Source organism: Tenrec ecaudatus, chromosome X (genome assembly GCF_050624435.1).
Source record: "Tenrec ecaudatus isolate mTenEca1 chromosome X, mTenEca1.hap1, whole genome shotgun sequence".
NCBI classification, from domain to species: Eukaryota; Metazoa; Chordata; class Mammalia; order Afrosoricida; family Tenrecidae; genus Tenrec; species Tenrec ecaudatus.
Window position 1 is genome coordinate 83,070,234 of NC_134548.1, and position 121,896 is coordinate 83,192,129.

Consider the following 121,896-nt stretch of genomic DNA (forward strand, 5'->3'; position numbering starts at 1 on the left):
AAAATGTTCCAACACTGATTGTGGTGATGATTGCACAACTCTTGTAGATGTGATTGAACTATTGAATTGTACGATATATGAATTATATGCCAATAAAACTGTTAAAATAAATAAAAAGGGAAAAAAATCTCTTCACTGTCTTATACTCTGCCCTCCTTTTCCCCTACAATTTCTTCAAAATTTCAAAGGTAGTTTTTATCTACAAAGCAGCTCTGCAAATGTCAAAGAATAGCTGATCTGACCAATGGGAAGAAAGGAAAACAAGTTTAGCACTGAAGGTCTGGAAACCAAAAGGTCAGGCTATCAGAGTAGTCATCCAGAAAGACAATGATTATATCTAACTATCAGAGGGATTCTTTTCTGTAAGAGAAAGGAATGAACCAGATTTGGAAGTAAAAATCTAAGCACCTTACCCATGAAATAGGTATGGTGATTTTCTTTTAATTAAAAGTATTTGTTACAAATAACTGTGAAATAAAAATAATGGCACTCCTTTTATAAAAAGAAATAGTGAACATAGATTTAAAATAGAAAATACTTTGGACTTTGTGTCATCTCACTCAACACAACCTTTTCACTTAAAGTATAATTTTAATTACAATGACCATACAGAATTCACAGACAATATTAACAATTATAGGGTTTATTAGGAAGTTAACAGGTTGTGCTGCAAGTGAGAAATCTTCAGGATACAGTTATTCTTCAGGATATGGTTTTTCAGGCCTACTAATAAGTGCCCACAGAGCATCACACTAAGCTGTGAGCCTCCACGTGAACACTTTCAGCTCAAACCCTGTGGGTCAGCAAACCCAGCTCCCTGAATTAGGTGCCCAGTGGCACCTCACTCCAGTAAGCCTTGACCCAAAAGTACTCAGCTCCACTAAGCCAGCCTCCAACTCCAAAGCACTCAGCTTTACTTGCTCCGTGGGCTGGGAAGTCCACAACTCTGTTTCATGTTTTGGCACCTGGTTCTGTTGCTGCACCTTTGATGTCATAACTGTCTTCTGGATCCTGGAGGTTCACTACAGAGGAATCTCATGGTTCAGAGGAAATGCTTCATTCCTGGCTCTTGCTGGTACTAAGATCCCGTCATTTCAATGAATCCTGTTCAAAATCACTCACAAGTGACTCCTATAAGTATCTTCCCTTACCTTCTTAACCACCCCCATGCAGGAAGAGATCATTTGGGGCGAGTTAAAACTTTAGAGCCACTAAATAATCCGCTGCTCCTGCAGACTTACAAACCGCAAACCTGAGAGGCAAACAATTAGTTTCCATCTAGAATAAACTCTCAATAGGTATAAATTTTAGTTAAAAGAATAAAAAGTGGTACTGGGAAATTTCTGATGTTTTGATGTAGCAAATGTATGTGCATATATAGAATTAAAGCTTATATATGGACAAACACTGTCTATATCATCTAGGAGATTACCCTAGCCAGCATGACCATAGGAAAAACAAAGGACCATAGAGCACCAAATTTGTCACTTAAAAACATTTTTAAATGAGTTAAAATTTGTTACAAGACGGTAAGTAAGTCAATAGTAAATCAATTTAAAACTATTGGATCAAAGGGAGGTTAATTTCACGTTAAATATGTTTTTCAAATTGTGTTTTTTAAATGCAATAATAACTTTTATTTAACACCTTATTATGCTTTCAATGAAGATTATGCTATATTTGTACATGTCAGTCTCATCGGCCAATTTTCCAATGACTGTTCCTTGGATGGATGCTATTAATAGCACATGACAATAGTACATAGCTGTCCTTTGATGCCTTCAGACAGAGCACAAAGCTTTCACTTTGCCCTAGAGTGGTGGTTCTCAACCTTCCTAATGCGACCACCCTTTAATACAGTTCCTCATGTTGCGGTGACCGCCACAACCATAAAATTATTTTCGTTACTTCTTCATAACTGTAATTCTGCTACTGTTATGAATTGGGTGACCCTGTGAAAAGGTCAATCCACCCCCAAAGGGGTCGCGACCCACAGGTTAAGAATCACTGATTTAGAGCAATTAGCATTGTATGTCTTTCATTATTCATTATTCCTCTTTATCTAATTAGATTATGAACCAGTAGGTGGCAAGAGGTCATTGTCATTTCCAACAGAGTTTTGTACACAGTGAGTATTCAGAGAATATTTCAAGATGATTTTTTGTGTCCTTTCCTAAAGATATTTGGAGCACCTTCTACTTATTTACAACTCTGTAGCATTTTACATTGGTGTATTAGGATTTTTTATTGTTATAATAGTTACTTTGTTATTATAAAGGGATATGCCATGGTCTGAAATGAAGAAAGTTATGTGTCAGGGTTGTATCTTTTCATTATATTTATTCGAGGATGGACTATATGAGAACATGGCATCAGGATTGGAGGAAGGCTCATTAGCATCTTTGTAGCAGAACACGACACAACCTTGTTTGCTGAAAGCTAGGAAAACTCAAAGCACTCACTGATGAATGTAAAGGCTACAGCTTTCACTATGGAATGCAACTCAATATAAGGAAAAGTAAAACACACACAGCTGGACCAACATATCATGATAAATAGATAAAAGACTGAAGTTGTCAACGATTTCATTTCACTTGGATCCTAAATCAATGCTAATAGAAGTAGCAGACAAGAAATCAAACAATGTATTGCTCTGGCCAAATCTGTTACACGCGACCTATTTAAAATGTTAAAAAGCAAAATGTCACTCTGAGGACTAAGGTTCTGTCCAAAATCATGGTATTTTCAATTACTTCTTATATAAGTGAAAACTGGACAATGAATAAGAAAAACCAATGAGGAATTGATGCATTTGAATTTTAGTGCTGGGGGCGAATATTAAAAGTACCATTGAATGCCAGAAGAGCAAGTAAATCTGTCTTAGAGGAAGTGTATCCAGAATGTTCCTTAGAAACAAGGATGGCAAGACCTCAACTCATGTATGTTGGGTATGCTATCAGAAAAGACAAATCCTTGGAGAAGGACATCATGCTTCGGAAAATATGGGTTCGTGAAAAAGAAGAAGACCTTTGATGAGGTGGATTGACACGGTACCTACAACAATGAACTCAAGCATAACAAGGATGTGAGGATGGTGCAGGTCTGGACAGTTCTGTTGTATGTAAGAGCAAACTCAATGGCACCTGACAATAACAAGGAGCTCGAGTTTCAGGTTTCCAATACCTCTCTCCACATACCATGTCCTCTTTCCCCCCACACTACTTATCCCAATAGAACCAAGATTAGTTGTTTGCAGCAAACCTCCTCAAACTCCCCTGGCGATCCTCATGAACAGGGGGTGGGGGCTAGAGAGGAGAGACTGGGGAGATTTCTAGTCCACAGATGACTTGCCTTATTTATCTCTAAGTGAGCTAACAGGCCTTGTTTACTCATGTAAGCCATAATAAACAGACCCTTTTTAAACTTTTGACTGAACAATACTATAACAAGAAAATATTTTAGAAAAGGGGATACTGATGATTTAGTGGTAGCTAAGATTTCTGATTCAGCCCAGTAAGTCAACAGCATTTTCTGAATGCCTCATAGGTACAAGGTGAATCAGGATGAAATTACAAAGAGGAGAGAACTAAGTCACTACCTTAACTGTATCTTGTGATATGGCCACCAACAGGTTTCTACTAAACCTATTGGTCATGGCATTTTAAATGAGGATGGGTTGGTTGTATAGCAAAAAAGAGGAAAATGTTCTAAACAAACCCCTACAAGGTTGCTATTACAAGAGAATATAACAAGAACATGTGACTTTTGAACTATTAAGCACTACAAATGTTTAAGTGTTTGCAGGTCTCAGACAAAGGGAACCCTGAATTAGAGAATCTGTCTAGTTTGGTGAACCTTGGATTAGAACCTCATTAGCTGGACATCTATTTGTACATGACTTAGAATGGATAGAAAGGTGGAGGGGGAGATTGAATAAAGAGAAGTAGCCATGATGAATAGGGATGATTATTGAATCCTCATTTTCCCTGTGGTATAAAATTGCACCCATACCCCTTTCTCCATTACTAATATTACCAATACCTTATTTTCCCCCTTCAGGAAACTGAAAATATCCTGTAAGGATGAAAATGGATCAAAATGAACAAAAATTAAAATGTGGTTCTAAAAAACCAGACAGGGTCTCAGTTGATCAACTGTTCAAATAAATAACAGTTTATGACCTTGTTTGGGATAGGGACTAGAAATCCCAATCAAGAGGTTCAATTATGTTGGTATACAATAGCTATATCAAGAGTTGACAGGATGGTATGAAGGGCTGTGGGGTGGGGTAGGGAATGACAGTCACAGGAAGAGAAGGAAGGTACTAAGCATGGCCAATCAAGTAGCACATGAATCAAAATATGCTGCTTCTATTATAGACAGTGCTGATCCAATGGTCATACAAACCCATTTGTGATATAATTCAAATATTCACATGAACAATGTATAAAATGAACTTTTGACCAACTAAAATGTAAAAGGAGAATATGGGGACTGGGATAATATGACCTCCAGGTAACAACCAAGGGAAGATCGCCTCAGCAACTACCTGAGATCCCACCAAGAGGGAAGTCCTGTACTCCACGGAAGCTTAAAAAAAAAGCCCTGAAAGATAAGTACACCAAAGTTTCTTAAAATAAAAACAAAACTTAGAAGGTAAGTACACCAAAATTTCATTAAGTTGGAGATCAGCAATGCCTGCTAACTGTGACTGACACCTCTTGCCTCTTTACCAAGGGCTCACGCCATTTCTGTGCACTCCCCCTCCCCTGCCCCTAATCCAACCCACCCATGCAAACTTCTTAACTAACAGGTCTCTAGAGGTCCTGGATGGGCACGTGGGGGACATGTCCACACACAACACAGCCAAAGAGCAAGACTCCCCACCTAAATGGCAGTGTTGTTTGTTTTTTTATTTTCCCCCTTTGGCTTTTGAATTTTTTAATCTATATTTTATTTTTTTATTTTTCCTAGTTCCCTCATACTTCCTCTTCCTGTGTGACCTTGCTCCTGCTGGGAATACACATGCCTCTCAGGCAATAAACAGGCAGACCTCAGATCCAAGCACACTCACCCAAACCAGGATTCTTTTTTCTTTAAGCATGCAGACTCACCTACTTCCAAGCTGACAGAGCAACAGAACTCCAGGAACCACACCCAAGCTAATTTTTGTTTTCCGTCTCTTCTTGGCACATTCACACTTTCTCATTCTTTTTTCTCCTTTTCTGTTTCTTTCTTCTTTTGTCTACTTCCCCTTTTCTCTTATGCCTTTTCTCTCTTTTCTTCTTCAAGTATACTTCATACACATATATATTAGGGGATGCCCCCCCAAAAAAAACCAGGGAAAAGTTCCACTTTTCACTCACACAGAGTACATACTCTAGAAGAGATGAGAGCGTCCTCCTCAACACATTAACAAACACTGAGCTCCTCCTGTTCGTTTTTCTCATGCCACAGTGCTATAAAACTAGAAATCGACAATCGCTGAAACAGAAACAGACAACACACTGGAGACTGAAAAACATACTACTTAAAAATGACAGGGTATTAGATCAGGTAGGGAATGAAACAAAGACATTTCTTGAAACACATGCTAAGGATAACAAAACTACCAAAAACCTTGGGACATAGCAAAAAGCAGTTATGAGAGGATAATTTATAGCAATCAATGTACACATGAAGAAAGATAAGAAATACCAAATCAGCATGTTAGCACAACACAGTCAACAATTAAGACAAGGACAACAACATACAAGAGGGTAACCCACCCCCTCCCCCCACGCCACCCCCTCCCCCCACAAATCCGAAAAGCTCCGCTGGGCAGAGCTTTTGTAGTATGTATTTTTCCTGCTAGGTGAGCATCAAGCAACTCGCTCTGAGATACTGCACCCAGTGGTGTCACCTGGGAAGGTTCTCTTGGGTCACAGTGAATTTTTTCCTAATAGCCTCAAACCTCATTTTTGTTTTTGTTTTTTTGTTAAGGCTGATTTAAGAGAACAGCGTGCAGCTGTGAAATTTTGTTTCCTGCTTGGGAAAAATGCCGCAGAAATTGTTGTGATGTTGAACACAGCTTACAAGGACAGCGCTATGGGAAAAATGCAAGTGTATGAGTGGTTTTCTTGTTTCAAAAAGGTAAAATGTCGATAAATGACAACCCTCATTCTGGACATCCATCAACTTCCCAAATGAAAATGTCAACAAAATTCATGCACTTAATGGGAGAAAGATGGAACTATCTACTCCTGTAAAAAATTACAGTCTTGGAAACTCATAGGGGCAGTTCTACCATGCCCTATAGGGTCACTATAAGTGAGCTACTGTATGGCAGAAGTGATATATATATTATATATAATTCATATCATATTATTATATATAATTATTATACTATATAATATGTGGGGGCAAAGATAAAAATATGTTATATAATATTATATTGTACAGTGATTATGTTTATTTACTATATTTAATATTATATATTAAATTATATTGTATCATATATAATATATTATATAATTATATATATCCTCTTCTTCAGGTCTGATTATTTGCTTACACTTTTCTCCTGCCTCACCCACTGTCTCTTTCAAATCTCTCCTTTTCCTTGGGAAATATATTTCCACTGTACCTATTAATTTTCATTCACTGCCATCAAACTCTGAGTCATAGAGAACCTATAGGACAAGGTTATGAGGCATGAAAGGGTAACACTTCTAAATGTTTCATATTATTCTGGAAAGAAAAGCATCTTCCTTTTAGTGAATTCAAAATGACTGTGGATTAAGTCATCATCGTAATTCAAGTGAGCAGCAAGTTACCTGTTAAATATTCTTAGCAGTATTTGAAAACGGTAGGAGGCCATGAGGAATTAAATGACTGGTCCCAAACCGTAAATATTTATGTTGAGATAGCAATCAACAATCTTAATTTATTACTCTTAGAAGAAAAAAACACACAAATTAAGCTGAATTCTAAAGTTTAGCAGTTATATTTTTCTTTCCTTCCAAACAAACATGGCATTTGTCTCAAAGAATGCACTAGTCAGGGCATTGATAATTAATGCAAGTGCATGGCTTTATGCTCTCAGATCAAAACATTTACCTAGCTGCTAAAAGACAGGAGGGGGCGTTTCCCTAGTTTAGGAATAGAAGGGGTTTGAAAAAGTTTGTGGAAAAAATTCCACTTGCCTTTAATTCCATTTTTCCTTGAACTTTGTGAAGTCCCTCCATTGATCCATGAAGTTTGAATAAAATGTATGTGAAAATGATTTTTAAGATTACCAGAAGTTTGCTACAATAGAATGTTAAGGCAACACCAGAAAGCAGGAGTGCTTTAAAATATTAAACCCTACTCTCCACCGCGTAATATGTTCCTTAAAACAGAGCCAATAACAAGACCTTTCCAAATCGTGCAGTATAAGAACATCCTGATAATCTGTTGAGCCTGCCTTTGCAGTTGACATCTCTTAGAGCTTGATGGCAGTGAGAGAGAACCCAAGGGCTGAACCTCCTTTGTAAGAAATTTAACATCAGATTTACTTACAAAACGTAACACAAGCAAGGAAGAATATATAATAACGTATTCATTGTCTTTAATTGTCTTTATTTTTCCTTTTTAATGATGTGTATACTCTATCCGGAGTATGGATGGCTAACTTGATATATACCAAAAACCAAACCAACTCATTGCTTTCAATTCAATGGTGACTCATAATGGGCACCCCACCCCCACCCCACCAGGGTTTTTGAGACTGTAACTGTTTGCATGAGAAGAAAGCCCAGTCTTTCTCCTAAACTTCAGACCAGGAGGATCTAAGCCCAACCACACCACCAAGGCTCAAAGGTCACATCTGGAAGGATCACAAATAAGACAATAAACATAACAATATACCAAGATTGCATTGGTACCAATACACAAGAAAAGAATTTTACCAAGAGACTAACATTTACATTTCTTGATGGAACTGAAATACATTGACATACAAAGAAAATTCACTGACACAACAAAGACAATTCTGGCCTTGATTTTTTTATGCCCCCAACTAGGTTTTATTTCTGATAAACTACACAACTATGGAATGACATCCCTGTATTAGCTACCAATGAAATGGTTTTGAAAAAAAGACAGAAAGAAAATAAGGGTCAGTGTTGAGCAATTTGGCACCTTATCTACTCTAAGAGTCACTGTGCCTACTCTGACTGGCAATTGCTGAGGTAAACAAGGCCAGCAACATGGAGAGTGCTTATTTGTCTACATAAGAAGCTGCCGTTTCTTTATCGAAACCATAGATGAAAAAATCATTGATCACTTCTACTTTCTTCACATCATGCTTTAAGCCATCACAGCACTTCCTTCAGGTTGAGAAGGGGGAAACAACAATCCAACTCAATGATGAAGGCTGAGATGTGAAAGGGCTGGGAACAGTACAGTCACACTGTTCCCTGCCAACTTTGACAGTTCACCATCAAGAATTAGAACTCCTGAGAGATAAATTTCAACATCCAGATGAAATCCTTTCTCCTTATCTGGCTCAACGCCAATAATTTTTGTAACTGTTTCTGTGTCGCTAGTGTTTCTGATTCCAAATGCATAGCAACTGCTGCTAAGAAGATAAAACACTGCAACACAAACCCCCAGGTGCTATGAAATCGGTAGTACTGTTCAGCAAGCAACGTGATTTTCAAAAATGTGAAATTTGTTTTTACTCTACCAAAATCTTCTTAAGTGTTCAAGTGCTTCTTTGCAATGCTCTGAAACTCAGCACCCTAATAGGCCCCTTGACGTCGAGTTAAAAGCTCATGAGTTGTTTGCTCTAAACTCTGTACAAAGTTTAGTGTTTCCTCTTACATGTCTTGCTTGGCAGCCAGGACACCTTGCAGCTCCACAAAGATCTCCTTCATAAACACGGCGCCAGTGGCACAACAGTCAGCTAATGCAGGCAAGGCAGTTAGGGAAGACTATGCAGGGCGCAAGACACACATTTAATCCCAGCATCTGTGGTCCTCACCTCATCCACCAGGCCCTACACCACAGCCCATAAGTATAGTTTTAAATAACTGAAGCTTTGTCATGTACAAGAGGAATTACAGATTGAGCTTTGTTGCTACAAATGTACGCTTGAAGGAAATATGTTTTAGGGCTACAGAAACAGACTATAGACATTTATCATGTACTTATAGCTGCCATGTACTATACTGGACACCTGTCCAAATTTTATCATTTAAATGCAGAAGAATTTTCTAACAATTAAAATTGCTTAACGATGAAATAAAATACCTCACAAAGGAATCAGCTCTTTTCAGCAGAAGTGTTGGTGGTAAGGATACTTCTCTGAGTCAGGGAGGACCAGAAAAATCAGAATTCCCCATTTCAATGCTGATATCATATGGGATGTGCCAGTTGGGTAATAAAATTAGCCCTTCTTTAGGAAACAAACCCAAGCACATATAAAAGACACTATGAAAAAAGTCACTTTATTACTTTGCTGCTCTACTCTCTAGTAGCAGATTCTAACCAACATGCTGAAGACTCAAGATGATCTCAAAGGAGTTTCAAACCCACCTTAAATATTTATTTTTTCATATATCAGTCAATATAATAGTTCGATCATATCGAGAAGAATTATGTAATCATCACCGCAATCAATTTCAGAACATTTTCTTTTTTCTTGTACTCATCGTGAGCTCATTTCCCCCAACCTCTCCTGCCATGCCCCTAGGTAATTATTAATCCAGTTATTGTCTCAATAGAATTATCTATCTTGGATTTTATATACAGAAAACCATACAAAACAAAAACAGGAAACAAATAAACAAAAATGACAAAAGAGAGAAAAACCTCTATTGAAAAGAAAGCAGAAAATATTAAAAACAAACAATTTTAAAATGGATCAAAAGGGAGATTAAATTATAAGGTGTTACATTTTATCCTAACTATATCTTCCATAATTCACTTTACAGTGTTCTCTGTCTGACATAGCAAGGCTGTTTACATCCCTGGACTATGGTGAAAGGGGAGTTGCCAGAGGCTTAATCCATGTGTGGACCCTGCAAGTATATTTTGGGGCTTCCAGTGTCATTCATAGCCTTCTGCAAATCAGGTGTTCACAATTTAAGCTCTGATATTGTTCCCTCCTCTGGATTTGGATTTTATTATTTATAATCTTTGGATCACTCAGGCTGGTGTGCTTCTTTTATGTGGACTTAATTGACACCTCATTTAGATTGCTACTTAGTTGAGGTAGTTAGTTTATTGTGCCAACCTGGCCGATAAACACATGTGGGGTTAATTGAAGGACGGAGTGATACATGGCTCCTGATGAGCCTCGCCTTTCTGGTTCTTGGATCTCTTGCTTTCTGATGGTCGGACCAGGGTGCAGCTGCCTTAGCCAGTTCCCTGCTTCAGCTGACAAGGCTCATTTCCTTAAGACATCCCCTAGAAGAAACCGCATGGACCTACCCGGATGCAGCCCCGGGTGCTGGAGCAGCCATGTGGAGATCCCTGCCAGCACTGAGATGCTTACATGCTCACTGATTTGGCTCTCCTCCTGCAGTCTGTGTCATTGTGTGTTTTGTGAGATAGAGGAGGACTTTTTGGATTGGTGTCGGACATATGGGCTAATGTTGGACTGTGGGCTTGGGCAGCACTGGTTTGGGATGTTTTCTTGATGCTCACTTAACCTTTATATAAAACTCTCTCTTATACATGAGTTTCTGTGGATTTCTTTCTCTAAGGTACCCAGACTCACACAATAATTTACAACAGCCTTGATCATAAGGATATTCTTTCTGAAAGCTGAGCACTGTCAGGTTTCTTCATCACACTTTGCTATCGCCCCCATATTTTCAGTGGTCTCTTTATGTGGGTTTTATCAAATATGGCCATGTCTTAAGAATTTATTGTTCTTAGATTAGGACTATGATTAAGTGGGACCACCAAATCCATTCATACATCTATGCAAAACCACTTTTTAGCAATGGCAGTTTTGTGAAACATATTTCCCAAAATGAAATTTTTAAAGGGTGTATTTTTTATTGGCATATATAGTCTCTCATTTTTAAAAGCATTACTTATTACTTTATAATCACATACAGCCCATATACCTTATTTCTCCACCTCAAGGACATTTTCAAGGTTATATTGTACATAGTCTCTTCATAGCTCTTAAAAGTTAGCCATGCTAACCTATTAATAATAGTAATAACCTAAAAATTATTTGAGTACATATAAGTAAGATACTTTCTGAACATATATATTTGTTTTACTATGTTGTAGGTAATTACTTAATATGAACCATATAGCCATAGTCTTCCACTTTGTGATGTATTACAAATTCTAGATATTTGTGACCCATAGAGACCCTGTTGCACAACAAAATGAAATGCCGCCCAGTCCTAAGCCATCCTCACAATTGTTCCCATGCTTGAAAAATTTGTTGTAGCCATTGTGTCAATCCATCTCACTGAATATTGTCCTCTTTTGTTTTGTTTTTGCTGCCCCTTTACTTTACCAAGCATGATGTTCCTCTCCAGGGATTGGTAACTCCTGACATGTCTAAAGTACTTGTGGTTATCATCTCCATCTGGAGTGTTAGCTATTATGCCAAAGTATTTCCATAAAGTGGATGATACTGCCCACAAGGGGGTACTGGAGTGATCCAGGAGGGCTTCAAAAGCAGATGCCTATACTGTATCCTGGATTATGGATTATAGTAGAAATGTTTTTCATTGCCAGTGGGACACTGAGTAACTTTTCTGAAAAGGGGGCAGTAGGCCTAATAAGTTTGGGGATCTATGTATTATGCTAATGAAGAAAGGTAAAGCTATCTTAAGTTCCCTTTTTACTACAGAGTGAGTAAAGTCACTATCCATATTTTCCTTGGGGGTGTGGTGTGCACATTAACCCTCGTTTTTTGTATGTGTGATAAAGCAAAACTAGCTCCTTAGTTAAAGCTGTTCTCTTAATAGGCAAACCATCAGGTTCCAGTTTAATGGAGAAAAGCAGGAAGCTGGTGTCATAGAACTTGCTGAGACCAGATCTGGCCCACCTGAAGTGCACAGAAGTGATTGGAGTGTCTTCTACCTAACCTTTTGACTTCAACAGGCAAAAAGCACACCTCAATCAAAGCCCTTCCCAACTGCATGTGTGGAAGACTGGCACTGAGTCACCTGGTGACAAATACCAATTAAATGCCAGTTACCACCCTAAAAGACCAGTGGCCCAATACTTGACTAAGCAAGTGAGTTCTTCTTTCACTTTTTGACATTTTTGTCTCTGTGGGTACAGTAAGAAACTTTGGCAAAGTTCACTTTCTTGTTCTGGATCCGGCACTGGACTTGCTTGCCTCTTTTGGATCTCTGGTTCTTGAAATGGAAGCTGGAAATCTGTTGCCTGATCTGATTCACCAACTGCTTGTAGCCTTGTGAGTCACCAGACTGATTTGGTATGCACAATGAAAATCTTCCAGATGAACGTTTGAACAATGGAATTAAAACTAGTCAACCTCCACAGCCACATGAGCCAGTCCCTTAATGGTTTGTGAGCTCCATGTTATGTTGCAGTAAACTGATGAACCCTGGAATGTGAAGGAGAGGACTGGCTGTTGATAATTAGAGATGATGCAGTCAGTGGTATATCATTTTGGAAAAGTCAGACATTTGGGATATTTTTAACCCCTACTCATTCAGATCAGATCCTTCTTTTTTAAAGCATTTTTTAAAAAATCATGTTATTGGGGGTTCTTACAGCTCTTATAACAATCCACATATCCATGGTGTCGTGCGTATTTGTATATATGTTGATATCATCCTTTTCACAATATTTTCTTTCTACTTGAGCCCTTGGTAGGTGATCCTTCTAAAAAACATTATTTTTTCAGTTGGGATTCTCTTCCCCTTTGTGAAGTTAGAGGAGGTCAGATGCTGCCTCCATGCCCATTTTCACACTTACTCATCTCCTCAAATAACTCGTTAGTCAATTAAATTTTTAGGCAACTCAGGCTTGATCGACTCCTTCACCCTCCTATAACTGAATTAATCGCTTCTAAGGCTGAATTTTCCTATGACCTATAATCACAGATACAAATCATGCCTGGTCTGGACTGCTTATTTACTAATTTTCTTCTGCATTTGGATATACAAAATATCCTCCTGCTGAATAATATTCAAAGGTTATGATTCTCCTCTACACATTTTCTCCTGTGGTCAAAAACCATGCCCTGACTTATGTAAAAAGTAAATAATAATTTTCTTTTAACAAAATAATTTATTGAGAAGTAATGAACATAATGAGCCACCCAATTATGATAAGCAAACCAAGTTCAAGCAACCTGACAAAGAAGTCAGGTGCTTACTACTAGGCCTGTGTCCTCAAAATACAGTAGACTAGAAGCATGTTAATAATTGTTATAGTTTTTTGTTGCTATCATGACAAACATCATGAACTTGATGGTTTTAAACAACTGAAATTTATAGTCAAGAGGCCAGAGGTCCAAAATCAAGGTGTTGGCAGAGCCACACTGCTAAAGGCTTTAGGCAATAATCTGTTCCTTTCTACATAAATATTAAAAGATTCCATGCTCATGAGCTGGAAAAAATATTGTACAAATATCAATACTATCCAGAATGATCTATGGATATAAAGAAATGCTGATCAGAATGACAATATTCTTTACAGAAAAGGAAAAACAAATAACCGACTTTATATGGAAACAAAATAGGTCCCAAGTATGCAAAGCAGTGTTGAAGAAGAAGAGCAAAGTAGGAGGCCTCCCACTTCCTGATGTCAAAACATACTACACAGTGACAGTAATTCAAACAGCTTAGTACTAGTCCAGTGAAAGGCACATCAACAATAGAATAGAATTGAGAACCCCAAAGTAAATAAATCCCTCTATGAACATTTGCTTTCCACAAGAGTGCTAAGTCCATTCAATGGAGGGGATGTGGTGTGTGGAGAGACAGTCTCTTTATTCAATAGTATTAACAAAACTGAACATTCATTCACAGAAAAATTAAATAGGACTCACACCTCACATGATACACAAAAATTAACTCAAAATGGATCAAAGACCTATAAGTTAAACCTAAAACTATAGTTTCTGGAAGATAATATAGGGACAAAGCTATGAAAATATTTTTTTCTCAGAAATAGGTTCCCAAACACAAATACAAATGCACAGGCAACAGGAGACAGATTAGATGAATGGAACTTTCTTGAAATCAATTACTATCCTCACCAAAAGACTTCATCAATAGATTAAAAAGACAACCCACAGATTGGGAAAAATCTTTAGGAATGGCATACGTGATAAGGGTCTAGCTAACAAATGATCAAGGGATATTAACAGATACTTCACCAATGAGGACATCTAAGCAGACAGCAAGCACATGTAAATATACTCATGATCAGTAGCCATTATGAAGATGCAAATTAAAAAATATATAATGAGGTACCATCTCATATCTACAAAAGTAGCACTGATAAAACACACACACAAAAATAAATAATAAGTGGAAAGATTGTGACAATCTACTGGTAGCAGAATTGTAAAATTGTATAGGAACTGTGGGAAATGGTATGTTGTTTCCTCAAAAAGTTAAAAATAGAAATATCTTAGATCCACTCATCTCACTCCTATATATATATTGGAGATCTAATAACAGTGACATGAATACACATATGCACACCTATGTTCATTGTAGCATTTCTCACAATAGCAAAAAGATGGAAATAACCTGTGTCCATCAACATATAAATGAATAATGAAAATGCAGTATATACTTGTAATGTAAGACAACACAGCTATAAAGATTAAAGTAGAATTATGAACAGCATAATATTAATGTACAGCATGATGCTGAGTAAATTAGGCTAATTAAAAAAGGGAAAATCTGTTTGATGCATACTCTCATGCAGAGATCACTGAAATGTGGGCGCTACAGCAAAGTGTGGTGAAGAAACTAGATGGTGTCTGGGTATCAGAAAGAATACTGTGGGGAATGGGTCTCAAAGTTTATTTTCAAGCAAGCAGTCATTTTGCTTAGTTGATACCTTCTGTCAACTAAGTCCACATGAAAGAAGCACACCAGCCTGTGCGATTCAAGGATTGTAAATAATATAATCCAAATCTACAGGAGGGAATGGCATCAGAGTTTAAATTATAAACACCTGATTGGCAGAAGGTTATAAATGACAGAGGAAGCTCAAAATTCATTTGCAGTGTACACACATGGATTAAGTCTCCAGTCTCAGAGACCTATTGGGGATCACTGTGAGTCAGCATTAACTCAATGGCAATGAGTTTGGGTTTTGTCCAATTAAATTTCTTTTACACTTAAATATTTTCTGCTTTTTAAATTGAGGATTTCAATTTGTTTTACTTTGCTGTTCTTGTTACTTTTGTTGATTTGGTTTTTTAATATTTTCTGTGTATGGAAATCTAGGATAGGTCAATCCATAGAGACAGTAATTGGATTAATGGTTCCTTGGGGGTATGGTATGAGAGGTGGGGGTAAAGTAGTGAGCTAATGAGTACAGGAATGAAGAAAATATTTTTTAAATGATTATGAGAGGAGGAAGGAAGATGGCTATCAAATAACAAGCACAGGAAGGTCTCTGAAGAAACCACCAAAGAAAAACCACTGGGAGGGATGTCGTGCCCTTCCTGGCAGCCAGAATCTCAACATAGAGACAAGTAGACACAAATTTCTTAAAGTGAAAGAGCAGCAATGCCTGCCTGCAGATTCGACACAAACCATGGGAGCCCTGCTTCCCAGCGGGATTTTCCCAGTCCCTGATCTAGCACAACACCACGGGAAGAAAGTTCTGTGTGGGCAGTTTGGGAAGACTTAAACAGCAAACACACATGACCTTTTGCACAAGCTGGAGGAGCTCCACTGCAACCCAGTCCCTGGTGCAGCAGCCAACTAAGGCATGGGAGGTTTAGAACTCAAGTCTTTTTAGTGTTGGCATAGACTGGGATCAATAGTCAATTTAGTTTGTTATTCTCCTCCACCCACCCTCCCCCACCCCTATATTGATCTCCAATAACCCCCTTCTGCCCCACTGCAGCATACTTATTATCATAACAACACAGGCAGAGGGCAAAAGGAAAGGGGAAAGGAGAGGGGTCTATCTCTTCCCCAGTTAAGCTCAGAACAAACTTGAGAGAATTAACCAATCTAGAGGGCGTGAAGCCCAACACTTTACCTTCAGATGGTCCATGCACCCAAACCATCCTTTGGATGGTGGGTGCCCCTGGGCAGGCACCCTGGGCATACAGGCACTCCTGTGAACTTCCTCCTCAGCATTTCCACATAAGACACTCAGCAAGCTTATGTGTGAGACAAGGGCCCTAAGCTTGAGAACTCATAGGGTCCTCCTGGCTGAAGTGCAGGATAGGCTAAAAAATATTACAGTTGTCTCAAGCGCTCAGTCCCTGGTCAGTACCCCAATAGATTACCCTGGGGCCCCTAGAGCAACAGTCTGCTCTCTGAAAAGGCTCTTGCTTTCCCCTCCACCCTAAATCATCCACATTTAGGTGGAATTACAGCCCCCACTCCCCAGTCCCTGCTTGATGGCCTTCATCATTTTAAAAAAGTGAACCCTGACCTGATCCCTCTGACCTGATCCACCTGAGGTTTATACCTTTAAAACAATTAACCTAAATCTAAAATAATACAGGTCTTTCATCTCTGTCAGACATGAAAACCCTAGCCTATAACTCAACCCCACCCTGCCATCCTAAAATAGCACAAGAATAAAACAACCTAGACCACATTCTGCCTATAATTACTCAAAAGTCCTGATCTCCTCCAGGGCAAGGTTGAGACCCCACTTCTTTTTTCTTTTTTGAAAATCATTTTATTGGGGGCTCATACAACCCTTATCACAATCCATACATTCATCAATTTATAAAGCACATTTGTACCTTCGTTACCCTCATTATTCTCAAAACATTTGCTCTCCCCGTAAGCCCCTGATATCAGTTCCTCATTTATCTCCCTCCCTTCTCACTCTCCCCTCCTTCATGAACCCTTGCTAATTAAAAGCTTATTATTTTGTCATATCTTGCACTGTTCGATATCTCCCTTCACTCACTTTTCTGTTGTCAGTCCCCCAAGGAGGAGGTTATATGTAAATTCCTGTAATCGGTTCCCCCTTTCTACCCCACCCTCCCCCCACTTGTTTACCTTCAAGCCTTTAAGACCCCAGACGCTATATCTTTCAGCCTCCACTCAAGTATTCCCTCAATGCAAGAACACTTTGTTCTATTAAACTGGCATTCTATGATGCTCACCTTCCTGACACAATCGCTGAAGACAAATGGGTGCATATGCAAATGTGGTTAAGAAAGTTGATGGTGCCCGACTATCAAAAGATATAGCTTCTAGGGTCTTAAAGACTTGAAGGTAAACAAGCGGCAGTCTAGCTCAGAAGCAACAAAACCCACATTGAAGTAGCACACCAGCCTGCATGATTACGAGATGCTGAGTGGATCAGTTATCAGGCATCAAAGAACAAAAAATCTTATCATTGTGTGCTCACCTCCCTGATACAATCGCTGAAGACAAATGGGTGCATAAGCAAATGTGGTGAAGAAAGCTAATAGTGCCCGGCTATTAAAAAATATAGCACCTGGGGTCAGTTACCATCTTATTTAGACCACATTAGATCACCTCAGGCAGTTCAAAGCTACAGCACAAATTCTGAGACATATCTTCTTCCACCTCCTCCTTCCAGACCATTCCCAAAAAAGCTGCACAGCCCTGATACTCCCTCATAACTTCTCTGAAATCCCTCTCTCTTTTAAAGAGTGAGCACCATCCCATTCACATCCACTCAGTACAAGACCACCAAGAAAAACTTCTCCATATGCTGCCATTCCACTCAACCCTCTCATCTCCAGGACACCAAGAGCATAAACATATTACAGTCACCCTGAATCACTGACCAGGAGGAATTACACTCCCACACACAATGAATATAACTGCTCAACTGGTCCTTGGTCATTGTGCTACAAGCACAGGTCCAGAATTCAGACAACCCCCCTACCCAATTTTCAGGAAAAACAACTCCCCTTTGCCCACATCAGTGACAAAGCTCTTGGTCAAAATTTAGAGCCCAAGCATTAGAGCCGATACATTAATAGCCCTTCAGCTTCTTACTTTAGTATTATTTCTTCTACTTTTATTTTAATCTGCTCATCTATTATTCTTCTCCTCTTTTAATTTTAATTCTTAAATTTAATTTCTTAGCTTTTAAAATCTTTATTTTTGAAATTGAGGAAATAACTAGGTGGAAAAAGGCATTTATAGAGGTCTAAATACAGGCATGTAAACTGTAAATATATTTATATATGAAGATGGGGAAATAGATGTATGTTCATATATTCATAGATTTGACATTGGGCTTCTACTCAAGTACTCCCTCAATGCAAGAACACTTTGTTCTATTAAACTGACATTCCACGATGCTCACCTTCCTGACATGGTCACTTAAGACAAAGTAGGGGCATAAGCAAATATGATGAAGAAAGCTGATGGTGCCCAGCTATCAAAAGATATATCATCTGGGGTATTAAAGGCTTGAAGATAAACAAGCGGCCATCTAGCTGAGAAGCAACCAAGCCCACATGGAAGAAGCACACCAGTCTGTGTGATCACGAGGTGTCGATGGGATGAGGTATCAAGCATCAAGACAAAAAACAATCACAGCATTGTGAATGATGGGGAGTGCGGAGTGGGGACCCAGGGCCCATCGGTGGGCAACTGGACATCCCCTTTCAGAAGGGCTGCAGGGAGGAGATGAGCCAGTCAGGGTGTAGTGTAGCAACAATGAAACATCCAACTTTCCTTTAATTCTTTAATGTTTCCTTGCGCCCCCCACCTCCCCAGTTATCATGATCCCAATTCTACCTCACAAATCCAACTAGACCAGAGGATGTACACTGGTGCACAAAAGAAAAAATAGTGTATGATCCCACTACTATAAGAAAAAACACCAAATAAATACATTTTAGAGACCAATTTCCAAACAAAGGGGTGGAAAACCTGCCTTTCATTCATGAACTATATATATCACCTTCCTTTTATGTGCATCTTAGAAAACACCTCAAAAAAGGAGCGCTCACATCAGCTGGGTCACTTCTTCAAGAAGGGGGAAAAGAGAGATCATCCACTTGATGCCATACAACATTGAGATAAGGTCACATCAAACCAATAGACATTCCAAAGGAGTGGGAAAGGAACCAAGATCAGAGGAGGAGAGCATCTAGAGTTCAGAGGAGGCATTCACACCTGTGTTGGTAGGTAAATGAGAAGGAGCAACTTTAAATTGGGAAGGAACGCTCAAAAATAATTATAGAGGACCCAAGGGGAGAATAAGCCTGGTACTGTGTTCCCGGTTGGACACCTTCAAACTAGTTTCTACCAAGCCCTCCGTGAACCATGCAATGTGCTATGTACTATGATGACATTAGACTCTGTCCTTTCGAAGAACATGGCATCCCTCATAGGCCACACAAGAAGCACTAAGCGGAAACCCCACTGAATGAACTGGAGCCTACCTCAAAATTACCTATAACTCTTGGACTTGGTGGCAAAATCCCCTGACATTAGAAGAAACAAATGATGGCCACCCCAAGGTGGTGAAATTATTGGTCATTGGACCTTGGTTGGAATCCCTGGCTTTGTGGGTGTCCAATGAAATGTGGTCCAGACCACCATTTATTTATTATCATTTCTTTTTTTAAAAATCATTTTATTGGGGCTCATACAACTCTTATCACAACCCATACATATACATCAATTGAGTAAAGTACCCTTATACATTCGTTGCCCTTTCTCAAAATTCACCTTCGGCTTGGGTTCCTGGAATTAACTCATTTTCCTTTTTCCCTCCCCGTTCCCCCCTCCCTCATGAACCCTTAATAATTTATAAATTATTATTTTATCTTATCTTACACTGTTTGGCATCTCCCTTCACACACTTTCCTGTTGCCCATCCCCCAGAGAGGAGGTTATATGTAGATCCCCAAGATCAGTTCCCCCTTTCTACCCCCTTCCCTCCCAGTATCGCCACTCTCACTGTTGGTCCTGAGGGGTTCACCTGTCCTAGATTGCCTGTGTTTCCAGATCCCAACTGTACCGCTGTACATCCTCTGGTCTAACCAGGTTTGCAAGGTAGATCATGATAGATGGAGGGGAGGAAGCGTTTAAGAACTAGAGGAAGGTTGTGAGTTTCATTATTGCATTTCTTTATTATGATATGTATTGATCCAATAAGCAAGGTTCTGCCCTTGTAAATGAATGTTACTGGAAATTTTCCCCTACCACCATCCCCCATGGTTAATGTAAGTAGAGCTCAATCAGTTCCGAATTCAATCTGTACAAATCAACAACTCATGAATTTCAGTTCAGAGCTGGGCTATACTTGCATAACCTCATTTTCTCAATAGTATGTTAAATTCTATGCCATTGGAAAAAATAATGACATTATCAATAGAATTACCTTAAGTCAACATGGAACAAGCACACCAGCCTGTGTGATCTAAAGATGACAAATAACAAAATTCAAATACAATGGAGGAGAGGGTATCTGAGCTTAAATTGTGAACACCCAATTTGTAAATGGTTATGGATGACAGTGGGAGCCCAACTCCATCTGCAAGTTCCCTATATGGATTAAGCCCATGGTAGATCCCCTCTGACCACAGACAAGGGACAAGAATAACCTTCCCTTCAGACAGAGATTACTGTAAACTTTGTTATAGCAGATGAGACTGTGGTATATAATACAATACCTAGTCATTTGATCTCTCTCTTAACCCACTCTGGTTGTATTCTAGCTTTAAATATTTCTTGCTTTTTTTCTTGACAGAGGTTCTTTCCTTCTGGTTTATTTTAATATTGCTGTTCATTTTCCTTTTTAAAAATATATATATTTATAGCTTGGGTTTGGGGGGTATATTTCCCAGTTTATGAAGCACAGAAGGGGCAGATGTATAGAGACAATAATTGATATAATGATTTATGAGGGAAATGTCAGGGGGAGGTTTAAGGGAATTGGGGAGCAAATAATGAATATAGGAGGGGGGAGAATTCACTAAAACAGATTGTGGTGCTGTATATACAACTCTTTTCAAATAAGACTGAACTATTAAAGTGTGTATGTGAATTATATCTTAATTAATAATTATTTTAAAATAAAACTGACCATGGTGATGATTGTACACCTCTTCTTGATATGATTGGACTATTAAATTGTATGCTATGTGAATTATATACCAATAAAACTGTTTGGGGGAGGGAAAATAATATATGCTTATAAAAATAAAAGTAGGTATACATAAAGAAATCAACATTCTTTGGTTGCTACATGTTGTATACATGTTGCTTGTAGGTGCTATCAAGTTGGTTATAATTCATAGTCATCCTATGTATAACAAAACAAAGCACTACATGGTCCTGTACCATCCTCACAATTGCTTTTATATTTGAGCCCATTGTAGAAGCCACTGTATTGATCCATTTACTTTGATGGTCTTCTTCTTTTTCATTATCTTTCTACTTTGCCAAGCATGATATCCTTTTCCAGGGATGGAGCCCTCCTAATAACATGACCAAAGTATATGAAAAAAAGTCTTGAGATCCTCGTTTCTAAGGAGTATTCTGGCTGAACCTCTTCAAGACAGATTTGTTTGTTCTTTTGGCAGTTTGTGGTACTTCCAATATTCTTTGCCCCATAACTCAAATGCATCGATTCTTCTTCTGTTTTCCTTATTCAGTGTCCAACTTTCACACGCATATAAGACAACCGAAATTACTATGGCTTGTGTCAGATGCATCTTAGTGTTCAAAGTGACATACTTGCTCTTCATTATTTTAAAGAAACCCTGTGCAGCAGATTTCTCCAATGCATTTCATCATATGAGCTTTTTAATTGCTACCTCCATGAGCATTGATTATGGATACACAAGATGAAATCTTTACAACGTCAATCTTTTCTACATTTACTTATTAGTCCAGTTGTGAGGATTTTTTTCCTTTATATTGTCAAGTCTTTCTCTTTTTGCTGCCCTTCTTTACCAAGCATGATGTTTTTTTCAGGGACTGGTCTTGTCTGATAACATGTCCAAAGCACATGAAACAAAGCATACATAGACTATGGATATACATGTTTTTGTGTGCTGCACATATGGAATAAAGTACACAGAGGCACCAGTCACAGCTATTTCTCAAACATGATCAGTAATTTGAATAATTGGTTTACTGGGCTTGAAGGTTCAGGACCATAGTCTCTTATGATAACTCGATTAATTGGGACAATGTGAAACCTAAACTTGTTCTACACCCTTTTTTGAACAGTTACATCTATCTTAAGCAGCTATCTTAAGATACTACTATTGGTCTCTTCTTGCTTGTAGCAGAAGAGAAAGAAAGAAAACAAAGACTCAAAGAAGAAACTAATAACCTACATAAACCAGTCTCATATATTCTGAAACCAGAAGAACTAGATATGGTCTGACTACTACTACTGATCTTCCTGACCAGGAATACAATAGTTGGCCCTGAATTGAATGAAAGATAATTGAAGAACAGTATCCCAATTATTTTTCTAAAGGTCAGACTTATTAGAAGGATCCCCAAGACTATCACCTTAAGATACCCTTTAAACTCTGAACTGAAACCATTCTTAGAGGTCACCTTCCAGCTAAAAATGATTAGTTTAAAAAGTGAAACAAAATCACCTTTAAGTACTGTGTTAGTCTGGGTAGACTACAGAAATGAATTTTTGGACACTCTCATATGTATATAAAAGAGTTTTATATATAAGAGCAGTTGAATATTGAGAAACGATCCCAGCCAGGTCCAAATCAAGTCCATAAACCCGATATTAGCCCGTATGTCCTATACCAATCTATAAAATCCTCTTCAAACTCACAAAACGCATGCAATGACACCGAATGCAAGAAGATCACAGGCCAGTAAGTGCAAAGTCTTGTGGATCCAGTGACAGTAGAAGCATATCACCACTGGCAGGGGTATCCACATGGTTCCTTCAGCTCCCAGGGCATGGGGTCTATCAGTGTAGTGTCATGTGTCTTGTCAGTAGGGTTTCTCTCAGGGAGTGAGTCAAGAGAGAGTCTCCCACCTCCAAGGAGAAAATCCAGGATTTTCTAGAATTCTCAGAAGGTCATGCCCACAAAGAGGCCTCATTGACTATGACCTGATTGACAGACTAGAGTCCACCCCTTCACTCTTAATCCTCTCAAGTCCAAAATTGACACCAGATTATGTAAGTGCCACAAGTATGATGCTCCTTTAAAAATGTCATCTGTATGGGACCAAATGGTCAATGTTTACCATAAAGCAAATATGAGAAGGTGAGGGTAGAGTATGGAAACTTGATTAACACAATGGAAATAATGCGAATGTTGACACAATGTGGAAAACGTAACCAAAATCACTGACATCATAGATAAAGAAATTGTTACATTGGAATCTAATTGTATGGGTTAACTTTTACTAAGAACATAATAAAATATTTAAAGAAAGAAAGACTGTTCCTTGCTTCCTCCAGCTTCTTATACCTATTGGCACTCTTCGGATTGTGCTCACATATCTCTCTGCTCTGCCTTCATGTTGCCTTCTTCTCTTTTTGTCTTCATGGTTATCTGCCTTTTGCCTCTCTTTTATAAGGGCCCCTGGGGCAGTTATATTTTATTACATTAGCTTTTGAACCTGTGTAAAAGTGTACAGATGGAGTCCAACCTGTCAATCAGGCGGTAACCTAATGATGCCTCCTTAGGAGTGTGGCCTTTTTATGAGACTCCAGCACCTTTTTTCTCTCTGGCTGTTTGCCTTCCTCCTCACTAGGATTTTGTGTTTACCTTCAGGGTCAGCCCCATGTGGGCTGTGAACACCAGGAGCTCATAGAACCTGCCATATTCCCACTAACCTTGGATCCATGAGACTCTGCACCCACTGGTCTGTGATCTCGCTGCTTCCCACTTCACCTTTCTGTCATTGGCCTATAGCCACATAAGCTTGAAGAGGGCTCCAGCTAGCCTGAGACCCATGTACTTGAGTTGGACTATCCTTAAATGACTTCCTGATATAAATTTACTTCTTGACATAAAGTTATTTCCAATACATATATGAGTGTCACTGGCTAGAAAACCAAGCCTAGCACAACATCTGTGATGGCATTTAGGTCCTACCCAGATAACTAAGATTGATATCTTCATTTGGAAGTCTTTAAGTTACTTATACTTTAAAGAATTTTTTCCCAAACAAGATAATATTCACAGATTTCATGGATTAGGACATGGAAACATTATTTAGTTGGCTTCCATTCAGTCCACTATAGTCTACCCTTTAAAAAACTCATAAACATAGAAACCAAACTTGACTAATGGTTACCATGGGTGAAGGAGGAAGAGTTTTTGTTAAGGGGACATTGAGTTTTACATTTATAGTAGTTGAACAATTTGGAAAAGGATATCAGTAATGGTTGTAAAACACAAAGAATATGATCAATGGCACTGAATTACACATGTAGAAGTTGTTAAATTGGACAATGTATTGTTGTGTATATTTTTGCCACAACTAAAAAAATCACTTTTAACAAGTTGATTCTGACACATTGTCCACCCTTAGACCCCTAAGATTGATGTCAGCCGTACATGCAAAATACACTTATTTTATTCCAACACCCTCGAATGCCTCAACTGAAAAATCTTATCTAAATATCACCAGTTCCAAAGTCCCAAATTTCATCATCAAAATCAAGTGTGCCTGAGATACATCTAAGATACAACCATTGATCTCTACTTGTTTGGAGCAGAAGAGAAAAAGAAGTTACCAACCTGGGGTAAAATTTCTCTATCTGTGGATCTGTGAATCTAAAACACAAATAACCTGCTTCCAAAATATAATGGTAGGACTGCCATAGTACATCAGTAATAGATGTTCCCAATCCAAAAGGAAAACAAATTGAAGGGAGCAATTTCAAAATCCAGCATTGCATATTCCATTAGATTTCAAGGCCTGGGAATAATCGACTGTGTCTCAAAGCTCTGTTTTATAGGTCTAGGGCTCTGCCATCAACATTCAAGGTGTCTCTTCAGGCCACAGTAGCTCAGTCAGCCCCTCCCTGTTTTTGCACCCACTCTGCCAGCCTCTGCACTCAGCCTTTACCTTTGCACCCCTGTTTCTGTGACCATGAATCTGCCCTAGACTTCATTCTTGCATTTTCCTGAATGGTACCATATGTCAGTAGTTGAGTATACATACCTATCTTCACACTTTATGTTTATAGAATTTTGCAGGTCTAACAACAATCTTTTGGCTTTCCCCACTGCCTCTATTCCCTTTACTCCATGCTGGCAATGTTTCTGTTAATACAATATTCTCCATCTTGCAAGTCTCTCAATATATGTCATAGGTATCCACAACAATGGATATGTGGGTCCTCCACAGATATCTCTTGGATACCCTATCTCTATCATTGGCTTCTGCTGAGATTGCTGAGTGGATCTGTGAGTTCTATACCTATCTCTTTGGCAAACGGTTATCTAGCCACACCCGTACCTGTTTTTCTACAGCATTCTTTTCTAATAATGAATCCTCTAAATTTATCATCCTTTGTAATCTGGATAGGCTGAGAATTTCAAAATTATCAAGAGCTGATTTCATCTGTTCTGCTTAAAACACCTTAAATATATTTATCTCCTCACTTGCATTTTAGTATAAGCAACAAGGAGAAACCAGGTGTGATGTGTCTTGCTCATTTTTCTTAGCCAGATAAGCTAACAAGTGTGAAGTTTATGGGGAAAACTGTAATCTGTCATGACCATGTGGTGAGACCAATAAAGACATAGAGACTCTGAAGAGCTTCCTAGGTGACTGTGCACAGGACAAGGTAGTGTGTTCCTCTGTGAGATATTGAAGCTCCTCATTGTGACTCCTCCCAGACCTCATCCTCTGCATCTCTTTATTTGGATCTCATTTGGTTGGAGTGAATCTGAAGTAAATATGTTATACTCTCCATGGATTCTGTGAGTCACTCTAGCAAATTAACAAACCCACAAGGCAGTGAGAGCTAGCAGCAGCTGAACTGTGCCTATTTGGCAGTCTGAAATAAGGTGTTCTTCTAAGTAAGCTATGTTTGGGTATCTAGGGCTGAAAGATGGTATCTGACCAGCATGTGAGTTTGGATTCAGCTCTGGGTGACTAGAGCTGAAAAAGAGAGACAATGCCATGTGAGCTACTGGCAATGAGGGTATACAATCAGGAAAGTGATGACTGGATTAATTTCCACACTCTGAGCATTAGATTTATACTGATTTTTATCATGCAATTAGCAATTAAGGTGGGGTTTAGTTATGTGTATATAAATTCTGTTTTCTACACAACGATAGGATAGAACAGAGTCATATTTTGGCCACTATATAATAATTGCCTTTCCTCCATTTTTCAATAACATATTCCTCATGCCTTCTGAGTCTTGAGCAGAAGTGCCTTTAATGCTCAAATTCACATGAATATCTGCGTATGACTACATGCATGATATTCTGCAAGACAACGGATTCTTTCTTTACTGAGAAAATCTCTTTCTCTTAATCCCTCACTGTCTAACTCATTAACATCCATATTTCTACCAACAGTGTGTTCCGGACCATCTAGGATTTTTCTATCATGCCTGTCAAAATTCTACCAGCCTCTATCCATTAATCAAGTCCAATGTCATTTCTACTTTTTTAGTTCATTGAGGTTTCCCTATTGTGATGGTTAGAAATTATGTCAACTAGACAGTCCTAGGTAAGGGTAGAGGCGGAGCCCAACCTATCAATTGAGTCAAATGCAGCCTGATGGCACCTCCTTGGGTGTGATATTTTGTATATGAGACAGAGGCTGAGCAGAGTACCCTTTGCCTTCAGCTGGAGCTGAATATTCCATCTAGTTCCTTATCTGCATCATCTGCCAATCTTGGGAGCCATCGGCAGACGTGGATTCGTTCATTCCAGCTTCATTCAGTCATCATTTATTGATTGAGTTTCATTCAGCCATCGGCAGATGGTGGATTCATTCAGCTGACTTCATATTACCTTTCCATCTGAGAGCCTGTGCCACCTGCTGTCTCTGCTTCTTCATCCTACTTCCTTTTCATTAGTTTCCATGAGTCAGGAGAAGCCTGACTAGGATAGGACTGGATTTCTCTATTGCTATAACTATGTAAGTCATTTTTTTAATAAAAATCTGCTTCTACATACAACACATTATAAGCATCACTGGTTTTTATTCTCTAGAAAACACATTTTGTCCAGGAGTGGTTCCAGAGAAACAAAGTCATAAAGATGAGTTTTCTAAATTGGTTCTGCTATAATTATCCTAAAGGCTCTGAGAACTCTACAGTTAAGTCTGTCACTACTAGTAAAGAGGGCACCATTAATCAATGGCATGAAGTGGCAAAGCTAATACCCAAAATAGCACTACCCAAAATAGCACTATCGATAAATGAAGTGTTGGTGAGAAATGAAGTTCTGGGTGATCATGTGGTTGACATCTTTCTACAATTTGGTCAAGATGAGAAATATAGGTAAGCTGGATGGTTGGTTCTTCTTGAAATAGATAAACTAATAGGAAACAAATGAACTGAGCACTTCAGAAGCTTGTGCCATGGAAGAAAATCTTCCTTATCTCTACCTGTAAGAGAACCGATATCACTAAAAAACAAACCCAGACTCTTATCATATGAGTAGCTGGATCACAATGCCATCTTAATTCTCAATCAAGAAAGGTGTCTGATATTAAAGTGAGAACACTGATTGGAAAGAAATGGGACCCTGAAACTTAGGGTGGGTACCCATGGGATAATAATCCAGAAGATGGAGGCACTGAGTTCTGAGATTCCATTGATGCACTCCAGCCATCAGCAGCACCCCTTCCATCTGAAGATATTAATCCACTCTCAGTTAAACCATTATTCCACCCCCACCCCTACCCCACCCCACACACTCTCATAGTTGGGAGATTAGCCCAACTATGCCACCTGGGTCTGTATCTGGAGCACTGCCTGAAGTAGAGGCCTTACAATGCAATGCTCAGGTTCCCAAGAAATACCCTCCCTACTAATTATTACCTCAAGACCTATAACTAGAGTTAAGTCTCAGTGAATCTCAAAAGGTGAACTCCAAATAGTGACCCAAGAAGAAGTGCGCTATACCCCTAAAGAACTGCTAATTTTCTAATATTTACATACAGAAACCTGGAGTATATGTGCTGGAATAGTTATTAAGTGTGTGGGAGAATAGTGCAAAGAACATAAACTTGAATCCATCGGAGTTTATTTATATGGACCCACGAAGTACAGATTCTTTATTAAAAGTTTCAACTAGAGAGGTTAGAAGAGGGTATAATAGTTTATGTGGTTGGTTTACTGAAGCATGGGTTTTGAGATGGTCTACTATTAAGTCAAGTTCAAGTACCAAACCTATCTTGATATACCACAGAACAAGGCATCCAAAGGCTTAGAGGAATTGGCATATTTAGAGTGGATTTATCAAGATAGACCCATAGACCCACAAAGAGAGTGCCCTAAGGGCACACCTTTTACTAAAACAATAAAAGACAAATTTGTGAAGGGAGTCTCCACATTTCTGAAGACTTCTGTAATTGATATTTCATATCAGCCAGGCTTGACAGTGTTCACTGCCCTTAATGACTTAAGCCACTTGCCTTCCCATTGGAGGATGGTGCCAATTAGGCCCCATGGGGGTAGGGCCAAGTGGCAGCACTCAATCAACAGAGACAAAGTGGATATGGCTACCGTAATGGAAAGTATAGTTAAAGTACTGATCAGAATAGCCTGACTCATACGGACTAATGGCATTGACTACTTAGGCATGTGGTACCTAGGAGTGAAATGATGAGACACCTACTAATATTTAATAAATAATTATTATATTTACAAGCAAGAAATTCTAGATCAGGTGAATAATAGTCTAACTTGAATCAGCAGAATAGAGTCATGAGCCCTCAATCAATTTGCAGACTTGAAGTAGTTTACAGACCCACAACTCCTTGAATTAAGGGGAGACTGAGTCCCTTTGAGGAAGGACTCCACTACACTACCAGAGTTTTGTACAGTTAGTTTTTCTCTAATCGTCCCAAAGATTGGGAAAGGCCCAATCTTCCCAAAGGCCGATTGATCTTTGGCCTTTCACATGGGTCAAGAGACAGTTCTGTGAACAGAACAAAGGAATACTGCATGGTTCAAAATCAGGAAAGATGTGCATCAGGGTTGTATCCTCTCACCATTCTTATTCAATCTGTATGCTGAATAAATAATCAGAGAAGCCAGCTTATATAAAGAATAAAGTGGCATCAAGCTTAGAGGAAGGCTTATTACCAACCTGAGACATGCAGATTACAAACTCTTGCTGAAAGTGAGGAGGACTTGAAGCCCTTGCTGATGAAGATCCAGGATTGCAGCTTTCAATGTGTATCACAACACAATGCAAAGAGAAACAAAATCCTCACAACTGGACCACTAGTTTACCTCATGATAAATGGAGAAAAGATTGAAGTTGTCGAGAATTTTGTCTTGCTTGGATCCACAGTCAAGTTCATGGATGCAACAGATCAAAAGATGCCTTGCACTGGGTAAATATGCTGCACACTACCACTTTTTTGAATATTAAAATCCCATTTTTATCATAAGAAATACTCCGTTTTGCTTTAATTAATCTTGGTTGGTAGAAAATATAATGATTTTGCAATGTGGACTTGTATTCAAATTTCGATAACCAATATTACAAAGGATACTTTGCCAAGTGTGTGCATCACAAATATGTTTCTTCCTCAGGTGAATTACAAACACTTAACATTGTACGTACTGCCATAACAAACTGCAGTTGGTCATAGGATAGAGCTCTCCCCCAAAAGTGAGAAAATAGCATTCCTGACCTCCTCATTTATTATTACCATTTCCAGAGTCTCAAATACATGGTTTAGTTTCTTGTGCTAGACAAATATAAGCCTAAACCTACCTCGTGCTTGAAAATATCTGAATAAATCCTGAAATACTTCATGTTTGTAAAAGCATAACACGCATTTCTTTAAGAAGACTGACAGTTAGGGTCTGTATGCCAAACTATTTACCCGAGGAAACACGATTTTCAACTCAGCTATGACATTTAAAAATTATAAGCTTTTCTCTGCACTATGAAGGAAAAAGAAGTAAAGAAACTTCCACAATTTCAAGGTTCTGACATAAATTGGATTTTGGATTTTTTAAAAAATAATTTTATTGGGGGCTCTTACATCTCTTATCACAATCCATACATTCATCCAGTGTGTCAAGCACATTTGCACATATGCTGCCATCATCATTTTCAAAACATTCTCTTCCCACTTGAGTCCCTAATATCAGCTCCCCCTTTCTTCCCCCTTGGAATTTGTATTTTAACACCACTTAAAAATGTCCTCCTTTGAAAGCTAGGTCTAGTAAGCTTGCTGTATTTAAATATATACAATAAATACTATGTTACAATAAAACATGCTTTGCCACCAGGAATATTCATATGTTCCACAGGAATATTAAATGGAACATCCACTTAAATGTAACATTTCAGAAGTGAAAACGGAACAATTCAAGGACTGTTTTGTTTTAGGAGGGGAAAGCACAGTGTAACTATAGGCTTCCTGTTTGTTTTTAAGCAATTTTTAAAAGTCTTTTCTTTAAAACTAATTTTATCTAAGACAGATATTTGCACTACCTGCTTATAAGAGCCATATTGGTAAGGAGGCACACATTACTAGTTTACCTGATATATAGGACCCCATTGTGAAGGACAGTAAGCAAGTCTAGAGACAACTTTAATTTGAGAAAGATGGAGACACAAAACTACTGCACGATGCCCTCAAATGACAAGTTATTCTTTTTGGGGGGTGGGGGTGGAGAATGGAAGTCTTAGACCTAACATCAGTCATAGTAAGCATTTCATTAAAAACTTGGGTAAAATATCAAAGAAGCACTTCTAGTATTTTATATACAGTTTGAATTCTATAGTGAGAGCAAGTTAATGTTTTCCAAACACAATTGAGTTTCAAGTTACTAAAATGTATCCATTCTTAATAGCATTCTTTAATCTGTAAACAAAGGAGAGTAAATATTTAGAAGAAAACAAAGATCAACATTTAAAAGTTCAGGAGAAAGAAAAATAATATCTCAAAACATTGCCTATCAATGTGCACCCTGGAGGCTATTCCTCCTTAGACAATAAATGAATATACATATATTCAAATATTGACATTTTATACTCAAATATAACCTTTACTTTTCCAGTATTTAATTTGTTTATATATTTTAAGTTAATAAGGAAAAATGTTAATTTGTTAAAATAAACATTTAACATAACCTTTGGAAGATTCATTTAACCACCTGGATATCAATTTTCTGACAACAGAGAATTGCCTAACTGCCACATTCTTGCATTTCATAGACTGTTCATTTATGTTGCATGCAAGAAAAAAGGTATGAGGAATTTTGAAACAAGAACTACAACCAAGAACAATACGAAAATAATTCGGTGTCAAATACAAATCATTGCTATTATAGTTCAGCATCAGATGACTATAGAAGATCAAAATGATAAACCTGACTTGAACAGTTAAAACCTTGTCAGTTGATCCCCTCTCTGATTCACATTAGTCCTGATCTGGTTTTCAACATTTTCTGTATTTTGTTGTTGTTTGTTCACATTGGTGTTTATTTCAAATGTGTTATGTTACTGGGGGTCACCCTCTTGAATTTTTGTTGTATGTTTTTTCTGTATATGAAACCCAGGATTGATAACCTATAGGGACAGCAAGTATGATAAGGATTTCTACGGGGTACAGTTGGTGGGGGTAGGTAAAAGGAAACAAATGTCAAGGAGTTCAAGAAGGAAGAGGATGTTTTGAGATGAGACTAATTGTGGTAGCAATTGTATAATACTACCAGATGTGCTTGAACTATGGAGTGATATGATATCTGTATTAACTCCCAATAAAATGGTTTTGAAAAGAATAAAATGCATTTTGTATAGTTTTAAAATTCACGTCTTCAGTTTCAGCAAAACATGAATTATAAGAATTGTAAATGTGTAGTATGCTTGGAGATTTCAAAATTCAACATATGAAAATAAAATTCAAATATGAAACATAGGCACAAAGTAGACACTCTATTTTTTTAATGTGAGAAACAGAAGACTTAGCCATATACTAATTAAAGCAAATGGCAAACTATAAGAATCTAAATAAAATGAAATATAAAGATGGAATGTTAGGCAAATTTAGGTTTGAAAATCCATGGCAATAGTGGACTTATTCATTCATACAGCATTTCATTTCGGCCATCATTTGAACTCGTCCTGGCTATCTGTCAGATAGCCTTTGCTATGTCGTCTGGCACCGAAGAGCTTCCCTGCTAACTTGATGCTCCAACTGGAGGTATTTCCTGAGCTGACAAGGTTAGTATACTTAGTAGACCCTTGAATGCCATCTTCCAAGACTGGCCAAGACAAATGGTCGCCCATGGTGTCACCTGAATCAGCTGCTACATTTTCAACAGCAATTTTTGAAGGCTCCCCATCTTCAGTCTGCCCTAGTGTTTTCGGCTGTGTATTTTGTTTTAAAACCAAATTGTTCCCAAATCCTTATTTCTTCTCTGCCTTTAACTCTTCTTTTAATTGTAAATTAGTTTCTTTATACCTGGGAGATATGCATCTTTCAAGCAAATGTTGTTCATCATCCTTATTAAACAGAGAAGTCACTTCTTTCCAACATCGAAAACTGGCTCCTTGAACATGAGCGTCAAGTGACGGCAGGAATGGGCACCAGCGGTGTCAGCTTCCCCTTCCACAGGCCCTCCTCCTCCTACCTAGAGGGAGTTGCCCAAAAGCACTTTGCTCCCATTCAGCTTCCACACACTCTGGGGTGGGGTCTCTGGGTGTTGGGGTTTGAGGGTCCGTCCTCTCCTGCGCCAAGAGCTGGCAAGCAAGTGGGTACTCACTGTAGTTCCAACTGCCCTGAAAGCTAGCTGCTGTTCCTGTTTCCGGCCAGTGGGCTCCCGGGGGTGGTGGGCGGCAGAGAAGTGGGAGTCTTGGAGAGCGGGGACGGGGGGGGGGCGGAACAGAAGACCCCTTGGTAGTACTGAAAAGCAAGGATGTTACTTAGAGGCTAAGGTACAGCTGACCCAAGCCATGTTATTTTCAATCCTCTTCTATGTATGTGAAAATTGGACATTGAATAAGGAAGTCAGAAGAAGAGTGGATACATTTGAATTGTAGTATTGACAAAGAATATTGAAAGTACCATGGACTGCTAAAAGGGGAGAGAAATTTGTCTTGGAAGAAGTACCTTAGAGGCAAGGATGGTGAGACTTCATCTTGCATACTTTGGACATGTTATCAGGGAAAAGAAGTCCCTGGAGAAGGACACTATGCTTGGTAAAATTCAGTGGCAGCAAAAATGAGGAAAGGACCTCAAGGTGATGGATTGACACCGTGGATGCAACAATGGGCTCAAGCATAGGAACATTTGTGAGGCTGGTGCAGGACCGGGCAGTATTTCATTCTGTTGAGCGTGGGGTCACTATAGGTCATAAGAGACTCGATGGCATGTAACAAGAACCACTTCGGTGAAATTTCCAGTGGTGGGGACATGTTGAGATATTCCTATTAAAGTAAGTTATTCCACCTAGCCCCTCCCACAACTAAAAAGGACACCCTCTGCCCAGTGTACCTCTCTGGACAATGGAGACTACATATGCCTCATTTGGTGTGCTACTCTGGCCTATTCAAGTGACTCAAAAAGCTGCCAAGAACAAAAGCAGGCTCTTCAACAGGTTCAGGATGCCCAGAAATCTGCTCTGTGGTGCTTGAGGTGTCTGTGGCAGATAGAGATGCAGGTTAGAGTCGTCCGCAGGCCCCTATAGGCAAATCACAGTGCAGACCCTTAGGGGTTTGGAGCAAAACTGCAGACAATTAATCCTCTTTTGAAAAACAGTTTTTGGCCTGTTACTGAGAAAGAATGCCTCACAATGGGCCACCAAGTCACCATGTGACCTGATCTGCGTATCAGGAACCATGTTTCGTCTGACCCCCAGAGTAACAAAGTTGGATGCTCACAGCAGCCCTCCATCATTAAATGGAAGTGGTATATATGAGATCAGGCTAGAGCAGGCAGGACCTGAAGGTACAAAAATCCTGCATCAAGAAGTAACCCAATTACCTGTGGTCTCCAGTCCTGTAACAGTACATCCTAGTCCTGTTACAGTACATCCTTTTTCCAAGTCTGCATCTATGGCCTCATGGGGAGTCCTTGGGGAAGAATCTGCTGCTTGCCTCTTGCAGCTTCTTGTGCTTGCCTTACTATTTGGGGCTTTTGGTTACACCTCTCTAATCTTTACCTCTGTGCTTTATCACCTACTCTGCAGGTCTCTAATCTGTGTCTGTGTACCCTCTTTTACATTTCTCTTCTTAAAAATCATTTCTGGTGCAATTTAAGGCCTACCCAAATACCCCAAGGGGATCTTCTCATCTTGAGATTCTTACCTTTATTGCATTTGTAAAGAACCTTTTTCTTGGGATGATGATCTTTGTGAGTCCACTATGTAGCCCACAACAATAATCAACACATAAAAAATAAAGACATTTATTACCATAACCTAAAAAATCACAAGAATTCTTTAATATTTTGTAAAACATGGGTAGGATATTTAATGTTGCAGGAAGTAGCACAAGAAAATGAAAGGAAATCAGAGTCACAGTACCAAAATGAATTGTTTGACATTTTAAGGGGTAGCATATGATCAAGAACTGATAATATCGAAATATGTCCAAACTGCATTGAAGGTATTAATTTTAAAAATGTTCTAAGAATTTATTGGATAGCACTGGACATTTTTCAGCAAGCTGATGAATCCCTGAAAGGGCTCATTAGTCTATACCAAGAAATTTGGAAGATAGCTACCTCACCAAGCAACTAAAAGAGATCCATATCTGTGCCCATTTCAAAGAAAGGCAATCAAACAGAATGCAAAAATTATCAAGCAATATCATTAATATCTATTCAAGTAAAACATTCTTCTGACTATAATTTTTAAATGAATATAATAGTACATTGACAGGCAGCAGTCAGAGGGCATTTTATTCAGAAGACATAGAAAGAGGGATAACATAGTTGACTACAGATGGATTGGGCTTAACATCGAGAATACAAGAAATATGTTTCTTGTGTTTTATTGACTATGCAAAGGCATTCAATTGTAGACCACAACGAAATTTGGATAATGTTTTTAGCAGCTCAATTTTTTTCAGTAGAATAGAAATTCTGGGACACTTAATTGTGCTTATATGGAATCTGAACATAGACCAAGAGATAATATTTGGAACAAGGAGATACTGTATGATTTCAAATCAGGAAATGTATGCATCAGGGTTTTATTCTTTCACAATGCATATTTAATCCATATGTTAAACAAACAATCAAAGAAGTTGAGTTATATGAAGAATGCAGCATAAAAATTGAAAGAAAGCTCACTGACAACTGTGAGATGCACATGACATAACTATGCTTGCTGAAAATCAATACAATTTAAAGCCCTTACTGATGAAGATCAAAGACTACAGACTTCAGTATGAAGTACAACTCAAGGTAAAGAAAACAAAAATCCTCCTCCAAGTGGACCAACAGATAATATCATCATAGAAAAAAGGTGCAAGTTGTCAATAATTATTTTAATCATTTTATTAGGGGCTCATACAACTCTTATCACAATCCATACATATATCAATTGTGTAAAGCACATTTGTACATTCATTGCCCTCATCATTCTCAAAATATTTGCTCTCCACTTAAGTCCCTGCATCAGCTCCTCGTTTTTCCCCTCGCTTCCCACTCCCCACTCCATGAACCCTTGATAATTTGTAAATTATTATTTTGTCATATCTTGCACTGTCCGATGTCTCCCTTCACCCACTTGTCTGTTGTCTGTCCCCCAGGGAGGAGGTCACATGCAGATCCTTGTGATTGGTTCCCCCTTTCCACCCCACCCTCTCTTCACCCTCCTGGTATCACCACTCTCACCACTGGTCCTGAAGGGATCATCCGCCCTGGATTCCCTGTGTTTCCATTTCCTATCTGTACCAGTGTACATCTTCTGCTCTAGCGAGATTTGTAAAGTAGAATTTGGATCATGACAGTGGCAGGAGGTGGGGGCAAGGAAGCATTTAGGAACTAGAGAAAAATTGTATGTTTCATCATTGCTACACTGCACTCTGACTCAGTCTGTCAATAATTTTTTCACTTGGAGCCCCAATCAACACTCATGGAAGCAGCATTGAAGATATAAAACAATGTATTGCATTGGGCAAATATGCTGCTCAAGATCAATTTAAAGTGTTAAAGAGGAAAGATGTCACTTCGAGGACTAAGAGGTACCTGATGCAAGCCATGTAATTTTTAATCACTCATATGCATATGAAAGCTGAACAAAGAATAAGGAAGACCAAAGAACAATTGATGCATTTGAGTTATGGTGTTGGTGAGGAATATTGAAGATACAGTAACTGCCATAAGAACAAAGAATGCTCCTTAGAAAGAAGTGTGGTAATGTTTTGTTCTGTGGTGCATAGGGCTGCTATTACTCAGAATGGACTTGATAGCATATAACAACAACAGTTACAGTCTTGGAAACTCACAGGGGGCAGTTCTACCCTATTTAAAAGGGTCACTATGAATTGACACCAACTCTATAGCAGTGAGTTCTTAGAAAATTGTAAGAGTTTCACTTGTATTTCTTTCTCTTTGATTTTTCTCTACTATTGTTTTTATCTTATATTCATTTTTAGTTAATAATTTTCTTTCATGCTGTTCTTTGCCTGCTTTCCCTTGCCTGTTTTTTATTTTATATTCTCTTCTTTTTAAAGCAGTTGTTGATTTTTAATTTCTCTCTTTTCTTTCTTGTTCTAGTAGACTGAAGATTAACCTGTGCCCTGAGGGCCCAGGAACACACATACTTTGTACAGTCACACCTACTTGGCAAGGGTGACTACCTCTTCCTGTACTTAACGATCAATAGATAGCTAAACGCACTAGACAAATCTGCCTTCAACTTTGCTAGAAGAATAACAGAGAACTGTGCACACCCTCACAATCTCTACTACAGCCATCAGGAGACAGGTGATAAGTCGCTAAGGACTTACCAACATAAAATTATCACTTAAATACAAATACAACAACAACATGATATCGTGGGGGCAATGAACAATTTCAATTCACACAAAGAAATAAGACAGTGGCTCAACCAAGTAACCAATGTACAGCATCAAAATATCTTTCTCAGGAAAAAAGCATTAGAACTAGCTGATAAGAATTTAAGAGGAAATGCTAGTTAGACAAAAATTAAGAAAAAGATCAAGAAGCTACAGACAAAACAAAGGTATCATAGCAAATATTTTAGAAATCAAAAGAAAGTGTCAAAATATATGAAACATTACAAAAATAAACAGAAATACATAAAATTATTACTGAGACTGCAGACATAGATAATGCATTTAAAGAGTGGAATTGACTAAATGGAAGAACATATTAGTGAACTTTTAGATATGTCTCTGAATACTAATCTGATAAGAGGAACAATTAATTTTTTATTATTTAATGAAAGTCTAAGAATTATGTAGGCCACCATTGAGTGGAATACCTTATGTGTGGACAGAATTTCATAACAGGGATAAACAATCCAAAGCACAGAGAATATTTAAAAAGAGTTATTGGAAGAAACCTTCCTTAATTTCATTAAACATGAGAAAATATGCATTGAAAAGTCTGAAGAAAACAGGATAATCACCAAAGGAAAATTACCCAAATATAGCATACTTTTCAAGACTAAGGACAAGGAAAGAATCCTTATGGCATCTTGTTAAAAACAAAAAGTTACCTATAAAGGGGAACCAATAAGATTAAGTTCTGATTTCTCAGCAGAAACCTGACAGGCAAGAAAGTGATAAAATAACTATGAAAGAAAAAAATTGCTAACCAAGAATCATATACCAAGTAAAATTATCTCCTAAATACAATGATCAAATTAGAACATTTTCAGATAAAATAAATCTAAGGATTTTGTAAAAACCAGACTAAAATTACAAATATTAGTAAGAGGATTTCTTTGGACATAGAATCAACAACCATAGATAATAATCTGAGATTAACATACGTAACACCACCACTCAGTCAACCTAGATAATTCTAATTAAAACAAACTTACAAGACTGAAATTAGGGAACTCAGTGATATCAATTGAGAATGAAGAGAATTACAAATATAAAAAGAATAGTGCAGTTACAGAACGTTCCAATGGAAAGTAAGTAAAGTATCTTTCAATATAGACCAGACTATTTAAAATTTAAGGAAGAATAAAGTACACGGTAACCTCCAAGAAAATGAATAATCCTGCTCATCAAAATTTTTTAATGGAAGCAGCACACCAACATGTGTGATCATGAAGGGCCGAGCGGACCAGGTTTCAAGCACCAAAAGCAGGTGGGGGGAGGGAGAATCATATCATCATGAATGAGGGGAGCACGTGATGGGGACCCAATGCTCATCTGTAGACAACTGCACATCACTCACAGAGGGGTAGTGGGGAGGAGATGAGTCACTCAGGGTTCAATCTAGTAATAATGAAACTCACAACCTTCCTCAAGTTTTTAAACGCTTCCTCCCTCCAACTATCATGATCCCAATTCTACCTTGCAAACCTGGTTAGACCAGAGGATGCACAGCGGTACATATGGGAACTGGAAACACAGAGAATCTAGGACAGATGAACCCCTCAGGACCAGCGGTGAGAGTGGCCGTACCGGGAGGGAAGGCGGGGTAGAAAGGGGGTACCAATCACAAGGATCTACATATAACCTCCTCTCTGGGGGATTGGACAACAGAAAAGTGGGTGAAGGGAGACGCTGGGCAGTGTAAGATAAGATAAAATAATAATTTATAAATTATTAAGGGTTCATGAGGGAGGAGGAGGGGCAGGGAAGGGGGAGGGGAGGGAACAAAGGAAAATGAGGAGCTGATTCCAGGAACCCAAGCGGAAAGCAAATTTTGAGAATGATGAGGGCAACAAATATATAAGTGTGCTTTATATAATTGATGTATGTATGGATTGTGATAAGAGATATATGAGCCCCAATAAAATGATTTAATAAAAAATAAAATAAAAGGAAAATAATAAAGATTTAGTAGGCACTAAAACAATAATAATGAAGAAAATTAAAAGAAAACACATTAAAAAGTGAACTCAGATTAGGAAATTATTTGGAATAAAGAAACAGCAGAGCTCCCCCACCCCAAAAGCACATGCACAACAAATGACAGCAATGATTGCATACATATCGATGATTACATAGGATGCAAAATAATGAAGTATACCAGTCAAGAGACAAAGAGTAACAGACAGCAGGACTCATTCATAAGTAAGTAATAAGAGAGTAATAAGAAAAGTAGAAAGTAATACTTTCAAGAGAAAGTAATAAGAAAACAGGACTCGTTCACATGGTGTCTATAAGGAACATGCTTTAGTCACAAAGAATAAAAAAGAATGGAAGAAATACAGCAAGCTAATGGCAATAAAACAGGAGAAGTGGCAATAATAGTTTCTGATAAAATAAACTTTAAGGTAAACTCCAGTTCAAGAGACAAAGAAGGGCATTATATAATGATTAAATGGTCAATTGAACAAAAGGATATAGTCATAATAAATATGTCTGCATCCAATAAAAGATCCTGAAAATGCATGAATTACATTCTTACAAAATTAAAGAGAGAGAGAAAACTGCACAATAATCACAGAAAACTGTAATACCCTACTTTCAATAAAGGAAAGAACAATTAGAAGGAAACTCAACAAAGAAACAAAAGAACCAAACAATATAATCAACCAATTTGACTTCATCAGCATATACAAAGCACGCTGTCCAACATTAATACAATATACATTCTTTTCCAGAATACATGGGACATTATCCAGGTAGATTATCTGTTAGGCCACAAAGCAAACCTCAACAAATTAAAAACTCTCTAGATATTACAAGGCATCTTCTCATATCATAACAGTATAAACTTAGAAATCAAGAGGAAAAATTAAATTCAAGGAAAGTGAATAACATCCTGCTTTAACACTGATAAGTAAAAGAAGAAAAATCATAAGAGGAACTGAAAAATTCCTTGAGTTAAAAATAATAAAAACACAACATACAAAAACATTGAATGCAAATGAACTCAAGATGGCTCAAATATCTAAATGAAAAGCCTAAAACTATATAGATCATCAATGAAAAAAACTAAAAAGTTAAGGTTCCTAATACATGGCATAAATACACTATCAAACAATTAAATATACACAAACAGCAGAAAACAAAATAAATAACTGGGACCTCCGAAAATTTAGGCACATTTTGGCTTCCAACGACTTTACCAAAAGAGTTATTGTAACAGCTGCAAAAATCTGATAATGATTAGAACTGGGAATGTGGGAAATATGAATCTAGGAAACTAGAACATCATCAACAATTAAATTGGAACACATAAAGATTGATATCCTAGGCCTTAGTGAGCTAAAAAGGACTGGTATTGACCATTTTGAGTCAGAAAATCATATGATTTTCTATGCTGGGAATAACACAAACAAGAGGAATAGTGTGGCACTTATTGTCAAAAAAGACATTGCAAAATCTGTCTTGAAGTACAATGCTGCCTACGATAGAGTTATATCTGCCTTAAGGAAAATCTAATCAATACAACCACTATACAAATATATGCACCAATCAAAAAAGCTAGTGATGAAGAAATGGAAGAATTCTATTGACTTCAGTCAGTCAGAAATTGATGAAATGTGCGATCAAGATGCATCGATAATTATCAGTTAATAGAATGCAAAAATGGGAAACAAAGAGGAAGGAGTAATAGTTGTAAAATATATACTAGGTGATAGAAGCAAAGCTGAAGATTGTATGTATCTGTGAGAAGAGATCATGGAGAAACTCAATATCAGCAGCTATAAAACAAGGTCAGTGGGTAATGGTGGCACAGATCATCATTGCTCATATGTAATTTCAGGATAAAGCTGAAGAAAATCAAAACAAGTCTATGAGAGCAAAATACAACCTCAAGTCTATCCCACCTGAATTTTGAGAACATCTCAAGAGTAGATTTAACCCATTCAATGCTAATGACCTGATGAGCTGTAGGAGGATATAAAGCACATCATACATGAAGCAAGCAAAAGGTCATTTTAAAAATGGGAAAGAAATAAAAGATCAAAGTGGATGTCAGAGGAGAATCTAAAACTTGCTCTTAATTATAGAGTAGCAAAGGCAAATGGAAGAAATTATGGAGTCAGAGTTGATAGAACATTTCAAGGGACAACTAGAGAAGACAAAGTCGAAATATTATAATGAAATGTGCAAAGACCTAGAATTAGAAATCTAAAGGGAAGAACACACTCAGAACTTAAGAAAAAATTCAAGGCTCGAGTTGTAATACTGAAAGATTCTATGGGCAAAATATTGAATTATGTAGAAAGCATCAAAAGAGAAGAGGGAAAGAATACAGAGTCATTGTAGCAAAAGGAACTAGTCAACATTCCACCATTTCAGAAGGTAGCACATGAGCAAGAACCATTGGTGCTAAAGGAAGAATTTCAAGCTGAACTGAATACTTTAGCCAAAAGCAAGGCCCAAGGAATTACTAGAATACCAATTGTGTCAGACCAGGTTGATGAGAGAAATAAATTCAGTGACACTCATACATGAGTAAGAAAGAGCTTTTTATAAAAATTATTATTTATCAAGAAAATATACCAGCCCAGTCCAACTCAAGTCCATAAGTCCGATGTTAGTCCACAAGTCCCTCTTTAGATTTATACAGGCACAGGTAATGATGCATAATGCAAGAAGATCACAGGCCGGTGAATGCAGAGGCATGTGGATTCAAAGTTGGTGGAAACATTGCAGGATTCTGGCAGCTCTCAGATTCAGTGGCAGAGAGAGGGAAAGGGAGAGTCTAGGGTCCTCCTATGGGAAGACCACACCCCAAAGGACGTTGCATCAGGTTGTGACTTGTTAACATAAAATAATAATCTGACTACTACACTAATTCAATTGTTTCAATAAAATGATGAAGGACCATAAACCCTTATTCGTCTATGCCAGGAAATTTGGAGGACAGGTACTTGGCCAAATGACTAGAAGAGATCCATATTTGTGTCAATTCCAAAGTAAGGTGACTCAGTGAATTCTCAAACTATAGTACAATATGATTTATATTGTATGCAAGTAAAATTTTGCCGAAGACCATCTAACAATGTTTACAGTGGTGCATTGACAGAGTTCAGGTTGGATTCAGAATAGGATGTGGAACAAAGGGTATTACTGTTGATGTCAGATGGATCTTGGCTGAAAGCAGAGAACACTATAAAAATGCTTGTGTTTTATTGACTACGCCAAAGTATTCAACTGTGTGGACTATAATAAAATATAGATAATCTAGAAAAGAGTGGGAATTACAGAACACTTCATTGTGCTCATATGGAACTTGTACATGGATCAAGAGGAAGTGGCATGAACAGAACAAGGGAATAGTATGAGGTTTAAAATCAGGAAAGGTGTGCATTAGGGTTGTATTCTCTCACCATACTTGCTCAATCTGTATGCTGAGCAAGTAACTAGAGGAACTGGATTATATGAAGAAGAATGTGACATCAGGATCGGAGGACAGCTTGTTATAAACCTGAGATGTACAGATGACTCAACCTTGTTGGCTGAAAGTGAGGACTTGAAGCACTTACTGATGAAGATCAAGGATTGCAGCCTTCAATATGGATTACAAATCAAAGTAAAGAAGACCAAAATACTCACAACTGGAATAATGGGTAGCATCATGACAAATGGAGAAAAGGCTGAAGTTGTCAAGGATTTTTTTTCTTGCTCGGTTCCACAATCACTTGACTGATGGAAGCATCAGTCAAGAGATCAAATGATGCATTGCATTTGGGTATGTCTGCTGAATAAAATATCTTTAGAGTGTTGAAAAGCAAGAATGTTACTTTTAGGACTAAGGGGCCCCTCACCCAAGCCATGATATTTTCATTTGTCACATATGCATGTGAAAATTTGACACTGAATAAGGAAAACCAAGGAAGAATGGATACATTTGAATTGTGGTGCTGGAGAAGAGTATTGAAAGTACTGTGGACTGCCAAAAGCACAAACCAATCTGTCTCGGAAGAAGTAAGGTCAGAGTACTCCTTAGAGGCAAGGATGACCAGACTTTCTCTTACATACTTTGGATAGATTGTCAGGTGAAACTGGTCCCTGGAGAAGGACATCATGCTTGGTCTGTTGTGCATAGAGTCATTATGGGTGCGAACCAACTCATCGACACCTAACAACAACATAAGTATGTATATGAAAATGAACAAAAACAGCAAGAGAGAAGACAGATGGAATGGGTGAATTGTCAGTGAACCTGACACAACATATCTATCTTGAACTTTTACAAGCATTGTTAGATTGTGCCTGATAACAAAAATGTCCACACCAGTAACAGGTGACCAAAAAGGTGTTGTACTCCCATTGTTTCCCCACACCCTCCTGGTGACCATAAGCATGGCCAGTGCCCGCCCCCTCAACTACCTCGTGGCTGGTGGAATGTCTCCATTGTGCACAGGCATTGCTTCCCCCATGGACAGAGCACTGGTGTCTAACTCCCACATCAGGAGACATGTAAATTCTGCCTTATCAGATTATCAAAATTTTCAGTGCCAAAGGCATGACTGATCCCTAGCCACTCTTAGGAAGGCAAGAACTCTCCCATAATCCTTCCCTCAGCTGCCCTCTGGGACTGAAGGAGTTCCTTCTGAGAACAAGCATCCTGATATCAGCAATCCTTTGAGTTTGAATTATGTCTGGAACAGCTGCCTGGACTCTAGACACCATCTATGCTGGCAGGATTTAGGGTTAGGACTGGGTATCCCATTCCCTACACTCACACAAACACAAACACTGAGAACTCCTTGTATGACAGAGGACACCGACTCATACTGGTTCCCTGTTCCCCACAAATTTATTTCCTCTAGGTCCTGCCTTCAACCCAGTTTTCTTACTTTTTTTGTATTTTCCTTCCTTTCCTATGTTTTTATATTTTGTCTTGTTTTCATTTTTCTTTTGTTTCTTGTTTTTCTTTTCTTTGTACACCTCCCCTAGTAATTTTTTTTAGTTTTTCCTTACTATTCTCTTTTAATTTCCCCTGGACAAGTTTTGTATTTTTAAAAGTTTTTTTGGTATTTTCTTTTTCTCTTCTCTTGTTTCTATTTTCCTTTCCTTTTCTAGGTTTTACTTATTAAATCAAACACAAAATACCCAGATATCTGGGATACAGCAAAAGCAGTACACAGAGGGAAATTTATAGCAATAAATGAAAATATTAAAAATGGATAACCAAAGTCGATGCCTTAATCCATCATCCCAATAATTATAAAACAGAAAAATAAGCTTATAGTAAAACAAACAACCAAAATAAGTTTGCAATCACCAGTAGAAAAGAAATAATAAAGAACACAGCAAAAATAATCAAAACAGAAAACATAATAATAATAGAAAGAATTTTTAAAATATTTTAATATGCAAAAAGAGAAAGAATAAACAAGACCTGAAGTTAGTTCTTTAAGAAGAATTACTAAACTCAACAAAACGCTACGAACTCTAACAAGGGATGAGAAGAAGATGCAAATAACATGAATATAAAATGAAAGGGGTACAACATAATCAATGAAAATGATATATAATAATAACAGAGAACACTATAAAGAACTATACACCCATAAATTGGAAAATCTAGGCGAACTGAACAAATATCTAGAGACCTACTACCTACCTAAAATAATATGGACCGAAGTGGAAAAGCTGAAGAGACCCATAAAAATTGATTTAGGTGTTAAAATCTCCCAAGGAAAAAAGTTCAGGTTCAGAGAGCTTCCTGATAAATTCTGCCAAATGTTCAGAGAAGACTAAATGCTAATTCTTCAAAACTATTCTAGAGCATAGAAAAGTATGGGAAACACCTGAATCCATTTTCATGAGGCAAGCCTTACCCTGATACCATAAACAGGCAGAGACATCACTCAAAAAAGAAATTATAGACCAATATCCTTCATAAACATAGTTAATGAAGATCACAGCAATATTCAAAATTCAATGAAATACAAATAAAACACCACCATAATGTCTCACAGACAACAATTTCAGTTGACACGGAGAAACGAGACAGATTGGCTCAAACAAGTGACCATAATACAAAATTAGAAAACTATTAGAGGAAGAAGCAGCATTGAAACCACCTGATAGTGAATCAAAATATATATGCTGAAGTAATTGCAATGAACTGAGTAATAGATTGAGAAAGCTACAGAAGAAATAAATGGAAACACAGAAAAAAAGCTTCCAGAGAATTCAGGAAAACATCACAATAGCAATCTGACAATATTAAAAAGTTAGAAACCACACATAAAATAGCAAATAGAAATGAAGAGTAATACTAAGGTTTCAGAAATAGACAATACAGTGAAAGGACAAAAGACTAGAATTGAAACAACGAAAGGTCAAATTAGTGAGCATGAAAATGAACCTCTCAATAATAATCTGCAAGAGGAACAATTGGGGGTGGGGGTGCACAAAAACACTCATTAAAAAGCCTAAGAATTATGTGGCACATCATCAAGAGGAATAACCTGGATTAGAATTCCAGAACAGTAAAAAGACCATGGGGGCAGGGAAGAGAGAATTGTCCAAGAGTTGTTAGAACAAAACTTCCCTAATGTCATGAAAGATGAGAAGATATATATTCAAGATGCTGATTGAATACAAAACAGAGTAGATCTCAAATGAAAATCCTCAAGAGGTAACATAATCAAATAAAATTTTCCAAAACACAAGACAATGAAAGAATCCTAAGATAAGTTCAGGAAAAATAAAAAGGAGAACGAATAAGATTAAGCTATTTTTTTGCTTTGAAAACAGACGTTTATTGAAGATTAAGCTTTTATTCTTAGTAGAAACAGTGCAGGCAAGAAGGCAATAGAGTGGCATATAGGAAAAATAAATTGACAAACAAGAATTATATGCCAATCAATACTGTCCCTCAAATACAATAGTGAAACTAGAATATTTTCATATAAACAGAAATGAAAGAAATTTATACAAACCAGACCAATCTTATAAGAAATACAAACCAGACCAATCTTATAAGAAATATTAAAGATAGTTGTAATACAGAGAACCTTTAACAGTAGACAACAACCTGAGATTAACATACATGAAAACAATACCCAGAAATCAACCAAGATACAGAAGTATCCAAAGCAAAGCAAACCTTAAAGGCTGAAAATGGAAAATTTGATATATCAATTTGTAATGAAGCCAATTTTAATGTAAAAAGAGAAAATACATTTGAATTAAGCCCCTGGTGAATTCCCTTGGACCGGGAACAAGGGATGTCAGTAGCCTTGCTAACATGCAAAATTCACTGGGAAGTGGATTGTGGCAGATGCAGTTGGGCTAAAATTTAGCAGTTTTCATGTTTTACTTTGTTATTGCTGTTAGGAATTTTTTGTTGTTGTTTTTTAAATGTTTTTCTGTATCTGACATCTGAGATAGGTAAATCTATAGAGATAGTTCTTTGGGGACAAGGGAGGTTGTAGGAAAATGGGGAGCTAATAACAATGAGTACAAGAAGGAGAAAATGTTATAAAATGATTGTGGTGATGATGTACAATTCTTCTTGATGTGATTGAACTACTAGGTTACATATGTATGATATGTAACTTATATGCCAATAAAATTGTTAAAAAAGGAAATAATGTTGTTCTAGATCTTCCAAATTGTGGTAGTTATATAATCTGGTGTCAATTTGGAACATGAGAGGATTAAGAGTGAAGGGGTGGAGTCTATTCTGCTAATTGGGTCATAGCCAATAAAGTTTCTGTGTACACATAGCCTTCTCCTAAGGATTCTGGGTACTCCTGTATTTTCCTCCTTGGAGGTGGGACACACTCTCTCACTGCTCACTCCCTGAGAGACATTCTACTGACAAGACACATGGCGATACGTCCTGGGAGCTTGAGAAGCCACATGGACCTACCTTGATGCAATCAGACCTCTCGAGCCAGAGAAGCCATGTAGAGACCCTGTCAGTGCTGGAATGCTTACAATGCCACTGGATCCACAAGACTTCTAACCTACTGGCCTGTGATCCTCCTCCATTCGGCATCATTGCATGTATTTCATGGAGGACTTTACTGATTGGTATAGGCCATATTGGCTAATATTGGACTTAAGGACTTGATCTGAACTGAGCTGGGACATTTTCTCAATATTCAATTGCTCTTGTAGATAAACCTCTTTCTTAAACACATGCGTCTCCCTGGATTTGTTTCTTGAGTCTACCCAGACTAACAAACAAATGAAGAGGAAATGAAGTAGATTTCAAGCTAGAACAGATATTTTTTAACTTGGGAAGAAATCAATAGATTAGTCTATGTTATTGTTAGATGCCCTTGAGGTGGTTCTGACCCATAGTCACCCCATGCACAACAGAAAGAAACACTGCCCAGACCTGCACCATCCTTACAATTGTTCCTATGCTTGAGCCCATTGTTGTAATCACTGTGTCAATCTTTCTCAATCCAGAGCCTTCCTCTCTTTTGCTGCCCCTCTACCAAGAATGATGTCTTTCTCCAAAGACTGATCTCTCTTAGCAACATGTCCAGAGTATGTAAAACAAAGTCTGGCCATCATTGCCTCTAAGGAACATTTTGACTGTACTTCCTCCAAGACAGATTTGTTTGTCCTTGTAGCAGTCCATGGTACTTTTAATATTCTATGCCAGCACCGCAATTTAAACACATCTTCTTGGGTCTTCTTTATTCAATGTCTAATTTTACATGTATTTGAGGCAAATGAAAAGCCATGGCTTTGTTTAGTGGTACCTAAATCCTCAAAGTAAGAGCCTTGCTTTTCAATACTCTAAAGAGGTCTTGTGCAGTAGATTTACCCAGTGCAACATTTTTTATCTCTTGGCTGTTGCTTCCGTGAGCATTGATTGTGGATCCAAGCAAGACAAGATCTTTGATAACTCCAATCTTTTCTCCATTTATCATGATATAAACTATTGGTCCAGTTGTGAAGATTTTGTTCTTCTTTACATTGTGTTGTGATACATATTGAAGGGTGCAATCCTTGATCTTCATCAGTAAGTGCTCCTCATTTTCAGGGAGAAAAGTTGTGTCATCTGCATATCTCAGATTGTTAATAAGCCTTCCTTCAGTCCCAATGCAGCATTCTTCTTCATGTAATCAAGCATCTCTGACTATTTGCTGAAAACTTTATGCATAGCATGGAAATAAACTATGCATAGCGTTGAGAAGAATGGGAATTCGAGAGCACTTAATTTTAATGATGATTTTACTTCAGAATAACTTTTTAAAAATCACTTTATTAGAGGCTCATAAAACTCTTATCACAGTCCATACATACATCAATTTTGTAAAGCACATTTGTATATTCATTATCATCATCATTCTCAAAACATTTGCTCTCCACTTAAGCACCTGGCATCAGCTCATTTCCCCCTCCCTCCCCGCTCCCTTCTCCCTCATGAACCCTTGATAAATTTATAAATTATTATTATGTTGTCATATCTTACACCATCCGATGTCTCCCTTCACCCACTTCTCCGCTGTCCGTTCCCCAGGGAGGAGATTATATGTCGCTCCTTGTGGTCTGGTTCCCCTCTCTCCCTCACCTTCCCTCCACCCTCCCGGTATTGCCACTCTTACTACTAGTCCTGAGGGGTTCATCTGTCCTGGATACCCTGTGTTTCCAGTTCTTATGTGTACCAGTGTACATCCTCCAGTCCAGCTGGATTTGTAAGGTAGAATTGGGATCATGATAGTGGAGGGGGCGGGGCGGAGGAAGCATTCAAGAACTCAAGGAAAATTGTATGTTTCATCATTGCTACACTGCACCCTGACTGGCTCATCTCCTCCCCGTGGCCCTTGTACAAGGGGATGTCCAATCTCCCACAGATGGGTCCTGAGTACCCACCTTGTACTCCCTCTCATTCACAATGCTATGATTTTTGGGGGGGGGGGGGTCTTTGATGCCTGATACCTAATCCCTTCAATGCCTTGTGATCTCACAGGCTGGTGTGCTTTTTCCATGACTCATTTTTAATTTGTTCTAGTTTCTATAATCTGTTATCTTTTGGATTAAGGGTTTTCCTTAATTATTTATTTGCTTATTTATTTATTGTTTTTACTTACTTTTTTAATTTGATGTCAATTTTAGTTTTTTAAAATGATTTTCTTTATATGTAATCCAGGACAGGTAAATCTGTAATAATAATAATAGATTCATAGTTCCTTGGGGTTGTGGCAGGAACCCTTGTGGCATAGTGGTTATGAGTTGTGTTGCTAACTGCAAGGTCAGAAGTTAAAAATCTCCAGCCCCTCAGAGGGAGAAAGACAGGGCTTTCTACTCCCATAGAGTTATAGTCACAGAAACTCACTGTCCTATAGGGGTGCTAAAACAGCGTCAATTCAATGGTATTAAGGTTTTTATTGTTATTGTTTTGGTTGGGGTTATGGCAAGGGTGATTGAAGGGTAATGGGGAGTTATTAAGTACAAGAATGAAGAAAATGTTCTAAAACCAATTGTGATGATGATTGTACAACTCTTTTTAATATATTTAAACCAATGAATTGTAAATAAAACAAGTGATATTCTATTTCTAAATATCAACATTTACAGTACGCTTGAAATTATATCATTTGCAACTATATATCCAGATGTCAATCTAAAATGTGTATGGTGATTTTAAATTCCTTTTTAAGATCATTTTATTGGAAGTAGATAATAGAAACCTCCTAATAATCACTGACTTCAAGTCAGGATTGAGGAGAGCAGGTGAGGAAGGGTGAAAAAACATCATTAGGAGGGCAAGGTTATACAGTACAGAGAAAGTGTCTAATGTGCTACCCACTAGAAATTTCCATTTCAAATCAAACTTTAGGGAGTAATAGGGTAAAATACTCAACAAGGGAACTGAGGAGCAAAGAATAAAAGCAGACACATTTCTTTCTGTGTTACGGTATAGCCTTTTCCATTATGACCGATTTTTTTGTATAAAAGAAAAGCTATCACATGTTCATAATACTAATTGATTTTCACAGAGAACTTCACAGATAAAGTCTCTTTGGGAAATGCCTGCTACATTTTGGATTGAAAAAAGAGATCTATGCTTGCACACCTTGGCTACTTCATACAAAATTTAATTAACAGAGTGTCCTGGAAGGAAAGCTCACTGTGTTCCCCAGCTATGTTGTGATGATCTTCACTCAGATACACTGTATCAAATGAAATCCAAGCTAATTACACCTTTCATATGTTGGGTACCATAGGGATAGCAGTCAGAGGGGGAAGAATATCGGTTTGAGACATTAAAGGATAAGGGCAGGAAAATGCCAGTGTCAAAAAGACATGCAGAATGCACACTTGCAGAGAATACATCCTCACTTGTTGATAGATTTCAAAGACCTCAGGAGGAGAGCACAGAGGTGGCCCAGAGTTTGGACCCCTCCAAGCAGCTGTACCCACTAGCACCACTGTGATCTGAACTCCAAGGCTCTGTCATCAGGGGCTGGCACTTGAGCAGACCTGGAGCCTGGTAATTAGGAGTCCTGGTGGTTGAGTTGGGCTGCAAACTGCAAAGTTAGCAGTTTGAAACCACCAGTCACTGTGCAGGAGAAAGACAACGCTTTCTATTCCTGTAAAGAATTACAGTGTTAGAAACCCACCGGGGCAGTTCTACCCTGTCCTATAGGGTCGCTATGAGTTGGCATCAACTCTATGGAAGTGAGTTTGATTTTTGGTTTGGGGTCTGGTAATTGAACAAGAAAGCAATACAATTGGCTGCTTTGGAGCTCATGCAACCTTCTGAGCTGAAGGTCAAGATGATAGGTGGGGGTTGGGCTCATGTTCACTATAGCCACATTCTGTACATTCCCAGTCACCTACTGTCACCCTGCAGACCACAGAGAACTACATGGAAACAAGAGATTTTGTAATGCTGGTCTTTAAGGGTTTGGAATCAGGTTGAGAACCTGGAGACTAATAGTTCGTTGGAAGAGGGGCTCAGGAGACTGGGCCACAGAGGAGGAAGGGGCCGCTGTCTTCTGCTGCAGTCTCCAGGCCCCACGTTACTACAGTACTCTTCCCACTGCAAAATTTGATCCTTTCACTGCTTGAGTCGAGAGGAGGAGCAGCAGCAACCTTCTCCTCTTCCTCATCTTCTTGAACCTTCTGGCCATCTGTGGGTCCTTTCTGGAAAAACACCCTTAAAATCCTCCTCAGTTGCCTTTTTACAAAGGGATCTGAAATGGTGGTGTCATTGGTAAGAATGTGACTGTTAAGTGCCTTTTTAGAGAGCTGCCTGCTTCAGCTTTGAGCCTGATAGATATGGGTGGCTGTGGGGGTCAGGTGAGGAGGCCCTGAACACAGAAAGGGAATTCACTTAATGCATAAAATATTCAGTAGATTTTTCACTATTAGTGTAAATGTAAAACGCCATTCTTATGGATTGAATTGTGTGTTGTTCCCTGCCCCCCACACGCAAGGGTAAATAAAACACTGTCCTCACTAGGATGACAGTTCATACATTAATGAGTTTATTCCAAACTCTGTAAACTTCTCTGCAATCAGTGGGTGGTTGCAGACAAGTTCTCTTAGCAATACATTGATCTTAGCCTACATATGATGCCTCTGAAAACAGAAGTGAAAGGATATTTTTGGGGGGATATAGTAGGAAAAAACAATTTTAAGGTCAGGGATAATATCCATTTTCTAACAAAACTCAAGTGGATATCTCCCCAAATCATTGAGGCTTTGCAACAAACTTACAGAAATCTTCCCCATATAAAATAATAGCTTTAAAAACAGTTTTATTAACATATACATGTCATACACTTCAATAGTTCAGTTATATTAAATAGAGTTGTACAATCATTACCACAATCAATTTTACAGCATTTCTTCTTTCTTGTACTCATTGCTGTTAGTTCTCCATTTCCCTCCACCCTCCCCTGCCATTCCCCTAGGAACTATTCATCCAGTAATTGTCTCTCTAGATTTACCTATACTGGATTTTTGATACAGAAAAACATACAAAATCAAAACAAAAAAGCAAGTGTTTTTTTTAATGGATCAAGTGTGTTATGAAGGTCAGGAAAATAATGAGAATGAGCCAAGGGAAGGAAGATTATCAGCTTCCATGAATGTAGAAAGTTGGCTGAGTCTAGAAACTAGTAGAGAAGCCTACAAAATGACCATTGGTGTCATAGTTACTGAAGATGGGGTCTTACATGAGCCCACATTTTCAATTTTAAGTGGGCATGTTGGCCTAAAAAAACTTTTGGCTGAATGTGTGCCCAAAGCATTGCACAATCCGCTAGCTCAAATTGCTGATCTTTCCATCAGTGTTTAAGGCAAGATCGATGCTAATGAAGAAAAGTGTACAGAATGAATTGTAACCAGGAATGAGTCTTAGACATACAATATGATCCAGGCAGCAAGGTCCAATCAAAACAGTGGCTTTTGGAGAGCTCTGCTACACCAGTTAAATCCACAGTAGGTTATAGGGAGATTTGAAAGGAATGATCTTGATAAATTTTCTTGAAGAGCACATGATGGTCACGGGGACTTCTTAAGAAAAGGTTTGAAGATAATTAAAAACTGCGTTTGTGAGAAAAATTCCAGGAAAAATGTGTTCAGGGTTTATTTTTTTTCATCATGACAATCCACCTGCCTGTAGGACAGCAAGGGCTGTCCTACAAGAACGGCATTGGGAAATTTTATCTCATCCCCCTTATGTTCCTGGTACTGCCCTTTTGGGCTTGTTTTCATCCCCAAACTCTAACAACATTTAAAAGGAACATGATTGGCGTCCCTTGAGGATTGCACAATTGCGGTTTTAACATGGTGTACACTGACAAACTAAGAATTCTTCAGAGAAGGGTCAGGGAGGTAGGAACACTGCCTTCGGAAGTATACAGGCCTCAATAGAGGATTTGTCCAGAACCAATAGTTTCACATTTTGATTTCTTTGGTTCAATAAAGGTTTCTATGGTTTTTAAATACTATTTATAATCACTCTGGTATATGTCAATTTGACGAAGCCATAATTTTCAGTGTTATGTAACTGTCCATTTTGTAATCTGATGTAATTTTCTTATGTGTTGTAAATCTTAACTTCAATTATGCCAATGAGTCAGGAATAAAGGTAGTTATGTTAATGAGGCAGAATACAATCTACAGATTTGATTGTATCTTGGGTCAATCTCTTTTGAGATAGGAAAGAAGTAAATAAGCAAACAGATATTGAGGGTCAGAAGAGTTAGGAGCACGATGCCAAGACACATGAAGATCTCCATGCCCACGGTGAAGAAAGGAAATAAGGACCTTTTCTCAGAGCTAACACAAAGTAAAGGCCTCCCCCTAGAGTTGGCGTCCTGATTTTGGACTTCTAGCTTCCTAAATTGTCGGAAGGAACACTGGTGGATTAGTGACTTCTGCACTGGGCTACAATTCAAACCCACCAGCTGGTCGGTGGAAGAAAGATGAAGTTTTCTGCTCCTATAAAGATTTACAGCCTGGAAAATCCAAAGAGGCAGTTCTACTCTATCCTGCAAGGTCTCCATGAGTCAGAATAGCTTCAATGGCATGGTCTGGTTAAACTGTAAGAGAATACATTTCAGGTTTTTGAAGCCATCTACTTGTGGTGTTTCTGTTAAAGCAACACATATGATTAAGTCAGTCAGAAAAAAAGGTAGCCAATCAGTGAGAAGTAGGTTTATACCTATATATATGTTTCCTTTTTGCTAACCTGTCATCTTTATTTTGGGACTTGGGGTGAGAGTTTTTTGTATAAAGGCAAAATAGAGACAGAGATATTCTTTGCTATTATTTTATGTTTGTGGAAACCTTTCCTATGTGTCATTTCTTTCTTGCTTTTCTAACAATTTCATTAGCACTTCATCCACATTCAATAATTCAGTCATATAAAAAATAGTTGTGCAACTATCACCACATTTGATTCTAGAACATTTTCTTCTTCCTGGTACTCATGTTATTCATGTCATTTTTCCTAATTGTGCAAGGACTATACACATCAAACAGTCTCCAATTCAACAAGTTCTACATGTATAATTCAGTGCCAATGATTATACTCTTCTTGTTGTACAACCATTATTGATATCCTTTTCCAAATTAATCCACCACTATTAACATAAACTCAATACCCCCTAAGCAACAAGTCTTGCGCCTAGACCATTGGACAAGTTTAGTTTTTTTTCTTTTAGTAGTTTTCTTGATATAAAATTCACATAGCATACAATTCCATAGTTACCAGTAAATAGGGTTTCTTAAGGAGTTGTATATACATCATCACAATCAGTTCTAGTCCTCCCTACCCCCTCTGGCATTCATTATTTGCCTTCCAAACTCCCACACTCTCCTCATCCCCTATACACCACCATATCCCCAGTAAACCATTGCATCAGTTATTGTCTCTATGCTTCCAATCCTTCTGTGCTTCACAAACTAGGTAAGTCAACAGAAACAGTAAGAAACAAAAATAAAACAAAACGTCAGGAATAAAATAAAAATATAAAGGTAAAATACAAATAAAGCATAAGAAAGAAAGAAAAGACCTCCATCAAGATATAATAGACCACAGAAGAAATTTCTGTCTTGGAACAAAAGAGAAATAAATACTTGAGCCTAGAGTAAATGCAGGTTGTGTCAAGAGGGAGGTCAATTGACCAAGTATCGTATTATACCATAGTTCAATCCACCATATTCAAGTTTACAATAACCTCTGTCTGATGATAAAGTTGTTCGAAGCCCTTCCCTGTGGTTAGAGGAGATCTGCCAGAGGCTTAATCTGACTAGCTAGACTGCCAATGGATTTGGGGCTCCCACTGTCCTCCACAGCCTTCTATAAATTGGGCGTTCACAATTTAAGCTCTGATACCATTCCCTTCATATAGGCTGGTTTGCTTCTTCTATGTGGACTTAGTTGGCATCTCACTTAGATGGCTGCTAGCCTTTAAGACCCAGACATTATTCCAATTGGCAATCCTTGGTTATTATTTAAGTTGTTATTTCAAAATATTATTCCTAGTAAAATACCATTGTTCTTCGGTCTTGGGAACTTGCAAGCAAAAAGGACAATGCACATAGGAGATTAAAAAGCCACAACAACTGAATACAGTGCAAGATCCTAGAACGGATCTTGAGTGAGGTAAAAAAAAATACTGTGGATATCATTTGGTCAGTTGACAAATTAGGTCTATGAAAGATAATGTATTGCATCAATAATAAATTAACCAAATTTGAAACTGTGACATGCTTATTTAAGATAATTTTCTTATTCCAGAACACCAAGGATTGTAACTTTTGGAATCCAAATCCAAAGAAGGGAATAGTATCAGAGCTTAAATTGTGGGATAACTTTTTCAGGATCATCACAAGAAATAAGTGTCCGGGGATTTCCAACTAACCATAATTAAGTAATGGGAGTAACCTGGATATCAGGAAAACAGTATTGGAGAGATGACTATAGTAGATTAAAATTATAAATCTAACTTGAATGATTAAAACCTTGTCATTTGATCTCTCTTTTGATACACTTTGTGCTTGATCTGGTTTTTAATATTTTCTTTGTGTGGGTTTCTATATTGGTGTTTATCTCTGTTGTATTTTGTCACTGTTGGTAGCCTTCTTGACTCTCTTTTGAGTCATTTTTCTATGTTTTTCAATATATGAAAAACAGGATAAATGAATCTATAGAGAAAATATTGAGAATAAGGGTTTCTGGGGGATACTGCAGGGGAGGTGAGGGAGTACGAGTGGGGGCTGATATCAAAGAATTCAAGAAGGAAGAAAATGCTTTGAAACTGATTGTGGTAGCGATTGTACAATAGTGCTTGATATGATTGAACTATGGAATGGTATGATGTCTGGATTAGCTCCTAATAAAATGGTTTGGGGAAAAAAAAGAATTTTCTTATTCTAAGAAAACACACACTGAAGGGACCATGATGCACACAACATATTTTCAAATGTTCCGGGATATATATCTCCAAAACTCACTGCCATGGAGTCAAGGCTGATACGTAGTGACCCTATAGAACAGGAAAGAACAGCCCCATGAGTTTCCAAGACTGATATTGAGGGTATAGAAGTTTTCTTTTAATTATTTTTGCAAATTTCCTGTAGATTTTCAATTATTTCTGAATAAAAAGTTAAAAATGGTCGCACTCAAAGTACTATCCCATCTCTCCACCAGCATCAGAAAAGTCAAATTATATACCTAGGAATTTAGAGTGACATCAGCAGGAATTCATATATTTAAAATAGTAGAGACTTTTATAAAGGGCAGACTAAAATTAATAGACTATATCATTTACCCACCATCTTATTCATTTATATATGCCCTATCCCACAATACAGAAATCCCACACAGAGAGGATAGAAAAGGAAAAAAAATAATAGATTCTCTACGAAAGTTACAGTCAGAACTAAATGTCCTCTTCCACCAGCAAAGACATTCAGAACTTATCGTTATGCGACACATAAATTGCTTCTAACATACAGAGGATGGCCTGAGAGAAGAGAGGAGGAGAAAATGGTAAAGGATCAGGTTTCTAGACCTTTATGAAGGCTTGTCCTTGGGTTGCAATTATTATTTCCTGGAGCACCCACCTTTATATCACAAACTTTAACATTCTGTGCACTACATTAGAGAACCTACAGGAGGTGGCAATTCTTTTAAGGTTGCACTGGTTATCACAATTGGACCAATAAACAACATCATGATAAATACAAGAAAATATTAAAGTTGTCAAGGATTACATCTTACTTTGATTTATATAACCAGCACCCATAAAATGGAAGCAGCAGTCACGAAATCAAACGATATATTGAAATGGGGAAATCTGCTGCAAAAGAACTTTTTATGGTGTTAAAAAGCACAGAAATCATTTTCAGGAATAAGGTGTACCTGGCCCAACTACGGTATTTTCTATCATTTAAAATGCATGTAAAACATGGGCAATGAATAAAGAAGACCAAAGGATTAATAAATTTGAACTATGGTGTTAGGTGTGAATACCAAAATATCATGGACTTCCAGAAGAATGAACAACCCTTTCTTGGGATAAGCACACCCAAAATGCTCCTTAGAAGTAAAGTTGATGGAATTTCATCTCATGTACTTTAACACGTTATCAGTAGAGACCAGTCCTTGGAGAAGGACTTCTTGCTTGGTTAAAGTAGAGAGTCAGCAAAAAAGAGAACACCCTCAATGAGATGGGCTAACACGGTGGCTACCAACAACAGGTTCAAGCATACAAAATTTCTGAGGATGGTGTACAACCAGGCAGTGTTTTGTTCTGTTGTACATAGAGGAGTTAGGAGTCAGAATCAACTCTATGACATCAAACAACAATAATGAGCACACCGAATTTTTTTTACTTTACTTGTTGCATTGATAATATAGTTCACATCAAACAATTTAATAGTTTAAACATATGAAGAGAGTTGTGCAATCATCACTACAGTCAATTTTAGAACATTTCCTACTTTCTTGTACTCATTTTTATTAGCTCCCCATTTTTCCCAACCCCTCCTCCCACCCCCGCTATAACCCCAAGAAACTATTAAACTCTAAGTCTCTATAGATTTAAGTATCCTGAATTTCCTATAAAGAAAAACAAAACAAACTGGGGAAAAATCCAACCACAACAACAAAATAAAACAGAAAAACCCAGTTGAAAAGATAACAGAAAATAAAAACTAGAGCAAATTTAGATAGGTGAAAAGGAGAATAAGTGATAAGATGTCACATTTTGACCTAATTACATCTTCATTGGTCCACTTTTCAATGCACGTAGTATGGCTATTTGCATCCCTGCTCAATGGTCAGAGGGTTTTCAATGGAGGCTTAATGCAAGTGGGCGCCCTGCAAATGGATTTTGGACTTTCACTATCATGCATAGTCTTCTGCAAACTGGGAAGCACACAAAATTTTAATCCCAGTCTTCGTTTCTACTAAAATGCTAGCACTGTGTTAAAACTAGAAGAATTAGTGTCATTTATTATCTATAATATCAAACTGAAAAAAGTTAATCACTATTAGTCAATGGAAATTAGAAGTAGAGAGGATATTATTTATCATGCAAATGAAAGGGCTTCAAATGAAAGCTCAACTATAAAGCTCTAACATCCCTTCACACACCTTTTCCTCCCGTGAGCAATGTTCTGTCCCAGAGCCTCAACCACAGAGTCTGGGTTAATCACAGGATCTTCTTACACATAGGTAGTGGTGAAAACCTTAGGCAGCTATCACCAGCATCACAGCCCTGTTCTCCCAACCTTCTACTTAGCCGGATGTATTCACAAAAAAGAACCCCATCCTGTGTCAAACCCCAAAAGGACCATTTCAAAAAGTCTCTAGGCATTCTCAACAGAGTTCTGCTTCAAAGCCATCAGCACTCCCAGTTGGCAACTTGGCAAGAAGGAGTTGAGTGTATGAAGTTTAGAGAATAGGAGACAAAACAGACAAAAAATCTAGAGTAGAAGAGAGACAGACAAGACGAAGCCACAGACAAATGTTGTCAGGCAGTTCCGTGTCCTCAAGTGTATACCTACAATTACAGAGGAACCTAAACTAATTTCCCTCAAGTTCATTGTGATGTACTAATGCTTGTTTGTTTTTCCACAACACGGACACTATTCAAGTACTCGGAGGGCTTTTCTTACACTTACTTAAATGAATACCTCCCCATAACTCACACTTACAATCAGCAAATGAAGAGTGAAAAGGTAGAGACCAAATAAAAATCACTTATCTTGAACCCAGGCTCTTCACTTGCACCACAGTTTCTCAACCTGGGCACTATTGGGTTGTACAATTCCTTGCTGTGTATATGTGAAGAGGGACAAGCAAGGACTGTCCTTTGCTTGTAGGATATTTAGAAACATGATGCTAAATGCTAGTAGTGCCTCAATCCACTAAATGCTGGTGGTAACCTGCAAGTTGCAATCCAAAATGTCTCAAAATATTACCTAATGTCTAAAATGGCACAACTACACAACTACAAAAAATTGGGGAAAAACTTCTTAACAACCTGCGATACACAGGTGAGACAACTTGTTTGCTAAAAATTGAGGAAGACTTGAAGCATTTCCTGATGAAGATCAAGAATTACAGCCTTCAATATGGATTGCAATTCAATGTAAAGAAAACAAAATACTCACAACTAGACCAATAGGTAACATCATGAAAAACAGAGAGAAGATTGAAGTTGTCAAAGCTTTCATCTTTCTTGGTTACACAATGCTCATGGAAGCAGCAGACAAGAAACCAAACAGTACATCGCATTGGGTAAATTGGCTGCATAAGTCTCTTCTAAAGTCTTAAAGGGCAAGAATGTCACTTTGAGGACTGAGGTGCACCAAACCCACACTATAGTATTTTATTTATGTGACAGTTGGAAACTGAGGAAAACCGGAGAAGAATTGATGTGTTTGAATGGTGCTGGTGAAGATTATTGAAAGTACTATAGAATGCCAATATAACAAACAAATCTGTCTTGGAAAAAGCATGTCCAGAATTCACCTTAGAAGTGAGGTTATCAAGACTTTATTTCATGTACTTTGGTCACATTATCAGGAGAGCTTAGTCCCTGGAACAGGGCATCATGCTTGGCAAAGTAGAAAGGTAATGAAAGGAGTACCACAGTGACAACAACTATGGTTTCAAACATAAACAACAATTGTGAGAATGGAGCAGAACCTGGCAGTGTTTTGTTCTGTGGCACATGAAGTCACTATGAGTCAGATCTGAATTGATAGCTCTTAATGACAATTCAGGTGGCATAGTGGTTACACAACTGGCTGTGATCCATAAGGTCAGCAGTCCAAACCACCAGCCAGCTCCACAGAGAAACAGGGGGCTTTCTACTCCCATAAAGAGTTATAGTCTCAGAAACTCACAGAGGTATTTTTACCCTGTCCTATATGGTCACTATGAGTTGACATCAACGTGATGGCAGTGAATTTGTTTTTGTTTGCTTTTTAACAACCACCATCACCACTACTAATAAGAACAACTGACTTATACCAAAAGGATTCCTCCAGTCTTCTACAATTAGCATGCAATTTGCCACTTTACAAAAACAGAATCTGAGTCAGCTAGTTATCAGTATTTCTATTACACAGTGAGGAAAGAGATAAATTTTCATGACCATACTCATCAGGAGTAGGAAAGGGCCCATGCCATCGAGTAGTGAATCTTTCTTGCAACAGTCTTACCTAGTATTATTTTGGCTTCTTTTGTGATAGTTTCACATGTAGTGTTAAAACACTAAGTGGCTCCAGTTGAGATGTTTCAGGCCTATTATCCTGCAAACAATTTTGCACATTTTCTCTCTCAGCAAATTTCCATATTTTACAAGCAAATTCCTATCCATACTCAATTTCTTTATAATAGCAAGAAAGGACTTATTCTGGGGGATGAATGGTGTTTTATGTAATGGAACAGATTTATTTAGAAACCTTCCTGGCTTTCCTTTTAGCTAACTGTATGGCCTTACTTACATTTACTGAGGTGTAGAATCAAATGAGATAGTGGACGTAAAACTTAACTCTAGCAATACTGTTGAGTCGATGCCAGTTCATAGTGACTTCACAAGGCAGAACTTCCCTCTGTGAGTTTCCGAAACTGTAACTATTTGCAGGAGTAGAAAGCACCATCTTTCTCCCATGGATCAGCTGGTAGTTTTGAAACTTCTGATCTTTCAGGTCATAGACCAACATATAACCACTATGCAACCAGAACCCCTGGAAAATATAAAGCATTCTACTATTATAAGGTGCCTATTATTTTCAATAAAACCTAAATCTGAAAAACGGAAAAGAATAAATAAATTGGGAAGAACAGGGAATTTTGATACCTATCCAAGACCAAAGAAAGTCAGGAAAGAATGTAATTGAATGAAAAAGCATCTTGTTGGGCTTTGAAAATGATAACCACTGTGAGATGGATGGATGCCATGAACTAAACTTGGGCAGCAAAGATTTTCTACCATTGGGGCACCCAAGAGGTAGTGGCCAAATGGACATGGGTAAACAAATGATAAAGAAAAAAATACTGATTTTAAAATGCCAAGCTTTCTAAATTATATATATATATATATATAACCAATTAAAATACCAACATAATTCTTTTAAGAAATGGAAAAAATGAATTATCAACTTCATACGGAGAGGGGAGAGACTAGGATAAGCAAAGAATTCAAAAAGAAGAACAAAGTAGGTCTTGCACTATCTGATCTCAAAATCTATTACATAGCCACAATAGTCAAAACAGCACGGTACTGGTATAATTGTTGTAGTTACATAATCTGGTATAAATTTGAGAATTAAGAGTATAGGGGTGGAGTCTAGCCAGTCAATCAAGATATAGCCAATGAGGCCTCTGTGTGGCCATGGCTTTCTCCTGAGGATTCTGGGAACTCCTGTATTTCCTCCTTGGAGGCAGTAGACATTCTCTCTCTCAGCTGACTTCATAGGATACATTGCAGGTGATAAGACACATGGAACTATGCTAGTGTCCTGGAGCTAAATGAGCCATATGGAGACCCTTGCCAGCACTGAGATGCTTACAAAACCACAGGATCCACAACACTTCCCACCCACTGGTCTGTGATCTTCCTGCATTCCGCATCATTGCATGTGTTGCGTGAGTCTGACGAGGGCTTTATAGATTGGTATTGGACCTATGGGCTAATATCCGACTTATGGACTTGATCTGGACTGGGCTGGGATATTTTCTCTATATTCAATTGCTCTTGTATATAAACCTCTTTCTTATACACATATGAGTCTCCCAGGATTTGTCTACCTCTCTAGTCTACCCAGACTAACACACTAATGATAGATACATCGACTAGTGGAACAGAATATAAAACCCAGAAATAAAAGCATCCAGCTACAGACAACTGATTTCCAACAAAGAACTAAAAAATATTAATTGAGAAAAGGATGCCCTCTTCAACAAATGGTACTGGAAAAAAATGGACCTCCTTCAGCAAAGGAATGAAATAGGACCCCTACCTCATGCTATGCACCAAAACAGAGCAAAGATTTGAGACAAATGTAAACCCCAGAGCTATCAAATCAACGAGAAAATTGGGACAAGCCTAAGGGCCGTTTTGCAAGGTATACACAATAAAGGAAGCACACACAGTGGAAGAAAAACAGATGACTAAGATCAATTAAAATACAACACATATGCACATTAAAAGACTTCATAAAAAGAGTAAAACGAGAGTCCACTGACTGGAGAAATAATCTTGATCAATGGCATAACAGGCAAGGGACTAATTACTAAAATCTACAATAATTCGGAATTCTGCAACACCTCAATAAGAAAAAATAAATAAACCAAATCTTTTAAAAGTTGGGCAAAGAACACAAATAGACAATTCACAAAAGATGACACTCAAATGGCAAACAAACACCTGAGGAAAGGCTCACAATCACTAGTCATCCAGGAGATGCAGATCAAAACAATGATGAGATATCATCTTACACCCACAATGATAGCCAATTAAAAAAAGAGAACAATAAAATGTTTGGGGGGGGGGGAAATTAAAACAAAGAATAGCGCATGTTGGAGAAACTGGAGAGATTGGAACTCTTATACATTAATGGTGGGCTTATAAATAGGTACAACCATTGTGGAAAACTATCAGGCAGTACCTACAACAATTGTAAATAGAAATACCATACAATCCAGCAATATCTCTGCTGGGCCTATACTCCAAAGAAATAAAAGGCAGAACACAAACAGACATATGCTTTCCTATGTTCACCATAGCGCAGTGGTTCTCAACCTTGCTAATGCCGTGACCCTTTAATACAGTTCCTCATGTTGTGGTGACACCCCCCCCAACCATAAAATTGTTTCCATTGCTCCTTCATAGCTGTCACTTTGCTACTGTTATCAACCGGGCGACCCCTGTGAAAGAGCCATTTGATCCCAAAGGGGTCGCTACCCATAGCTTGAGAACTGCTGCTCTGGTATATACACACAATGGTATACAAGGCATCCCTAAAAAAAATCAAGGAAACCATGAAATACCTCATCACATGGTGTGACCTGGAAAGGATTATGCTAAATGAAGTTGTCATTCACAAAAGGACAAATATTGTATGCATCCACTGCTAAGAGATAAATACCAAGATAAAGACAGGCCACAGCTCTAAGGCATGTATTCTTCTAAACCAGTCCCCTAACTAACAAGGTAGAGAGCCTGCCTGGTGTCCATGAAACATATATCGCCCCCCCCCTGTAAATAAATGTACATCTTAAAAACCACTTAAACAGAAAAGACTTCATCTCAGCTGGGGCCAGCTTTTCAAGATCTGAGGAGTGGGGGAAGTTTATTCAGTTGCTGTCATACAAAATTGAGCCAAGGTCACACTCCCACGAGAGTGATAAGGAAACTCTACTGGAAATTCAAGTCAAAATAGGGGGAGGAGGCCATGTATGTCTCAGAGAAGGCAATTAAATCTCTGTTGATAAGAAAACAATGAAGAACAACCATCCAATGGGGATAAAAACACTTATCAATACTTATGTGGAACCCACGGGGAAAATATAACTGGTACTAAGTTCCTAATTGGACATTTTGCCCTAACAACTATGTAGTCCTTGGTAGCCCAGTATGTGTATTATAGAATACTTGAGACTTGAGACTTCGTTCTTTCGAGTATTTAAAATTTTATACCACTGGATAAACTAATGACTCTATCAATGTATAGTGGTTACACATTTGGGTGCTAACAGCATGATCAGCAGTTCAAAACCAACAGCAAGCTTCACAGGGTTTCTACTCCTGTGAAGATTTCAGGCTTGGAGACTCACAGAGGCAGTTCTACCCTGCCCTACAGGGTCACCATAAGTCAACATTGACTTGATAGCAGGGGAAGTGATGCCCCTGGGGGATGATTAACAATCTTCTCTAACATAAATTGACCACAGTGTCTCTATGGTAAATCAGAGACATATATAAGCCATAGATGCATGAATGGACTTTGACCTTGCACATAATTCTAGCCCGAATCTAAGAATAATTAGTGCTTATGACATGGTCCTGCTTGATGTTTGCCCTCATGAAGATATGGGTGCTATAGCAAAATGTCGTGGGAGAAAAACTAGATGATGTCCATCTATCAGAAGGAATAGTGTCTGGGATCTTAAAAGGCTTGTTTTCAAATAAGCAGCCATTTAAGTGACGAATTTAATTAGGTTCACATGAAACAAGCACACCAGAGACTGAGTGTTGCAAGGGTTGTAAATAATATATGCCAGACCTAAAGGAGGGCAGGGCATCAGAGCTTCAATTGTGAACACCTGGTTTTCAGAAGGTTATATCAAGTCATAACCCTGTTATAAGACAGAGGCTTAAATTTCATTCTGGCAGAGGTAATTAGGTCAAAATTATAATATCTTATCATTTAGGCCTATTTTAAATCTATTTCAATTTTTTTAAGTAAAGGGAAAATATACTTGGGAATCCCCTGGGGATTCCCACAGGCCAGGGATGTGAACAGCCTTGCTAACATGCAGAATGCATTGGAAAGTAGATTGTTGCAGATGCAGTTAGGCTAAAATTTAGCACCTTATCTATCATTTGATCTTCCTTGATCCATCTAAATTTGTTCTAGTTTTTAATATTTTGTGCTTTCTTTTCAATTGAGGTTTTACTCTGTTTTGCTTGTTGTTCTTGCTCGATTTATTGCTGTTTGTTTTTTATGTTTTTCTGTATATGAATTCCAGGATAAATAAATCTATAGAGACAGTAATTGGATTAATGTTTCCTTGGGGGTAATTCAGAGGAAAGGAGAAAATGCGGTGTTAATAATGAAGAGTACAAGATTGAAGAAAATTATCTAAAACCGATTGTGGTGATGATTCTATGACTGCTTTTGAGCAGTCCATGGTTCTTTCAATATTCTGCTCTAGCACCACACTTCAAATGCAACAATTCTTCTATGGTCTTCCTTATCAAATGCCCAACTTTCACATGTAATCAGGAAATGGAGAATACAGCCACTTGTCTGTCAGTTGCTGTGATGCAGGAAGCTATGGCACTGGTATTTCAAATGCCAGTGGGGTCACCCAAAGTGAACAGGTTTTGGGGGAGCTCCCAGACTAAGAACAGACAACAAAGAAGGGCATAGCTCCCCACTTTGGAGGAAGGAGTTGCTGAAAACCTTATGCATAGCTTCAAAGCATTGGCAGATACTGAAAGCCTAAACAAAGGAAGCAAAACATTGCCGGAGATAGTGGAGGAGGAAGGGCACCTCAGGGCCAAGGGCACTCAAAACATGATGGAAAACAGCCTGATTTCTTGGAGAGGAGTTAGCCATGGTTTGGCACTTAAGACCGACTAATTCTCCATGACTGGAATTGATGCAACATAATCCCCTCCATAATGGAATCTGTTGTGAGCAGTCAATCAGTTTTAAGATTAGGGTGGGATGCAACACTTTTACACAGATCACAGACCTGATCCAATCAACTGCAAGGATGCTCCCTCAGGGGTGTGGTATGCTTGCAATATTAAGTGGGTTCCATGGAAGAGATAGCTGACCTTTTGCTCAGTCTGGTTCCTGCATCTTGCTTGTTTTTCAACGTCAGGTTCTTAGGGCTTGGGTCAGTAGCCTGGGAGTTGTCAGCAGCCTACCATAGTACTTATTGAACTTAGATTCATTCTCTTCTGCAATTAGAAACTTGCTGTCTGATCCGATGATCTTGTTATTAAGATAAGCCTTTAGCCTGACATCATAACCACAGACTTGTAACTTGCCTGCCTCTACAACTGTGTGATCCATTTCTTTGATATAAACATATATACACATGTGTTTCAAGATATAGTCTGGTGTATAATGTCATCAGTGATCAGATAATATCTATATGCCTATAATGTTATATTAACTTTATTCAAATTATGCACCAATAATACTCAATTATGAAAATTTGAATAGTATTCAAGTTATGCACCAATCACTTAAAGATGAAGACATTGAAATTTTCTACCAACATTTGAAGTCTGAAATTGATCATACATGCAATCAAAATGCATTGATAACTATTGAAATTGGAAGCCAAGAAGAAGGACTGGTAGTTGGCAAATATGGTTTTGGTGATGGAAATAATCCTGGATATTATGTGATAGATTTTTTTCAAGACCTGTTGAAGCCCATTAAGACTCAGCCTTGAAGCGGCTGAGAAGTCTCATGACCTAAGTGTTTGCTGATTTCTTCTGTGACTTTATGCTTTGAACAGACTGTCTAGGACAAGAAAGTATGCAAGGTCTAGGAAAAACAGGTTGTTTAATTTTCTCAAGAACGTCTGGCTTGGCAGAAGATAAAGTTGCTATGTGTATCAAATGTGCTTGCTTAACAATGAGATCATTAACCCCGGGTTGTTTCTGCATGAATGTAAGGAGTGTGTAGAAAAAACTCGGGTGCTTGAGTCCATCAGACTGCTGCCTTCCCGATACTTTCTGTCTCTCTTTTTTTCCTCAATCCTTGCTCCCCCTTTCAGGACTGTTCGACTCGTCAGCTGGCTCCAACAAAGACCAATGACTTATTCACTGCAAATATCTTTTTTTAAAAACCAAATTTCAAACAAAATTTAATATAATAAGTTTACACATTAAGGTGCAATTTCAAATCAAGTTCTAGAGTCTCAAATCTGATTTTCTTTTGTATTAAATGTAGACAAAGCAGCAAGTTATTACTAGTAATGAATGGATTTAAGATTTATAATTTACTTGATTACAGAAAGCAAAAATTTTTTTATTCATCTCTTAATATTTGAAAAGTATCATCTGGATCAGGACTAGATGTTATTAAATTTGACCTTCACATTTTTTAAATCATTTTATTGGGGCTCGTACAAGTCTTATCACAATCCATACATACATGCATTGTGTCAAGAACATATGTACATTTGTTGCCATCATCATTTTCAAAACATTTGCCTTCTACTTGAGCCCTTAATATCTGCTGCTCATTTTCCCCCACAAATACCTTTTTAACAACATAAATTGTGACTGTACAAGTGGATCTCACCAGATGGAATACACAGTAATTAAATCAACTCCTGTGACAGAAGCACCATAACATCAACCAGAACAAGGCCAGGGTTCAGTTGTGAAACAGACCATCAAATGTTCAAATGCAAATTGAAACTGTAGAAAAAGTTTACCAGAACCAAAATGTAGCATTGAGCATATGCCATCTGAACTTACAACAATAGATTTGACACATTACTGAAGCCCAGAGGAGTTGTGGGATGGCATCAAGAAGAACATACATAAAGAGAGAAAGGGGTAATTACAAGACAGGAGAGAAAGAGCGGACCAAAATGGATGTCAGAGAGACACTGAAACTTGCCTTAGAACATATAGACTCTAAAGACCTGGAAGAAATGATGGAGTGAAAATGCACAACAGAAACTTTCAAAGTGAATGGCAAGAAGATAAAGTATTATAATGAAATATCCAAAGATCTGAAGTTAGAAAACCCAATGAAAAGAACACAGCTTTTCTCAAGCTTAAATAACTGAAGAAAACATTGAAGCCTTAAGTTGCAACACTGAAGGATTCTATAGGCAAAATAGTATATGATAAAGGAAACATCAAAAAGAGATGGAAGGAATACATAGAATTGCCATAACACAAAGAATTAGTTGACAGTAAACCATCTCAGAAGATATTATATGATCAGGAAACAATGATAATGAAGGAAAACTCCAAACTGCACTGAAGGTATTGATAAAAATCAAGGTTCAACAACAAGTGAACTAAAATCAATGGAAGGGAGGTCATAGGATACCTAGTGGGGCTTAATCAAGGGCAATGTAACAGCAAGGAATTACTAAACTGAATGAAGGCCGAACATGATGGTGGGACAAGAGGGAAGTAAAAAGGAATTAGAGGGAAAAAAACCAGGAGGAAAAGAACATTTATAGAGGCCTAAATACAGGCGTATACATATGTGAATAGATAGATAGATAGACAGACAAAGAGGAATAAAACTATATACTCATATCTATAGGTTAAGAATTGAGGTCAAGAACTCCCTTAACACAAGAACACTTTGTTCTAACAATCCAGCATTCTGTGATGCTCACCTTCCCAACACTATCACTGAAGGCAAAATGGGTGCATAACCAAATGTGGTGAAGAAAGCTGATGGTGCCTGGCTATCAAAAGATATAGCATCTGGGGTCTTAAAGGCTTGAAGATAAACAAGCGGCCATCTAGCTCAGAAGCAACAAAGTCCACATGGAAGAAGCACACCAGTCTGTGTGATCATGAGGTGTTGATGGAATCAGGTAACAGACATCTAGGATCCAGAATAAAACCATACCCAAGGTGAATAGGGGCAGGCATAGAGTTGAGACCCAATGACCATCTGTAGACAATTGGACATCCCCTCACAGAGAGGTCATAGGGAAGGGATGAGCCAGTCAGGGTGCAGTATAGCACTGATGAAACGCAGAACTTTCCTCTTGTTCTTTGGTGCTTCCTTCCCCCCACTATCATGACCTCAATTCTACCTTACATATCGGATTAAACCAGAGCATACGCGCTGCTACAGATAAGAGCCTGAAACACAGGTAATACATGATAGATAAATCCCTCAAGGCCAACAAGGAGAGTAGAGATACCAGGAGGATTAGTGGAGGGTGGGGGAAGAAAAGGGAAATCGATCACAAGGATCAATCTAGACCGTCCTCCTACAGGGACAAACAACGGAAAAGTGGGTGAGGAGCAACGAGGATGATGTAAGATATGGAAATAATAATCTATAATTTATCAAGGGTTCATGAAGAAGGGTGTGCCGGGGAGGGAGGGTGAAGAAATGGGGAGCTGATATCAGGGGCTCAAGTGGGAAGAGAATGCTTTGAAAATGATGATGGCAGCATATGTGCAAATGTGCTTGACACATTGGAGGAATGTATGGATTGTGATAAGAGATGTAAGAGCCCCCAATAAATGTATTGTAAAAAAAATCAAAGTTCCATGAATTGACTGAAACCAATTAAAATGTTTCACAAGCCCATAAAGTGCTGGAGGCCCTCACTCATCTATGACAAGAAATTTGGAAGACAGTTACTTCCAACCAACTGAAAGAGATTCATATTTGTGCCCATTCCAAAGGAAGGTGACACAACAGAATGAGGAAATTATCGAGCAACGTAATATGTCACACAACTAAAATTTTGCTGAAGCTAATTTTTAAAATGGTTGTAGCACTACATTGACCAGGAAGTGCCAGAAATTAAAGCTGAATTAAGGATAGGATATAGAAAGAAGAATATCATTGCTAACATCAGATGTCAATTTCTGTTTTATTAACTATGCAAATGTATTAGAATTTGTGGATCATTACAAACTTGGATAATATTGAAAACAATAGAACTTTGAGGACATTTAATTGCATTTATATAGAACCTGCTCATAGACCAAGACGCAATCTTTTGAATAGGACAAGGTGATAGTTACTGCATAGTTTAAAGTCAAGAAAAGCATGTGTCAGGATTTTATCCTTTCCTCACACTTACTGGACCTGTATGCTGAAGAAACTCGACTATTTGAAGATCAATTCAGTATCAGAATTGAAGGAAGGCTCATTAACAACCTGTGATATATAGATGACACAATCTTCCTTGCTAAAAGTGGTTTTTAAGCACTTACTGATAAAGATCAAGGACGGCTCCAGTATAGATTATACCTCAATGTAAAGAACACAAAAATCCTAAAGAAATCAAGGTATGCCTTGAATCAGGTAAATCTGCTTGAAAAGAACTCTTTAAAATGTTAAAGAGCAAAAATGTCACTTTGAGGACTAAGTCACTCTTCACCCAAGCCATGGTATTTACAATGGTTTCATATTGTTAAAGGTGGACAATGAATATGGAAGAGTGAAGAACTGGTGCATTTGAATTATGGTGTTGACAAAAAGTATCAAATATACTTGGGACTGCCTGAAGAATGAACAGATCTGTTATGGAAGAAGTACAGCCAGAATGCTTTTTAGAATTGAAGCTGAGAGAATTTTGTCTTATATACGCTTGACATGTTAACGGGAGGAACTAGTCCCTTGAGGAGGACATCATGCTTGATCGACAGAGAAAAACAGTAAAATTCAACTAAACGTATTGACGCAGTAGCTGCAACAATGAGTTCAAACAAATAATTATGAGGGCGGCACAGTGCTGGGCAGTACTGTGTTCTGTCATACAAAGTGAGGCTATGAATCTGAACTGACTTGATGGCACTTTTAAAAGTTTCTTCCCTCCCCCTAAAACTTACTACTATCTAGTTTCCAGTTTTTATCCTATAGGCTTCTATTTCTATTTTGGTTGCAATATCAGTGATCTGTTCTAAGATCCTAGAACCATTTCAACCAAGTACAGGAGGAGTATGTGTTGGAATGTGAGAAAGACATTCCTAACAGGGCATAAAAGACAGAATATCATGGGAAACATTCACATAGAATACTAGTCTACCCTTATTAATTAAGGGCGATTTATTTTGAGGAAAAATACAAGCTAAAAGATAATGGAAGCCAGGAGAGATCAAGGAAATCAGAAAGCTCATTTTGAAGCAGCTGGAAATTGACAACCAGTATGAAAAATTATTAAAGATATCAGGTATAGACCTTTTTAGAAAAGGTTTGTGATGGTTTCAGTTGTATGTGAACTTTGCTGGATCATGATTCTCAATGGTTTGGCAGTTATGATATAGTCATCTCCCATGAAGATATCTGATATAATGTAATCACCTCAATGATGAGATCTACTTTGAACACAGTCAACTGAAAGAGAGCTTTCCCCAGGGATATTGTGTCCAATATATAAATATAGACATTCTCTTGCTTTTTGCTCTATGTGGTTCTGCATCTGACTTATAGTCATCTAACCTCTGGTTCTATTAATGCAAGCCAATGGCCTGCAATATTGCCTAATGATCCTGGGAGTCATTAGCCTCTGCTATTTATTACTTGATTCAAAAGACATTTTATTTCTCAAAAATTACCAATGAAACCTGCAGATACATGGGCTCTCTCCCAGTGTCACTTGAACATTACCAAACTTAGAAATTAAATCGCCAACTTTTTAAGGCTATCTATTAGAAGAATGAGAAGCCATGGTAGCATAGTGGGTTACACATTGGGCTGCTAACCAAAAGGTTAGCAATTCAAAACCTTGAGCTACTCCCTGAGAGAAAGATGAGACTTTGTATGCCTAAAGAGTTACAGTGTTGGAAACCCACAGAGGCAGTTCTACCCTGTCATATAGGGTAGGGTCGCTATGAGTTGGGATTGACTCAATGGCACTGAGTTTAGTTTGGTTTGGGGATCAGAGAAACGGTGACTGAATACTAAGACCACAAGATATGGTTACAAATAAGGCTACAGTGACCCATTGAAGTTTTGACCCTGCTGGCTAGACTGAAGGACCATACAGGAGAGGAACAAGCAGAGTAGTTGCAAGTCTCCACATTGTAGCATGCATCTTGGTGTGTATATTCTGCCTGTGCTACAAAATAAATATGGGAAAGAAACAATCCCATTCTCAAAACTTGCCTAGAGTGGGTATATGGCTTCCATCTAACAGTCTAATTTTACTTCAGGAATTTTGGGTTGGGTTGTGAAGAAGAAAAGAGAGAGGAGGAGGTGAGAGAAAAAACAGCCATTTTTGCAATTAAATGCCAGAAAGTTTTCATTATGCAGCTCCAAGTCCTTGAAAGTTTTCTTTTCTACCCATTCTCTTTCTTCTTTCAAACTCGTATTCCATTCACTCCTCTCCTCTGGTGCAAACACACACACAATGCTACTCATTATCTGAGTCGAAGCACACACAGCAAGCTCTGCCTCAATACTCACCTCAGTGACTTGAGGCTATAACATCCAAGAGGCTTTTATAGCCTTGAGAACAGATGGATAATTATAGTGTAGTTCCTAAAATGTTTAATAGGTACAAATAGTGGGCTTCTGCTATAATCAATAAGTAATAGCAAATGGAAGAAGGTCAGCAAATGGCAACATAGTGAATGATACTCTTTCTGGCACTCCCTCAGCGAAACCTTTTGTGAAGTTTTATGTTGCTGTATTAGTCTGGGTACTTTAGAGAAACAAATCCACAGAAACTCATGTATAAAGAGAGTTTTATATAAAGGTGAAGTGCACATCAAGGAAACATCCCAACCCAGTGCTGCCCAAGCCCACAAGTCCAACATAAACCCATATGTCCGACACCAATCCACAAAGTCCTCCTCCATCTCACAAAACAGACACAGTGATGCGACTGCAGGAGGAAAGCTGAGTCAGTGAATGTGTAAGCATCTCAGCGCTGTCAGGGGTCTCCACATGGGTGCTCCAGCATCCAGGGCTGCATCGGGGTAGGTCCATGCAGCTTCTCCTTGGGGGTGTCATACAGGAAGTCACCCTTGCCAGCTAAAGCAGGGAACTGGCTAAGGTAGCTGCACCCTGGTGGGACCATCACAAAGCAAGAGACCTGAGAACTAGAAAGGCGAGGCTCACTGAACCATTTATGCCTCCACCCTTCAATTAACCCCACATGTGTTTATCAGCCAGGTTGGCACAATAAACTACCTCAGTTGCTAATTACATACATTAAATTGATTTCTTAGGACCAGAATATAATGTTCTGTTATTGCTGTGTTTGTTTCACTATTCAATAGCTCTCATTTTAAAGCTTATCTTAAGTTAGGGAATGGTGCAGACAAAAACAAAAGTTGAGATTGAACTTGATGAATTTATCCAGAAAAGAGTACGAGAGTTGGCCACAGATGCTTAGGTCTCTGGCCAAGGACAAGTTATTTTTGTAAAGCATGAGACTTGGGAACCACAGTTTTTAGCTTTTAATTAATAAAGCTGTGTTCTCCCAACATTAAACTTAGTCTATTCTTCACATCCAAAGTTATTCCTATGCCCCTCACCTTTTCATATCTCAACCTGTGGCAAAGTCTAAACAATGCAGAACAGAAAGTTGTGTGCTCCCAAGCTGACCCAGTATTTCTACTGGGTCAGCAACACTTACATCGACAATAAAACATTTTGAAGAAAGTTTCCCTTTCAGAAATTCTATAACACAAAATTAGTTGACTTTGCTGCAGGCCATAAAATCTAACTAGTTTTGTGAGGCTGTTTAATGTTTAAACCTAATCATTAGTGGACAGCTTTCAGACACCAAGTATGTTTGAATTCAAGGCCTCAGTGCAGAGGGACAAAAGCTAAAAATGAGATTAAAAGGAATCCATTTCTTTTTAACTTAGGTACTGAAGGAAAATTAAAACCTGAGGGCAGAAAAAAGAAATAAGTTATAGGGTTTCTAAGATGCTAAAGGTCTCTAGGGAATGGGCCACAGATCTTATACAGGGCTAATAAAACATATACATCTTGCTTATTAAAGTGCTCAGTCCACTTTAAGCATTTTATTTTCCTCATTCTCCCTCCAGACTGGTAAAGTAGGAGAGGCAAGTAATTTATCCCCACTATGCTAGTATAGCTCTAAAGGCGTTGCCCCCTGATCAGAATCTCAAAGATTTCACTATTAATTGCTATATACAAGGCTAAGTCACAAAGCACTGCAACAAGGGCTCCAGTCAATGCACAGGCCTCCCTGCCAAAATAAAACATGTTTAACTATCTCTCTGTAATCAGGGAGTAACTGCATAAAAGTTCTCCCAGTAATACACTTGCCAAAAAGAAAAACCCCAATCAAACAGTGGATTCCTGGGGAAACTACCAGCTAGTTAAATTAAAGGCAGAGAGCTCTGTTCAGAAGGTTATGGTGACTGAGGGATTCCAAAAAAAGTAATCTTGATATATTTTCTCAAAAGCTACAGGATAATCATGAGGGAATATTAGGAAGAAGGTTTAGGAAAGTTGGGTGGGGGTGAAGAATTTGCACTAAGGGATTTTTTCCATCACGACAGTGCACCTGCTCATTTTTTGGAGTGCTGTAAGGGCTGACTTAGGAGAATTTTGTTGGGAACCCATACCTCATCTACCCCACAACCCTGACCTTGCCTCTTCCGACTTCCTTCTGTTCTCCAAAACTTAAAGAACATTTCAAAGGGACACGACTTGAAGCCCTCAAGAAAGCCAAAATTGCCATTTTTAGGTGGAGTGTATCAAAAAGTACAAAACTCTCCAAGATCATACTAGGGCTGTGGTTCTTCCTAATGCCTTCCTAATGCGGTGACCATATACTACAGTTCCTTAGGTTGTGGTGACCCCCCAACCATAAAGTTATTTTTGTTCCTACTTCATAACTCTAATTTTGCTACTATTATGAATCATATGACCCCTGTGAAAGCGTTGTTCGAGCCCCTGAAGGGGTCGCGACCCACAGGTTGAGAACCACTGTACTAGAGCGCTGGAACCACTGCCTTTAGAGGTGTATAGGCTTAGATGAAGACGCTATAACTCTGTGTTTTTATATTTTGTTTAACAAAGATTTCTATGATTTGTAGCAATATTTCTTGACTAACCCTCAAAGATAGATATTGAATAAGTAAGACTGAAATTATGCCTCTAATTCACCTCCTTTGTGAAAGCTCAAATCCACAGAACAATGATCAATTTTGCATTTATTTTCAAACATCAGCCACTTCATTTGAATGACACTATTTTAATCGCAAGAAATGTTGAATGAGCACTGTAAAGTGAAAAACACCACCCTGCATCAATACCCCATCAGGCTACCATCCATTTAGGAATCTGAAGTATATTTCAAAGAACGCATAGGAGAATTTGCACCTAATTATAAACACAGGGACAGAATTCAGTTTCTTTTTTATAATTAGAGTGAGTTTTGAGGCATCAGAATAATCTATCCAACAAGATTGACTACTCAAAATCTGGAGAGAAAGAGAAGAAGAAACATAGAAGGAGGAGAGGGAAGGAGGGAAAGACAAGGGGAAAGAGAAATAACGAGAATACGCATATATAAGAGTGGCAGAGGATGGATAAGGGAGGTTGTACAGGGGTTTTTATTTGTTTGATAAAAATGGCGATTTAAGTGGGAAAGAAAAAAGTACTAAATTAACTGACTTTTACCCCCCTCCCCAAATTTTGATTCCTCCTACATGCCTAAAGGAGCACTGGTGGCATAACTGGTTATGCTCTGGGCTGCTAACCGCCGACTCAGCAATTCGAACCCACCAGTAGTAGTTCCTCCAGAGAAAATGAGGCTCCCTGTTCCTGTAAAGAGATAGTCTTAGAAACTCTAGAGACCACTTCTACTCTGTCCTATAGGGTCGTCATGAGTCAAAACCAACTTGAAGGAAGTCGGTGGGAGGGGATGCACACACACACACACACACACACACACACACACACACACCAACTTGGATAGAAACGTCAGTGAACAGCTAAAGGGTGAAGAAGCAAGAGTATGAATAATCCACAAAGTAGATAACATCAGCAATGGAAAAATGATGTCTTATTTTGTTATTTTAAAAGATACAATACAAGGAGAAAAAGGCACTTAGTCATTTTTTCCAAGTTTAGTGTACACTGATTTTCCGTACATTTTAGTATAAATTTATTTGACACCCAATTCTTAGTTTTCAGACTGCAAAACAAATGGAACACTAAAAGTGTGTCCTCCATTTTCATTGTCATGTTTTTTAGATTCTTAAAAGGGTCAACTGATAAGGTAGTGAACCTAAGCAAGTCATTTCATTTTGTGTACAAGAATAAAGTATTATTCTTAATCTTACCTCACTCGCTGTCATCACATTGATTCACACTCATAGCAACCCTACATGGCAGGATAGAACTACAGTAGATTTCCAAGTCTAACTCTTTACTGGAGTAGCTAGCCTCATCTTTCATATTTGGCACACTTTATCTTAAGTACTCAGCAAATAGAGATGTGAAAGGGATAATAAGGAGAAATTGTGCTCAAGATGAAAGTGGGAAGACTGATGTTATGGATTTGTGTCCCCTAGATTGATATGTCAACTTGCTTAGGGCATGATTCTCATTATTATGTATAGCCTCTGTTTTGTAATCTGCTTTAATGATTCTATGTGTTGCAATTCTTAATCTTTGAAGTTAAGGAGACAAGTTTAATGGCAGTTCTGTTAATGAGGCAGGATAAAATCTACTGGATTGGGTTGTATCATGAGTCACTCTCTTTTGAGATATTAAAAGGATTAAACAATCAAGGGGAAATCTCAGGGACTTCCTATCACCAAGAACAAAGAAAGAATCGAGAATGTAGCATATCCTTATGGCTCAGGTTGCCTGCACTGAGAAGCTCCTAGACCCAGGAGAACATTGATGAGAAGGGCCTTCTTCCATTGCTGACTGAGAGAAGAAGACTTCTCCAGTAGCTGGAGCTTTAAATTCGGACATTAGCTTCCTAAAGTGTTGTTAAAGCCATCCATTTGTGCTATTTCTATTTTAGCAGCAGTAGATAACTAAGACAATTGGGTTCGGGCAAATTGGAGGGTTTTTAAAAAACATATTCAGCACACTTTGTAGAAGTTTTCCTCAGGCTCATCTTGAGTTCATCAGATCCACTGCAGAAATTCTAGTCTCCTCAATTTAAGTTAAGCTGCTCAACTACCAGGGTCATTTGGGGTCATTTGGACCTGGATCTACAATTAACTCAGATACCTCTGCAAGGAGTCCCGTGATTAATCTCAGTGACTCCTGGGGACAGGGGAGGATTAAAACTTCAAGTTTACAGAGTACTTTTTTTTTGCCAGTGAGAAGAATCATATCAAAAGAATTCACATTCCTCATTTACTTTACTTCGGAGTAGTTCTATAGTAGCAAAAAAATAAAGTTCTTAAATTCAAATACTTAACCCCATCCTACCTCCTTTTTCCCTTTAGCAGAGACAACTACTTAGTTAAGCTTACTAGGTCCATCTATCAATCCACCATCTCAGAGACCCAGAAAATATTAAAGCTACTGAATCTTTATTCCACAACATTTGCTCTCCATGTAGAGCACATCCACTTCCTCCTCCCTATCTTGCCAACACAGTAAAAGAAGCTATCTCTCAGTCCCTTTGCTACCTTCATCTTTCTCATCCTGCATGCCCTACTTCAGCCCTGAAATACAGCCCTATTGGACCTCCAAGTCACTGTACCCAGTAGGTGGTGCCACAGAGACAATAATGGGTTTGTTTGCTTTTTCAACTGGTGCTACTTGGAAAACAGCAGACTCCTTGGGAGATGACAACCATTAATCATGAGTGATTTGAGATATTCTGTACGTACTACATTTTTAATATACACAACCTGTACGATTGGGAAGGGGATTCAGATATAAAGAGAGAAGCATTTTCTACCTCATTTTGTTCTTCCCACCTCAGTCCTCTCAAAACCAAACTCACTGCCATTGAGTCAATGGTGACCCTGTAGGACAGGGTAGAACTGCCCCTGTGGATTTCTGAGATTGTAATTATTTATGGGAATAGAAAGCCCTGTCTTTCACCCATGGACTGTCTGTTGGTCTCAAACTGTGGACCTTGCAGATTGCAGCCCAACTCATAAACATGACACCACCATGGCTAGTCCATATAGAAATAACTAAGGGACAAAGCTTTCACTGATTATCTCCTTGCTTTGGGTGTGAATGAGAAGGGTAAAACACAGAAATCAAAGTTGATGCCATTTTCTATATTTTAAAGTAAGAATACAGCCATATGAATTATTTTAGCACTACACAGTTTGAGATTAACTGTGCTTCAGCAACTTTCCTTTCGAATTTTGTAAGTAATGAAAACGTAGTGACAAAGCTAGCTGCATAATATCCGCAATAAGCAATAACAAATTAGATAACATGGATCCTGGTTCCAGAAATACTTCTAGGTTCTGGCTTGACTACCCAGTGGAAATCTGGCAGCCAATGAAAAGTTTGAGTTTTTTTTTAAACATCTCTTAAATGTTTGCCTTTCAGACTTACCTTTCATAAACCAAACCAAAGTCACTGCCATCAAGTCAATGCTGACTCATAGAAATCCACTGTGGGGTTCCAATAACTGTTTGTGGAAGTTAGTTATGGAGCTTTTGGTGTTTCAAACTGCCTACCATGCAGATCACAGCCCAACACGTAACCACTATACCACCAGGGCTCCTGCTTTCATAACTTTTATTATATCAGGAGACTAAATCCAGTCCATATGCAAATAATATACTAGAAATTTCTATTAAAGTTGAAGTTCTGACAAATAAATATTATCCTGAACATTCAAAGTTTAAACCAAGTGTAAAGGGTACTGCTATGAGAGTTAGAGCCTCCAATTATGTCTAACTCATGTGGTGACTTTGGACCAAGAATCCTCTCCGACTCATGAATTTCTGGACACTCCACCACCTGTCTTATCCATCCACACAAAGTTGGGAAGGTCAGAGGAATGAGTTCTTAAGTGTCTTTGAAAGAGATTAAGATCTGCACAAAATAAAAGCATTGTATTTCCACTCTAATTCTTAGGGACTTTCATTCTAATGCATGGGTCATTTATTCAATGGCACAACCTGTGTACTAGGTACTATATCACAAATATTTTACAGATGTAAAACTATTTTTAATTCATCATACATTTTATACTTGGTATGGAGACTGAAGGAGCTGTGAGGAGGCAACTTAAGTAACTGACAAAATGGAATATATCCAGAAGCAACGAGGGCAGTAAAGGGTCTAAAAATCTGAATTATAATGAATTTCTGAGAGGTTGGGCTGGAAATATTTTATCTGGAGAAGAGTAGAGGGGTTACATATCCTGTTGCCAAAAATCTGAGGGGGTGTCACATGCAAGAGAATTTTTTGCCATTTCAGAAAGAAGAACCAAAAACAATCCAAAAAAATTTAAGCCAGAATTATGAGCTCCCAATGGTCAAAGTTAGAACAATTTGAACAACAAAATACATAAAATAACATTTGATATTCAATCATTTCAACGGGTAGCATATGAGAAAGAACCAAGGGTACTGAAGGAAGAAATCCAAGCTACACTGGAAGATAAGCCAAAAATAAGGGCTCCAGGAATTGATGGAATGCCAATGGAAATGTTTCAACAAAGTGAGGAAGCACTGGAAGTACTTAATTTTCTATGCCAGGAAATTTGGAAGATAGTTACTTGGCCAACTGACTGGAACAGATCCATATTTGTACCTAGTCCAAAGAAAGGTGACCCAACAGAATGTACAAATTATAAAGCAGTGTCACTGAAATCATATGCAAGTAAAATTTTTCTGAAGATCATCCAACAAAGTTTGCAGCAGTACATTGACAGGAAGCTTCCAGAGATTCAGGCTGGATTCAGAAAAAGACGTGAAATCTTGGTATATCATTGCTGATGTCAGATGGATCTTGGTTGAAAGCAAAGAACACCAGAAAAATATTACCGTGGGTTTTATTGACTAGGCCAAGGCATTCGACTGGGTGGATCATAACAAATATGGATATCCTTGAGAAGAATGGGAATTCCAGAACACTGCATTGTCCTCATGAGGAACCTGTACATGGATAAAAAGACAGTAGTATGAACAGAACAAGGTAAGACTGCATGGCTTAAAATTGGGAAAGGTGTGTGTAAGAGTGCTATCTTTCACCATACTTATTCAATCTGTATGCTTAGAGAATAATCAGAGAATCTGACTTACATGAAGAAAAATATGGCATCAGGATTGGAGGAAGGCTTATTAACAACCTGAAATATGCAGATGACACAGCTTGCTTGCTAAAAGTGGGGAGACTTGAAGCACTTGCTGATGGATTGCAGCCTTTAGTATTGATTATAGCTCAATGTAAAGAAAACCAAAAGCCACACAATTAGACCAACAGGTAATGATAAATGGAGAAAAGGTTAAAGTTGTCAAGGATTTTGACTTGATTGAACACACAATCAATGCTCATTGAAAAATGCTTATCAGGGGTGAGTAAGCAAATGCAGTGAAGAAAGCTTATGGTGCCCAGCTGTCAAAATATATAGAATCTGGGGCCCTATATGCTGGAAGACAAACAAGGGGCCATCTAACTAAGAAACAACAAAGCCCACATGGAAGCAGCACACCAGCCTGTGAAATCACAAGGTGTCCAAGGGACCAGGTATCTGGCATCAAAGACCCGCCTCCGAAAAAAAATCACAGCATTGTGAATTAGGGGGAGTGCGGAGTGGGGATCCAGGGCTTATCTGTGGGAAATTGGACACCCACTTGCAGAAGGGCTGCGGGGAGGAGACAAGCCAGCCAGAGTGCAGTGTAGCAATGGTGAAATATACAATTTTCCTCTAATTCATGAACGCTTCCTCCCCCCCCACTCCACTATCATGATCCCAATTCTACCTTATAATTCCGACTAGACCGGAGGATGTACACTGGCACAAATAGGAACTGGAAATACAGGGAATCCAGGACAGATGAACTCCTCAGGACCAGTGGTGAGAGTGGCGATATTAGGAGGGTGGGAGGGAAGGTGAGGGAGAAAGGGGGAACAGATCACAAGGTCTACATATAACCTCCTCTCCGGGGGACAGACAGCAGAGAAGTGGGTGAGGGAGATGTTGGGTGGTGTAAGATATGAAAAAATAATAATAATTTATAAATTATCAAGGGTTCAGGGGGGAGTGGGGATTGGGGACGGAGGGGTAAAATGAAGAGCTGATACCAAGGGCTCAAGTAGAAAGCAGGTGTTTTGAGAATGATGGTGGCAAAATATGTATTAATGTGCTGGACCCAATTGATGTATGTATGGATTGTGAAGAGTTGTATGAGCCCCTAACAAAATTATTTTAAAAAAAGAAAAATGCTTATCAGTAGAAGAATGTCCCTAGAAGTGAAGAAATCATGAAACACCTCATGACATGGAGGAACCTGAAATCCATACACTGAGTGAAGTTAGTCAATCACAAAAGGACAAATATTGTATGAGTCCACTACTATAAAGATAAACACCAACATGATGACAGGCTTCAGCTCCCAGGTCATGTAATCTTCTTACCTGGTCTCCCAAGCAATGGGGTAGAGAACCTGCCTAGCATCCATGAAAAAAAAATGCTCATGGAAGCAGCAGTTCAGAAATCAAATGGTGAGCATTGAGTAAATCTGATGCACAACACTTTTTTAAAGAGTTGAAGAGCAAGGCTGTTACTTTGAGAACTAAGAGGCACCTGACCCAAATCATGGTATTTACAATCACCTTATATGCATGTGAAAGTCGAACATTGAATAAGTAAGATTGAAGATGAATTGATACATTTGAAATATGATGCTGCTGAAGAATATGTAAGTACTACAGACTTCCAGAAGAATAAACAAATCTGCCTTGGATGAAGTAAAACCAGAATGCTCCTCAAAAGTAAGGATGGTGAGTCTTTATCGTACATACTTTGGACATGTCATCAGGAGAAACCGATCCCTGGAAAAGGACATCATAGCTGGTAAAGTAGAGGGGCAGTGAAAATGAGGAAGACCATTGACAAGATACGTTGACACAGTGGCTGTCACAATAAGATCAAACATCAGAACAATTGTAAGGTTGGTCCAGCACTGGGTAGTATTTTGTTCTGTTGTACATGCGTCAGAACCAATTCAACAGCACCGAACAACAACAGCAGAATCATTGGATTATGCCCCAAAGTTTAACAACCCAGGAACCAATATTCATATACATGATAGAATAAATAATTAAAATTGATAAAATTAAGCACTAAATTGAGAAAAACTAAAAGAATAGACAAATCTTCCCTGAAGAATAACTTCAAATAAATTTTGTAGACATTCCATACTCAAGGAGATGGAACATAGCTCACCAGTGTGGACTGCCTATAATGATTTTTCTAAAAAGTACATCACAGAAAGTGGGGAAAATAATGTCATACTGAAAAACCTGATAAAACTACCTCAGCCAGTGCTCAGAGCCAGCATCAATATGTTAATAATATGAACGCTTAATGTGATATGATGAGAACGGCATTTTACTTGTGTTGTCTTCTTCCCAAAACATATTGCTCTAATATAACCATGAGAAAAACAAAAGATGACTCCCGATTAATCTGCAAAATATTAGTAGTCCTGGTTGTTAGTCCTCAAAATTGTCAAGGTAATAGAAAACAAGGAAAGTCTGAGAAATAGTCACAGCCAATGTAGTGTTCTGACTGGGATCTAGGATAAGGGGAAAAAAGACATTATTGGAAAACCGAGATAATATGAATAAATTACAGACTTCACTTAATCATAACAAGGTATCACTCAATACTGATTCAGAAATTTTAGCAAATATATAAAAAGAAGCCAAGCCAAACCCAATGGTTTTGAATAGATTCTGATTCATGACAGCCCCATGTGTTACAGAGTATAACTATTCCATGGACCTTCTTGGCTGTACTCTTTGTGGAAGCATTATACTAAGCCTTTCTTCTCTGTTGCCACTGGGTGGGTGCAATGCACCAAGCATTATGTTAGTAGCCACTTGCAAACTAAATCACCCACAAGCCTAGAAGGTACTTATAACAGGGATAATCGGGTGTGTGACATATGGGAATTCTCAGTACACATTAATTCTGTAAATTCAACATTCTGTAAATCTAAACTGTTCCAAAATTAAAAGTTTGCTTAAGCACAGCATCAGGGAAAGCTATAAGAAAATAGTTATCAGTTCAATTCAATAATGAGCTTTCTGGTAGGAACTGTCTTTGGAAGTAGTTGCTATCCATGGATCTATTTAGGCAAAGAAAGGTGATTAATGTATGTATTAAATAAAGATAATTAAATGATCTTCTAGATTGTTTTCAGAGGATAGAAATTATTTGTGACTAAAAAGTCACTGTGAGGTTTAATAGATATACATACAAATAACCAAGATGCCAGTGCTTCTAAAGTCTGTTATAAATTGTCACATAAAGTACTAGAGGAGCAATTTATATCACTTATATTCTCCTAATGAGCAATGAGCAATGCCTACTAGATGGAGTGTATAAATATAGACAATCATTAGGAAGACTGCAGTTATTAGTTTACCTGGTTCTATTATATCTTTAAGTTTCAGAGAATGCTGCTAAATGAAGTGTTATGTATGCAAATTAGAATCTCCAGCAGCCTTGTCTTAGAAATAGTCCTGTGTACGTCTATCTCCTATAATAAAATATAGTTTCCTTGAAGATGAAGGCTACCTGTTTACCTTCCACTCTAATATCATTCCCACACCTTCCGTCCCCTAAAGTGTCTTACACCCATAGGGAGGCATTAAGTATAAATATCTATAAATGACTTTGGGCTTCAGGTAAATAGAATGAGAAAACCTCTACAGCCATTCACCCAAATCAAGGGCCTGTCTCAAATCTCGAGGCAGTTCCAGATCACCCTATGTGAATTAAATGTACACTAAAATATGCACAAAATAAAATAAAATATACACACAGCTGAAAATCTCTTACAAGGCATTTTCCAAATTAGATTAGCAATGAGTCAAAGTTAAAGACTAGAAGTATTATAGAGGATGCCAAGTAAAACGTTACAAATTAGCCCTCAATTATGTGAATTTTAGTCCTAATTCAAAAACCCTATTTGGCCGAAAGACTTGCTGGCTTAAGAATTATGGCAAGGGAAAGTCAAACCAGAACAGTGTTCCCAACCTAAACTCCCTAGACATTTTAACAGACCCTTAAATTAATCATTGGAATCTTTGAACCATGGACAATATTTCAAAACCTTAAGGAAAGCAGAGCCCTTACCAATCATATAGCTGCGCCTATTAACTAAAAGTCATTTCTTTTGCTTTCCCTTGGAATTACAGTAACCAAGCACAATAACATTGTAACCATGTTGATCAGAAGTTCTGATATATGTGTATTATGAGGATAAGTCAAAAAGTATTGCTAGTAATGTGGTGAAGAAAACTGATGGTGCCCAGTTATCAAAAGTATCTGGGGTCTTAAAGGCTTGAAGATAAATAAGCAGCCATCTAGCTGAGAAGCAACAGAGCCCACATGAAAGAAGCACACTGGCCTGTGTGACCACGAGGAGTCAATGGGATCAGTTATCAGTCATCAAAGACCCAGAACAAAAAATTATATCAATGTGAATGACGGGGAGGGCAGAGTGGAAACCCAAAGCCCATCTGCAGACAATTAAACATCCCCTTACAGAAGGGTCACAGGAAGAGACAAGCCAGTCAGGGTTCAGTATAGTACAAACTTTCCTTTAGTTCTTTAATGCTTCTTCCCCCCACTATCATGACCCCAATTCTACGTTACAAATCTGGCAAGACCAGAGCATGTGCATTATACTTGGTGTGGTAGCTACAGAATCTGTTGTTAATTTGAGCCATAAGAGTGAGTGGGTCAGACTTCAACCCAGTGCCGCAAGGTGTGAATGCAACATTCCGGCGTGGAGTAGGGAACCAGTGGAGAGGTCTGGGAGGCTGGCCCCAGCACCAAAAATTAAGTGGATTCCTGCTCCTCCCCCGAGAAGAATTTGTTTCAAAGGACGACATTGATTCTGCAGTTCCGGGAGAGGGACATATCTGATCAGAGCACACAGGAGCAGATGAAGGGGGAGGAGGAGAAAGTGGAGCATAGCCTGGCACACCAGGCTGTGAGGATGAAGTTCCTAATTAGAGCATCCATTTCACAGAGAGGACAACATGACTGACCCCACTATGAGACATGATGCCCCTCAGTGACCAATGGCGCTACAGGGGACAGCACCAGAAACACAATGTGCCAATTGCACCTGACCTGATCCCACCACACTGAGGCAGAGCACTGGGGGAGTGCAGCGGAACAGCAAGGGACTGGAGCGGCAAGATCCCCAGGGAATGCTGAAAGTGGACTTTGAGGCCAGGGCGTGGTACCCCAACAGACTGGACTGGAAAAACACTCCTAAAGGCCAACAAACGATCCTTGAACTAACTACAAGCTGTTCTTTCTTCATGTGTTTTGTTTTGTTCTTTGTCAGTGGTTTGTTGTTGTTGTTTTGTTGTCTGGTTGTATACTGTTGCTTTGTTTTCCTCTGTCTTATTTTTGTGCATGTTAGTGTCTCCACAGGTCTGTCTGAATAAGACAGGCTGGATGAACAATCTGGAGGAAAAACAACGGGACCGACAGTTCCGGGGGGACTTGGGATAGGGGGGTGGTGGGGGAGGGATTAGGAAATGGTGTTAACAAACCCAGGGACAAGGGAACAACATGGGATCCAAATTGGTGGTGAGGGGAGTGGCAGGCCTGGTAGGGAATGATCAAAGGTAAGGATAAGTAAAGAAGAGGTATAGCTGTAACCCATGTAGGGACGGAGCATGATAGTGGGGCAGGAGGAAAGTCAAGGGAAATAGAGGAAAGAGCTAGGAGGCAAAGGGCATTTATAGAGGTCTGGATAAAGACATGTACATGCAAATATATATATGAGGATGGGGAAATATATCTATGTGTCTATATTTATAGGTTTAGTATTAAGGTGGCGGAAGGACCTTGGGCCTCTACTCAAGCACTCCCTCAGTGCATGAATACTTTCTTCTATTAAATTGGCACTGTATAATGCTCACCCTCCCGACACAACTGCTGAAGCCAAAGTGGGTGAACAAGTAAATGTGGTGAAGAAAGTTGATGGTGTCGGCTATCAAAAGAGATAGTGTCTGGGGTCTTAAAGGCTTGAAGATAAACAAGCGGCCATCTAGCTCAGAAGCAACAAAGCCCACATGGAAGAACACACCAGCCAGTGTGATCACGTGGTTCCGAAGGGATCAGTTGTCAGGCATCAAAGAACAAAAAATCATATCACTGGGTGCACACCTCCATGATATGATCGCTGAGGACAAACGGGTGCATAAGCAAATGTGGCGAAGAAAGCTGATAGTGCCCGGCTATCAAAAGAGATAGTGTCTGGGGTCTTAAAGGCTTGAAGGTGAACAAGCAGCGATCTAGCTCAGAAGCAACAAAGCCCACATGGAAGAAGCACACCAGCCTGTGCGATCACGAGGTGCCAAAGGGATCAGGTATAAGGCGCTATCCAAAAAACATACCATAGTGAATGAAGGGGGAAGTGCAGAGTGGAGACCCAAAGCCCATTTGTCGGCCACTGGAGATCCCCTCACAGAGGGGTCTAGAGGAGGAGATGAGTCAGTCAGGGTGCGATGTAGCACCGATGAAGATAACAGCTTTTCCCCAGATCCTAAATGCTTCCTCCCCCCCAACTACCATGATCCGAATTCTACCTTGCAAGTCTAGATAGAGCAGAGGTTGTACACTGGTGCATATGGGAGCTGGAGGCACAGGGAATCCAGGGTGGATGATACCTTCAGGACCAGGGGTGTGAGGGGCTATATTGTGACAGTAGAGGGTAAGTGGATTTGAAAGGGGGAACCGATTACAAGGATCTACATGTGACCTCCTCCCTGGGGGATGGACAACAGAAAAGGGGGTGAAGGGAGACGCCGGATAGAGCAAGATATGACAAAATAATAATCTATAAATTATCAAGGGCTCATGAGGGAGGAGGGAGCGGGGAGGAAGGGGAAAAAAAGAGGACCTGATGCAAAAAGCTTAAGTGAAGAGCAAATGCTTTGAAAATGATTAGGGAAAAGAATGTACAGATGTGCTTTATACAATTAATGTATGTATATGTATGGATTGTGATAAGAGTTGTATGAGCCCCTAATAAAATGTTTTTTAAAAAAAGAAACTGCTTGTAGTAGCAATTGTACAATACTGCTTGATGTGACTGAACTATGGAATGTTATATCTGTATTAACTCCCAATACAATGGTTTTGGAAGAATAAAATAAATAAAATGATTTTTTTAAAAAAGAATGAGTGGGGTGAAGTTTAGCCTGTCAATCAGGTCACAGCTTGATGACCTCATTTGGAGTTGCTAAGGAGAGCTTATTGGAGGCAGGACACACGTTCACTCCCTAGGAGATATTCAGCTGACAAGACACATGGAGCTACACTAGACCCCTGGAGGTGAAGGAGCCATGAGGAGACCCCTGCCAGTGCTGAGATGCTTATACCACCACTGGATCCACAAGACTTTCCACTCACTGGCCTGTGATCTTCCTGCATTTGGTATCACTGCATGTGTTTTGCAAGTCTGAAGAGGAATTTATAGATTGGTATCAGACATGTGAGGTAATATTGGACTTATGGACTTGATCTGGACTGTGTTGGGATATTTTCTCAATATTTAATTGCTCTTATATATAAAGCTCTTTTTTAAAACAATTTATTAGGGGCTCATACAACTCTTATCACAGTCCATACATATGCATACATCAATTGTATAAAGCACATCTGTACATTCTTTGCCCTAATCATTTTCTTTTTTTTCTCCTCTTTTCTTTTTTTACATTTTATTAGGGGCTCATACAACTCTTATCACAAACCATACATATACATACATCAATTGTGTAAAGCACATCCATACATTCCCTGCCCCAATCATTCTCAAAGCATTTGCTCTCCACTTAATAAAGCTCTTTCTTATACAAATATGAGTGTCTCTGAATTTGTTTCTCTAGTCTACCCAAACTAACACAAATGCAATGCCATTCCTCTTGATTGTATTATTCCCTGCATAATTAGCCACATGGTTTTTTATTCAAAGTGGCCAATACAAGTCTGTTTGGGCTCACTAATACCTAGGATATCAATCTTTATGCATTCCATTTCATTTTTGACAACTTCCAATTTTCCTACATTTCCAGCATTCCAATTTTCTGATATTGTTGGATTTTGCAGCTGTTTCTTCTCACCTTGAGTTGTGTCCCATCAGCAAATGCAGATCCTGAAAATTTTACTCCCACTGGCTTTACTCCATTCATATCACTTACTTTGAGAAAGGAACTCCTCTTCAGTCACATTTTGAGAGTCATCTGATCCAAAGGGCCCAGCCTCTGGCACTGTCTACAACAATGTTCTGCTTCCATTCATTAGACCTTCAGTATATGATACTGTTTCCATTCTGTGCATAAGGTTTACAGTGGCTACTTTCTCCAAAGTTGGCAGCTGATTCCTTCTTCTTAGGGACCAGTGAGCTGAAATGGACTGACATTAACCATTTTGAATAGGATAGGAATGACAACTGAAGAGAAATGGTGTCATTGTAAAAAAAAAAATTCAAGATCTATCCTGAAGTACAATGATGTCAGTTACAAGATAATATGCAAGTGCTTACAACGAAGACCAGATAGTACAACTATTATATAAATTTACAGAGCAGACACTAAAGCCAATGATGAAGAAATTGAAGAATTCTATCAATGTCTAAAGTCTCAAATGGAGCAAGATGCATTATTAATTACTGGTGATTGGAATGCTAAACTAGGCAACAAAGAGGAAGGATTGATAGTTGAAAACTGTGGGCTTGATGATAGATATGATGCTAAAAATCAAAGGGCATCATTGTCTAAAACCAATTTTGCAAGACCAAAGACTTATTCATTGTAAATACTTTTTTCCCCAACAATCTAAATGGCAGCTATACACGATTCCAAAGGGTACCAGGGAAAACAAAGTATTATCATGAAATGTGCTAAGACCTGGAATGAGAAAATCAAATGAAAGAATTACTTTTAATGAAGAAATACTTTAATCCTCAAGTTGAAATATTGAAGGATTTTATGGGCAAAATACTGAATGAATTATGCAAGAAACATCAAAAGAAGATAAAAAGGAATATAGTCAACTGTGCCAAAAAAGAAAATAATTGGTTGATGTTCAACCATGTGTTTAAATGGTGGTGTGGACTGCCAGAAGAAGGAACAAATCAGTCTTGAAAGAAGCACAGTGTGAACGCTCGCTGGAAGCAAGTATGGGGATATTTCATCTCTCTCTCTCTCTCTCTCTCTCTCTCTCTCTCTCTCTCTCTCTCTCTCTCTCTCTCTCTCTCTCTCTCTCTCTCTCATAGTTACTTAATTTATGTCAAGCCGAAGATATATAAAAGCATAGGGGTGGTATCCAACCTGTGAATCAAGTCGCAGCTAGGTAGTGCCTCTTTGTGAGTGTGGCCTTCTTATGGGAAGGCCCTGGGAACCTCCCTCTTGCTTTGCTTGGCCCTTTCCCCCAATGACCCTGAGAGCTGCTGGAACTCTGGTATGTTTCCACTGACCTTGGATCCAGTGGACTTTGCACCCACCAGTCTTTTCCCTTCCTGAATTCTGCACCATCACATGTGGCTGTGTGAGTCTGAAGTGGGACGATGGATATGTACCAGACTTATGAACTTGAGCTGGACTGGACTGGGATATTTTCTTGATATACAATTACTCCTTAATATAAAGCTCTTTCTTACACATATCTGAGTGCCACTGAATTTGTTTCTCTAGTCAACCCAGCCTAACACATTTTCAGTACTAAAATCTACATTTTATTGATTTTAATGACACAATTCAATATTTACAAAGTTAAAATTTAAATTAAATATGCACCATGATAAAAAAGTATTAAAGTCCTGGGACAAAAACAAATCAAACAACTAAGTATCAGTGACTGTATCAGAACTCGGGCAGTACTCTTTGTTACAACAAAATAATTTTTTTGTGATCAGTGTTTGAGACACTATATATCTTTCAAAATTTTAATTTGACATAATCTGATGTTTGTTTTTTTACTTAAAGTTTGAACTTCTAGGCCTTTATTTCTTTGGAACCTAAGGGCTACAGAGTTCTTTCCAGAAATGAGGTACTGTTTCACAGGACTGGGTTTTTTTTTTCCTTTTTGTTCACACATGTTATCAAGAGGGACCAGTTGCTAGAGAAAGACATTATGCTTGGTATAGAGACAGTGAAAAAGAGAAAGCAAGATGTGGGAAGCCACAGCTCTCGCCGCCATTACAAGATGGCGCCGGGCAGTCAGGGCGGTGGCCCAGTTAAGTGGTAAACAACCACTTAGAGCATGCGCACTGCTTAGATGACGTAGTCATAACTCCACCCTGGAGTATGCTAATAAGGGTTCTGGCGAACGCACCAATCAATGCACAGCACGTCCCCATAGAGCGCATATAAGCAGCAGTAGTTTGGGGCTTCGGGGTCTTTTTCCTTATCTGCAAATCGAACCCGCATTAAACGCCTGTGGAAGAATCCTGTTGTGGCGCGTCCTTCTTGCTGGCAAGACTGAGCGCGCGACAGCAAGATGAACTGACACATTGGCTATAACAATGGGCCCAAACAAAACTCAACTCACTGCTTTTCAGTCGATACTGACTCACAACAACCCTCCATAGGTTTCTGAAACTGTTTATAGGAGTAAAAAGCCCAGTCTTTCTCCCGATGAATTGCTGGTGGTTCTGAACTGCCAATTGTGTGGATTGCAGCCCAATCCTTACCCACTACACTACCAGGGCTCCATGCTATAAAACATGGTACCTAGTAAATACAGTACCCAGCAAACAAAGTATCTAGCAGTGGTTCCTTCTATTGTACATTAGATCACTAGGAATGGAAGAGACTTGATATCACCTAACAACAAGAACACACACACACCAGCTATTCTTCAAGATATACAGATTTTTATTGCTTTACAAAGAAAAATATTCTTTGAAGTACTGGTCCCTATTTTTTTTAAAAAAGAAGGGTATGTAAAAACCAAGGTCCCTTGCAACTCTAGGCAGCTCAATCCAATATCCACTTCCTCATTTCGTCTTTCCCAGTGAGGACTAAACTCATCACTTACTGAATGCCCTATGCTTGGTTCACTAGGGAAGCAAACCCAGTGAAGCTTACATATGTATACATACAAAGTGGTTTATATCAAGGGAATGAAACACACAGTTGTAGATCCTGGAACTTCCAAATCCATGGGTCAGTTTTTCCTGTTTCACAGAGCTGCAGGGCCTGATGAACTCAAGATTGGGCAAGTCAGATGGCAGGCGTCTGCCTGCAAATGAGAAGAAATCCAAAGTTGGCAGATAAGATGGCAGATTGATGATGACTCCCAGCATCAGCAGGCTGCTAGCTCAAGTACAAAGAACCAGAGGTCAGATGAGGAGCCATATATTGGATCTAGATTCAGCAATAAGCTAAAAAGCTTTCCCCCAGCATCTACATATATTGGAAACAGGTCACACTCCCCAGGAAAATTCCTTTCAATTGACTTGGTGTGTATATCAGATTTTATCATGGAAGTGATTACATTATATTAGTTCACATCATGGGGATTACTATGTTTTAACTACCAGACCACTGAGCATCTGAGCCCAGTCCAGTTGACACAAAACCTAAACTATCACATTGAAGCCACTAAAAGCAGATAGATAATAGATAAAGTACTTGGTCTAATACCTTCTTTGTGTCTGAGGGCACCTATGACTTTTTTGCCCTCCTCCACCCACCGTACTCCTTACTCCCAGACACTCAAACCCCGATTGGTTACCCAAGGGCCTTTGGATATGGGCAGAAAATAGCGAAGTTTCCCACAGCTGAGCTGGTTAGCATGCAGGCAATTTCTTGGGTATCTAGATGTACTACATACCACTTGACATTTCAAAAAATCTGTGATAAGTATTGCATAGAGAAGCTATCTACCCAGTTTGAAGGGATAATATTAATTCTGCACTTATGACCATTCTACCAGGAGTCTGTCATTAAGAGCTCAGTTGCTTACTGCGAGGGTGGTGGTTAAATCCACACGGAGAAAAGATGTGACAGTTTGCATCCTTAAAGAACATAGTCTTGGGAATCACATGGGGTGGTTATACTCTATCTTGTAGGGTCACCATGAGTTGTAATCAACTGTATGGCAATGGGTTTTTAGTTTGGTTTAGCTTGGTAGCATCAATGTCAATGACTTCAGAGAGCAGAAAGAGGTGTGGAAAAAGGCTCCCTTGAATTGAAACTTGAATCTAAGGGTAAATCCACAGGGGGCTTTTTCCAACATGAGATTCTATCATCTGGAAACAAGATTATACTATATTCCCATAAAATGTATGTCCCCTCAGCTTTATCCTACCTGTTTCCAAACCTCAAATCAATTGCAGAAATAATTCTACTCAAAAATATAGAATTCATTGGCACAGGGAGAGGATTCTGTTTAGAGGAATTTGTTTAATTATTTCCATTTATTTCTTGAATATTCCTAATCCTGGAGTCTTCACTGATTCACAGGTATACATATACAAACATTACCACCACCATCAATAACAATAATAACCCTGAACGAGCACAAAGCAGAGATGTCACTAGAGGCTAGTGTGACTCATGGATTACCTACTATTTGAGAATGAATCAAATTCAAAGCTAAAAAAACTGAAATTTGAAAATGCTCAGAACTACTATGGAAATTGAATATTTAGCCAATGCAAAGAGAATCAAAGGTAATGAGGGAAAGGTAGCAATAAATTAAGCTGATTAAAGCAGAACTGGGGCTAAGAATTTCCAAGATCCAAGACCAAGTGCTTTCACTTCTTACTTTTAATCTCAGCGTCGTGTTTTTACTGTGTGACCTTTACTAAGTAACTTAATCTCTGAGTTTCTTTGTTCCAAACACACCCAAGTGTCTAGATTGAGAGACCATCACCTCTACCACCCAGTAGGTCTTGATGTAGTTTTGCATGTATGATGGTAAGTAAAAAAAAAGTGTTGTTATAAAATCATTTTAACCTTTATTAAACAATAATATCAAAATGTGCAGCAATTGCTTCTTAACATATCATCTATCTAGGTCATGGGTTTCAAAACTTATCTAGCTGACTCACCCCCTTCTCCCCCGTGACAAATAAAACCTTTTGTACTATAGCAATATAAGCCAGGGAAATGTATCAGCTTTTGCAGTCCCTCTGGATTGTTCCAGTGCCCCCAGGGGTGGTACATTATACATTATCATAAAAATATCATGAAAGAGTAATGTATATGTCTATGGCTCTAGGCCACCGTTAAAATGGAAAAGGGAAATGAAACAAAGACCCAAACAAAATCAGTGAAGAAAAAAGGTTAGCTGTAGAATTATACAAACATTAAGATATTACTTATCTAAATGTCAGAAACATAGATACTATTTATGGATGCATATGGATGCAAATGTATAAAAAATAAATGGAAGAATATTCACCAAATTCATTTTAGTGTTGACCTCTGGGGATGGACTGAGGTGAATAGGGTTGGAAATAGAAAACAGAATTTAACTTGTCTATAATGTTGTTGTTGTTGTTGTATTTCACCGAAAAGAAATCTAAAACAAACTTTATGTTAAAAATGTTAACAGTTTGTCAGTTCTGGGTAGATATTCAGGTTTATTTGTAACATTATTGACTATAATTCTTCTTGGTGTTTTTTAATTAATCAAATGAGAAAAAAATAATTTTTAAAGCAAAAGTTTGGACTGTTATATTCCTTATTTTTCAAAATTAATTAAATATTAACAGATTCATCTGATGAACAGAGTGAACTTAATATCAAAACTAGAGAAATAGAAGAGAGATTTTTAAAAAACAAGCGAGAGAAAAATGAAAGGGTCAGAAGAATTTTGATGGGATAAAATAAAGAAGGGCCCTGGAAGTCTTGGGACCTTACTACCCAAAATTAACTAGTAAATTCCTGTTACAGATCATAAACCAAGAATTTAGCATATGAGTCTATTACAAGATATGGGCGCCTGAGTGTCCTAGCCCTACTCTGCACTACACTCATATATACTGGCATCCCCATCTAATTTCATTGACTTTCTTTGGAAAGAAACTTCCAGTGAGATTTCTCCAACCAACTATCCTTTCAGGGACAAGTTTTCCATCTCTCCCAACAAGGTGACTGTTACAACACTAGAGATTCACCTTCTGCCAAATTCCTATTTTTTTCCAGGAATCACAGGAGGAATATGGGCTTCCGACATTTTTCCCTTATAATACTTAGCTCATAACATTTCTTAAACAAAATGCCTTATTATGAAAGCTAACATCCAATACCAATTTCTGTCATGCTCAGAAATGTCATATTTATCCCCTAAATCTAAAGAAATTTCCATTACCTTTGTCACTTTACTGTGTATTAATTAATCATTGAATCTGTTTGCTTTTATCAGTTAACTCTAGTGAAGACCCCCAAAATGGTTTCTTTTATAAGCCCTTTCCTCCCAACCCTAATATATAGACTCTTCTGCTTTTTGAAGGCACCTTCCAATATGATGTTTTTGGCCTTTCCCTTCCTCTCTTGGCTGATGTAACTGAAGTGTCAGCTCCAGACTTTGTTCTCTAAGAGTAGTAGTGTTCTTGTCTTGAGCCACACAATATGCTGGGAAAGAAGCTGCATTCAAATAAGATATAGACCACAATCAACATCAAGGGGCAGTTGAAAGCATTGGTGAGAGAGAGGTAGGGGTTCAGGAAATGGCCAGGCAGAGAAAACTGTTGAGTAGATAAGCACAACCGCCCTATGTTCAGAAGGCAAGAATTCCCTTTACCTAGCTGTTCAGAGACAACTGATTGAGAAGGCAAAGGAAAGAGATTGGAGCCTGGAACCAGGGTTTGATCTGTATTCACCATTCTGGCCTTGATTTATACAGAGTGACTTCAGACAACTAACTTTAATGTCTCTGAAGCTCAATTCCCCGATATTACCATGATGGAAACTGTTAATGGGACTGGGAGGGGGCAGAATCTGAGAAAATATCTCTAGACAAGCCTTCATTTCATAGCTGAAAACTTTGAGACCCAGGGAGGAGAATCAGCTTGCCTTAGGTTGTCAATATTTACCCCTTCCAAGACCATGGGGATATTTTTGCAATCAAAATATAGAGCATCTAGAAGCCTTTTAAGTCCTTTACAAGAGACCAGGTATAGGATAATAAAACAAAACAAATCCAGATGCTGTGGGATCCATCCCAACTAATGATGACCCCATGCATTTGCATTTGATTTTCAGAAGTAGATCATCAGATCTTTCTTCCAAGATGCCTCTGGGTGAACTAGAACCTCCAACCTTTATGTTAGCAATTGAACATGTTAACTATTTGGCCCTTCCAGAGAAGCCACAGATAAATATGGTATTATTGCTGGCAATCTGTTGCTGTTGTTAGTTGCTGTGGAGTTGATTCCTACTCACAGGCACCCCAAGAGGAAGATCTTCAATGGGATGGATTGACACAGTGGCTGCATTCATGGGCTCAGGCACTGTGAATATGGTGCAGCATCATGCAGTGTTTCATTTTGTTGTGCATAGGATGGTTATGGGTCAGACTCAACTCGATGGTACCTCACAACAACAACAACATAATGACACCAAGTAGACAGAATAGAACTGCTCCATAGGGTGTTGCGGTCCCTTTTTATTTGCCTTTATAAGAGCAAATTTCACTGTTAATTATTTACCTTAAAATATTTTCAGAAAGAGGAACAGATTAGTCCAGTTCAACAAGATTAGTAGTTTGCAAAAAATCTAGTCAGGTGGTCTGATTGCTATGAATTTTATTTGGATTCTTTTAATACTTAGTCATATAACATTTCAAACATAATCCAGAATAAATGAATCACCTTAATACCTCACTTCATTGTGAAAATAGTTTCATTATATGTGATTCCGAGAGGAACAAGTTCCTTGGGGAGTATAGCCATGAGCACAATGCACAAAAAGACGAACTCAAAATTCTGTGATAAGGAGGCAAAACCTTCCAATACATTAAATAACAAGTCCAGTTACAAATGCAGTCTCATTCAGAACCCACCAGCAAGCAGATGAATGAAGTGAAGGATCTTGAGGTGGGAAATGATCTTAGGTCCCATGTGATCAGAGGGTCCTTATCTGAGAGAGGTAGGAAGATCAGAATCAGAGCAGAAGACGTGAATACAGAAGCAGAGAGAGAGATTCAAAGTTGCTCCAAGAGAATTTGATGTAAGAATTGAAAACTGCAGGCTTTTTATGAGATATACAAGCAGGAACAGTGTACCTAATTAAAGTTGACCCTCAAAAGCCCAAAGTGTAGGCTACATACAAGAACCCATTTTAATCTTTCCCTTCTCGTAAAACTGCCTCATAGTTAGGCTGGACTATGGGAATGCCTTGTCTAAAAAGAGGAAAATTACCTTTTCAAAAAGAAGCTGGATCCTTTTCCTGATAACCCACATAAACTAACCACCATGGTGTCAGATGGAATTGGGTACTTCCATTTGTCATTGTCAACAATTTGAGAGTTGGAGATACTTTGCACAATCATCAAGACCTGCCAGGGCATTTTGCATGGATTTTCTTTGATTCTGTACATTTCTGGTCCAACAAGTGGTCCTCTGTGAATATTCACTCCGTGAGGATGTTGAGGAAGGAACAGGTACAGCATAGGCATTAAACACACCAACCACCACTACAACAACCTCTATAGAGTTTTTAAGACCTTTGAGAGGCAGATTGACAACCCTTCCTTATGGGGGGTTTTGAACGGCCAACCTTTCAACTAATAATCAAGCCCTTAATCATCAGCACCACCCAAGGATTCTACTCTGATGCCTATGGACCAATGACCACATAACTAGCTCCCTCAGCCCTCAGCTGGCCACCTCAGCAATAAGTCTTGATAACAACTCTCATATCATTTTCCTCTGTTCCTGCTCCCACTTCAAACTATCTCAGTTCCCTGAGCACTCTCTCTGCTCCCCCAGTATCTTTTCCTGGACCCACAATGGTCTTCGTTCCCTTTTGCTATATGATACTCAGTATCTCTGTATCACAAGTGGATGGCACAAAGCCCATTACACAAAGGTGCCCCCAGAGCAGTGGTTCTTATCCTTCCTAATGCCGTGACCCTTTAATACAGTTTCTCAGGTTGTGGTGACCCCACAACCATAAAATTATTTTTCTTGCTACTTCATAACTGTAGTTTTGCTACTGTTATGAATCGGCGACCCCTGTGAAAGGGGCGTTCGACCCCCAAAGGGGTCCCGACCCACAAGTTGAAAACTGCTGCCCTAGACGGTGTTTGGGAGGGAAATCAGAGCAATGAAGATAAGAGAAAGGCTCAGAAAGTCTAAAGAGGTAGAGGGCAAAATAGAGAACAGATCTAGGAATACACTTTTCTATCCATTGTATAGCAAAATGAAGCAAAACAATGGATGACACTTGAATTTTCAGAATATAAATGAAATTTCATCCCTGCTGTTAACGGCATCCACTTTAGTCCTCCATTAGTAAATAGCATTCACTGCTTGAAGATATCTGTCATACCTAAGGGCAGAATGGTAGTGATTAAAATCAAAGGAGGTGATCAATCTATAGACTTTCTTTTCAACATCTTTTAGCAGTTAGCTAGAAGTGACTTGGCTCTGGTAAATCATAATTCATCGGGCCAGAAATATCATGACATCATCATTTTACTCAGCACATGCGATTCTGCTGATGATAATTCTAAAATGGTTGCAGCCCTACAGAACTGAAAGAAATTCAAGCCAGAATAAGACGAGGATATAGAATGAGGGATATCATTGCTGACATCAGATGGATCTTGGCTAAAAGCAGAGAATAGCAGAAAGATGTTTGTTTGTGTTTAGCTAACTACAAAGACATTTAAATGTGTGGATCATAATAAATTATGGACAAGAGTGGAATAATTGAGAATTCCAGAACACTTAATTGCAGTCTCGAGAAATCTATGCATACACCTAGTCATGCAAACAGAACGAGAGGATAGAGCAAAGTTTAAAAATGGGGAAGAAGTGCCTTAGGATTGTATCCTTTCACCATACTGTATGCTGAGAAAATATTGCAAGAGGTTGAAATATATTATTAAGACCATGGCATCCCATGAGTGCTGGACCACGCTGAGTGATTGAACTGGCTAGCACCACCCACACTGCCCGTGACCACCTTGCCCATGCTGCCTGAGAGTGCCACCCACACTGCCCTCCAGTTAGATAACTTCAGATGTCTAGGGAGAAATTCAACTCTAGTGAGACAAGAGACACAGCTCAAACTAGCAGTGCAACTGGCTCCAGGTAGTTCCTAGAGTTATTCTTACTAGCCTCTGAGAAAGAAATCACAGGGCTCCTGGACTCCCGGAAAAATGGTGCCAAGTTCCACTAAAACCCCAAACAACAACCAACATCAGTAGTGACTACAAGAAAGCAAGAGAAACAAAACACAATGCCTGAGAAAGACCTGAACCTAGCAACATCCAGAGAAGTAGACTTTGAACCACCACAGAAAGACATCTTCAGAATGCTGCTTAGAGTCATACAAGATATGAGGAAATAGATATAGAAAAATGATGAAATAATAGAAAGGATATCATCCACATACAGAAGAGAAATTCAAGTGTTAAGGGAAGGTGCAACAGAATCAAAGAATACAGTAAGAGCCCTCACTAACATGTTGGAAGAAGTGGAGAATCATATCAGCAACCTCAAAGATAGCCAAACAGAATTCAACAAAGACTTCTTCATAAAAGTAATAAGAGAGCCCATAGGCTGGGAAAACATCTTTAGCAATGACACATCAGACCAAAGGCCCTATTACTAAAATCTACAAACTCTGCAAGTTTACAATAAGAAAAAAAAAATTAATTGCCCACTAAGGAGGTGGGCAAAAAACCAGAACGGAAGATTCATAAGGGAGGAAACCCGAATAGCCAAGAAACATATGAAAAAATGTTCCTGATCGTTAGTCATCTGGGAAATTCAAATTAAAACAACTATGAGATGCCACCTAACACCCACAAAGATAGCCCAATTCAAAAAATCAGAAAGCAACAAATGTTTGAGGGGGTGAGATAGGAACTCTCATTCACTGCTGGTAGCCTTATAGATACATGAAGCCACTGTGGAAAATGGTTTGGCACTACCTAAAACAGGCTGATTTACCTTATGATCTAGCAATTCCACTACTGGGCATACACTCAGAAATAAGAAACAGATCATGATCAGACATCTGTTCTCTAATGTTCATTGCTTTGCAGTTCCCAATTGTAAAGAATTGGAAACAGCCTCAATTTCCATCGATAGGCGAACAGATTAAAAAACACAATGGAGTACTACACATCCCTCATAAATAATGATGAAAAGATGAAGCACCTCATCTCATGGAAAGAGATGGAGGATATTATGCTGAGTGAAGTGAGCCAAGCACAAAAAGACAAATACAACATGAGTCCACTGTGGTAAGTTCAAAAGCACAACGGGCATAGGGGAAAATACATATATATCACAGTTCCTGGGCTTAGGACCAGCTACTCTGTCAAGAGCCAGACCAAACCCAATGATGCATACATCATCCAGAAAAAAAGAAAGGAAAAAAGATGCAGATTGCACCTGTGCTGAAAGACATCTCCCCCACTCCGCCTCTCATGCTTTACAGAACACAGAAGGGTGGAGGAAGAAAAAAGATGGCAATGGGAGGACCAGGGCATTAATCCACCCAAAGGGAGGATATTGTTTATGTCTCCACAGGAAAGGGAGGGAGAGAGTAGACCTCATTTAGGTGCACTAATCTTTGAAGGCAACGTTCCTTATCGGAGCAGTTCATCCAGAGAGGTCTGCAGGGCCGGGTTCAGCTTGAGACATGTTGTCACCTCCCTATATGACAACACTACAGAGGACAACACTGAAGATACAGTTTGGGGAGAGCGGCCTGTCTGACCCACCCAGATGGGAGCAAACCAAAAGGGGAGTACAACAGACCAGCAATAGGAGCAAAGCCATGGAGTCCCTGAAGAATCCCAATTGTAGACTTCTGACTTGGAGGGTAGTGCTTGGCACCTCATCTGAAATGGATGGGGGTTATTCACAAGGGGTTCAAACTGAAAGTCTAAAGGTTTGACTAGGTGGGGGGGGATGGAGTTAGACAGTGCCTTTCCTAACTGCAGGGATAGCAATGGGGACTCGTTGGAGGCACGCCTCCTGTCACGAATGCTCAGATGCTGAGGACTAATAAAAGGGTATAAGTGCTGTTAAGTAAGCAGATTCTGGGATATGGAATCCTAAAAGAAAAGGGATTGGACTGCTGGACTATAACAGGGCCTGCTCACTACTTAACAGAGAGATACCCATCTACTTTGAGTCAAGGTAACAGAATTTGCAACTATTTATATGGTCTTTCTCTTCCTTTTTTAAAAAATCATTTTATTAGGGGCTCATACAACTCCTTTTTTTTCTTTTTGTTGTTGCTTTCTCTTTTTATGTCTATCTATATAAGACAGGCAGGGTAACAATCCTAAGGGAAACAGAGACAGGACCAATGGTTCCAGAGTTAGGGGGGCATGGGAGGGTAGGAGGAGGGGGAGGAAAGAGGTGAGCCAATAATGACAGGGACAGGAGAAGAGCAAGGGATCCAAAATGGACTGTGAGGAGGGTATAGCATTCCTGGTCATGTTTGATCAATTAAAATGTATCTGAGAGGGATTACTGAGAGGTGAATGATGGGTAAACAAGAGAGTGGGCAGGAGAAAAATAAGAGGAAAGAAAAAGGACATACAATTATATATAGATATGTATATATGCAATTCTATAAATATTTAAAGATAGGGTATGTGTGTGTGTGTGTGTGTGTGTGTGTGTGTGTGTGTGTGTGTGTGTAAATACAACAAGGAAGGAGATGGATTGGGGTTCTTCTTAAATCTTACTTCAGTATAAGAATGGTTTGTTCTAATAATGTGGCACTGTATGATACCCACTTTCCCAACAGATAACTGAAGACAAACTGGGTGCATAAACAAATGTGGCATAGAAAGCTGGTGGTGCCCGACTATCAAAAGATATACTGTCTGGAGTCTTAAAGGCTTGAAGGTAAAAAAGCAACCATCTAGCTCAGAAGCAACAAAGCCCATATGGAAGAAGCACACCAGCCTGCGTGATAACAAGGTGCCGAAGGGATAAGTTATCAGGCATCAAAGAACAAAAAAATCATATCATTGTGTGCTCACCTCCCTGATATGATCACTGAAGACCAATGGGTGCATAAGCAAATGTGGTGAAGAAAGTTGATGGTGCCTGGCTATCAAAAGATACAGTATCTGGGGTCTTAAAGGCTTGAAGGTAAACAAGCAGCCATCTAGCTCAGAAGCAACAAAGCCCACATGGAAGAAGCACAGCAGCCTGTGTGATCACGAGGTGTCGAAGGTATCAGGTATCAGGCAACATCAGAACAAAATTTCATATCATTGTGAATGAGGGGGAGTGTGAAGTAAAAACCCAAAGCCCATCTGTAGGCAATTGGACATCCCCTTATGGAAGGGTTGCGAGGAGGAGAGGAGCCAGTCAGGGTGCAGTGTAGCAACAATGAAGCATACAACTTTCCTCTAGTTCCTGAATGTTTCCTCCCCCCCCACACACACACTATTATGACCCCAATTCTGCCTTACAAATATGGCTAGATGAGGGGATGTACACTGGTACAGATAGGAACTGGAAACAGGGAATCCAGGGCGGATGTTCCCTTCAGGACCAATGATGAGGGTGGCAATGCTGGGAGTGTGGAGGGAGGGTGGGGTCGAGAGGGGCAATTGATTACAAGGATCTACATATAATCTCCTCCCTGGGGACAGACAGCAGAAAAGTGGGCGAAGGGAGACGTCAGACAGTGTAAGGGTTCATGAGGAAGGGGGGAGCGGGGAAGAGGGGAAATGAGGAGCTGATGCCAGGCACTTACATGGAGAGCAAACGTTTTGAGCATGATGAGGGTAACGAATGTACAAATGTGCTTTATGCCATTGATTTATGTATGGATTGTGATAAGAGTTGTGTGTGCCCCTAATAAAATGGTTTTTAAAGAAATAAAAATAAAAGGTAAATGTTAAACAAACAGCCATCAAGCAGGAAAGCAACAATGCCCACATGGGAAAAAGGACACCAGTCTATATGATCATAAGGTGTCAATGGAAATAGGTATCAGAAGTTCAAAAACAAGCAGTCAAATTGACATGAAGGAGCGTGCACTAAGTGGAGAGCCAAAACCCACCTGCAAGATAATTGAACAGTTCCTCACAGTACGGCCACACAGAAGGGATGATTTATCTAGGGTGCAGTATAGCACTGATGAAACACAGAACTATCTTCTAGTTCTTTTATATTTCCTCCCCCTTACTAATATGATCTAAGTTTTACCTCAATCTCGTTAGACCTGTGTACTTTCATTTGTACAATTAAGATAATTCAGTGTATGAAAGCCAAGATAGTTAAGCCTTCAGAAACAGTAATGGGAGTAATGATTCTCTGATGATACGAGAAGAGGGGTGGGGGTGGAGGGCAGCTGATTGCAATGATGACTGTATAACCTGACTCAAGGGGAATGAATAACAGAATTCTAGGTGAATGGATACCTTAGATGGTATAAGATATGGTTAAAATGTGTGTGTATAATAACATATGACATGACATGACATAACATAACATAATATTAAGGGTTTATGGGAGGTAGGATGGGAGAGGGAGCGGGTAAAAGGGAGCTGATATCTAGGAGCTCAGGAAGAAAGAAAATTTGTCAAAACTGATGGTGGCAGTAATGTGCAATTATGCTTGATCTAATTGAATTATGCAATGTTATAATATCTGTAAGAGCTCCAAATAAAGTGATCAATAACAAAAAAAGAATATGGCATCAAGATAAGAAGAAGGCTGTGTTAGTCTGGGTACTTTAGAGCAGGGGTCCTCAAACTTTTTAGACAGGGGGCCAGTTCACTGTCCCTCAGACCCGATGGAGGGCTGGACTATAGTTTAAAAAAAAAACAACTATGAAGAAATCCCTATGCACACTGCACATATCTTATTTTGAAGTAAAAAAACAAATGGGGGGGGAAACGGTAAGCCGGATAAGTGTCCTCAGCAGGCCGCATGTGGCCCGCGGCTGTAGTTTGAGGATGCCTGCTTTAGAGAAACAAATCCACAGAACTTTATATATAAGAGAGCATTTTATATAAAAGTGCCCACCAAGAAAACATCCCAGCCCAGTGCTGCCCAAGCCCACAAGTCCAACGCTAACTCATTAACCCATATATCCAACACCAATCCACAAAGTCCTCCTCCATCTCACAAAACAGACGCAATGGTGCCACTGCAGGAGGAAAGCTGAGTCAGTGAATGTGTAAACATCTCAGCGCTGGCAGGGGTCTCCACACGTCTGCTCCAGCACCCAGGGCTGTGTGCATTAGGGTAGGTCTATGTGGCTTCTTCTTGGGGATGTCTTGCAGGAAGTCAGCCTTGACAACTGAAGCAGGAAACTGCTGAGGCAGCTGCACCCTGGTCCGATTATTCACCAAGCAAGAGACCCGAGAACTAGAAAGGCGAAACTCACTGAGTGATTTATGCCACCGCCCTTCAATTAACCCCACATGTGTTTATCGGCCAGGTTGGTTCAATAAACTGACTAACCCAAAGGCTCATTAACACGCTTTGATATGCAGATGGCACAATCCTCCTTGCTGAAATTGAAGAGGACTTGAAGCACTTCAGATGAAGATCAAAGACTACAGCCTTCAGTATGGATTATACTTCAACATGGCTGCAATATGAAAAACTGAGAAAATTATGAAGTTTTCAAGATTTTCGTTTTATTTGAATCCACAATCAATGATCATGGAAGCAGCAGTCAAGAAATCAAATTACATATTGCATTGGGCACATGTGTTGCAAAAGACCGCTTTGAGGTGCTGAGGAGCAAGGATGTCACTTTGAAGACTAAGGTGTTCCCAGCCCAAGTCACAATATTTTCAATCACCTCATATGCATGTGAAAGCTGGACAATGAGTAAGTAAAACTGAAGAAGTACTGATGCATTTGGATTATGGTGCTTAAGAAGAATATTGCCTATATATACCATGCCTGAAGAACAAACAAGTCTGTCTTGGGATTAATACAACCAGAGTACTTAGAAGTAAGGATGATGAGACTTCATTTCATATGCTTTAGACATCTTATCAGGAGTGACCAGAGAAGGACATCATGCTTGATATAGTATTGAGTTAGTGAAAAATAGGAAGGTCCTCAATGAAATAGACTAACAGTGGTTACAGCCATGGCTCACATATGGTAACAATTCTGTAGATGGCACAGGACCAAGTAGTATTCCCATCTGTTGTACATGAGGCCACTCTATGAGTTGAAACAGACTCATACTGTCTAATAACAATAAGTCTCCTTATTTGGAGAGTAAACAAATGGATCCTTTCACTAATTCAGGTGCTAAATACATGTCAGCAGAGCTCCTAATGCCTTATTGAAATCGGGCAAAAAGCAGAGGCTTATTGGGACATGGGGAGATCAAAGACACGGCTGGTTTTAGGTTCTCTTTCCAGATATGTATGGCAGCATCTTGACCCTTTGGCTACTCAGCTTAACTGATGACCGATGTCTTCACAAATTTAAGGGGAGGGGCTGAGGTCTTCTTCATCTTTTTTTACAAGTTTATTGGCACTTCATCCACATAGCATAAAATTCAATAGTTCAATCATATGAAGAACAATTTTAGAAAATTTTCTTCTTCCTTATAGTCATTGTTATTATTGTAATTATATTTAAATGTGACAAAAATATTGCAACAAAATATTCTCTAATTCAATAACTTCTACAAGTATAATTCAGTGCCATTATTATACTCTTCATGTTGTGCAACCATTATTGATATCCTTTTCCAAATTATTCCACCATTAACTTAACCCCAATACCCCCTAAGCAAAAACTCTCCCTTCTTCACCCATAGTAACATTGGCCAACTTTGGTTTCTTTCTTTCTTTTTAAGTAGTCTTCTTGATATAAAATTCACATATTATATATTTCCACAGTTAAGTTGCATATATATATATATATATATATATATATATATATATATATATATATATATATATATATATATATATATATATATATATATATATATATATATATATATATATATTTGCCTGGCAGGGGAGACACCATGATCACGAAGGTGGTTTTCCCAGGGCGAGCCTTATCCATTGCACTCTGGATGTGCTGACCCCTGCGATTTCCCCAAATGTGGAAACTTGACTGCATAATTTGTGGTAGTGGGGACTGCATTCGCGTTCTCTTCTGATTTATCTGGTGCAGAAGAATAGACTTCCAGTTTTTGTACCTTTTTCTTGTTCAAGTAACTTATGTTCTACTCTGTATCTGCTTAGAATTCAGTGCTTGCTGCAACTAAAATTTTAGCCTTTTCTGTCCTTTCCTATGTTCCTTACAAACTTTTCATTTTGTAAATAAAGCCATGTTTTCAAAAAAAAAGAGTTGTATATACATGATCACAATCAGTTCTAGTGCTCCTTCCCCTCTCCTGCGTTCATTGTTTGCTCCCTGTGTCCCCTCACCTTCCCCACCCCTGTCCCCCCAAAACAGTGCATCGGTTATTGTCGCTATGCATCCATTTCTTTTGTGCTTCATAAACTGGGAAACCTAACAGAAACAATTAAAAATGAAAACAGAAAGAAGAAAATAATAATAATATAAAGATAAAAATAAAGAGAATGAAAGAAAAGACCACCAACAGTATTTTAAAAAGCCAGAGAAGAATTTTCCTTCATGGAACTAGCAATAAATATTTAAGCCTAGAGCAAATTCAGATTGGATCAAGAAGAAGGTCAACTGACCAAGTATAATATTATTCTGTGGTTCGATCCACCATAATCAAATTTAAAACAATCTGTCTGATAATAAAGCTGTTTGAGTCCCTATTTGAGGTCTTCTTGAGAGACAAAATGACAAATCAAAATTTTGGTTTTTCTATTTTATCTTCATGCCACACACCCACCTCCTCCCCACATATGCACATACTAGGTTCTGGGGGAGACACAGTCTAGGATTTTAAAACCAACACCTTAGCCTTGATTGTTATAAAACAAAGCTAGTAATACAAACCTAACTCTCTTTTCAGCTTTATTTCCAAGCTGGATTTTTTTTTCTCACATAAGGTGTATTTCTGTTTGGCTTTAAATCAAACCACAGATATCTGAAAAACCTTACACTTATTTGGTCAAAATAATTTGACTATATAATTTATGAACAACTTAGTATGCCAAAGAGACAGGCTTGCATATCAATGACTTGTTATGCGGGAAAGCAAAGTGACTGACATACCATACATAAAACACAGTCAACAGACATTCTGTGTAAACCCATCTGTTTCCAAGAGGTCCTCAGTCACTGACTGCCATCAAATCGATTCTGAGGCACAGTATATAGGTAGTGCATAAATGCATACACATGAGGCATATACACACACACTCAGGGCCACTAAAACAAAATATTAAAAAACTTGTCCAAAGGGAGATGGAGAACCCTGAGTCTACATTGTAGACACTATCACTAGTCTAAGCAAAGAGAGACTTGAGAAAGCAACCGTTATGCCAATATATAAATAAGTTGTGTAAGAAGCTCTACTGACTCTCTGGTCTTGAATAAAAAGTGCCCAAAAGTCAACACTGAGTTCTATGAAGGGCAGAACTTTTTTTTTAGAACTCTTTTTATAAATTCCCCAAACCTGGCTGAGAATGCTGGAGGCCTCAAAGATCAGGACATGTGGACTACCAAGATGCTTAATAAACCTTAGATTCTACAAACCAAATAAATACCCTTTCACACCCTTCTTCTTTCTATCAATGTTTCCTCAATCAATGGTTACTTCAGGCATGGAGGTGGAGTTTGCCACCCAATAGAAATATTTCCCTTTACCCAAATGCAGTAGTACAAGAATGTGAAATATGTCACTCTATTCCTCTTATAAGGTTTGAGAGGGAAAAACAGTTAATCCAATGGCATAATTTCTGTCTTTTTCTTTCTTTTTACAAAAATCATTTTATTGGGGACTCGCAATAGTATAATTTCTACCAACTCTACTGTTCCATATTGCCCCTATCTTTCTGGTACTCATATCACCCCAGGTTTTGAACCAAACCTCATATCCTATAACTCGGTCTTTGTTTTATATTATCTAAAAGAAAACTTGAATTTCTCTAGGACCAGCCTCTTTCATTTCTCCCTCCACTACTAATCTTCCTGGAACAATGTTGAAAATGTTCTACCTATGTTTCGTCCAACATTGTCATGAATTTAGTTTTGTCCCCCTCCCCAAACATATGCCTCAACTGGAGTAGGTCATAATTCTCAGGGGTTCGACAGCTATGTAATGCTGCAATCACCATCCCCATGATGTGATCTGAGGTGATGAGCCCTTCAGTAGTAAGGGAATAGGGCAGAGTGCAAGACCATTAATTAGGTCACAGCTCTGGTCCAATGTAAGGGAAATTTCCCTAGTGTCCTGCACCACCTCTCATCTTCCAAGACATAAAAGGAGAGAGAAATGAGCAGAATCTGAGAGACCTGACTACCACCAAGAAAGAAGAGCCAGGAACAGAGCATCTGCTTTGTACCCAGGGTCCGTGGACTGAGATCCTCTGAAACCCAAGAGAAGAATGATGCCAAGAAATGTGCAGCTCCCCATGGGACGTTGGGCCTACAGATTTTGAAAGCAGATAAGGACCTTCCCCAAGAGCCAACAGAGAGAAAAAGCCTTCCCCTAGAGTTGGTGCCCTGAACTTAAACTTCTATCCTCCTAAATGCTGAAAGAATACATTTCTGTTTGCTAAAGCCATCCATTCGTGGTATTTCTGTTGTAGCAGAACTATATAACAAAGACAAGTATGGTAGCCACTAACCACATGTGGCTATGTAGCACTTGAAATGTGGCCAGTTTGAATAACTGAATTTTCAATTCAATTGAAATTTAAAAGCCCCATCTGTCTACACTAACATTGCCATATTAGACAGCACAGACTTAGAAATTAGATTTCGGTGCCTGAACATCAATCCTCATGGCTAGAATTATCTATGCCTCACTTGGGACATCACTATTTCTGACCTGAATCACTAAGTACTTGGAATGCTGAGCAATTAATTACATTACCATCACTCCCCAAAACAATTGATTTTATATTACAATTACTTAATGATAGAATCTCAGCCCTAAAGATGACTTTATGTGTATTTCTGTACATGGAGAAGTTACTGTTTGATCATGTAAACCGTGTTAATTTAGAAAGATGGGAGAGAGTCCACTGTGGTTCTCGTGATTGCTGTTAACTTATAAGCTTTATATTAAATCAAAGGTAACATTCATCACTGGGAATGTGAAATAAGATGTTTGTGTTCTTTCATGTTCCACCTTATTGATCAACACATTTGGATTTACTCTAATCTTATGTAAAGCGTCGGTTAATTGTGTATTTCCATGGCAAAGTTATGGGAAGTTATTCACTGATATAAAAGTAACAAAATCTTATTTTTCTTCTAACATCATTGATAGAAAAATTGAGGTGGAGCAATCTACCACCAATCCTCATATCTGATCATGGAAATACAGGGCACAGCATCACAGAATTAAGCATCATGTTGTAGAAGAATATGAAAGTGAGATTCAAAAAGTGAATTTTAGTTTCAGTTCGGCAACCAGAAATAAATGTCAATTGGCACATACAAAAACAAATTCCTGCCAAAAATCTTATGTCCTCTAGCCAAAGAACTAGGAAACGGGCAGCCCAGAATGACAGAAAGTCTGTGAACAGTAATCACTGTATTACCTCTGAACACCACAGAAAGATTTGTGGCCCTATCTCCATCCTTGCCAGCAACGTCCAAGTGAGGAACCTAGACATCCACCTTCATCAGGTTATAATGATGAGTACCAAATCTCCCAGTCTTTCCACTAGGGTGGTATCAGGGAAACATGACTAGGTAGCCAAGAGTAGGACATGTGTCTACTTGTTCAGCAGTAAGTAACAAGGCACTCCTACTCCTCCCAGACAGAATAGTATCAGCAGAGTTTGAACTCCCGGTTATGCCCAGCAGCAAAAAGCAGTCCCTTTCCTCAGGTATCACTCTCCCTAATCCCAGGTTTCAATGAAAGCTAAGTGCGGGTCCAGCCCCACTTGTACCGAGGCCTAGTGAAGAGTCAGAACTTCCACCATCTCTAAGTGCCAGTGAATTCAACCCTCCAATACAATGCCCATGGAATCCACATTGGGAGTAATAATGGAATACTTCTTACCCTCTTAGTCATGGGTAGTACCAATAGAGGCCAAAAGGAGAGCCTGAATCCTCGATTCAATCAGTAATAACAAGGAGTCGTCCTCCCCAGGGGTAAATGAAAGCCTCCACCAGATTCAAGAAGCTGAGTGCACACCAAATGAATGAACCCAAAGAAATCCATGTCAAGTCATATTATAGTCAAACTTCTGAAACCTAAAGACCACCACCACCAACAAAAAAATCTTGAAAGAAGCAAAAGAAAAATGTCACCTTACTTAGAACAACTTGCAAAGAAGTAGATTCTCATCAGAAACCATGAACGCTATAAGACAGTTGTACATATTTCAGGAGTTAAATGAAAAGAGGAAAAATTTTTAAATGATCATATAAATGAAAATTAAGACAATGGCTAATAGCTAGCCATTTGTTGTTCTAAATAGAAAGAAAACTATGAAAGAAGGAGTCTTTGGACATTAGAAAGAAAGAATAAGAATAAAAAGTTCCAAAACCAAATTCACTAACATTAAGTCAATTCTCACACTATAGGATGAGTAGAACTGTCCCTGTTGATTTCTGAGGCTGTAAATCCTTACTGGAGCAGAAAACCTCATCTCTCACCCAAGGAGCAGATGGTGGAGTAGAACTGCTAAACTTGCAGTACCGTCCAACTCACAATCCACTAGGCCACCAAGGCTCTTTAAAAGGAACGGTAAATACAATAGAATTTGCTTCTTCTATTGAGCTTTAAAATTATGCTTGACAGCTGAAGTTAAACTATAACTCAACTGTGGCTTTAAATATATTTAGCAGAAATGCACAAGACAATGTCTTGGAAGAAGAGTGTCTTTTAAAGGCAAGGATGGCAATGTTTCATTTTACTTATTTTTGACATGTTGTCAAGAGAGACCAATCCATGAAGAAAGACATTATGCTTGGTAAAGTGGAGGGGGCAGCAGAAAAGAAGCCCTCAACAAGATGGGTGGACACAGTGGCTGCAACGATGGGCTCAGGCATAGGAACAATTGTGAAGATGGCACAGGACTGGACAGTGTTTCATAGGGTCTATATGGGTTAGAATTGCCTTGCTAGCACCTAGTCTTTCAGTTTCTCAACAAATAAAAAAAAGGAGACAAACTCTTACCATACAACCCAGAAACCACACTCCTGGGCATTATCCCCAGAGCAATAAAATCTTACTTTTACAGCGAATCCTGCACACTAATTCCCCTCGTAACTTTATTTGTAATAGCTCAAAACTGGAGATGATGAAAATGTTCCTCAATAGGTTAATGGTTAAAGAAACTGTGGAACATCCATGCCATGAAATAGTGTCCAGCAGTAAAAAGAAATGAGCTATTGATACATACAGGTTACATGGCACAAGATTAATTAATTTGCATAGGGAAATAACATTCCAAATCAACTAACTTTCCAATGGGGAAATTCTCTATCCATGTAGGCTCAATAAAATCACAAGCGTCTTTATATGTAGAAGTTTAATGTAAAAGAGTGAGAGTCAGAAAAGATGTGAAATAGTCACAGAGTTGAACTTGTGTAATCTGAGGAATTAATCCATTTTTCCTGGCTTTGAAAATGGAAGGTAACCACAAACCAAGAAACACAGGCAGCCTCTAAAGGTTGACAAGAGTAAGGAAAGTAATCTCTCCTAGAGCCTACAGAAAGGACTGCAGCTCTATCTGTATCTTGATTTTAGTATCAGGAGACCCATCTCAGACTTCTGATGACCACAATTGTAAGATAATAAATTTATGTTGTAAACCACTAATTTTTTTGGAAATTTCCTACAGCAGTCATACAAAAAAAGTAATACAGTCACCTACTAAGGTTAAAAATTAACCCACTCAAAGATGGCTTTCTGCAAAGGTAGTAGTACTGTCGAGTAAGCGATAGGTTCAAACCCACCAGCCACTACAAAGGAAAAAGATGTGGCTGTCTGCTTCCACAAAGACTTACAAAGCCTTAGAAATCCTATGAGTTGGACTTAACTCAATGCAGTGGATCTGGTTTTTTAGTTATTATCCTAAGGTAATGGTCAACATATCATAGCTAAAGCAATTCATATTCACACATCGCCAATTCATCGCCAATTATAACAATTATAGAAATCTTGCCTCAGACTTGTAGAAGAAAAAGAAAACATGTTACTCCCTATTAAACAGAGCCTGCTAAGGTAGTGCAGATATAGAGCGAAAGCCTTGTCTCAAGCCAGTTAGAAATTTTCAAAAAACTTGTTGCTATGTTAGGAAAATAGGCTATCATGTACAGGGTATCTATATATGTTTTGCCCTTAGGTAAATATAGTAGTAAAATGCACTGAATTAGAAAAAAAGGTAAATTAATGCACATAGTAAAAAGGGCCATCTTACATTGGGCCTCTACTCAAGTAATCCCTCAACACAGAAACACTTTGTTCTAATAATCCAGCACTCTGAGATGCTCACTTCCCAACACGATCACTGAAGACAAAGCAGGTGCATAAGCAAATGTGGTGAAGAAAGCTGATGGTGCCCAGCTATCAAAAGATATAGCGTCTAGGGTCTTAAAGGCTTAAAGGTAAACAAGCAGTCATCTAGCTGAGAAACAACAAAGCTCACATGGAAGAAACACCCCAGCCTGTGTGATCATGAGGTGTCGATGGGATCAGGTATCAAGCATCAAAGACGCAGAGCAAAAAATCATAATGTGAAGTGGGGGTGCAGAGTGAATCCCAAAGCCAATCTGTAAGCAATTGGACATCCCCTTAAAGAAGGGTCACTGGGAGAAGACGGGCCAGTCAGGGTGCAGTGTAGCACCGATGAGACATACAGCTTTCCTCTGGTTCTTTAATGCTTCCTCCCCTCACCCCACCCCCACTATAATGACCCTAATTCTACCTTACAAATCTGGCTAGCCCAGAGCATGTACATGGGTACAGATATGAGCTGGAAACACAGGGAATATAGGACAGATAAACTCCTCCGTGCCAATTTTGAGAGTAGCCAGACCAGGAGGATAAGGGGAAGGTGGGGTGGGGGGTAAAGGGGAAACTGATCACAATGACCTAGCTATTACCCCTTCCCAGGGGGTGGACAACAGACAAGTGAGTAAAGGGAAACATTGGACAGTGCAAGACATAACAAAGTAATAATAATTTATAAATTATCAAGGGTTCATGAGGGAGGGAGGGAGGGAGAGAGGAAGGGAGAGTGAGGGAGGGGGGAAAGGAGGAGCTGATACCAAGGGCTCAAGTAGAAAGAAAATGCTTTGAAAATGATTATGACATCATTAATGGACCCTTTTAGCCTCAGGATTCTATTAACCCTCATATTCTGCCACACTCCAAACTACTAAGACAAGATATGAAGAGATGAGCAATAATGATTTACTCGTGGATAAGACTGGTCCTACCCTCCAAACAATAAGGCACAGGTGGGGTATATACTCGTTTTTGCAAAGCTTAAGAAGGCCTACTTTTAACATCAATGTTAGCTCTCCAGGATGAAATCAATAAAGACCACTCCTTCTCTGATTCCATCAGCATACCCAGTAACTGATTCCAGGAAGAGTTTCCCGTTTTGTCAGGCCCTTGGATAAGAGAGAGAAATGCAGAAAGAACCTGTACACAAGGAGGGGCCACACTTTCATGAAATACATTTTATACATTAATGATGAACTTGGGGGAATACTGAACAGCATTTTTAAGAATCTGAGATTGAGAAGTCAAGCACTTGGTAAAGCTAATCTTGAGTTGCTTTGTGTTAGAATAGTTATGCTAAGCTGTCAAGTGGCTCTTTTTCATAATAAAAGTGTTTATGAATGCTAATCAGAAAAAATGCTTTAAACATTATCTGAGGGATGCAGATCATACATAAACAAATAACATGCTTTCTTCAGAGTCATCGTATGACCCATTTCAAGCTACTGTGACCATGACAGCCATGCAACAGGAATCTGTAACAATTAGGGAAAGGCTAGTACAAAGAATTTCAACTCGTAGTACATGGTTCGTTAGGCTTCTTGAAATTGTATGTTTTATATATATATATACACACACACAAATGTGTACTTTTCTAAAAAGTGTATTCTTGACTTTCATTGGATTTTCACAAGGGTTCAGACCTACGATCTTTATCTATTCTCCTATTCAGCAAAGCAGAAAATCTTCAGAACATACTCCGGCTATTTATTAACTAAAGAGAAAATGGGTCTGTTCAAGCAACTTACCCAGTCTTTGGGTTAATAAGTCACATGTCGGTCTGAACTAACATGGCAAATATTGGAAGGGACAAATTTAGTAGCACCACAAAATTTAGGTTGCTGCAAAAGGCTGGAAAGAACAAAAAATCACTATTGATATTTTGACTGAAACAAGTAAATTTACATGTAAATTTCAATTTGTAGGTCACCTCTCTGCCACTCCACTAGATCTTGGACAATCTTTCACAGCCTATATATATCAATTAATATGCATTCAGGAAATATGGACTCTTTAAAAACACTGATTTAAATAGAACTCAGTTAAGAAATGAAAACGTGAAAATATTTCTAAAAAGAAATTCTAATGGTTCTACATTTTCTTCGTATTTGTATCATTACCCTTTCCATAATACAGGAACAAAAAGTTGTTTGAGAACTAAGGCACTTAAATTGTAAGATTGGAAGCAGAGTGGGAGGAGGGGAGGTACGAAGAAAAGAAAATTAAAACACACATCTTTGTGTTATTTTCCTGAGGCAGATCCACTGTAAATCACTAGCTCAGGGTTCAGCAAGCTTATTCTGCAAAGAGACAGACATCAAATGGTGTGCGTTTGCAGGCCTCTGATGAAACTGCTCCTCTCTGCCCACGGAGCACTAAAGCAATCACAGACAGCGTGCAAATGCAAAGGGGTGGCTGTATCCCAGGAGACACAAGTGGGAGACTAGGTGTGGCCAATGGGCCATAGCTTTTTTCACCCCTGCCCTAGAACAACAAAAGCCAATCATGTCGATTTAGGACTGGGTGGCAGTTTAAAAGCCTATGTCTTCCATTTCTAGAAAGGGCAAAAACCAATCTATGGGGTGGGAGGAATACGGCAAGGCCACATGCAAACTCTTCTGGACAAAGGTCTGTGCAGTTGTCAAACATAGTCTGAATACAATTCCATTTCTCTTCACGAAAGTTCATCTCGCAACTACTTTGATCAAGATGTTCCTTCTAAATCTAAATGCCTCCAGATAATCCTTGAAAACAAGAACAGCAACTGTCCAGAATAGAGATAGCACCAGCATCTCTTTGTGCATTCAGTTTGTCAGTGTGGGAACACATACATGCATTTGAACCCACTAGTTGAAAGCCAGAATCACTTCCGAGGGTCTTCCCATCCAGGAAGACCTCACAGCTAGGAAAATGATAGGTTGGGCTGGGTGAAAGGATTATGACATCTCCGGGGCTCCTTATCACTCCGTGTCTGCAAAGTTAACTATCTCCTCAAATTAGGGAGCATGTTTTGATTAGGATAACTACAGGATTTTTTGTCCAAACTGAGGCACTTTTGAGAGTGATGTAAACATGTTGAGACACCAGGCATAATCCAGAATGTGGCACTAAGGGGAAAGTTCGAGGCTTGAACCTACCGGAAGCACGCCTGGGTAGAAAAGCCTGTTGATCTACTTCTGACAGACCACAGCTATTGAAAATTCTACGCATCACAGTTCTTCTCTGAAACAGAGGTCAGCATGCGTCAGAATCAACCCCAAGGTAACTGGTTGGGTTTATCAGCATGGTCAATCCTCCATAGAGGAAATGTTCAATGGCCCCCAAACCAAAGGTAGCTGTCTATTCTCTATGAAGGATAACTTGACACTACTCTAGCAGCCAGGCCCATGGAAACACATAACCTCCAGTCCCCCTCAGGATAAATACGAGAAGCAGTTTCTTGCTTAGGCACTTGAAATGGGCACCGAGGGACTGACATTTTAATTTGTTTAAAAGGGACTTTAAACAATTTGTTTAAAAGGGAGGGGTTTAAGAAAATCATTGATAAATTCCTCCTTTTTTTCTAAATAAGCAATCAATGTTTATTTTATTTTGTTGCTAAATAATTTTATGAGGACATAGTCCAGACATTATACCATTCAATAGTTCAGTCATAGATAATTCTTATCTACGACCTTTACTGGAGATGCATAAATAAACAGGAAAAAACATGTACACAGCAGGACAGAGTACTTTAGTCTTTTTTTCACCAGATAACAAAAGAGGGAAAGATGCTAGGTCATAATGCTTATCTACAGAAAAGGGCACCAAAAAGAACATCCTAAAAGGTTGTTCTCCCTCACCCCCACACTCTTGGCCACATTTCTCCAAGGTGGTGATGCTTGCCTCAAAAAATATTTCTGAACAAAAAAAAAGGTTTAAAGCAACCCCAAGGGTTTTTCTCTTGTCCAGTGCTCTTCTTTGGTTTGTTTTCCAGCAGCATCAGAAAGCCAGACAAGTCCTTTGTGACTCATCCAATGACTCTGGCTTTAAAAGGTGTTTGCCAGTGGAGAAACGGTCAATTATGGAGCTGATGAGCAACTTTTCAGGGGAGGTAAAAGGAAAAAATAATGTCTAATTCTCAAACCTGGAAATCTCTAGGAAAGCAAATTACCTGTTCCTTAAGTGCACCATCTCTCTTCCCCATTACCAGCTTTGGTCTGTCTCTTCTTTTGCTTACTGCTAGCCGAAACTCTTAAATTATGTGTGTGCCACCAGCCAAATAAATTTAAGCTACTGTGGCAGAGCCAATTAGAATCTCTTTTCCTTCTTTTACTCAAAGAATTAGAGACTTGGACTTAAGAAATGAAAAGTTGCCATCAATGTTTATTTGACTAGGCTAGTCCCTTTCCTAAACAACCGCTTTCGGGAGTCCTGGAGCCTGCATAGTGATTGTGTCAGAGATCCACAAGCATAGTCAACACATCATCACTTTGCTCATCTCTCTTCATCTATCTCCTCAACACAGGCAACAAAACCACATCTTTAGGGATCTTTGGTCACTAGCGGCTTACACGGACTCAGAAGTGTGCAAATAAGAAAAAAGAGAGAAGATTGACTCTGAGTAAGAAACAGAAAGCATCCGTGCTCAAGCTGTTTGACTTTGGCAACAGGGTGTTATGAGTCTGTGAATTCTTTTCAAAGCATCAAATGCATTGATGAATTACTCACTGAACAGGTTAATCTAACAAACTTGACGTGTCAAATTCTTACATAACTGCGACCCATTTATCAGAGCTGTTATTTAGCCAGGTTATTTGTTTTTAAAGTGTTTTCCTTAAAATGACTTTCTATAGCACACTCCTAACCAATCTCTGGTTCATTTTAATTTCGTTCTCACAGCAGCAATTTTGTGATGGTTTCTGAAATTGAATTGACTTGATGTCAGTGAATTTGTTTTTTTAGGTTGGCTATTTCAACTCCTATAAAAATCTACTCTTTTTCTTTCTAGTAATAAATTTTGGTAAAAGCGCATCTAAGAGAAAATTTTAAAATACATGTAAGAGAAAATCTAAAAATACCCTAACATGATCTGTCCTAACTTCCATCTCCCAGCATACTGTTAAAATCATAGATCTAAATACTCATGACCTTTAAAGAAGGACAAGAGGTTGTGTTTGTGTGTGTGTTTGTGCGCGCGCGCGATGTGTGTATCTATGGAATGTGAGTAATTAGAACAGGTAGGGGAGAGCTAGAATTGGGTAGAACAATAGAAAGTAAATTGAGTCAAATTTTAAGTCTTAACACATTTGGGTGAATCACCCTACTACATTTGAACACATATGCACAAATCATTACAACATGTTAACTCAAATGGATGCCACCTATCTAGATTCTGTGAGAGGTAAAATGTTGGCTGGTAGCTACAAGAAACAAAATATCTAATTATTAACTGTGAGAATTGGTTTGTTCTTGTATTGTAAATATGTCCTTTGCGTGCAAGGAGCTCTCTTTGACCTCTCAAGTTTGGAGTTTGGAGACCAGGAAAGACATGGAGGGTGGGGGGAAGAAATCCCATAACCACACAAGTAAATCTTTGACCTAGTAAGCAAATACGTTTTTGTTGTTGCTGCTGGGTAAAATGTGCACGTCTTCCAGAAATTAGACACTGCAATAAAAATGTACCAGCTCAAATTCAAATTGCTCACTAGACAGATGGTTAATTATATTCACAGCCGCATATTTCACTGGGAGAGTTTCAGACACTCAGCCAGTTTTATTTGATTAGCCAGTTTCCCAGTTAATATGTAAAATGACAGTTACTTGGGGGTTTTTTGTTCCCCTCTAAAAACATATTTTAAATAAGTATAAATTCGTCTCAGCGACGAGAACGTCATTGCTGTAAATAAATCGTTTACTCAAATGTTACCCTCTGAATGCAAATAGTCTCTAGCGGTTCAGAGAAGATCAAAGGAGCCCGTTTTCTCAAGAGCAAAATATTTCAGGAACTATCCATCCACTGCTAAAAACAATCGAAGAGATTCAATTCTTGCGTTAAAAGCGCCTTATGTGCTCATATGAAACAGCTTTGCCGGCCCTACTTGCAAGTCCTATCTTTGGAGATATGTGTCTATCTTTTGAGATATGAAACGTTAGGGAAAGGCCACACAGCTAAGTATACTACTGTGCACAAAATTCAACAAGATGCTAGGATCTAAAAGCCAGCAGCGAAATATGCAGAAACACACTACCAACACACAGCTAGAAGATCAAAATCATGAAGTGTGCTGCTGTCAAATTGAGGGGATGTATACATACTCATAGATACATATATGTATCGATGTGTGTATATACATCGATGTATATAGGCGTATGTATAGGCATATACATATACATATATATATATATAACTTCCAAAAGACAGAAAACCTTGCGCGGGTGATTCGGTCCCTCACGCATTAGACAGACAGAAGCAGTCAGGCCGAAAACCCAGGATTCCTCAGCAGAAGGGCGCCCGCCCCGCAGCGCATGTTGCCCGCTCCGGAGCGGAGTGCGGCCCAGCTCCGGAGCCGGCCGCGAACCACAGGGCGTGGAGCCCCGAGCGGATGCGCTGTTCTCTTGGTCACAGCGGAGAAAAGCTCGGCTAACCATGCGGGAAAGCATCCATCCCACGGCCGCCCGGAGCGGGAAGGGGTCGGGACCCGTTTCCACCCAGGTGCGGTGGGGAGACAAGCTCCGCGGGGCCTTAACTTACCGGCCAGCAGCGCGGCTCCGCTCCGGGGGCGCGGGCTCCTCCGGCGCTTGGCTGGGTGCGAGCTCGCCTAACGCTCGGGAGCCACGGGCGGAGGAGACGCCGGCGAAAGGGCTTCGCACCTTTGCTGCTGCGGCTGAGGCGCCCGGCCTGAGCCGCCGCGTGGGCTTTCCCGCTGTCGCCACGGCGTGCCGGCCCGGGGCCCCATCCCCTGGCGCGGCCCCGCCCGCCCTGTCCGCAGCCCTGGGCCACCGGTGCCCCGCCGCTACGCCCGGCCGAGTGCCGTGAGGGTGTGCGTGTGCGCGCGCGCGCGCCGCCGTGCCAGCCCACTCGACCCCCTCCCCCACCCGCCCCTCCCGGCCGCGCAGAGAGGCCTTTCCTCGATTGCAGTGCCTGCCAGGGCGAGCGGAGAGCTGCGGTGGCCGGCTGCACACGCGCGCGCGCGCATACACACACACACACATACACACACACACACACACATACATACACGCGCGCGCGCACACACGCGCGCACACGCGCGCCATTCTCACACAAACCTTCTCTCCTCCGTTCCATCAGCTCCTTCCACCCCGCGGCCACCCGGAGCCAGCCGGAGAGCCGGCGACAAGGCCTGGGCGGGGCGGCGGGGGAGGGCGAGGGGGGGGCGGCTAGTAGGCAGTGACCAGACTCACCTCACAGGCCGACTCGCGAGTCGCACGACGCCGGCGGGCCGCGGCCAAGGCTGGGCTGTCGCTGTCCGCCCCGCTGCCGCTACTGCTGCCCCGGCCGCCGCTCCATGCGCGGGGCCGCCAGGTGGATGCGCCTGTCTCGCCGGCTCGCTGCGCGGAGCGCCGCCGCGGCCGCAGTAGATAGACACAGGCAGGCGGGCCGCCTCTGGTCCCGAGCCTCGGCGCCTCCTGGGCTCCGGGCTGCTGCCCAGGTCCGTCGTGGCCGGGCTACCTCGGGCGGGCTGCGTGCGGCGGCGGCCGTCTGCGGAGGGCAAAGGAGAAAGGGCGGCTGCCACGGTCGTTCTGACAGCCGGCGCTGTGGCGAAAAGCTGCCGCTGCCTCCACTGTCGCGGCCGCTACTGGGGTGGCGGCGGCGGCGGCGGCGACTGCTGCTGCTGCTAATGATGCTACTGGCTTTCCTTCCCGGGTTCTCCCTCTGCCTCGTCCCCCCTTTTCCCACCCCCCTTTCCCCTCCTCCTCCTCCTCCTTCTCCTCCCTCTGACGCTTTTCTCGGAGCCCCTGCGGGCGCTGCCTCCCCTCCTTTCCCAGAGCTGCCTGGTCCATTCAAATAGGTGCCCAGACTGGGGCTGATTGCGCTGGTAGGATCGCGGTTGCCCCTGCCATTGTTTCCGTCAACGCAACTGTTTCGGCCGGACCCGTTACCCCCTCTACTCCTACCCGCCACAGCCCTCCCTGCCCCTCCAGCTCTCGGCTTACCCTCTCTACGGTCCCTTCCCCGTGTGCCCCCTCCCACTTGGTCTGTCCATCCCTCCCTTCCTCCCCTCAGGAGCCCGGGAGCGCGCACCGCGCGGCCACCTGTCATAAAGGGCGCGCACTCCCTTTCCCTACACCACACCGCTCCCCACTCGCATGCCTGCAGCCCGTCCAGTCCACTGCGCAACTGACCACTGTCGCATTCTTTCCCCTGGCAGACACACAACTAGACACCATTCTCCCACGCCTTTTGGGGCAGTTGTGTGTGTGGAGAGGGGCACTCTGAAGTTTAGGGGAGAAGATTTGAATGGCTTCTTCCACCAAGCATCTAACCATTCAACCTCCACCCACGCTGTGCTTCACGATCTCAGCCCCTGGGAGGGTGTGTCATGCTGGAAGGGTGTGGATGAAGGGCCATTACCTGGAGAATTGGAGATAGGTCTTGTGTGCATTAAGGAAGAGGGAGACATGAATATGACCAGGAAGGAACTGAGATCTTCCTGACCGCTGTTATTGAGAAATTCATCAGCTGGCCATTTCCCTTCAGATTTCCGGGGAACCCAATGGGGAACAGCGAGAGATTGAAGAACAACTTGGACCGTTCGGTGCTTAGAGAGCCCTAGGTGGAAGGCTGTGGCTTGAGCAATTGAGCCTCCACCACTAGGAGCCAGGGCAAGCAATGGCCAGGATGGGGTTAGAACAGAATTGAAGCTAGCTACTGTGTATACACTGTCTCCAGTAAGCAATTGTCAAAGCACAGCTTCTGCAGTCAGACACAATCCAATTTCAGGTTTCTCTGCTGTGGCAGCTGCAACCTCATTTTGCTACCGAGGCTGAAGCTTTGAGATCTGATGTGTGCACCTTCTTAGGGTTAGCCTCGGCAGAGCCTTGATGACACCCTCTCCAAAAACAGCTGGGGAGGCTGTTTTCTTCCCCCTGGCGTAATACCGGGGGTAAATGTTCCACATACCTCTATGGCAACAAGGTCTGGCTTACCTTAACAGGTTTAAGATACTGTTCCACGGCTCTCTCATCCCTAAGCTGGAAAGTGCCCACCTGAACACAGAATGCCCTTTTACAAGCCTTTGTTTCTATGCTTTTGCTTTTGTCATTTCATTTACTTGGAATAAATTGTCTTCTCATTCCCTCCTCTAGTTTTATCGATCATCCGTAAATAATCATTAACACATACTGAATCCTTACTCTGTATCAGACATTGTGCTAAGGAATTCTCTATATAAATTCAAAACCCAGTATCATTTAGTCGATTCTGACTTGTGTTGTTACATGCCAGCAAGTCAGTTCTGACTCATATCCATCCTGTGTGCAAAAGAACATAACTCCACCTGGTCCTGCCTCATCCTCACAATTGTTCTTATGTGTGAGCCTATTGTTGCAACCTCTGTGTCTGTTCATCTCTTCAAAGCTCTTCCTTTTTGTCGCTGCCCTTCTATTATGCTCAGTGCCATCAAGTTGATGCCGACTCAGAGCGACCCTAAAGGACAGGGTAGAACTACTCCTGTGGATTTTTGAGATTGTAAGTCTTCACGGGAGTAGAAAGCCCCACCTTTTTCCTGAAGAGTGACTGCTGGTTTTGAACTGCTGACCTTATAGTTAGCAGCCCAATGTATAACCCCTAAGCCACCAAGGGTAGCTTAGTTTTTGTTTGGGGCTCCTTCTATTATACCAAGCATGAATAGCCTTTTCCAAAGACCGATAATCTCCTGGTAGCATAGTCAAAGTACAGGAGAGAGGTTTTGCCATTCTCACTTCTGAGGCAAATTCTGGCTGCACTTCTTCCAAGACAGATCTGTTTATTCTTTTGGCAGCCTATATTCTTCATCAGCACTATAATTCAAATGCATCGATTCTTCTTCAGTCTTCCTTAGTCAATGTCCAACATTCACATACATACCATGACTTAGTTCAGGGACACCTTAGTTCTCAAAGAAACATGCTTGCTTTTCAACATTTTAAAGAGATCTTGTGTAGCACATTTATCCAGTGCAATGCAACATTTGATCTCTTGACTGCTGATG

The 121,896-nt window shown here is 39.3% G+C and overlaps 1 non-coding gene and 2 pseudogenes across 1 annotated transcript; 1 reads left to right on the top strand and 2 right to left on the bottom strand.

The window, feature by feature from the left end:
• Positions 1–8,239: 8,239 nt before the first annotated feature.
• Positions 8,240–30,094, bottom strand: LOC142433465 (translin pseudogene; annotated as a pseudogene).
• A 2,307-nt stretch (positions 30,095–32,401) lies between these two features.
• On the bottom strand, positions 32,402–118,333 carry LOC142433466 (testis development-related protein pseudogene; annotated as a pseudogene).
• LOC142435084 (U1 spliceosomal RNA) lies at positions 105,082–105,242 on the top strand. Its single transcript, XR_012781232.1, has one exon. It is a non-coding gene; the product is annotated as a U1 spliceosomal RNA (small nuclear RNA).
• Positions 118,334–121,896: the final 3,563 nt, after the last annotated feature.